Below are 144,179 nucleotides of genomic sequence, written 5' to 3'. Positions count from 1 at the left end.
AATATAGCATTGTAAAAAAAAGGGAACAAAAGGGATTGGTTATCAAGGGGCAAAAAACATCATAGAAACTTTTATCAAAACCAGCTGCAGTCTTATTATATGAATGAAGAAAAGGGTTTGTGCTTTGGAATCAAAACCAGGACTGCATCCTCTTGGGAGCTGATTGGTAGACTTGCTGAAAGGATAAAGCCATGGTTCATCATGTTATCTTCTGCCCAGTGCTTCTTATGTGTTTTAATTAATGGGGGGAGTGATATCGTTTGGGTCCATATGCACCCCTGTATTCCAGGGCACAGCAATAACCAGACCATAGGTCAGTGATGGCACAGGAGGGAACACTTCTATTGCAAGCAAAGCAACCAATTGGATGGAGAGGGTGCTTCAAAGCAATTGAAGTTCATTACATATACCAAACAGGATGAGCCAGGACAAGAAGCAATGAATGGAGATTAATCCAGGAGAGAAGCAACCTAGAACTAAGGAGAAATTAGAACAATTAATCGGTGAAATGACTAGCTTCCAGAAATCATACTGCTTCAACACTGGAGGTTTTTAACAAGAGATTGGACACACATTGTCTGAAATGGTATAGGGTTTCCTGCTTGAGAAAGGGGTTGGACTAGAAGACCTTCAAGGTTCCTTCCAACTCTTTTAAACAAACTTGACTTGACTTAATAACTGTTCTGTTAAAGATGGGTGTCACTATTCCTGACATAAAGCTAGAAAACATGGAAAGATGTTATAGTAGCTTCTCACGAGAGCTTAATTGAGGACATCATGCATTCCAGCCTTCCACAAATGGTAGATGGCTTGTACTCATACTGAAGATAACATAAACCAATGATTTGCTCATGGTCTTCCATTTGCAATACATGAATGTCCTGAAACTTTATCAATCTTATTTATGTACAGAAAATCATTTTTCTGTACCTAAATCCAATTTCTGTATATTATCCAATTTCTTCTTTAGAATCCTCCCAAGAATCTTCTCTGATCTAGATACATTCTCCTGGAAGTTTTGAAACTTTCCCCTTTTTGCCAAATCCACACATCCTGTAATAATAATAAATAACGATGTCATTTTGGACCAAGAGAGCAGCTTATGTTCTGCAAACCATATGCCACCCCCACAAATAAAAATCCCAATTTATGACCTAAGGAGTATTGAAATCTAGCAATTTAATGGCCAATTTTTAGAATGTATTGTTCAGTGAAAAATATCAGTAAACAAACAAACAAACTGGAAAGTCTCTGTGAGAGAAATTGCACTTACTTTCAGTCTTAAAGCCCTGCATAGAAAAAAAAACCAAACCAAAAATATTTGATTCTACACATAGAGACATGAAATATCCACATAAATATTTTTTAATAGTATGGATATAATTCCATCTATTATCACCACCACCATGGTTCATACACAGGAACAAAATCTGGTTGCCCATTTCATATTTAAATTCACATTACAACTATTTTCATTTGATTCATTCAGTGTGCTGGTATACATGCAAATACTAATAAGCAATCCATGGCTTTGGTAGCCAAGATTAGGATAATGTGCAAATGCAGGAATCTGGCTTCACCTATAAAGAACTCAGAGAAAAAGGGCTTACTTTGTTTCCCATTTGCTAATGCCCCTTTCTCTTAACTTCTTTTGAGAGGTTGAAACCAGAACTCTGCCTTCATATATCATGCTACCCTTGACTAATCAAAGCATAGGTGATCTGCTAGTTTGGGTTTAATGTGATGTGCTCATTGCTTTTTATGTTATCACTTTAATTTATGCTTATTTTATTTATAATGTGCATTTATACTATGGATTTTATTGTTGTACTGTCAGCCAATGTTTTACAAGGAATATATTATGATGGGAGTGTAAAGGACTGTCCCAGCCTTAGTTTCATTAGGTTGATTCCTTGAATAGTCTTTCTGTGTTTACTTTCTGTGTATGAGAATTTTGTTTTATCATCAGCAACAAAAAATAAATCTGCACCATGAACGGATGCAGAAAATAAAGGAAGAATTTATACTGCAATCTCTTATGTACGTCTAATCAGAATTAAACCCCATTAAATTTAATCATACTTTGGAGCAAGTAAATACAGTAGCTGCATCTAGACCACACTTCTTACCTATGCCAAATGAGTACAATGTTTAGTGGGGGAAAGGTGTGGAAATACTCAATACAGAAAGAATGGGAGCATTTCCACACTCTGGTTCCTTATCTAGCATTCCAGTTCCATTGCTCAATCATAAATCTCCACACCTCATAGCCAGAAGTAGAAAAATCCTTTGCAAATTGGGAAATTGTCCTTTCAACTAAGCAACTCACCTTCAACACATCTTCCAACAGAGTATTTACAAGACAGCACTTTGCTGCATCCATCCAAGAAGTAAAGAGACAATTTTGCACCCTACCTCATCCTATCTCAATCAACACAACATTAAAAATGGAGAACATTCCTGGCCACCACTTCTTAATGAATCAGCATTATATAAGCAAAAAAATGACCCAATATCTACCTAGCATCTCAATGATGTGCTGCCATATTTCAGATGTTCAGCATAATATGATCTTGTTCCTGAATGAAAGTTCAGCCAAAAGCAGTATACTGATCTGCTCATCTATTATATTGCCATTCGTGCTAAATTCACAGGCAGTGTACCAGTGTAAAGTAGTCCCTTAAGACTACTTCAATTAAATTTGATGAAGTCAAAGACCATCTAAATTTAACAACAACAAAACTGGCTCATGGCTAGAATCACAGATGAATCACATGCTCACAAGAAGTCACAAAATCAATGGAACAGCGCAACAACTGAACTCATTCACAAAAATGTAATGAATATATATTTTGTATACAAAGAACAAAGTGATCTGGAAACCTCTGTTTGTAACATTGTTTCATGACTAACTGATACTTGCGTTGATTATCCTGATGGGGTGATAAGAACATTTTTTCAGAAAGAATCCATACTGTTTCTGGTTACTGAAAATCAATCTTGAAATATTTGGTTGCGCATTACACATCATTATCAATAGAATAATAAGAGGGACTATGACATGATACAAAAGTATAATAATATACTTTTTAAAAATAACTCTATTTTCCAAACATATTGAGGTTCCTGGGAACAGTTGTTCGAGCACAACTTTAGAAAGGCTATTTTATATGCCTGACATTTTCTTCCAGAATATATATTAATACATGGTATTCATTTTTGGCTGGAAGCATATTGCTTCTACAGTTATTTTTTATTTTACATCTTCTTTATGGAGATGTAATTTTTTTTCCAGAAAGTCTTTTGACACCGGTGACCATTGAGCTGCCCATTTATTTGTTTGTTTGCTTGCTTGTTTCCAACTCTTTTCTATAATGGAATGCCCTTGTTCAAAGTTCCTGATTAGAGTCTTAGAATACAAGTTTAATAAAATTGTCTTATGGTACAACATATTTGTTCAAGACACTTACCATTCTACTTTTCTGTGCGAGCTCAAAGGCACAATGGCGGAAAAGGACAATCTTCCCTAATTTTATCACAAAAATCCCAGGAGGAGGGAGATTGGGCTGAAATCGATTGGCCCCAAATTGCTCAGAGAATTCCACGGCTGAGTGGGAACATTGCCTTAACATGGGAACCCTGCCTTAATGAACAGCTGCTTGGGTTAATACTGTTTATGCTACCCACCCACAAACTGCTTATCTCCAGCTATGTGAATTGTGGTTTCCAGCAAGGCCACTGATGACAATGCGGAAAGAAATATAGGTCTTTAAGCACATACCGAGTAAAAATACTAAATACTTAGCTGCATTCCATCCAGAGTGCATTGCTAGTCCGTATTTCCAGACAGTTCTGGGTTTTAAAACACAGCTGTTTAAATCTGTGCTACAGATAAACTCTGGAATCATTTTCATCAGCAGTATGTGTTTTATTGAACAGTTAAAGCATTCATAAATGCAGGAAATTGACAAAATTAGTGGACCTGTGCTCTGGTAGTAAATGCTATTCATTTACTATCGCCACTTATCTCAATTGCACACTTTCTCATAAGTGTATAACAGATAACAAATAATCAGAGTTGGAAGGAACCTTGTAGGTCATCTAGTCCAACCCCTGCCCAAGAGGGAGACCCTACACCATTTCTGACAAGTGGCAGTCCAATCTCTTCTTGAAAGTCTCAAGTGATGGCGCTCCCACAACATCCGAGGGCAAGATGTTCCATTGGTTGATTGTTCTCACTGTCAGAAAGTTTCTCCTTATTTCCAGGTTAAATCTCTCCTTGTTCAGTTTCCATCCATTATTCCTTGTCTGGTCTACAGGCGCTTTAGAAAATAGATTGACCTCTTCCTCTCTGTGGAAGTCCCTCAAATATTGGAAGATTGCTATCATGTCTCCCCTGGTCCTTCTAGACTAGCCAATCCCAGTTCCTGTAACCATTCTTCATATGTTTTAGTCTCCAGTCCCCTAATCATCCTGGTTGCTCTTCTCTGTACTTTCTAGAGTCTCAACATCTTTTTATAATGTGGTGAACAAAACTAGATGCAGTACTCTAGGTGTGGTCTTACTAAGGCTTTATAGAGTGGTATTAGTACCTCCCTTGACCGTGATTGTATCTTAGGGGAAGAATTGTTTTGTGATCAGGTCGCGGTTTTTTTTTATGTCTATTAGTACACCTTTCAACTCTCTGGCATGCTGGAAAGTTTAGCAGCCATTTTGCATATGTGAGATTTTTTTTTCTTTTTAGTAAAAAGATAGGTTTTAATAAACCCATTTTTGGGGAGATACAGTGAACTGAAGACAATTTAACTAAAGCAGAGCTGATAACCACAGCAAAGACCAAGCAACAGGTGAGAATGAATGAGAGGTTGCCCACTTGTTGCTCTGGACATCTGGTCCTTGCAAGGAGACTGCAAGTCCGCAATATTGTGCAGGTTTAAGAGCCGAGATCAATCATCTTGCTTACAACTACAGCAGAGTCTTTCAAATGACACCAAATTCAGAAAACTCACTTTCTAATCACTTTTGGAAATTGCCTATTAACCATCTTAAAGCTATTAGAGTTCAAAAAATATTCACCAGGCCTATTTAGCTTTAAAATAAAATTTACTTTTAAGCTTGAGAATATTTGAAATATTAAAATATTTGAAATAAACAGGAGAAAGCTGTTTAGCTTTTTGAGCAAATAAAGTTATAAATGGATCAAGGGTCTAGAAAAATTTGGAATGATATAAGATATTGGTTCTTTTTTTTTTTTCTTTTTTTTCCTCTGAGCTTAGTTTATATTAGATTTTACTATTGTAATTAATTTTATTTTATTTTATTAAAAACAACCCGTTTTATTATTTGTGCTTCCTCCCTCGAGCTAACAGGAAACCATGTTGATTTCTTGGGCAGTCTGATCAAAACAGATCTGGAATCCAGAAAAGACTGTTTGGGGGAATGGCATGTGGTTTCAAGACCACATACTGTATACTTCTAATGGAAAACAGGTGTTGGTATGTGGGCAAGAGCAATCCAACCAGACTGATCTGAATTTATCTAACCCTCACTCTTGATTCTGGGGAAGCAAATTAAGGTTTTCCTGTTACATCAGCATGGCAAGAAAGCTTGCATCAGGTGCTTATGGATGTTACGTCACAGGCATAAATCTTCTAGTCCAGTAGCCAGAGACATCGCGGACTTTCCTGGAAAGGTATTTCTGTCCTTTTTCAAGAGACATGTAGAAAGAGTTAAATTCGCTTGGCCTCTGGGGGCTGAGTAACACAAGGAGGGGATTATTTTGAAAGTCGGGGTGCTGTGAAAAAAACAGTGAGGTAAACACCCAGCAGATGGCGGTCAGGGAACCTCAATCCCGGCTTTGCTATGCTAGCTTAAAACAATAGAGGAAAACAGCTCTCCTGTGCGCGCGTGCCCATTGATTCCTCTCCCGCCCGTCCTTTGCCCCCTTTTTCCCCCCTCACACTTCCTCGGCCGCCGTTTGGATCGCGGGGAAAAACCGCGGGAGGGAAGGGGAAACAAAAACCACCAAAAACAACAACGACAACCCACGAGCGAAACAGGGTGGCAAGAGCCGTCCCCGCCTGCCATTAAGCAAAGGCTAGGGCATGCTCAGTAGGAGCCAACCTCGACTTGGGAGCAGCCTGTGAGTACACACCACCCGCCTGTCTCTTTCTTGCGTCAGATTAATGTTCCGGGGAGGGGTGGGTGGGGGGAGCCAAGAAGGAACCACGCTCGGTTTGTCCGGGGGAGGAGCGGAAAGGGCTGTTTGGGGGCGAAGGACTTGGCTCGGAGCGCCGAGCTGGCCCCCGTTGAGGCTTCTCTTTTGGAAACGTCGGTACACTTTGGAAGGTTCGCGGTTTCCTGCGGCGCCAAGGCGAGGCCCCGTGAGCCGGTTCTCGGAGGAGCAGCGGCTCCAGGAAGACGGGGGCTGTTGTTTTGAGTCCCGCTGGCGGGCCCCTGCGGGGTTTGGGTGAGCGATCCGCTCGGTGTCCGCAGTTCGATGGTTTGTTCCGACCGAAATGAGCCGCCCGTCCTCCGCCGGACCCAGCGCTAACAAACCTTGCGGCAAGCAGCAGCAGCAGCACCACCACACGCCATCGCCGGCTGCTGCTCCCGCCGCCAACCCCACCGCCGCGGCCGCCACCATCTCCGCTGCCGGAGCCGGCTCTTCCGCGGTCCCTGCCGCGGCCGCTGTGATCTCGAGCCCTGGAGCCGGGGAAAGCAGCGGGGGGCCGGTGTCGCCTCAGCACCACGAGCTGACCTCGCTCTTCGAGTGCCCGGTTTGCTTCGACTATGTGCTGCCCCCGATCCTGCAGTGCCAAGCCGGGCACTTGGTTTGCAACCAATGCCGGCAGAAGCTGAGCTGCTGCCCCACATGCAGGGGATCCTTGACCCCCAGCATCAGGAACTTAGCGATGGAGAAAGTGGCCTCGGCAGTCCTCTTCCCTTGCAAGGTAAGGCTGGTGGGAGAAATCGGCGGGCAATGCCACCGAGAAGGAAGGAAGGTGGGCGGGGAGAGGAGCGGCATGGAGCGACGGGGAGCGACGCTGTTGGTCTGAGCACCTGCCCTTGAGGTTGCGGCAGGGAATCGCACCGGTTTCTCTAATAGTGGCTTTATTTTTTTTAAAAAAAAATCCCCCGGGTCGCCTTGAAATTGTAGCTCTTATTAGAAAAGTCTTGGGTTTCCCGTTCTCGGGGAAGGGACAGGGACCTCTCGCTCTCTAACACGTTCGTGAAAGTGAGGTGTAGCATATTTATATCTAGATCTAGATCTATTCTTTCCCTGGCATTCATTCAGAGTAGCTCTTTCGCTTAACAATTGCGTTCTCTTTACTCTTCCTATTGGACTGGGCATCAGCATTTTTCTCGAAACGAAACGATCTGCTCAAGATTTCTGCTCACAAACCATCTGACCAGTGAGAAATGGTTGCTACTGCATTTTCTAGGGAAAGAGACTGAAATGGAGCTATAGGAAGGCAGGCACCGGATATAAATCTCCCCTGGACCACGGATGTAACCAAATAAAAATATTCCTGTCTCAGCTCTTGATCCTTCTTTTATAGGCTATTTAAAGTACTCTCTTAGATCAGCAAGTCCTCAAGCAGGTCGTCTTCAGTTATACTGGGGCTGCCTTTGGCCCTGGTTGTGAAGGGTTCCTGAAGTTGCAGACCTATTTACCTTTGAAGGATACCAAGTTACAGAATGCTGCCCTAAAGAATTGTTGTAAAAAGATTAAATTAAATGTATGTAAATACAGTAAGTAGTCTTGAGGACTTAAAAGAGTAGGGATGCTGTATAATCACTAACTCTATTTCATCGATCTTTACAGCAAACTTGTCTCCGTAGTTGGATTAGGCCGGGGAGGGAGGTGGGTGGAACCAGAACATTACAGGTTTAGTACACCGTAGTCTTTTTTAAAAGTTTGGTTCTTAAAGGTGGTATTGGCTGTTTTTCTCATCATTCCCCGCTCCAATGTTCCCCACAGTTCTTACAAAAGCTATAGTAAATCACTCTGAGATATAAATAGGAAATGTGAGGTTTCTTATAAAGCATCTCAGCCTAAATGAGAGACCCTGTGGATTAGTACTAATAAGGGAAATGGGGGGGGGGAATGAACATTGCTAGTCCAGGAAAGAGGAAGTCTGGCTGATTTGGATAAGGTATGAAATCAGTCTTGGACAAGTTGCATTGCCATGGAAAGATCAGACTGAATGCTTTGTAGGCTCACTACAAAGAATTGCTGTGGCTAGAAAATATTTTTTGCAAGCTTCAGCTTGAACAGCAGTTGTGGCTCTGTGTGAAACAATTGAGCATGGCTTGGATAATATCTTCATTAATTACAAACCAGACAATAGCAAAGTATTTTAAGAGGCAGCGCCTGTGGAACTTCAAAGTGCAACTTTTCTGATGCTGGCAACTTACAAAAAGTTGGGAAACAATTCAGATTTCGTACCAACTGTACTTGATTCTAGTTCAGAAGTGCTATTGTAAATAAACGTGATCCCAAATGATTACAGGCAGGGCCATTTGTAAGCTATAATGTTTTCTTATATAATCTTGCCTATGCTTGCAGAATTGTGTAGTGCAGAGGTGTCTAATTCAAGCCTTCCGAGGGCCAAATCCAGCCCGCGGGGTGCTTAGATTTGGCCCACAGGGCTGTGCTGGAAATAGCAAAGGACCGGTCCACAGTGCCTCTGCTAGTGAAAATGGAACAGCCTTCCTGAGCTCCGTTTTCGCTGGCAGAGGGTTGCAGGAGGCCGTCACAGCCAAAAATGGAGCTCAGGAGCCCGTTTTCGATGGCAGAGCACTCAGCCCATCACATGTGTCCCCCCTCCCCCCGACACAAGTGATGTCATGCTGGCCACACACACCCCAAGGTCAAACACAACCCTGATGCGGCCCTCAGTGAAATTGAGTTTTGACACCTCTGGTGAAGAGGATACTTTATAGCTAAGATTTGTTAGATTGACACGGACAAGAAACAGTGTTGCAGCGATAACTGAAAAGGCCCTATGGTCTATCCCTTTCAGTTGAAATGTTAAGGGAGGGGCAAAAATATTTCTGTTTAAAACTTTCTCCAGTTAAATTCATAGTTAGCCTGCAAATTTAAAATTATTTTTCAAAACTTCCTTTATGTTGATGGGGCTATTGTCCAACAGAACTCTTCTTGATACATTGTTTGATGAAGTTGTAGCACTGAAAAGCCTCTAAAGCACTTTAAATAATAACATGAAATAAATGCTCCAGTTAGTGGAGGGTGGAGAGGAAATATTCTTAAATATCTGGGGAGCATCAGTGTTCAACAGCTACATAGTCATATGACTGGTAAAACAGGAATAAATTGAGCTATTCTAAAGTGCAGGTTCTCACCACTTTGTATTAAAAGCTTCTATAACAACAGTTCCGCGAAATGCATCATAGTTAATGGACGTCCTGCAGTAATTTAACTAGACACTTTTACAGACCCTCTTGGGATGATGCTAATTTCTATGCTGTAGTATTTAGTAGCATAATGTAATATATCATTACAGGGTCTTCTTTTAAGCAATCTCTATCCACCTGGTGACATACATACATGTGAGTATATCCATTGGCCATTTTAGCTAGAAAAAAATGTGCATAGTGATTTATATCTGATTATTTCTTAGTTGGGGGAGGTTGCTTTAAGTTGTTTGTGGCCTGAAGGAGTCCTGTCTGGATTTTTCTTCCTTTTAGTTTACTATTTAATATTCCCTACATCTTAGGAATCTTTCTTTCTCAAATCTTTATCAGATATTTATTTTATTTATTTATTTATTTTATTTATTTGATTTGCCAATTGTTTACAAGATAATAAGTATAAGTGTATACATAGTTGTGAATACATGAAATGGGTACATATAAGAAAAATAAAAGAAGAATAAGAGAAACAATAGGACAGGGACGGTAGGCACGTTGGTGCGCTTATGCACGCCCCCTACAGACCTCTTAGGAAAGGGGTGAGGTCAATAGTAGACAGTCTAAGGTTAAAGTTTTTGGGGTTTGGGAAGAAACTACAGAGTCGGGTAGAGCAGTGATCCCCAACCTTGGGCCGCGCCGGTACCGCATCAGCTGGCGCCGCGCCAGTACCGGCATCAGCTGGCGCCGCCATCTTTTGATGAAGAAGTGCTTCGGTGACCTCACGGGGCGTTTCATCAAAAAGATGGCGGCGCTTGAGCTTTCGGAGAAATGGCTTTCTCCGGAAAGAAAAAGCTCACCGGAAGCACTTTTCATGAAAAAGATGGCGGCGCAGCAGCCGCCGAGGAGTTGTTCGCGACGGTATCGGTCCGCGGACCGGTGTGGGACCCTGGGGTAGAGTATTCTAGACATTGACCACTCTATTGATGAAGTCGTACTTCCTGCAATCAAGTTTGGTGCAGTTAACTTTGAGTTTGTATCTATTGTGTGCTCTTGTGTTGTTATAGTTGAAGCTGAAGTATTCATTGACAGGTAGGACATTGCAATGTATGATTTTATATACTATGCTTAAATCAGACCGAAGACGGCGTAATTCAAGGTTTTCTAGTTCTAGAATTTCAAGTCTGGTGGCATAAGGTATTCTACAACGAGTAGAGGAGTGGAGAACTCTTCTTGTAAAATATTTCTGGACTTTCTCAATTGTGCTAATATCAGATACGTAATGTGGGTTCCAGACTGATGAACTGTATTCGAGTATTGGTCTAGCAAATGTTTTGTATGCTCTGGTTAGTAGTGTGATATTACCAGAGAAAAAGCTACGTAGGATTAGGTTAACAACTCTTAATGCCTTTTTGGCTATGTAGTTGCAGTGGGCTCTACCACTTAGATCATTAGAGGTGAGTATTCCAAGGTCCTTTACAGAGCTTGGGTCATCAACAAGATCTTGACTATTCAGCTTGTATTTTATTTTCTGATTTTTTTTTGCCAATATGTAAGGCAGAGCATTTATTTGTTGAGATTTGAAGTTGCCATTTGTTTGACCATTCTGATACATAGTCAAGATCTTTTTGTAGGGTAGCAGTATTGTCTGTGGTATTGAACAGCTTTACATCATCAGCGAAAAGAACGCAATTGCTCTTAATATGATCACAGAGGTCATTTATGTAGAGTATGAAGAGAGTTGGTCCTAGAACACTGCCTTGGGGGACACCACTATTGACAGGTACAGAATTTGATAGGACGCTCCCAATTTTGACCATTTGTTGTCTGTTTGCCAGGAATGCTTCTATCCAGTTATTCAGTTGTCCAGAGATACCATAGGATTTTATTTTTAGGAGTAGTTTGTCGTGTACCACTGAATCAAAGGCTTTACAGAAGTCTATGTAGATTGCGTCTATTGCTTTGCCCTGGTCGAGTTGTGTCGTCCATATGTTTTTGCAGTGTAAGAGTTGCAGATTACAGGATAGTTTTTTTCTGAAACCAAATTGTTTATTGGAGAGTAGGTTGTTTGTCTCTAAGTGGAGGATGATGGATTGGTTAATAATTGATTCCATGACTTTACAGGTGACGCAGCATAAGGAGATTGGTCTGTAATTTTCAACTAGGCTTGGGTCTCCCTTTTTGAAGATGGGGATGACTGTGGCTTTTGACCATAGGTTAGGCAAGGAGCTGGTCCTGAAAGATTTTTCAAAGATTATGCTTAGAGGTTTGGCTATGGCAGTGGATAGCTTTTTTAAGAAGTAGGCACATATTCCATCCGGTCCAATAGATAGAGATGGTTTTAGATTGCGTAGTGCTTTTTCAACATTGTCTTCTGTAAAATCGATATGTATTAGATCATTGTTGTTATCTGTGGTACGGCTAGGATATTACCAGTTTAGGTTTTTAAAATACGTATCTTGTTATTTACTGATTGCTATACGTCTACCTGCAGATATATACTGACTGCTCCTTATATTTCTTCAGGCGGGGGAACCCATTTTACTTCTCAAATGATAGACACCCAACCATCAAAGTTCATTATTAAATAAAAAGATAATAGCTAATCAACATGGTGAGCATGGATTCCACAATATAGCACTAATCCCATAGGATTCCTTCTGTGCTATTTATTGCTTCTTTTTAAAAAATGTCTCCTTACCTCTTTCTGCTTTCATACTTTTACTGGGGGAAACAGCTACTGTATTGCATCTAAGTGTCAGCTGGCAAGGGGGGCAGCTTTTTTTTTTTACCCTTTTTATCACTACTAATCTCAAGAAGCCACTTTTAACTTGATATCCTGGTATCAGTTTCAAGTGTCTTTTGCTCCCAAGTTAGGTTTAAGATGATCAATATGCACTCTAAACCTTCTAAAGTGTCATTGAGACAGATCTTTAAAAAGCTGATAAAAGCAAGATTGGAAATGCTACTTAAGTTATCCAGAGGAAAGGCTCCAAGGAAGAAAAGAAAGCTGAGGTTGAAGAAGTAGTGTTGTCCTATTGATCCCTAGGTATGAATTAAAGGAGGAGGAGAGAGATTAGATACAATAGTTGTTTTTCTTTCATTTAGGTGGAAAAGCATTTCGGGTTCCATGTTTGGGTTCTCTAATTCAAGGGTGAAACATATTGTTTCCTGAAGATGTCAGGCAAGAAGATTTAAGTTAGAATTTAAGTTGGACATTTTCTGTCAATCATACCCAGGAGTATTGGATTAGATGAACCTATCTATGGTGTGATACTTAAACCTACCGTGTTTCTCACAAAATAAGGCCAGGCCTTTTTTTTTTTTTTTTTGAGCCCGAAAAAACAGCTAGGATGTCTTTTCGGGGTGAATTAATTTCTTCCTCTCCCCCCGTGCACCAGCGCCGTCTCCAACAACAGCGTCTGGGTCACTCCCACTTCCCCCGTCCCTATAACAGCAGGGAAAAAAAGATTTTGAGGTACCAGGGAGCGCCACGAGCTGCATTTGGTTTAATCCCGAGCAGCTGGGTAGGCGTGAGAAGAGCCGAGCGAGCGTCTCTGCTGCTGCTATCCTTGGTGCTCCAGCCTTGGGCTCTGCAAGTTTGCAAAAGTCTCGATGCGCAGCCCGTTCCTGCATTCCAAGCACCTAGGCCGAGTTGCAGCTGTCCCTCTCTCACCAGCGCCATCTCCAATAACAGCGGCAGCAGCAGCGGGAACCGTGGAAGTGTTTTAGCCGCTTCTCGGGTGGGGGAGCCGCCTCCGTAACTTCCACGGTTCCCGCTGCTGCTGCTGTTATTGGAGACAGCGCTGGCGAGAGGGACAGCTGCAGCTCGGCCTGGGCGCTTGGAATGCAGGAACGGGCTGCGCACTGGGACTTTTGCAAACTTGCAGAGCCCAAGGCTGGAGCACCAAGGGTAGCAACAGCAGACACGCTCGCTCGGCTCTTCTCACGCCCACCCAGCTGCTCGGGATTAAACCAAATGCAGCTCGTGGCGCTCCTTGGTACCTCAAAATCCTTTTTTTCCTGTTGTTACGGGGACGGGGAAAAGCGGGAGCGACTCAGATGCTGTTGTTGGAGACGGCGCTGGTGAGAGAGGTGCCAGCACCAGTGGGAACCATGGAAGCTACGGAGGCCTGAGAAGTGGTTGAAATGCTGCCAGACATCCACGCCAACGCCGTCCGCCTGCTGACCCAGGTAGGGGAGGGGTAAGGGAGCCCTCCATGCTCCACCATGGTGCTAGGAGCGGCTGATGGTGAGGCATAGCTGCCCGCGGGGCACTCCTAATGGCAAGTTCCTCCCCACCTTCCCCCCCCCCCCAATTTCGCATGTTTTAAACTAGACCTAAATTTGGAGGGAGGGGCTTAATTTCATTTTATGTCTAGAAAACATGCTGGGTCCTCCTATTGGGGGGCGGGGCGTATTGTTGGAGAAACACGGTAGTTCTGCTCAGCATAAGAAGCTATTTTATATTGAGTCAAACCATTGGCTGAATTAGGTGGCTTGTCTTAGATACTGAAAGGTATGGTTTCCATCAGATTAATTTAACATGGTTTAATTTAACATGGTTAGGAAAGATGGCAGCTGTGATCCAAATCAACTGGAGAACATTGATAGAACAAAACTGTCTTACATTGACTAAGGATAGTTCTCAATGGTTTTAGCTGCAGATTTTTTCCAGATCTATTTAATTTAGGTATCTCCAAATTGAACTGGGAATATTTTTCATATAAGCATGTCTGTTACTGCTGAACTATTGAACTTTTTCCTATTAGGGTACTCAACTCATCATGGATGTAATAAGACCTGTCAGGCATTAATCAGTTGTTTTGTCACCAAGCGAAAAATACTTAGAGGAAGAAATTTGACAATGTATACCATGTCATTCTAGTCAGCAGATTACCCTATAATCTGCTGAGTCTCGGTGATGCAGTGATTGGAGTGCTGTACTGCAGGCCACTTCTGCTGACTACCGGCTGCCTGCAACTTGGTGGTTCAAATCCCACCAGGTTCAAGGTTGACTCAGCCTTTCATCCTTCCGAGGTGGGTAAAATGAGGACCCAGATTGTTGGAAATATACTGACTCTATAAAATTTCTCAGAGAGGGCTGTAAAACACTGTAAAGTGGTATATAAGTCTCAGTGCTATTGCTATGAGGACTGAATGGCATAACATTAAGAAGATAGCTGACTTGAAAATTGTACTAAAAGAGCCCATCAATCAAATTAGAGTGATATCAAGTGGACCATCCCAAAATTCAGGCCCTAGTTTCCATTCTTCAGTATTTTATTAGTAATGGATGGAGAAGTGGAGGGAATGCTTATCAAATTAACTGATTATACAAAACTGAGTGGACTAGCTTCAATACCTTAGAAGAAAGAAATGAAATGTCAGAAAATAACAGAGTAACATCTAACATGAAATGTTATTTAATTAGGAAACAAAAATCTAAAGCTTAATAATAGTATTTGTGAAAAACAGATTCGTAATTGATTTGAAATTAAATATGAGCCAGATGATGTCACATAGAATATCAAGATCTGTTGCCTTTTTATTAGAGTTCAGGACATGGAATAATGGATCTAAGTTACAGGAAGCCAGATTTTGATTGTATGTGAACAAAGCTTTCTCTTCCCATTTTATGGTTCCATGAAATGGCAAATGAGCTTTGTAGAGCCACTATTGATATCTTATGCACACTGTTTGGATTGGCATATTGCAAATTAAACATGACGAAGGTAACTATATGGGAAAAGTGAACCTAATTTATTTTACCTTCAGGCAATAATAGAATAATTTAAATCTTCATTGCCATTTATACTGTAGAGGCCCTTTATTCTGCAGAAGCTTCTGTGTTTATAATTTCTTTTTAGGAGGAATTATATATACTATTAAAAATCAAGCACACATTCAAAATATGTTTAATAAATGCTGGTTTCAGGCTCAGCATATGCTAATAAACTGTTGCTCAAATGAACTGTTGCTCAATTAGGAATCCTGAGAAACAAAAGAAGCCAATTATGCACAATGACCTGGGAATAAGTCTTTTGAACACTGAGTAAATATGGATATAAGCCAGACTAAAAGTTCAGTTATCATTTGAGGAATTGGAAAAATCAGTTCACTTCATAATATTTTTAGCCTGGTCATACTGAAAATATTAAAAGCAAGACAGGCATACACATTAGTATCCATGTTAATTTATTTTACAATATTTATTTAAAAGATTTCCAAAAGGACTTTTCTCACAAGCCAGTTTACAGAAATGAAATGAAATAAAGTAAAGCAAATTGCACAAAATACATACATAGTAATCAGCATGTGAAAGTCCAATTACAATAGGAAAGTTTGCAATATTTAAAAATTAAATATATTTTTTAAATATTTAGGTAAACAATTGTCACTTAAAGATAGCAAAAATTGGTGCCAGCCATACTTCTTGGAGTGAGAATATTCCATATCTGAAGTTCTGAAAAACTTTCGTAGCAAACTTTAGAAATAAGAGTGAGAAATTATTATTATTGTTGTTGTATCTGGTCACACAGACTTGATTCAGCATTTTCATCCACTAATCAAATCATTTCCAAGGACTTAGGATTGATAGATGTTGTTTGATGGTGTTAAAGGTAGCGCCATCGGATGTAAGCTGTTCCAAATAAATAATAGTGATTTTGTCAATATGGATAGTGGTCAAGTGATGTTCCAGTTGTTTTGGGATTGCACCCAAGGTGCTTATTATTACTTATTATTACTATTGGCACTATGTTTGCTTTTTTTTGTCACAGTAGTTCTATTTCTATTTGCAGATCCTTCTATTTTGTTATTTTCTCCATTACTTTTTCTTTTATTCTCCAGGTACTGCCATGTCCACTATCTAGACTTTTTTGGCTTTCTTACTGGGCATTTTTTAAAGTCAAGGATATTATGTGGCAGATGCTTGTTTGTTTAAATTCTAAAGTCCCAGAGCACATTTTCTATTACTTTGTCCATTTTATGGTCCCACCAATTCTTGATTTCAGGCAAATGATATTTCTTCCATATTTCATGGTACCATTGTTGCTACTTTATCATGCCACTGCTTGTAATCAGTCTGTATGATCTTCTTGCAGCAGCTAACTAGGTCCAATATTCTTTTTTATTTTTCAACTGTGTAATGTATTTGCAGCATTTCACACCCACCTATTTTCCTTGTTAAATAGGTCTGTCAACATCACTGTTTGGATAGGCATTAAGGGCATGATTCATTGTCCATAGGATAGGATAGGATAGGATAGGATAGGGCAGAATAGAGCTGAAAGGGACCTTGGTGGTCTTCTAGTCCATGCTCTTGCTCAAGCAGTAGAACCTATACCATTCCAGATAAGTGACTGTCCAGTCTCTTCTTAAAAACCTCCAGTGATGGAGCATCCACAATTTCTGAAGGCAAGCTGTTCCACTGGTCAATTGTTTTCACTGTTAGGAAGTTTCTCCTTAATTCCAGTTTGCTTCTCTCTTTGATTAGTTTCCAATCATGTCTTGCCCTCTGGTGCTTTGGAGAATCATTTGACTCCCTCTTCTTTGTGGCAGCCCCTCAAATACTGGAATCCTGCTATCATGTCATCCCTAATTCTTCTTTTCTTTAGTCCAAATTCAGGTGTTCTTCATTTTTTCAGTCCTCAGGTCTTTGATCATCTTAGTTGCTCTTTTCTGAACTTTTTCCAAAGTCTCAAACTTTTTGTACTATGATGACCAAAATTGGTTGCACTATTCCAGGTGCGGCCTTACTAGAATTTTATAAAGTGCTACTAATACTTCACGTGATCTTGATTCTATGCCTCTGTTTATACAACCCAGGATTGCATTAGCTTTTTTTGGTGCCGCTGCACACTGCTGGCTCATATTCAAGTCATCATCCACTAGGACTCCAAAGTCTCTCTCACAATTACTGTTTTTCAGCCAGGTCTCGCCTAGTCTGTACTTATACCTTTGATTTTTCTTTGATTTTTGTAATGTAAAATGTAAAACTTTGCTTTTTTATATATTATTTTTATAATATTTCTATCTGGGCTTTTAATTATGCTTGAGTCCATTTCATTATTCCAACTGCATGTCTAATGACTGGAATTGCCCAACTGTTAATTGCCCTGTTGGTATTTCCTCCACAGGGTTTGGACTTCACTCTCCTGATGTATTCTAACCTTTTTCTCAACTTCAGTGTACTTGATGTTGTCAGATCAAATGATGCCTCCAGTTATTTGTAATGATGGTCTTTAGCCAGACTCTTGATATTATTTCCATAGGGCAGAGGTCTTGGCAACTTTAAGACTTGTGGACTTCAACTCCTGAGCTAACACGACTGGAGGAGGAATTCTGGGATTTGAAGTCCACAAGTCTTAAAGTTGCTAAGTTTGGGGACCCCTGCCATAGGACATCTTGATTCCTTCAGTTTTCACTATTTCTCCTCTGTTGATGGTAAGGGTGGCACATTTGTCCAGGGCAAACTCCATTGCAATATCTTGACTGTATATACAGATGTGCTCATAAGTTTACATACCCTGGCAGAATTTATAATTTCTTGGCCATTTTTCAGTGAATATGAATGATAACACAAAAACTTTTCTTTCACTTATGGTTAGTGGTTGGCTGAAGCCATTTATTATCAATCAACTATGTTTATTCTTTTTAAATCATAATGACAACAGAAACTACCCAAATGACTCTGATCAAAAGTTTACATACCCCAGTTCTTAATATGGTGTATTCCCCCCTTTAACATCAATGACAGCTTGAAGTCTTTTGTGGTATGTGTGGATGAGGCTCTTTATCTTCTCAGATGGTAAAGCTGCCCATTCTTCCTGGCAAAAAGCCTCCACTTCCTGTAAATTCTTGGGCTGTCTTTCATGAACTGCATGTTTGAGATCTCCCCAGAGTGGCTCAATGATATTGAAATCAGGAGACTGAGATGGCCACTCCAGAACCTTCACTTTATTCTGCTGTAGCCAATGACAGGTCGACTTGGCCTTGTGTTTAGGATCATTGCCATGTTGGACTGTCCAAGTACGTTCCATGTGCAGCTTCCAGGCTGATGAATGCAAATTTTCCTCCAGTATCTTTTGATAACATACTGCATTCATCTTGCCATCAATTCTGATCAAATTTCCTGTGCCTTTGTAGCTCACACATCCCCAAAACATCAGTGATACACCTCCGTGTTTCACAGTAGGAATGGTGTACTTTTCATCATAGGCCTTGTTGAGTCCTTTTGAAATGTAACGTTTATGGTTGTGGCCAAAAAGCTCAATTTTGGTCTCATCCCTCCAAATGACTTTGTGCCAGGTTTGAGGCTTGTCTCTGTGCTCTTTGGCATATTGTAAGCAGGATACTTTGTGGCACTTTGTCTTTCGACTGCAGTTTGTAAAAGGTCTGAAGACAATAACTTTCTTAGTACCAAACTGGAGGGCTCGTAGGGAGAGACAGGGAAACAGCATGGGTGCAATCTTCTATTTGCTTCACAGTTCCTCTTCTCTCTTCTAAAATATAATTCAAATTTCTTGCCTACTGATTTAAGAAGGAATCAAAAAACATCTTTTCACTGTCTTGCCTCAGGTAATATTTATCTTCCCAAGTTACCTGAGATAAGGAGCTAACCACTACAAAGGCTTCCATACAAAGTTTCTTTATTGGATTATATGAGGCATCCTCAAGGTATAACTCACAGTTATGCTGAGATTCATCTAATGTCCAATCTTTGCATTGTTGTCTTCATAGTGTGAAAAGATAGTTATCTTCATCCCATAATGATACAGCAAGGGGAGACTCCAGCACATTGCTGTGTCCAGGTAAGAATGACCAAAACTCCCCCCAACCCAACCTGAGGTCAATTCAGTGACCAATCAGGATTGCAGATGTGACCACATGACATGAACTACATCTCCCATGAGGCATCAACTACATTTCCCATGAGGCATTCCCTTAAGGGGGCAGTTCTCATTCCCAAACTAACTATATACTGTTTAACCAGCACACACTTGCGTAATAATGGCTTTCTTCTGGCAACTCGTCCATGCAGCCCATCTTTCTTCCAGTGCCTCCTTATTGTGCATCTTGAAACAGCCACACCACATGTTTTCAGAGAGTCCTGTATTTCACCTGAAGTTATTTGTGGGTTTTTCTTTGCATCCCAAACAATTTTCCTGGCAGTTGTGGCTGAAATTTTAGTTAGTCTACCTGACCATAGTTTGGTTTCAATAGAACCTCTCATTTTCCACTTATTGATTAGTGTTTGATCACTGCTGATTGGCATTCTCAATTTCTTGGATATCTTTTTATATCCCTTTCCTGTTTTATACAGTTCAACTACCTTTTCCCACAGATCCTTTGACAATTCTTTTGCTTTCCCCATGACTCAGAAGCCAGAAATGTCAGTGAAGCACTGGATGAAAGATGCAACGATCTGTCAGGAGTCCAGGAACTCATTGACCTTTTATATACACACACTAATTACTAGCAAACAGATCACAGGTAAGGATGGTTACCTTTAATAGCCATTCAAACCCCTTTGTGCCAACCTGTGTGCATGGTATCAGGCCAAAATCACCAGGGTATGTAAACTTTTGATCAGGGTCATTTGGGTAGTTTCTGTTGTCATTATGATTTAAAAAAAGTAAACTCAGTTGATTGATAATAAATGGCTTCAGCCAACCACTAACCATGTGAAAGAAAAGTATTTGTGTTATCATTCATATTCTCTGAAAAATGGCCAAGAAATCATAAATTCTGCCAGGGTATGTAAACTTATGAGCACAACTGTATAGACAGTGTTGAATTCTGTTGCAAGTGATGCTTTTCCATAGAACTTCAGATCGTCCATGTAAAAGGAGGTGGGATACTTGCCAGATGTTTTTGATGTTTGACAGACATGGTCTGATTTGTTCAGTATTGTTGTCAGAGGAATTAGTGCAATAACAACAGTAGTGATGATAGTGAATCTCTTTAAAAATTCCTCTCTTTTGTTATTAACCACTCCCAGTCTATCACCATTGACCAACAACTATATCTCTTGAGTTGAATAGCTTAGCCTTTGGCAATCTAGTGCCTTAGAATTTATCTTATCCAGCATGGTCAATATCAGCATTGGTTGGAAATTGGGTGAATTGTAGTGCACCTGGAGGACCTTAGGCTGGAAAAAAATTGAATATAAGAGACAAAGCTTTTAGATGCATAATTATGCTTGCTTTAATATGAGCATCTTGGAACAGGGGGTTTCTCAAGTTGGAGGGGAACAAATAAATACATCTTCTTTCACATTTCAGGTTCAGGGCTTTTCTCCCCCTATTTGCATTTCCTATTCTTACAGCTCTGCTTAAAATCTATATTGCTTGTGGTCTGTTATTTTAAAAATGTTTGTCTTGCTTCTTGAGTCATCTGTCTTCCTGACTATATTTACCTCAGAATTTGAGTGGCATGAGCCAGAAGGCTATAACACTTCCCTCTGACCCTGTCTGTATCTGTGAAAATGATTTTTTTCTTTTTTCATATCTGCCTCAATTAAGGGCAGTGCTGTCAAACTTTTCCAATGGAGTTGGGAAGAAAATCTTAGCTGTTTCTCTTTTCTCCTGCAAGTTTGAACAATCCATATTGGCACAAACCCTATGGGCACAGGAACATTAGCACTTAACCTTCAAAATAAATATGTACTCAAAACACCCTTTAGGATGATTTCCTTGAGCTATTTAATTTTGTTAACAACCTAGATAAGAAATCCCTAATAGAAGGCAGGAATCTGTTACCAGAAAGTTTCTATAAATTGACTTCATGAGATCTTAAAGGTAAACGAAGGATACATATTACTGATTTTATCTTACCACAGCAATTTGGTCAGAAATGTTATACTTTATCAGACAGTTCAGATAAGGCTAGTAGTACAGCCCACTTAGTTTGAACTACAGCTCTAAGCACTATATCCACTTATTTCATTAACACTTTGTGTTTTCAGGTATACAGTTAAAACTTATGAAGGGTGCATCTCAAAATCATTTCTGAAGTGGGCAGTATCAATTGCAGAGGAGTTGGTGCAGTGAAGGCAGAGTTCACTTTTCCTCATCTGACTTACTAAGGAACCCAACCCTAGTAGACATATAGCTAATAAAACTATTTGTGTCTTTCAGAGATATTTGTGGGTATTAAAGAAGAGATAGTTTAATGCAATTGGTCTCCATTGGCCAAAAAAAATCAGTACTACCAGTATTTATTAGCTTTTGTCAGTTGCCCGTTTAAGCCCACCTGTTTGGAAGAATGAGAGTTATTTTTCCAGTTAACATGTTGCCAAAAACAAAGTCAAAGCAGTAGTAATGTCATTGCTTCATGGTCACCCAAAGAGTTAATATTCTCCAAGGAAAATGGGGAAATCATAGCACATTACTAGAAGTACTCGTTTTTCCTGTTTGAGAAGAATATCATGGGAAAAAATGCAGTTCAAATATAATATAATTAGAGCAGATAACTGATCTCAAAATTGTGTTGGTCAACCCATCTATCCTTTAAACTGATTTACAGTAATCACAATACACTAAATTTTTATATTATCAGCCAACTTAGCTATCTTGAGATTTGTCCTAACTAGGTGTCAGGACCCAATTGACTTTGGCTGGTCTCAAAAAGATATATAGACTTGGATTGGCTTACTACATGAATGGAAGACTATTAGGGACTCCTAGGCTAGAAGTTGAAAAAAAATTCCAAATGTAGAACTAGTATACCACTTCTCAAGAAAGCTACATGAATTTTTTTTCCTGAAGTCAACAACTGACAAGCTTCTCTTGAAGGAGCTTTTGCTTTCTTATTCAATCCATTTGAGAGTTTTAGGAGGATACCAGATCATGAAAAGCACTTATGGGAGAAGTTGAGATGAATCCAGAGAACCTAAACTCAATCATCTCCTAAATCCTTGCTTCCAGATAAGGCCTACAAAAGTGCCATCTTCATAATAAGTCAGCATTTATCTGGGGTGAAAGTTAAGTAATCAAATAAAATTAAATTAATGAACTAGTGAATAAATTTGAAGGAGACCATTTTACTTGTAAACTTGAAAGAGAAGGGTTGCCTTTATAGCTAAATGGTCATCGCTAACTTGCTTTGGAAAAGTCATCAACTGTGATTATGGGACTGCTTTAGTGATCCAAATCAAGTAACTTGGAGGATTGGGAAGTTAGGAGGAAAAAATGCTGTGTTTATCTTTTACTTCCTTTCAAATAAAATAAGTAAAATCTGACCCCCTAAAAATGGTGGCAAAACTGCTTTTGGTTTATTGGTTTGGAACAATATAGAATTGTAGTGGCACAATTTTTTTCTGCCAAAAAGAAAAGCTATAACTGATGACCAATAAAGAGGTGATATGGGCAGGGGTGTCAAACTCAAGGCCCAGGATGCTTAGATCTGGCCCGTGAGGCCACCCTGGAAACAGTGAAGAACTGGCCCCCAGTGTCTCTGCCAGCAAAAATGGACCCAAGAGGGCTGCATGTGGCCCTCCCGAGCTCTCTTTTCACTGGCAAAGGGTTACAGGAGGCTGTTGCAGGCAAAAATGGAGCTCGGTCGGGAGCCTGTTTTCGCTGGTAGAGCACTTGGGTCACCACAGGTGCACCGACACAAGTGACATTGAACTGGCCATGCCCACCCTGACCACACCTACCCCAGCCCTCGAGGTCAAACACAACCCTGATGCGGCCCTCAATGAAATCAAATTTGACACCCCTCAAAAACAAGCACTGATGTTCTCTGTCTTCCCTGAATCTGTTTCTTCTCACAATTAGTAGCTTTGGAGGCTCTTATTCATAAAAAGCTGAATTGCTTACCAATCTGTTTGCTCAAAGTGGGCAATCTTTGGAATAGACTTTCAGGAAGAAATATCATCTTGTAGCTCAGGTGTTGATCTAGCATTGAAAAAAACCTAACTTCAAACCTACCTTTGCTACCAAAACTTGCTGTGTGATTTTGGACTAGCTTTGTCTCTCAACCGCATCAACAAGTTTACTGTTGGAACTCCCAAGTAAAAAGTGAGATATTAGTCCATTTTTAAAAGAAATCTCCTAACTTTTGGTTAGAACTTAAGAATTGCCAACATGGTTTTCTTCTTAAACAGGTGATTTTAACATCAGCCCTAGGTGAATGTTTGATTAAGATTTACTCTCTTTTTAAATTTCTGAATAGCAGGCAGCATGATTGCCTCAATTCATGCTTCCAAGGCACCTGGCCATACCCCCACTTCTCTAGTTTTTTTCTATTACCAATAAATCCAACACTGGAATATTTCCAGGGATTTATTTTAAAGGAAAAACAAGCTAGAAAGCTTTAAGCTGGGCAGCACTGGACAGGCGAGAACTAATAGGATGTTCTGGCTGAATGACTGACCTGTGACTGAAAAATATTGTACATATGAAAGGAAATTTCCAGAAAGTTCCATGACACTCCATTTTAAGGGGATGATAGCCACAGAACTAGAGTTTCAGGTTTTATTGATAGGTTGCATTTTGTTATTGCTCAAGGGTAAATAAGAGTTCCGCTTCTGGTTTTTTGAAGATTTAAAGACAAAGGCAGTATCTGCTCAAAGCATATGTTGTTTTTCTTCTCAGTCATGTCCTCCCACAATATGTGTGAAATTAGCACATGCAATCTAGTCCAGAAACCTGAAACTGGAGCCTCTTCTCAGGGGGAGGCAGGGGATTCTGCAGGGGAAATCATAAAATCAATGTTTGCCATGACTATATGATCAAAGTCTTCCTCTTTTTTACAATGGGTATGAAAAAAAGACAAGGCTTCAGTCATGCAATTTTGCCCCCACCCCATCTCAACTATTTTTTTGACTCACTACCATTGCAGACATCCTGGAAGGGCAGGTTATCCATTGTTGTTGTTTTTACTCCAGTCAAATTTCTCCTATGCCTCTTTCCTTGCTTCTCTAGTTTGGTGATGCAGATCAAAATGGATGCAGATCATTCTCAAGTTATGACCACAATTGGAACCAGAACGTCTGTCATTGAGTGAGATGGCTGTTCAGTGAATTGCACCCAATTTTAAAGCCTTTTTAACTGTCATCACTGTGAACCACACAGTCATTAAGCAAACCCAGTTTCCCTCATCAACTTGGCTTGTCAGAAGTTGAAAGTAAATTTGCAAATGGCAATTTCATGGCCCCAGGATGCTGTAGCTGTGATACATACATGTATCACAGCTACAGCATGACCTCACCCCATCCCTAAGAGGTCTGTAAGGGGCATGGATAAGTGCACAATTGTGCCTACCGTCCCTGTCCTATTGTCCCTATTTATTCATACCTATTTCCTGTATTCTTACTCATGTTTATACTTATACCTATTATCTTGTAAGCGATTGACAAATCTGAATTTTGATCATGTGACCATGAGGATGTTGTGTCAGTTATAACTGCAAGGCCTGGTCATAAATCAAAAAAATTTCAGCACATTTGTAATTTTGAACTATCACTTAATGAATGTTTGTAAGTCTAGGGCTAACTAATCTAGGGCTAATTGCTTGAATTGCAGCCACATCAGTCTGCTGGTTCATATTTTGTTTCTGATCAACCGCTATTTTAAGCTGTTTTTCAGTACTGTTATCAAGCCAGGCATCTTTCCAAGTGAAAAATGTTGCATTTTCCTGTGTCAAATTTCCTTTGGTTTTTCTTTAGGACTATCTTATCTGTGCCTTACCAGAGTATATCATTGGACACCACTGGTCTCTGTCAACAGCAGCTTATTCTAATACATTGCTTTGCCATTTCCAAGTTCCTTTAAAATATGCCTGAAGACCTTTTTAGATACTTTTGGCCTGGATGATTGAGTCTTCATTTGCATGGTTCAAGAAGGGAGGGGAAGGGAAGCAATCATATTAAATAGTTGGCTTCTTTAGAGAAGAAGTGCTAATGGCTTATACTACTAGTATAGGCAGGAAATAATTGTGGTGTTGACTTTTTCTAGTCTGGGCTACCAGATCTCCACTGGTATAATAAGAGTTTTCTGTTCCTCTTTATTCATATCCAATGGCATGTAGATTTTACAGCTCACATCCAAAGTCTTTATCAAGTCCTGATGTAAACAGAAGTTCAGGCAATGTCAACTTCAGAAATATAGATCTTGAGGCTTCCGGTTTTGGACTTCCCCGAAGACGGACCACTAACCGCGATTGTCCATGGCTTTGGTCCATGCTTCTTTGTCTGAGAGCCTCGATCGGCTAGATCTGGGGCAGAAGCCCCCTACTAGGGGCGGTGGAAGAAGGGGAGACCATCAGTTGAGTAGAGGGCAGTCGTAAACCCCCTCCCTGGCTTGGCAAAGCTCCCTCCCGAAGATGTCTGAAGCAGTGGTCTAAAATGGCCACCCTGAAGGGGAAGAATATGCTGGAATAAGATTGTACAGGAGAGAGAAAGAAGTGGACAGCATGAGAAATGGGATGCTATAACTATATGAAAGGTACCTCAGGATTAATTTTTAAGAATTTTTTTAAAGTATTTAAAGCAGCGAAGAGAAAGAAAAAAAAGGTGTGAATTGTTTTTTGACAGCGGCTGGGCTTTGAACCAAAAAAGGTGGAAGCTGGAAGAAGAAACTATTTAACTGATTTGGACAAATATATTCTCTTACTATATAAGTACTAGTAAGGCTGAACTTGCGATTATCAAAGAGAAAACTCAATATCAATTGGACTTGATTTTTTTTTTGGAAGACTGGTTTAAAAAGCCCTGAATGGATGAATTAAAAAAAGGAGGGGTGAAAATTTGTTATGATAAAGAGTGCCATCTAATGGTTAAAGTTAACTTATTATTTTTTTTTTACTAAAGGACTCTGTTTCTTAAAAATCTTAAGGAATATTGATACAGTATAACAGATCTTTGAAAAATTGAAACTTTGAAACAAAGAAAGAAGCAGGAAGATTCTGCCCTGGAATTAACTATTGATTTTGGCTGGACTTGGTATTGGACTAGTTATGAGTTAAAAATTTGAGAAGAATAAAACAAAAGCTGACTGTTGGAAACTAACCTTACAGACACTATTTGGACTAAATTACTAGATAGAAACATAAAATGGCGATATCTCTTCTGGAATTAAAAATGGAACTCAGAAACATGAAAGAAATATTACAAAAACGTGGTGAGTCATTGGGTTATATTACAGTTGGAAAACGTGATCTTAGAATATGAACAACAAAGAAAACAAAGACAAAAGATGGAAGATGAGGAGAAGCTGACTACAAAAGAGGCCATTTTCAACTATCATTGAACAAAGAACAAAGAACTTTGAAAAAGGAGGAGGAGAAGAGTGAGAAATAAAAATGAGACGTAAGAAATTAAATAAAAAAGGGAATATTTCAAATAAAAAAAGGTAAACCAAAACAGCAGAAAATTGAAGGGTGGAAGGAAGCTATAAATAGGGAGAGGGATAAAAACGAGTGGCAGAATAAAGGGGAAAATGAAAGGGGGGAAAAGGGATAAGAAGCTGGTGTTTGAAACAAAGAAATATGGGAATTGTAAAAAAAAAATGAAAAGGAATTGTTTATTTAGAAGGCATAAAGACAATGGCTAATTAATATTTCAAAAGGGGATTCTGCAAGGTGAGGAGGGGTAGTTTAAATATACTTAAAGTTATGAATACTGTAGGAAATAGGGACATAAAGATTACTAAGATGGAAAATAGAACTGATACTGTTTAATATTGGAATGTAAGCTGTTTCCTTATATGTATAGAGATGAATGCATACTTAATGAAAGATGTTTATTATATTGAAATAATTGAAAGGAAATATGACGTGGGTTGTAATGGAGTAGACATTTTTTAGTTCTGGAAAACGCCTTTTTGTTTAAAGGTATAAAAATGAATGGAATAATTAATGGAATATGTGTATTAAAAATAATTGAAATGATATAGGAGGAGAGCTGAAATGGAATTAATATCAGAGTTTAGGATTAAAGAAATAGATTAATATGTTTTCTTTAGTTTGAAAGCGTAAATATTTTTTATGAATTTAAGAAGGAGAAAAACCATGCAGAATCTGATTAATATTTTGTTATGTAATTTTAAAAGGATTATTAATTTCAATTTTTTAGGTAATAAAAGTTAAATGTTCACCGGGATTAAAAGGGGAGATAATTAGTGAATATGTAAACTTTAGAGGTGGCACACTTAAAATTGGTTATTTAAGGGGGAAACTAACTTTATAGAATGAATGTATTAAATTAGATTTTATGAATGGATGCAATAAGAATATGTGATGAAATGACATATATGTGATGCAAATATGGCAGTTAAAAGTATCAAAGTATTAAAATATAATATGAAGATATGAGAAATATTGGCGAATTAAATAATGAGGCAAGCATTTGGAATAATATAATATAAAAATTGAATATGTAACTATAGTCATATTTGTATGTGAAGATGAACCTGTAATCATGCCTGTTCACTAAAAAGAGACGTTTTTAAAATGTGGAAAACAAATAAAATTTGTTTTAAAAAAAAAGAAATATGGATCTTAATTTCATTGAATGTTTATTCAACTTACTAATCATCCTTTAGTTCTGGCTTTATTAAAGCATCTTTTCTTAATCTAATTCAGCAGTTCTCTTTTCTGGTCTTAAAATCAAAGCATCTATCCAAATTAATTCATCTTTATTCTTTATCTTAAAATAGTGTTAATTAAAATGGACCAATAGATTCTTTTTGCTCTTTTTCTATCCCTGAGTAGCTTGTCTGACTGAATCAAAAGCTGTTTGGAAAGATCAAATATGAAGCAGAGCAAGATAAAAGGCCAGAAAATGGGCTTTGGTAGAAGTTACCGTGAACGCCCTTTCTATCCTGCGAGAGAGCCCTGGATGGGTTGACTCCTTCCTGTGACATCATTTAGCTGAGTCTGTACTAAGATATAAAAGCCAGCCCCCGCGAGAGACCCCAGCTTTGGCGAAGATACTTGACAGACTGAAAGGTGTCTCTGAAAGCACAAAATGAATACAGAAATATGTCTTACCCTCTCCGGACGAATCAAGGGAGGGGCTGGGCTCTCTCGCAGCATAGATAGAAAGGGCGTTCACGGTAATTTCTACCAATGCCCATTCTCCTCCATGCTGCATCGAGAGCCTAGGATGGGACATACCAAAGCTTGCATGTCCATGGGCGGGTCCTCGTCCAGCTCATCACACCGACTGTTGAACCACTCGTTGAAGCACCCATCTGCCGAAGGCTGCAGTTGCCGAGGCAAAGGCATCCAGATGGTAGTGTCTGATGAAAGGAGATGGGGACATCCACGTGGCCTCACGACAGATCTCCTCCAAGGATGCTTGGGTCGCCCAAGCAGCAGAAGTGGCCGTGCTTCTGGTAGAGTGCGCCATCAGACCTCGGGGAACCGGAAGGGCCGCAGCTTTGTAGGCCTGCTCAATGCAAAACCTGTCCCACCTGCTCATAGTAGGAGAAGAGGCCTTGTGCCCCAAGTGAGAAGGGAAAAAGGAAACAGACATGGCTTCTAACTTCCTGAAGGAGGAAGTGCACTTAATGTATATTCTAAGAGCCCTTCTTACATCTAGCGTGTGCCACTGCCGCTCTAAGTCATGGTGTGGGAGGGGGCAGAAATCAGGCAACACAGTGTCCTGGGATCTGTGAAACCAGGAGTTAACCTTTGGAATAAATGAGGGGTCCAGATGGAGAACAACCCTAACATCGTGAAAGGAACAAAGGTCCTGTCTGATGGAAAGAGCAGCGAGCTCGGAAACCCGCCTGGCTAAAGTGATAGAAACGAGGAACACTACCTTCAGAGTCAGGAAATGGAGAGACACTGTTCTAAGGGGTTCAAAGGGGGGCTTCGTAAGGGCATTAAGGACCACATGAAGGTCCCAGGAAGGATACCTGTGAACCACCGGTGGGTGCAGGTTGGAAGCCCCTTTCAAAAACCTCCTGACTGAAGGTTGATGGGATAAGGAAGGAAGCAAACCCCATGAAAGAACCGAGGAGAGGGACGCAACTTGCCTGCGTAAGGTGTTGGGGGCCAAACCTTTCTCCAGACCATGCTGAAGGAATCTAAGAACTTCTGCCAACTGGGCTGAAGCAGGAGAGAGACCCTCCCTAAGGCACCATCAGGAAAAGGCCTTCCAGGTGGCATCATAGATGTGCCTTGTAGAAGGTTTGCGAGACGCCAGGATAGTGAGGATGACCCTTTCTGGAAGATCAGCCTCCTCTAGCCACTGCTGCTCAAGTGCCACGGTCAGCTGGAGCCACTGGGGCTCTGGATGGAGCAGAGCCCCCTGATGAAGGGAAATAAGATGGGTTGGGATCCTCTAAGGAGAAGCCATCAATAGGTTGACCAGGTCCACAAACCAGGGCCTCCTTGGCCAATAGGGGGCCAGGAGGAGGAGCTCCGTTTGTTCCTCCAACATCTTCCGAATTACTGCCGGAATAATGGGAAGCAGTGGAAAGGCATAGAGGAGACCTTTGGGCCATCTGCACCGAAGGGCATTGGTCCCCTCCGCTCCCTGGCAAGGAAACCTGGTGAAGAATCTGGTGACTTGGGCATTTTGAGGAGTGGAGAAGAGATCCACCTCTAAGGGAAAGGTCCCTGAATAGAGATGGAGGAATGGACCATTCTGCCTGGTCAACTAAGCTCCTGCTGAACCAGTCGGCCTGGGAATTGTCGACCCCAGAGATGTCTGCCGAGGTCAACAACAGGTGTTTCTCTGCCCATAACCCCAACTGTAGAGCCTCTCTCAAGAGGGCTTTGGACCTCATCCCCCTTTGCTGATTGACATGAGCCTTTGCAGCCATGTTGTCCATAAGAACCTAGAACATGAGAGCCGGTCACTGAGTGCCTGAAATGCTTGAGAGCCAGAAAAATGTCTCTGAGCTCCAGCCAATTTATGGGAAGAGTCTGCTCTGACCTGGACCAAACGCCCTGAGCTATCTGGCCCTGCATATGGGAACCCCAACCCAGGAGGCTGGCATCAGTGGTTATTGCTAGCCTGTCTGGGACCCAGATTGACGGGGAACACCACCAATTGAGAGATCTCCAGATTTGTGGTGGGAGCGGGACCTTGAGGGATGAGTGGCTGGTTCCTGCTCATTGGTAGGGAAGCAGGAACCATTGGAGTGGTCAGGAGTGGAGCTGAGCCCATGGGACGATGCCAGTACAGGAGATCATCTTCCCCAGAAGTTTGGACAGCAGCGACAGGGGGACAGTTTGATGTTGCTGGATCTGGCTGATGATCTCTGCAAGGTTCTTTCCATGAGCTGGGGACAGGAAAACCTGGCACGACTTGGTATTGATGATTGCTCCCAAGTGTTGCAATTTGGTTGTGAGAGAGAGCTGACTCTTTTTGGTGTTGATGGAAAATCCGTGGCTCTGGAGATATGACAGGGTAATTTGCAGATCCCGATGGGCCGCATGGATGGAGGAGGACAGAATCAAAATGTTGTCCAAGTAGCATTGGATCCTCACTGGAACAGAATGCAGAGATCCCATCAATGCTGCCATAACCTTCGTGAAGACCCTTGGAGCCGATGAGAGGCCAAAGGGAAGTTTTCGATATTGGTAATGGGTATTCTGATAACAGAAACAGAGAAACTGGCGATGATGAGGCCAAATAGGAATGTGGAGGTAAGCCTCCGTGAGAACATTGGAAGAGAGATCGCCCTCCCTCTAAAATAGAATTCAGAGTCTGCATTTTAAATCGCCTGTATTTTACAAATTGGTTGAGAAATTTTTGATCAAGGATGGCTTGCCACCCCCCCCAAGGCTTTGGGAACGATGAAAAGGTGAGAGTAAAGCCCACGTCTCCATTGAGAGGGGGAGAACAGGTTGAATAGCTCTGATTTCAAGGAGGTGTTGAATAGCCTGATTCATAAGGGCTTGCCTTGAAATGTCCTGAGAGACAGGACAGATCAAAAAAATTTCTGGGGTTGGCGTTAGGAAGTCCAATTGTAACCCTGACCTAATAGTGCTGAGTACCCAGGCGTCCGTCATTGACTCCTCTCATTTGGAGGCAAAGAAGGCTAGACGACCTTGATGGGTGGGGAGAATGAGGGATTACTTAGAGCGACAGAAGGAACGACCCCCTCCCCCCCCTGAAAGGGCCGTTTACCAGTAGAAGGTTGTTGCCTGCCAGATGCTTCCGCACATTGGTCTTGGCATTGGGACTACAGCCTCTGAGAGCGGGGGAAGCAGGATGAGGTCTCTGCTCAAAAGGCAGGAGGGCAATAAAGAGCTGGGCGATAGTCAGCTTTCTCCCCAGAGGAAGAGAGAATTTTACGTTTATCTCTGGTTTCGATGAGATAAGGTTCCAGAACATTACCAAAAAGCTCGTCGCCTGTGAATGGAACTGAAGCCAGCTTCCATTTTCGGCATGACTCTGCCTGCCAATTTTGGAGCCATAATAGTCTTCTTGCTGCTACTGAAGATGCCATGGCCCTAGATGCAAATTTGGCAGAATTGAGAGTGGTATCCGCAGTGACTTCCGCCACTGCGATAATCTTATTAAGGTCAGAAGCAGGCAATCTATCCTGGAGTTGGCGCAGCCACCGTATAGATGCCCTCGTGAAAAAGGATGCTGCTGTTGAAGCCCGAACAGCCCATGCAGCGGCCTGGTGATTGCACTTGAAGGTCTGTTCGGAGCGTTTATCACCCAGTTTCAGGATATCTTCTGGCTCCGTGGAAGTGCCAGAAGATGAGAACGAGGCCAGAACCGGAATGTCAACAGAAGGCACTGCCAGGGCATTGTCCAGGGCTGCACTGACATTGTAGAAACGCTTATCCAGAGAAGATGGGCGAGGACCTGCCGAAGGGGAAGCACACTGTTCCTTGACCATATCCAGGAACAAAGTGGGAGAAGGCAAAACCTCTGCATGCACTACAGGCTTGGAGAAGAGCGAGTCTCCCTGGCTAGAGGGATTTCCTTGTGGCTCAGGAGCCACTTCCTCCGGTGACAGCTTGGCAGTGAGCAAGGCCTTGCTGAGTAATGGCCTGAAGAGAGTAGGTGTGAAGACAGATGCAGAGGATGTCTGAAAGATTTTGGTCAAAAATCTCGCCCTCTTCACGCTCTGAACGAGAGGAGTAACTGTGTTCAGATGGTGAAGGCCTTCTTTCCTCATCAACCTCCTCCCATAAGAATGGACCCTGAGGTCCTGGGGCCTGTGTAAATCAGGGAGATGAGGCAAGGAACTTATAGATTGAGAAGGGAGAAGGGCCTGAACCCTTTCCAAAGGTCGAAGAATTTGCTTGCAGCCTTCAGCCAATCCCTGCCTAATGGCCAATGAGACAACATCTTGGATATCCCCTGGTCTATGCTCAAAGGTACAGGCAGAAGGCCCGTTGCTATGGGAGTGAAGGTGGCTTCAGGCCTAGATTGAGAAGAGGTTTGAGGCCTGAAGGGAGGGGGAGGAGCATAGGGCCCAGAAGCCTGTTGGAAATAGGACCCAGATCTGCTGAGATCCTGAGGATCAGATTGTTCTGCAAAAGCCTCAGGAGACAAGGATGGAGGATGGAAAGGCTCATAGATAACTTCTCCTCCCCTGGGAGGGCTTGGCTGGGGCCCATGGGTATCACCTGAAACATGCTGTAGTTGCACTCCCTTCTGTTGAATAGTTTTGTTGAACTGCCTCTCCAGGGCCACATGTCTGCACTTCTCTGCCCTCAACTCAGCCTGAGTTGCCTTCTTAGGGGCTAGAGCTTTAGTTCTGATTTTAGCAGCCACCTCTCTCTGGACTGATCAGGTGCGTTGCCTATGTCTTTTTCTCTTATTGGGCTTAAGAGACTGTTCCACTGGGGAGGAAAGCTCAGCCTGATCCTTCTCTTGCTACATTGTAGAATAAAGGCTCTTGCATTGGAAAGAAACTGTTTAGAAAATTTTCGTATTAAGTCCTTTAGGGTATAAAATGGCCCCTGGGCTTACAAAATGGCCTCTCACCTTGTGGTGGAAGGCTTCAATCCAAGATGGCCACTGACTAGGGGAAACAGGCTCCGAGATCAAAGAATCGCTCTTAAGGCTATAAAGAGCCCCGAGCTCCTCAGCAAAGGAAAAAGGCAGCCTCTGGCCACACGATCAGCTGGCTGACGCTGTTTATCGGTTTGCCGATCATTTTTTAGAGAGAGAAAGAGAGAGAGAGGAGAGAGAGAGAGAGAGAGCGCCCTGCTCTCCTGGAAGAGCAGCTGCCCAGATCCCTGGGAGCTGCTTGAAGCGAGGAAAAAAGTACTGAAGATCGCTGGTGATTGCTATCTAACAGAACGCTTTCAGAGACACAGCTACTGACTGAAAGGAGCTGTGCCAAAAGCTGGGGTCTCTCCCAGCGGCTGGCTTTTATATCTTAGTACAGACTCAGCTAAATGACATCATAGGAAGGAATCAACCCATCCTGGGCTCTCGATGCAGCATGGAGGAGAATGCTTTATTTTTCACAAAAGTTGATAAATCAGATGGGTCAGAGCAGCTGTTGATCCTGTTTATAGTTGTTGGTGTGTTTCATGGATAATTTATGAATACCTTTGAGTTTCTTATTCACAAGGGTAGGATTTTGGCTGCTCTAGGATGTATCTTTGTATTATTTAAAATTAAAATTAGATTGTAACAAGCATGGCAAGAGCCAGCCACATTTTTTGGCTAATTTGTTATTTTAAGAATAGGTTCAGATTAGCTTTGCAAATATTACTTGGGGGGGAGAGTGGGGTTGTACAGCTATAGGAGACATAACCGGTTACAAAACATTAATTTACTAGAATACTTCTTAAGCAGTGTTTACCCCATCTGGTAGGATATTGTGTACTATTGCTATGTTTTAGGCCAGAGATTCAGTGAAACACATTTATTCAGGTCAGATAAACAATTACAGGTGCAGTTGTATAATATATATGACATTTGATTAGCATGTTAGCCTTTTTATGGCTTAGCACTTGTTGCACAAATCTGCTTGGTTAGCTTAAGGGTTAATTCACTAGCTGGGTTAAACAGGTGATATAACCTAGTCATGCAACTGGGCTGTTATGCACAAACAAGTTTTAAGGAGTAATTAGAGAAAAGAGGGATCTATATCAACAGAGCTTAGAAATCTAAGAAAGGAAATCAAGAACTGTAAACTTCCCAGAGTCACCTTAGAGTGGAGATGGGCAGCATAAACATATAATAAATAAATGAAAGGAAAATCCTGAGCATGGCAGACTGATATTATCTCCAACAGCTCCACAGCTCTTAAGTTCTAAGTGGTTAACTCTATCGGCTCAGCTGTTGCTTCATGAGTCTGGTTCCGAAAGAAGTTACGGTATTTCTCCAAGAGATCTTGACCCTTTGTCCATTCAATTCTTTTTGGACACAACATTGGATTGGACTTGAACAATACTGGAACCTGCTACTGTGGGCAGCTTTCCACTTCTTATTTAAAAAAACCAACGTGCCTACCGTCCCTGTCCTATTGTTTCTTATTCTTCTTTTATTTTTCTTATATGTACCCATTTCATGTATTCACAACTATGTATACACTTATACTTATTATCTTGTAAACAATTGGCAAATCAAATAAATAAATAAATAAATAAATAAATATATTAAAAGATCAAACTGACATAGTTTTATGGGAAGGAAAAAGTCTGGGTAGACACACACATAGGGCTTGTGGGCCTGAAGATACCAAAGGACTGTGTCATACCACAACATTATTACTTTGGTATCACTGTTTGAAAAGCAAAAGATAATGCTGGTAAAAGCATCATAAAAGCTTGTGTTTATTGAAATCCCTTGTGGAGCTCTGGGGAGCCCCTAACACTTGATATTGTAGAAGGATTATCTTCCAAACAATGAAAATGGTAGATAAGATGTTGGAAAGTCCCATTTTAAACTATTTATTGAGCCACGAGTGAATTGAGCTCATTAGTTGCCCTTGGTTCAGTTGCCATTTGTTAATCTCTCTCAAAGGAGTATTATAAAAGAAAAGGAAGAAGAGAGATTAGATAACTCAAACTCCTTGGGATAGAAATGCAATATAGTAAACATAAAATCTTTACTTTTACAAACTTACTTTCTTGGCTGCAGTGATTGGCTCACATGATTTTTCTGTATTTCATATACATTAAATAAATTAATCCAATTTTGAATAACATACCAGTATTCAGATTCATCTTTAAGTGATACTTCCCCCACTTTGTTCTATAGAGATTTTTCTCTTTTAAATGTTTTTTTCTGACTTTTTCCCCAGTTGTTTTCCCACAAGTCAAGGCTATCCATTTGTTGAATCTGAAGTAGGAGAAGAGCAACTCTGCCCATGGTTTTGCAATCCTGCTTGCTTGTTCTGTCATTTTCTGATTCACTTGTGCTTGCTACTTCAGCACTTTTAGTAGCTTTCCTTTCCATTCCTGGTAAACCTCTTTCCTCTAAGAAGCAGCTTGAAGAGGTTCATACATCAAACAAATCTAATGAAACTTCTTTGCTTTTGGCATATTGTGGAAAATCAGCCATTGTGATCTGCCAGTCATATATTTTGCATGCATACTAGACATCTTAAGTTGTGGTTAATTTGATGAGTGAACCTAAAACTTACATAGGATTTCAGCTTTATTATAGGATTGATTTAGTGTTCTTGGCTTATAATTTTCATTGCTCATTGGCAAGGATCATTATAAACTTGGATGTGTATCCTAACTCAGCTTGCTTCCTGCCTCTGACATTTTAAAGAGAAAGGTGGAAGAAAATGTAAATGACTAAAATAATACATTTATTATAAAACTATTGGTTTTAGGGAAAAAACTGGAATTCATCCTAGGAATCCTGCTCATTTTAGAAATTATAAGCCTAGAGATCTACAATTCAACAAGCTGCCACAGGTATTATTTACTTTTGTTCCTCACCCATTATTTACTTTTGTTCCTCTGATTTATGCACACCTGGCCTTCAGGTGAGAATATTAAGTAAACTGCTCAGCTGTATGAACACCTGCATTGTGCAGATGGCACTGCTGCATTACTAGGCAGACTTTTTGCTGACATGATGCACACATCTTTTGCTCTCCTTTGTCTTTTCCCTCCTCTCTAAAATGCATGGTTCAGGTTTACTCAGCTTCAGAACAACTGAAGATCTGCTGATTACCAGTATTGTTTTCCAGCCGCAGATTGCTCTCATCTATTGCTGATTAACAGCTGCTTCATCTGCCTGCAGCTTTGCTCTTGATACAAGCAGAAGCAAAGTTTTCATAGCAGTCTTGGATATCTGAACTGGGAAGGAGGCTTCTGAAAAGATGGATGGGAAATTTAATCACAGAGTTTAACAGATATTAGAGAGGGGTTGTTTCTTCTGGGAGCAGCAGACTTCTGTCTTTTGTCCATTCCTGAACAATAAGATAGATAACCTGTCCTAAAATGAGAATCTGAGACATAAAATGCCCAAAACATTCAGTAAACCAAAAGACTCAGTAGCTCAAGAAGAAAACAAAAACATGAGTCATCTACAGTTTACAGTATAATGACTATAACACACACTATTTGGGACAGACAGGCAGAATACCAGCAGACCACGTTCATGAATATCAACTAGCAATCAGAAGACACATGGAAATACGTGGTCAGATTCAACTCAACCATGGTTTCAGCTGGGAAACTGAGCATCCTAGACCAAGCTAAATCTAAAAATGCAAATGGATTCAAACAAATCAGCCATCAATAGGCACATAGAGATAAACTACACTTGCACCATATTCAAAACAGACAATAAAAAAGCTAAAAAGAAATCTAAAAATCCAGAAGACATCCACTCCAGCAGCCTACTCCCAGATAAGCATGGATTAATATAAGACAAACAATCAAGCAGAAAACAATACCCTAATCAAGGGACTACCAAGAAGAAAATCACACCCTGCCAAAACTGGCAGGGCATGTTACTATACATAAACAGGTAGCAAACTCTCACTCACTTGCACTGATGATGTTATCTAACTGGGTAATAAAATGTTTGCAAGCAAGCAACCAAGTTAGCACCACTGTTCAATACTAAACTATTATTCTCTTCTATGAGATTCTCTTCTAGCAAACAAATAGTGTCCAGAATTTTTCCTAAAATATTAGCAAATTACCCTCTGTCTAAAGTCAGTGCTCAAGCTCTAAAGCTACGTTCAGACCCAGTAACAGAAGTAGGAGATTTAATCAGTGAGATTTTAATGTATTCTCAAATTGTATATAGTTGTTTTCATTTTCATGATTGGGTCTGGTAATAAAAATACCTTCATCCTTTCTGGCAGGGCTACAGTATTATAAAAAAAATGCCATATGTACAAGATTTCTGTGTTCATGTTATTCTGATTTACTGTCCTTGACATTCTTTTTTTTTCTCGTTTGGTATACAGAAAGCAGTCAAGGCAGATCTCTAAATATTTTGTTGCTCTCATATTTCCCTGACCATTGGCTTGTGCTTATGGACTAGAGCAGGGGTCCCCAACCACCGGGCCGCGGACCGGTACCGGGCCGTGGAGCACTCTCTACCGGGCCGCAAAGAATTTTTTTTTAAAAAAAATGGCGGCTTTCATTTTTTTAAAAAAAAAATGGCGGTGAATGCTGCTGGGATCGGGGATCAAGGACACAAATGAAAGAAGGGGAGGGAGGAAGCAACCGAAGCCTGTCCTTCTCTCTGGGTCAGCTCTCTCAGTCGCTCTCTCTCTCCTCCACCAGCCCAGGAAGAAACTGCTTCAAAGAAGCAGGGGGGCTTTTCCTGTCGCCGAAGCGCCCGTTTCTACCCCACCCCGCCCGCCCGCCCGCCCGCAGCGTGCGGGGTTCAACCCAGTGCTCCGTTCTGCCTGCCTGCCTGCCTTCGTTAATGGTTGAATCGGAACAGCTTCGGCTGAGTAAAAGAGGCGAATAGTTATTATTCTCAGCCGAAGCTGCTCCCAAACAACCAGAAACTAAGGCAGGCAGGCAGAACGGGACACTGTGGATTGAAGCGCGCGCGCGCGGGCGGGCGGGCGGGGTGGGGGTGGGGGTGAAACGGGCGCTTCAGAATAGCTGCGGCGACAGGAAAAGCCCCCCCCCCCCCGCTTCTTTGAAGCAGTTTCTTCCTGGGCTGGTGGAGCAGCGAGAGAGCGAAGCCTCCTTCTCTTCTCTCCCCCCCCCGTCCTTGCAAAAATTTTCTGCTTGAAACCGGTCCCTGGTACAAAAAAGATTGGGGACCACTGGACTAGAGCACTAGATTGCATACTCAAGTTTAGATGGAAACCAGGAAAGTTACATCTTTAAAACTGAAACTTTGCCCCAATGCACAATAAAAGATGGCTTGGAAACATGATGCTCATGGTTTCTGAAAATTAAATGAAAACTAAGTTTAATATTAAAATACTGGGCATTTGAGTTCTTTTGTAATGCTAGAAGATTAGATGGCAGATATGTCAATTGATTCTGTAACATTGATTCCTGGCCTTTGCAAAGGTTACTGACCCTGCTGTAAATCAAATACATTTCACATTTGTTCAGTTTTCACAATTCTTCCACTGTTTAAAGAGAGCAAATGATACTCCACCTCTCTCCAGTTTCTTTTTCCTTATAAGTTAAAAATTTGCATCCAAATGCAAATTCTCTACTTGCCTGGACCAAACCTAATGTATTCTTAATCTTAATAAGTTAATTGCAGAATACAATTGCTGCATTTCAAAAGCTCTATTTCTGATTGTGCATCTAATCTGCAGCATTATAATTCACTAATTCAGAAATAATAACATAAGCAAACAATTAACTGTGTGACTAATACAGCATGTGCTAACCTGTTCAGCTGCTGAGACTATGGCTAACCATGATTGTGGGAGGTGAGGTGGGAGTAGCAGTCTCAAATAAAATGTGAAATAATTGGAAGGGACAATGGCTGAACAGATGTCAGCTTTCTGTATTCAAATTTCAAGGATTTAGGTATAACTTCCATAAACCCTAATGATCCATTGATTTTTGGGTGGTACACAACTTTCTTTGTCTGTTTAAAAGGGTTTTCTCACCCATGGCTTTTACATTTGCCTATGGAAGATAGGTCATAACTGTAATCTGAATGGAGCACTTCAGAAAAGTTTAGAAAAGTATTTCTCAATCTCAGCAACTTTTTAAGCTGTGTGAACTTCAACTCTCGAATTCTGCTGAAGATGAATTGCTGAGGTTGAGAAACACTAGATTATAGCATCTTAGAAGATGCTCAAGAGACATCCTTTCAAGGATGCATGTCATACCATTTTGCTATGTCAGTGTGTCTTCCCACCCATACACAAAAAAATATAATAGTACTGTAGAATTGTAAACAATCAGAGGGGAGAAATCTCTTAGCCCAGCTCTTTTTAATGCAGGAATTACACACCTCAAGTATTTTAAAGCTGTCTTCAACTTCTGTTTACAGGCTCCCCTAGAGGAGAACCAACCTTCCAATCTACATTATTGTACAGTAATAAATATTTGATTTGTTTGAATGTATGCAAATAATCCTTTCCCTTTGACAAATGCTCAGAGGATACATTTTAGGCACTTTTCCCATACATACCCATTTCGTTTGCATATGTGTGTGTGTTAACAGGTAGTTATTCAATTACAAATGTAGAAAAGAGTTGTCCTCTATCTGATGCTCTTCGCATGTTGGAATCTGGAATTCTCATCCTATCCGACCACTGGAATCCTGAGAAGTTGTCACTAGAAGCATCAAAATTGATTTGAGTGAGATTATTCTGAAATTTCATAGACCTGCCTTATGATTTCTTGCACTCTCTTTCATTTGTAATCCTGATTTCCCAGCACATTTTTCTCTCTAGGAAAAAAAAAATTCAAAAAGGAACAGATGAAATGGAAGCTGTCAGTTGGGGAAGGAGAGCATCAGACTGAGGAAGGTTGCAAAACATCATAATTCTTACTTATCTAGGATATACAACTATTAATGGATGGAACTCATACAAGCCCTTATTCTTGAATATTAGAGACTTGAAAAAAGATAAAGCTTTAAGGATCAGTCATAGCTTAAAAGTCTTAATCGGGATTTGGCTTATGAAGAGATCTGCATTAATGGGTCATTTCTCCAGCCTGCCAAGACTGACAGGGCCAGGCAACATTTTTTGACAGATTTACATGATATTCTTGGAGAGGGGAGATGAGGACTATAAGGCAAGTATGGCTAATGTTTCAGGAAGAATTTTGAAGATTTTATTTGCTTTTTTAAATGCTTGTTTTGCATCTGTTTCAAAATGGGTGATAAAGTTAAGGTCAGACCACAGGCCTGGCCTAAGAGAAGTGTGAGAGTTGCAGATGAGTCAAGATGGCCACCATTGTCCACCTATCCTCTAGATGCATTTAACTGCTACCATATTTACTTCCTGCCCCCATAATTCAAGAGAACTGACTGAAACATTCAAATGTATTATTGAGACAAATATGACCTAAAGTGCCCTCTTTTTACAGGGAGGAGGTGTCTAGACATTTCCTTCTAGAATGCCTTTCTTGTCAGATGAGTCATGTAATAATCACCACCATGTTTTTAGCTGCCAGAAAGAACCAATAAGAGGCAAATCAAAACAGGCCACTCATGTACATGTTATTAAAAACAATGAATATAAAAGCATCTGTCAATAATCACCATCAGGATGGTTACACAGCTGCAGCATTCTGCTTTCAGCTATGCTCAGGTATATTCCTTACTACATAGTTTTGTTTCTTCTTTGGATTATAGAGATACATACACAAACTTCATAGCCTGAGCAATAAAACCTAAATATTCTTATCGGGATTAAGACACAGTCTTCATATACCGTATATGTAGTATATGGGTCAGATTTATAATCCAAATTACATACACCTTATGCTAGAAATATTTCCATTCCAAGGAAGCTGAAATACTCTGGCATTACAATATTTATGCATATATGTTTCTAAAAAAAATTCTTAGCCTGCATAGTTTGGATCGTCTTTCAATTCAAAGAAGCTGCAATGGTGCTGAGGGAGAAACTAAAATGGACACCAGGCAAAGTTATGAGTATCAGGAGCAATTTTCAGCATCTTTCATGTCTGTTATAGAAATGCTAATTTTTTTCCTTGTAGAAACTTAATAATTTAAGTAGCTCATCCATGAACTTAGCAATTACAGTGGAGTTCAGAATGATTTTTTATAAGAATTCCTAAGTACCAATTAATATAAGTTTTTTTTTCTTTCTTATTTCCCTTTGATCAATATTTATGTAAAATTCAAAATATTCTTGGCTATTTTTTGCAACAGTGTTGTAATAGATCAAAGAGCTGCCAGCCAAGAGTTATTCAGGGGTTACAGGATCACTCCAGTAAATGTCCCATCTGTTCACCTTGCCCAGCCGAAAAAAAATGCTGCATATGACCAGTGAATAAAAAAGCACCAGCCTTCCCTCTTGCAGAGAACATATTATTAGAACAGCACTAGGCAGCTCTCAACACCATCAAGAAACAAACATGTTTCATACTTTTTTGTTGACTTAGCTGTAGTTTTTCTGTTGGGCTTGGTAATATCTCACTTAGCAACCTCAGCAAATCTGATCAGATTTCATAGGTAGCCCCAATTATGAATGCAGCATTCAAACAGCAAAATGCCATGGGAAATGCTTCAGTGCAATTATACAAGGTAAAGTGTTAATCCAAGATAGAATGATAGCTGCTGGGTAAAAAATAAGTTCTGCCTGAAAACCCTTGATGGCAAATGGATAAAATGTATAACCTGGAAGCCATGCCAGTCAAAAGAAGTGATAGCAGAGAAAACTTCTGTTGGGAATTCCCATGCATTCCATCCTCTCATGGTTTCCCATTGTCCCCATAAGTCAATCAATATTCTACAGCCAGTGATCTTGATTGATTGATTGATTTAATAATTTATTGACTTATTTATATCCTGCCTTTATTATTTTCATAAACAACTCAAAGCAGTGAACATAACTAATACTTTTTCCTTGTTCTACTGTGTTTCTCCGACAATATTAACAGCTGCAAGGGTTTTGTACGCACAACTCTGGAAGGAAAAAAGGGTTCCACCGGAAGGCATGGTTATAAAAATAATAATAAATTGTATAGAGATGGACAGGCTAACAATGAAATTAAAAGACAGAGTAGATTCAATTTATTATAGGGCCTGGGATGCCTGGTATGAGTGGTTTAGAAATAAAAATAAAATAAAATGGCAATTAGGAAAAGAATGAGGGAATATGTAAATATGTAAATACACCATGGAGAAGATTGAGATGTAAGGATAAAAGATATTGATTTATAGCAAGAGTAAGATGTAATGGTAAAGGAATAAGTAAATACATATACTGAAAAATGTGAGGAGATGCAAAAGATGTCTTGAAGTTGATAACAATGTATAAAGTTTTATTTTGTTTTTAAAATTTGGAAACTTAATAAAAAAATTTTTTTTAAAAAAATGAAGATTTGCGCTGCATTTCTGCTTCCTGAGCCAGCCGCTCTTCTTTGTCCCCTCAGATAGCCCTATTTCCCCCCAGAGATGTGTATCATCTTATTCTATGGGCAAACTACAGGAATGGAGTGAGGTGGGTACCGTATTTGCGCAAACCACGCCACAGACCACAATGTCTGTGCAGAAGCCAAAACTATATTTGTGAATTACCCTCGCCCTTGTACTGACTGAAAGAGAGACGCCAAAATACCCCACCAAGCACACAAGGGAGAGCTGAAGCCGGACTACACCACCTGTCAGTGGTCGGGCTGCAAGCAAAACCTCGAGAAGAAGGTAGGAGAAAGGTGGGCTGTTTAGCTCGCAGTTTTACGGACAGCAACCTCGAAGCATGCCTTCCCCCTGGAAGACGCTAGTGAATGGCAAGGGGCACAAAGATCCCCCCGACCTCCCTTTGAAACCAGTTGAGCAATTGAGTAAACTGCGAGTTCCCTTAGTTGGCAGCCTAAGCGGAGGGCCCCAGAACTTCCCATTGCAGGTGAAAGATGGAATCAGCTTCTTTAGTGACCCTCCTGCGACCCATTCCGTCCAAGTAGTTGCAGTGGGAAATCGGGGATGGGTGGAAATAGGGCTATCTGAGGGGACGAAGAAGAGCGGCTGACTCGGGAAGCAGAAATGCAACGGGAATCTTGAGATCCTCTGATATTTACTCTGACAACAGTATATGTACGTGATTGAGTTTGCAGTTGAGAACCCGATGCATAGCCATGCCTCGCCATGGGGCCGCTTCTATCGGCTGATAGAAGTGGCCTCGTGGCGAGGTGAGTACGCGTGGTGCTCTAAGTGGGGGTGTGCATGGGAGGAAATTAAGTCACCCCCGAAAAGACGCCCTAGCCGTTTTTTCAGGGCTCAAAAAAAATAAGATGTTTTCCCCACAAAAACGCTGTTGAAATGAGAGACAATATCTGACTCACAGTCATGTAGCTGGCTTTCATATCTAAAGTGGAACTAGAACTCACAGTCTCCTGGTTTCTAATCTGGTGCCTTAACCACTAGACCAGACTACACTATCTTAACTTACATTAGGTTGCCTTGATTTACCCCTCCACAGCCTTTCTCTCCTACAGATGCTGCAGTTGCTCCTTGACAGACATAAGCTGTTCCATTTTGATATGTAACTGATAGGACTTGCAACTTGTACATTATCAGTGATGAACTACTGGAAACAGTTTAAACTGAGTTCTTGGTTAGATGTAATATTCCAGACTAACAATTAAACTTATATTGTGTACCTGATTCACAAACTTAAAACCTTCTTTGAACATACATAGAAAATTATTCATCTTATTATAAGAAATGATTCATGCAATTCAAGTATTGTAAGCAAAGGATATGCAACCCCTTTCTGATTTTTGGAATCTTTAAATTTAGGTAGTTATTTTAAATAACTTTTAGATGAATTATTTGGGGAACTAAATCATGGTCAGTCACTCTGTCTCAGTTCAACCCAACTCAAAGGGTTGTTGTTATGGGGAAGATAGGAGAAAGGAGGAATATTAGATATGTTCACCGCCTTCAGTTATTTATAAAAATAATAAAAGTGAAATAGAAGTAAGTAAATGGTAGTTACCTTTGCTTAAGAACTAGAATAAAAGCTTTGTTGTGTAGCAAATTTAAAAGACTTTGATCTGCTTTGAATAGAAAATAATAAATAATTTGTGTAATGCTTATCGATCAATGCTGCTCCTGTTATGTATTTTTTTTTAAAATTTATACTCCATTTTCCTTGAGGATTTCAAGAGGGATTCATAGCTTCCCTTTTCCAAACTTTCTTTGCATAATAACTGTGCTTGAGGAAAGTTAGGCTGAAAAATGTCAAGAGTGAAGCTGAATCCAGGTTTTCCCATATGTTTTCCTACTTTCACCACATGGCCTCCTTTTCTTTGAATAGGGGGTCTCTGAGAACTGCATTCTGAAGTTAGACTAGATCGGTGTTTCTCAACCTTGGCAAGATGTGCAGACTTCTTGCTCATGCTAGCTGGGAAATTCTGGGAGATGAACTCCACACTTCTTAAAGCCATGGTTGACAAAACATTGGACTAGAGGCATGTCAAGTACAATATATAAAAGAAGGTCCAAAGCAGCATACTTCCATTGCTTTTCTCATCTCCATGCAAAAATAGTCCTTCCTGGTATCAACAAACTCATGATCTGATCTGTAAAAAGCAGATTCTTACGCTTCTCAATGTCATGCCATTCAGCCATCTCATATGTTGCACTCCTACTGTTGTATGTTATTAGGTGATATGAAATAGGAGTGTGGAAACCTGGCATCAAACAACAAAAATCTAAGCAGAGAGGGAATCCTGCTCATTCTGACTGCAAAGATTTAGATATTTGCTGCAACCACTAACATTTACCCAGAGTTACTGTGGAAAAAAAATATATTTGCAATTCTCAGTAAAATGACCTATGTCAATAGCAGAGTACTTTGAAATTGAAGTATAGATTGGCAGAAGAGAAAGAAGAGAAAGGAAGGGGGAAGTAAAATGCTGTGGAATCATCATTTAGATAAATTCTTCTGGACAGAATGCAGTGGGAAGAAAATGAGATCTGCTGTTGAAATCTGAGCAAATTTATATTATACCTATTTTGATTCTGGGGTTTATTATTTTGTTATTATTGCAAACAATCCAAAATATTGATAAAGGATGGGAGTGAGGTATAAAAAAGATGAAGCATTTCTTTTCAAACAAAACAATATAGCAGGCTTGTAAAAAGCCAGATTCTGAAACTAGTAGGAGTTGCATACTGAACTGCCTTTCTGTGGAATAGTGTTTAAAGTTGAAGTGTGCTTATCATTGCACTTGTTGAATCTTATCTCAAAGAATAAATCCATGATAAGACTCATGCAATTAAACTCTTACAAATACTCAGGCATACTCCAATATCTGAAGGGCCTAATAATGCAGCTTTCGAAAACCAATAGGAGGTTTAATTCTTTCCCTCCGGAAAGGCTTAATTACCCCACTGAGACAAAACTCTGAACAGAAGAACATTATAGATGTATATGTGTGGCATCTTAGAGATATAATTAAACAGTAACAGTTCCATGCAGAAAGTCCCTGGTTCTAAACCTAGCATAAGAGCCATGGTGGTGCAGTGATGAGAATGCAGTACTGCAGGCTACTTCTGCTGACTGCTGGCAGCCTGCAGTTTGGCAGTTCAAATCTCACAGGGTCAAGGTTGACTCAGCCTTCCATCCTTCCGAGGTCAGTAAAATGAAGACCCAGATTGTTGGTGGCAATATGTGACTCTTTAAACCTCTTCGAGGGGGCTGTAAAGCACTGTGAAGAGGTATATAAGTCTAAGTGCTATTGCTATCTCATGACACAGAAGCGAGAATATCTGCTTATCAAAATCCTAGGGGAACCAATGATATGTCCTGCTGTAATCCAAGTTTCTTTGTTACTGATCAGGAGAATTTGTTTCCTTTATCCCATGTCTACCAAAATTAAGACATAAGAGTTTTGATATATATCAGAAGGCACAAGCTTTGCACGCAAATAGTCTTATTCCAGTCTGGTTAAACATTTGGGCACCAAAAGAAAGGAAAGATCTCTATCTATGGCTCTGGAGAGCTCTTACTAATCAAATTAGATGATGCTAGGCTGTACAATAGGAAAAATTAGAACAATTTTGCAGAACATGTAGGAGTTTAAATCAAATAGTAAATAAACAATTTAACTTATAATCTTTCATCTTTTCAGTATGCTACCACAGGCTGTTCCCTGACACTCCATCATACAGAAAAGCCAGATCATGAAGACATTTGTGAGTATCGCCCTTACTCCTGCCCGTGCCCAGGAGCATCATGCAAATGGCAAGGCTCCTTGGAAGCTGTAATGTCTCATCTAATGCACGCTCACAAGAGTATCACAACTCTTCAAGGAGAAGACATTGTCTTCCTCGCCACAGACATTAACTTGCCAGGAGCCGTTGATTGGGTGATGATGCAGTCATGCTTCGGCCATCACTTCATGCTGGTTTTGGAGAAACAGGAGAAGTATGAGGGCCATCAACAGTTCTTTGCCATAGTCTTGCTCATTGGCACTCGCAAACAAGCAGAGAACTTTGCATACAGGCTCGAACTGAATGGCAACAGACGGAGGCTGACATGGGAAGCAACACCACGCTCCATCCATGATGGGGTGGCAGCAGCTATCATGAACAGTGATTGTCTTGTGTTTGACACTGCCATAGCACATCTATTTGCAGATAACGGGAACCTTGGAATCAATGTGACTATTTCTACATGTTGTCCGTGATTTTTTTGTGTAACTTGTGAAACCATGTGGTTTCTCTGGGCATAGTGCTTTCATGTTTTGCTGAGTCATTTTTTTAAAAAAAGGTATTCAACTGTTGACCTGTCTTTTCCTTCTCATGCAGATCATAAGTACATGAGGCAGAGCAGGAATTTGCCACCAGTGCCATCACAAACCTATCATTCACTTTGGAGTGATGTATCTGTAGTGTAATCTATATATGTACACTCCCTCCATTATATGAAATCCTGCACAAATGTTAATCACTGGTGGCAATACACCCACATAGGGAGTGTGTATCTTCATAATAATACAAGTCTTACCCTGACATTTTAATAAACTATATTCATTGGGAATTTTAAAATAAAATTTATCATAATAGTTACTAAAGCAAAACCAATGCCCTTTTAATCCAAAAGGAAAGAGATATATTTTTAAGAGGTTCACTGGAGTTTTTTAGAGGGAGAAACAATGTCATCATCTTAAAACAAAACTTCTTTTTTAAACATAGGGAATAAAAAAGGTGGGGCAGCCATCAGAGGTAGTAGATCTTCAATGCCTAAAGAGTCCATGCACTAGTTTGGAAAAATGAATAGATTACAGCACTTCTGGTTACAAGCAGGAAACACAAATTTAAACAATTCCATGCAACAAAAACATGGTACAGCAAAAATAATGTCACTAAATTACAGCTTCTCTCCTATAAGGCTGTGCTACTTAAGGGATTTTTTTTTTCTGTGAGGGAATTTTTGAAAATGTGACCCACAACCTGGAGTCTATTTCTACAATCTCAGTACTTTGATGGTTCACTATATTTCATCTTCAGGAAGGGACAGCACACTGCTTCAAACAACTTATAAAACTCTTGACCATCTTTGTAGCAAAATATTAAAAGGAAAGAATAAATGAACAGGATGTGACAGTGTTGGAATTGCTTTATTTTTAAGCTTTTTACACACAGGAATTAATGGATATTACATTTTACACAGTAATGCACACAAGAGAAAAGGTTTACTTTATCAAGTGAGTTTTCTTGCTTTTTTTCTGGCTAATGAATTGGTTAAGTTTTAATCTTTTAAAAAATGAATGTTTTCTGTTAGGAATGAAGACTTGGATCTCTGCACAGTGGGCCCACTTCATCTACTCATCTTTCTATTTCTACAAGAGTTAAAGAGACTGTGTCAGAGCTTTTTACCTAAGGGGTTGTAAAACACACACGCATGTACACTCAAACATGGCATACTTCACATATACATTAATATTCTAAAAAGGGATCTAGAATAACAAGGGAAATTGATATAAGGGTAGTCTTCTTTTCTGCTATTTAATTTTTTTTTCTGTTGGCATAGCCATATTTACTCTAGTTTTCTAAATAAACCTTTTGCAAAAAAAAAAAAACAACCTTGTGTGGGCTCTTTTACTGAGTAGAAAAAGAATACCTGAGCATCAACTTTGCATTCATATTGTAGCTGCCAAGGACAAATAAATCTCAGTGGGATAGCACATCTTATGCACTGGTCTAGTAAGCTTTTCCTATCACAGAGACTGTCAGTGAACAGACATGGAATTTATTCTAATAGAACTGCATTCCCATGATGTCACATGGTCATGACATTTGTCACAACAATGAAGTCATTCTGCACGACCATTACTGTCACCACAGATCCCCATGCTTCTCATCTAGCTTTCTGACTGAAAATATAGGTGTTCATAATCCATACTAAGAATGATAATAGACTGGGGAAGGTTGAAGTTAACTCTTGGAGTTCAGGAGACCAGTTGCTTTAGTTTTAGACATGTTTGACTTTTTCTCTCTAATAATACATATTGAGTTTTATCAAACATCAATGCAGAAATAAATTAAGAAAATTGAGTGTTATACAACATAAAAGCACCTGGTTTAATCTTTGGTAGTGCTAGGAACTTTCTCCATTGAGCTGCTCCAAGCATCCAGAGAGTGGGAAATAGTCTCTGCTCGGATAGGCTGGGCTTAACTGTTAGGACGCTGTTGCTGCTCCCTGGCTCCTCCCTAGTGTCCCCCAGTTTTAGCTCAGCCTTCGGTGCGATAGACAGCTTATCCTTGGCCGGAGCAGGATTGAAAGGTTTGAATTAGTTTGATCAGAACAGATTTCCAAATTTAGGTTTCTATTTACTAAGTTCCGAATGCAATTGGCAAGAAAGCAGTCGGAACGACAGAAAGCAGATTGCCTTGGCGATCTGGCTGCTTTCCCTGGTCGTGCAGCAGTTGCTTCTCTGGGAGAGAATGCTGTTTTACATTTCTTTGCCAAACGCCTTTGCCTTGCCATTGTGATTCGACCTGCAAGCCTCTTTTAAGAAAGCGTGCTTATTTGTCTCTAATTCATTTTGCCGGTGGTGATTTCCTCCCCTTGGAGAACACAGGGGATGGGGGCATCGAAGCCTCTCTTATCCCCTCCTCACCGCTCAGTCACACAGTAGCTTTTTTATCAGACAGGTTGAGTGGCAGAGGCTGCTACTGTGTTCGCACCTAAAAAAATAAGGCCAGCACCATTTTCCTTAGGGACCTGCAGACCATTTTGGTGCACTTTTTAATGGACACCGCCATTTTTCCACATTGCATCATGGGGCCGTTCACTGGTTCGCCAGTACCCTGTGAGAGGCTTTAATCACCTCTAAGCACACTGTAGTTACAGAGGGAAATAAGGACATTTAACTCCCTTTACTCCGGTTTCGGGGAGGTAAAAAGCTTTGTTGTTGTTGGCTACCGTCACAAGATATATATGTGTGTGTGTGTGTTTTCTTAAGTTTTCGCGGGTGCTTACATATATGGTATTCAGCTTTGTTCGGGTATTTTCCCACATCATTATAGTTGTGCTTTTAAAGTTGTAGCAACGTTTCGACAGAATCTCATTGCCATCATCAGGCTTTTGTATAGTGTATACTATACAGTATACTGTACACTATACAGAAGCCTGATGATGGCAGATGAGATTCTGCCGAAACGTTGCTACAACTTTAAAAGCACAATTATAATGACGTGGGAAAATACCTGAACAAAGCTGAATACCATACATATAAATACCCACGAAAACTTAAGAAAAAACACACACACACACATATATATATACACATATATACACATATATATACATATACATATACACACACACACACACAATTATAACCTACTAGATTCCTCATTGTTGAGGAAATTAAAGAAGTACAATGACAAGCAGAGGCGGCGCTAAGGCACAGACCCATGATAAGTCCAAAAAAGCTAAGGGTCCTTCAAAGGCAGCAGAGAAAGATGCTTCCCGATGCCAAATGGCACTGGAAAGGCAAATTAATAAACGCACAAGAGAGACTGAGCGGTCTTCCCAGCCTCCCCCTCCAACGCCACTGCCTCAGCCTCAACCCACCCCAGCAGCATTAGATCTGTCCATGCCTACTAGGCCTACTAATTTTGTCCAGGCCTCATCAGGAGTTCAGGTTTCACGTCAAGTCCCCGAGGCGACTTTCACCCTGACAGTGGCGGGCCTACACCAGGAGGAATTGCTGCCAGACGAGATTCCAGAAACAATGAAAGCATGGATGGAGCTGGCAATCCACAGGGGGATCGCAACGGAGGTGCAACAATCTATGATGGCCAGGCAGAGACCAGTGTCAGAATGTGACTCACAATCAGTAAGATCTCTATGCAGAACTGACCTGCATTATCCTCAGGCACCTCCTCAAGGGGAGCTTTCTATGATTTCCAATACACATTCACACAAATTCCAGGAGGAGGGAGAGGAGAGGATCAAATGGACCAATTAGAGGCAGTCTCAGTTCATGATAGTGAAGCCTCCCCAGAGGCTGGGCCCCTAGAAAGAGGCATGTCTGATGACAACATCAAGCCTGACCAACCTACTTTTACAGGACTGTTTCACCCCCAACTGTTCAGATCTCTCGTCTTTAAGGCAAAAACCACAGCTCACCTTGAAAAATCTTCTATTCCACAACCAGAATCTCTAGGAGAATTGGATGGTCTGGTTTTCTCACAGCCCATTAATGAGGTTGAGGTTATTCTAGTTCTACAAATGTTTTCAGACCTGATCCAGAAACAGTGGACCTGAGCAGCAGTGTATCCAGCTCCTACAAGTTTCGATAAAAAATTCTTAAATTTAGCTTCGGAATTCTCTGATTCCCTGAGTACCCTGGAAGTAGACGAGCCAGTAGTGACTTTGGCATCCTCCTCCGCTATTCCCACCAAGGTGGAGGAGGCCCTTAAACCAGAGGAGAAGAAAGCTGAGATCGTTCTCAGAAAGGCACATCAATCCGATGCATGGGCCATAAGGGCGGCAATGGTCCTTCACTAGACCATCCCTCAGATGGCTCTGCCAACTAAGGGACACCATACCAAATTCTAATATTAGAGTGCATCAGGACATCGCCAAATTGATTGCAGCTGCAGAGTTTTCGGCGGATGCTATTTTCATTCGGTCAAATTTTCAGCTCAGGCCATAGCATCACAGGTTACAGCTCACCATTTGCTTTGGCTGAGACATTGGCAAGCCAATTCCAAACATAAATGGAAGTTAGCTTCCTCCCCAATTTCAGGTGACATTATTTGGTACTGCCCTGGATCCGCTGTTAATTGAGACTAGAAGTAAGAAGAAGATTCTCCCCTCCCTCCTTCAGCGCTCAGACAGCAGGAACTATCAGCCCTTTTGGAGAGGCTCCTTTCGTCCCTATTATCAAGGTCCATTCTCCCCTGGATTCCAGAGGGTATCAGGATATAGGGGAGCCCAGCAGTCTGATAGATCAGAATTCTCCGACAGACCTCGTGGGGGGGACAGGGGAAGAGACCTTTTAGGGGGACAGGAAACAGGTTTTCATCATCCACAATAAATCTAGCGATCTCGCTCCCAATGGAGGATGATTGAGACTCTTTGCAGACCGTTGGGAATCTTCCACATCAGATTCCTGGGTACGCGACACCATCAGATTTGGCTTGGCTCTAGAGTTCCACTCCACACCCCCAAACTTTTTCATGAAATGCCCTATTTCCAGGAATCCTGTTAAACCGAACCTGATGGAGACAGCGATCAATCACTTACTGGAAATCAACGCCATCCAACTGGTATCACGGGATCAACAGGGACGGGTTCTATTCACTAGTTTTTGTAGTCCCTAAGAGTTTGGGGGGATGGAGGGCAATCCTAGATTTAAAGTGACTTAACCAAACTCTAGTCTATCGCAAATTTAAAATGAGTATGTTACAATCCATTCTGCTTAGCATAAGAAAGGGTGACTTTTTAACTTCCAAAGATTTAACAGAGGCCTAGTTACACATACCAATCAGACCTTCACACACCAAATTTCTCAGGTTCTGCTACAACAACTAGCATTTTGAATACGTCACTCTGCCCTTTGGGTTGTCATCTGCCTCCAGGACTTTTACAAAGGTTCTGGCAGCCCTGGCCGCTCACCTTAGGATCGCTCCTGTGAGACTCCAGTGCTACCTGGATGACATCTTGATATTATCTTCCTCAACCAAGCAGGCAGAATTGGATACTCAAATTACATTGCGAACCCTGCAACATCATGGTTTCTCCATTAATTGGGCAAAGAGTCAATTGTCTCCCTCCACACGCCTAGCTCACCTGGGTTCGATAATAGACACAATTGAAGGAAGGGTGTTTCTATCCCCTGAGAGACAGGAGAGCATTAAGAACTTAGCTTAGCCTATCAGATCTCTCAAATGGGTTCCTCTAGCCAATCTGTCTAAATTACTGGGGAAAATGATTTCCTGTATTTCCATTATTTCCTGGGCCCAGTTCCACGCTAGGTCGCTCCAGTGGTACCTGCTTCCGTTTCAAAGAGTGGGATGAAGCAACTCCAAGACCCGAGTATTGGTTCCAATGAAAGTCCTGCTCTCGCTGCACCGGTGGACCATTCCAGCCATCAACAGGGGTTGTCCACTGCAAGAGCCCCACAGACTCACCATCACTATAGATGCCAGTCTGTTCGGATGGGGAACACATTTCCAGGCCCTCTCAACTCAAGGGCATTGGTCAGCAGCAGAGCAGTCGAACAGCATAAATTGGTTAGAGCTCAGGGCAGTCCACCTGGCCCTTTGCAGTTTCCTTCTGCACATTCGAAGGAAACACATCCTCATTCTTACAGACGTTACTACAAAAGCACACATCAACAGACAAGGGGGGACCCACTCGAAACAACTCATTGGGAAGCAGAGAGACTGTGCCTTTGGGCAGAAAGGAACTTGGGTTCCATCAGAGCGAAACATATCTCAGGTCTCACACATACACAGGCAGACTGGTTAAGCAGGGCCAAAGTCGACCAATCAGAGTGATGCCTACACCTGGAACTGTTTCAAGCGGCAATGCAGAGATTTGGACTACCAGTTATAGATCTGTTCGCTTCTCCTCTGAACGTGCAGCTCCCGAGTTTCATTTCGAGATACCCTTCCCACAGAGTGGAGAATGTCAATGCCCTCCGTTGTCAGCGGCCTCAGGGACTCCTATATGCCTTCCCCCCTCTCCCATTGATACCCAAAGTGGTCGAAAAGATGCTGGAAGAGAAAGTGGAACTGATCTTGGTGGCACCATTCTGGCCCAGGAGACCGTGGTTCACAGATCTGAGGGGTCTGTCCACAGAAGACCAGTGGAAAATTCCACTGCACAGAATTCTACACACCCAGGGATCGATCCAACACCCAGACCCTCAATGGCTACACCTAGCCATTTGGAGGTTGAGCGGAGACACCTAAGAAAGGAGAACCTCTCGACTAGGGTGATCAACACCACTCAACACGCCCCTCAACGAGCCGCATCTATAATGCCGCATGGAACATTTTCTATAAATGGTGTTCAAAATCCAAAGTAGACCCTTTTGCTCCATCAGTGGCATAAGTGTTAGAGTTTCTTCAAGATGGACTCGACAGAGGTTTCTCACCAAACACCTTAAGACAACAGGTTGCAGCTATTGCATCGGTGGTGACCTGGCAGGGTCTAACCTCCATCTCCCACCATCCTCGGATAAAGAGCTTTCTCCAGGGAGCCACAAATCTATGTCTGCCAGTGGTACATCGTTACCCAACCTGGGACCTTAACAAGGTACTCACAGCACTTTCGAAGGGCCCATTTGAACCACTGAAAACTACCAGTCTCCGTTTTCTCACATACAAAGTAGTCTTCCTCATTGCTATAACATCAGCATAACGTATCTCAGAACTAGCGGCACTATAGGCCAAAAAGGACCTCTGTATTGTTCAGACAGGGTTGTTCTGCGGCCAGACCCCACTTTCATACCAAAGGTCAACTCGGCTTCCACAGGGCACAAGAACTGGTTCTCTCAAACTTTTTCCCCAGGTCTTCACAAGAACTAGAGTATCAATGGCACCGGCTGGATGTCTGCAGCGCTCTTCATACATACTTATATCAAACGGCTCCCTTCAGGAAGACTGAAGCCCTTTTTCTATCTTTTCAGCCAACCACTCAGGGGCATAAGGTCTCACCTTCAACTATAGGCAGATGTCTGAAACCCACAATAGTCAAAGTGTACGAGACTCAATTATTACCTGTGCCTAGAGGCGCATTCGACCAGAAGCGCAGTAACCCCAGCGCCTGGGCCACTCAAGCCCCTATATCAGAAATACCATTTTTCTCAAAAAATAAGGCCAGAACTTTTTTTTTTGAGCCCCGAAAAAACGGCTAAGACGTCTTTTCGGGGGTAAATTAATTTCTCCCCCTCCCCATGCACCAGCGCCATCTCCAACAACAGCATCTGAGTCGCTCCCGCTTTTACCCCATCCCCGTAACAACAGGAAAAAAAAGATTTTGAGTTACCTGGGAGCGCCGCGCACTGCGTTTTGATTTAATCCCGAGCATTTTAGTTGCTTCTCGGGTGGGGGAGCCGCCTCTGTAACTTCCACGGTTCCTGCCGCTGCTGCCGCTATTATTGGAGATGGCGCTGGAGAGAGAGGAACAGCTGCAGCTTGGCCTGGGCACTTGGAATGCAGGAACAGGCTACACACCGGGACTTTTGCAAACTTGCAGAGCCCGAGGTTGGAGCACCAAGGGTAGCAGCAGCAGAGACACTCACTCGGCTCTTCTTACGCCCACCCAGCCGCTCGGAATTAAACCAAAACGCAGCACGCGGCGCTCCCAGGTACCTCAAAATGTTTTTTTTTCCTGTTGTTATGGGGACGGGGGAAAAGCAGGAGCGACTCAGATGCTGTTGTTGGAGATGGCGCTGGCGAGAGAGGTGCCAGCACTGGTGGGAACTGTGGAAGCTACAGAGGCCTGAGAAGTGGTTGAAATGCTGCCGGACATCCACGCCGATGCTGCCCGCCTGCTGACCCGGGTAAGGGAGGGGTAAGGGAACCCTCCGTGCTCCACCATGTTGTTAGGAGCAGCTGATGGTAGGCGTAGCTGCCTGTGGGGCACTCCTAATGGCAAGTTCCCCCCGCCTTCCCCCCCCCCATTTCGCATGTTTTAAACTAGGCCTAAATTTGGGGGGAGGGGCTTAATTTCATTTTATGCCTAGAAAACATGCTGGGTCTTCCTATTGGGGGGGGGGTGTATTGTTGGAGAAACACGCTATGTAGAGCAGTGACATGGGTTTCTCCATCGCCCTGTATTAGACATTACAAAATTGATGTCTTTGCATCCGCTGAAGCCTCCTTGGGAGGAGGGTGTTACAATGAGTCCACTCGGACAGTGGGGGAGCTCCTGCCCAAACGGAGACCCTCCCATAGGACAAGCCAAGCTTTGGTATGTCCCACCCTCTGGATGCTCGGAGCAGCTCAATGGAGAAAGGTTGTTGGTACTTACCTGATACGCCCGTTCTCTGTGAGCTGCGACGAGCATCCAGCCCCACCCAGTATCCATCTGGTGGGATCCTGTTCCGGCCAACAACTAATTTGACAGAATACAGAAACCAGTGAATGACTAAATCACCTCATCTTCGCCAAAACTGGGGGACGCTAGGGAGGAGCCAGGGAGAAGCAACAGCGTCCTAACAGTTAAGCCCAGCCTAACCGAGCAGAGACTAAGCACCTCCCACTCTCTGGATGCTCGTCACAGCTCACAAAGAATGGGCGTATCAGGAAAGTACCAATGCCCTTTTTCTGGGTTTTTTTTTGGGGGGGGGCAGCTATTTTCAGCTAACCACAATTATACAAAATAATTATTTGGTATTCTGATTGTTTTTATTTATTTTTTCCCTGGTATGGAGAAAGCCTTTACTTTCTGGAATTGAAATACTTCACTCTTGACCTGTTGAAGATCAACTGGAAGATCAACTGGTAGATATATTTTGATTAATATTGATTACATATAGATTTGCCTTTTTTTTTTTACTATGCAGTCAAAAAGATGTTTTGTATACAGAAAAATCTTTTTGGCCTAAATACTGCTGAAGCTCACTAATTAAACTTCTGAATACTTTTTTTTTTTACAAATCATATTTTATCCATTTCTAACATGTTTTCAAGGACTTTCTTACAATGTTGCCATCAAACAGGTGTGAATATTTAAAAGCACTTTCCTATTGTTATTAACCTATTCACTTTCCCTTTCATCTTTGTATTTGCGATGCCTGACTTACTAGTTTGTAATTTTACTCATTGCCAAATTCTTATTCCCTATTATCTGATCTTTATATGATTCTTATACAGCCAAAAGCCAACAGATTTGTTCTGAAATGCCACAAACAGCTTCTAATAAAGCCCAATAATCCATTTTATTCTTATTGTTCAAACAGATTTAACAAAATTATCCATTACTCATTTGATAAAATCATCTTAATGAATACATATGCTGCTTTTACAAAAGGTTGCCAATCATCCAGGTTACAAATCAAATATATGGCCTAATCAACTTTGTTAGTGTTGCATCAAAACAGTTCTGTGCTGTTTACCAGTTCAACCAATAAATCACATTCAATATGACTTGCCAAATAATAATAGTTATGGCCTATTTGTATTATCTGGTTTCTATTCCTGTTTTAGAGAAATATATCCCAAAGAATTTCAAACATCAATAATCCATTACTGATACCAATGTAAGATTTAGACTAAAGGAAGAAATTATCTTGAGGTGGTATCTAAAATATCCTTTTTTATTTGTATAATCCTGTGGCAATTTGTCTAACACCATAAAACATCAACATCTACCTATCCCAGGTCCTTGGAAAGGACTCAATAGGTGTCCTCAGTAGGTCTCAAATGCCAAATCCAGTCAACATCTGGCAAAGATATCGGCAGCGATCTCAAACCTCCAAGATCTCATGCTGTATCATCGCGACGCCAGCTCCGCCCTCAACTCAAATTAAAAATCCAGGTCACGAATAAGATCAAGTACTTGGGGATACATTTGACAGCAAGATGTAGTACACTAAAAGAGAATAACTATATTAAACTTAAGCAGCAGATAGCGCTAGATTTAGCAAAATGGGAAAATTTACAACTGTCATTAAAAGGGAAAATATCAACAATCAAGATGAATATATTACCCAGAATTTTATATTTGTTCCAAACAATTCCAATTAGGCTTGGAAAAGATTATTTTGAAGATTTAAATAAAATTGTGTTGAAATATATATGGCAAGGTAAGAAAGCGAGAATAAAATTAAAACTTTTGCAAGATGCTAGAGTAAGAGGAGGATTTGGTTTGCCTAATTGGGAGTTGTACTACCAAGCTACAAATTTGATGTGGGTTAAGGAATGGGTAACATTAAGAAATGCTAGATTGTTGACACTAGAAGGACATGGCATGCTTTTTTATGGTATAAAGGAACTAAAACACAGGAGTATTTTAGAAGACATTATATATGGGAGTCTCTGTGGTTAAACTGGGAGAAGACTAAAAGGCAACGTTATTTGAAAATTCCAGTCTGGCTATCGACTATTGAAGCTTTTTCCTATCCGATAATATACAAAAAGGAACAAACAGTTAGATATGGTGAAATATTGAATGAAAAGGGTGAACTTAAATCTATGCAAAAATTAGAACAAGGTATAAAGATGAATTGGTTTTCATATGCGCAAATACATTTAAGGTATGATAAAGATTCTAAAACAGAAGGTTTCTATGATAAATTGGCTGATTTAGATAAGATTTTGACAAGTACTGATGAAAAGGTGATTAAAAAATTGTATGGCTATCTATTAGAAATTAAACTAGAAGAAGAACAAGTTAAAGAAACAATGATTGCTTGGGGAAAGAATTTTGGATATGGGATTGATCTAGAGAAATGGCAAAAATTGTGGTCTCAAAATTATAAAATGACATTGTCAACAGCATATAAAGAAAATTTGTATAAGATGTTTTACAGGTGGCATTTCCCCGACAAGAATAGCAAGAATGTTCAAGAATAAATCTGAAAAATGTTGGAAATGTCATCAAGTACCTGGCTCATATTACCATATGTGGTGGACTTGTGTGGATGCCAAAAAATATTGGACTAAAATCCACACATGGTTGGAAAAAATGACAAAAAAGCATATAGATTTGAAACCAGAGATATTTTTATTGGGAATTTTACCTGAAATACATAGTAAAGAATTGAAATACCTGATTGTAAATGTATTAACAGTGGCTAGGATTGTATTTGCCAAATACTGGAAAAATGAGAAAGTACCATCACAGGAGGAAATTATTAAGAAAATATTGGAATGTGCTGAAATGAGTAGATTGACATTTGAAATCAGAGAACAAGATGATAAACAATTTTATAAAATTTGGGATCTATTCTATCAATGGTTAGACAATAAAACATAGTAATGAAATATGTAGATTTTTAGAACATAATGAATATATAAAAATGTATTTTTTATTATATCTACAAAATGATTGTAGGATAGATCTGAGATGATAATATGAACTGTCACAAAACAGATTAAATAAAATATGGATTATCTTGTAAAACATGAATGAATAATAGTATAGTCAAAGGTTTGATTAATAATGATATTAATGTATTTAGGAATATTTGATTTGACAATATGAGAATATATACAATGTAATTGTAATTGAAGACTACGAAGTTGAAGCACAAAACAATTTGTAAACCAACAGACACATTGTATGTATATATATTGCAGATGGCTTGATGTTTTTATGTTTTGTCTATGTTTGTCTTAAAAAACAGTAAAACTTTTTTTTAAATGCTGCTAGAGAGCCATTTTAACAAAACTTCAAACTCCTTCAGCTACTAATATTAAAATTAATTAAAATTATTATATTATTTATTTAAATTTTGATCTGACCCCACCTAATTCTTTGTCTTAAGCAGACTCATTTTCTAGATGTTAAAAGACACTGCTTTGAGAGAAAAAAATAGTCTCAAATCAATTGCAATAAGAATTCATGGTCTCTTGGTCTATTTGCAATCCAATTCTTATGTGTTTTAATGAACAATTCAACAATTATCTTCTTTTATAAAGCAATGCTTGTAAACTGTAGCTGAAAGCATTACTGCTTGAAAGAGAGAGAACTAGGATGTTGAAAACTGTTGACTTGAGCATAAGATGTTAACAAATGCAACAGTTTAACACTTCCATAACAGACAAGAAGCTGATTGCAAATATTCTGTCTCAGACAGCCTAGATCAGGCTTAACCACATAGTTTTACAACAGAATACTATGGGAGTAGAAAATCTGGGATAACTTATGTGGATGTAAGCAGTTAGGAATAAATGTAGGTCATGGCTTAAGGAAGTCCTAGTTCAAGTCTTTCTCAGCTTCATGGGAGTTTGATGTCTTCCATTTCTACCCATCTGTTGCAAGGATTTTCTTTGCAACTGTGAACCTTTTGCACTCTACTTGACCACGTTCATATGTTATTTGTCTCATCTGAAATCATATCCTGCACTAAAATGTTAGACTGATCTTTAAAGAATTTGATAAATCTCTTGGAAAAGTATCTATTGTGATGGACAGCAAAACATCTTATTCATGTAGACAGATGAGTCAGTTCTCAGTTAAGAACTATATCAAATTGTTCTATTACATTTAGCACAAATTAAATGGTTCGATAACTACAAAGGGGAAAACCCCTTTTTGAGGCATAGATTTTAATCATCCTGCGTGGGATAGATTTAGTGATCGTTAAGTGTTGAAAGAAGTGAACTCCCAGAACTCAAGAGGTGACTTAAGATCTTTTAAATTGTGACACCTAGATTAGCTACTATGCATTCTAAAAGTGACCTCATCTGGCTATTCAAGCCAATATGTTAGTACAGCAATGCCTACAGCTGCTCTTCCTTGTCACTTCCCGGGATGTTTTTTGCATTCCTCTGCCAGCAAGCCAAAGGGGCAAACATAATCTTTTGACCACAACCATATAGAATTCCATTATGATGAGCAAAGCCTACGGAAAGAGGAAAATAATGTCGCAACTTCTGCAACAATATTTCCAACCAAAATGTAAGCCGTCTCAGCAAGGCGAGATTTTTCCCAGGTCCTACTCAGAGCACGAAATGGATTTTCCCCCAACAGATAATAAAATGGATCAGAACAAAAAGCTACGTTAAACAATGACCAAGGAACTGCCTTCTTCCTTATAAGTAACTATATCTCTGAATTTCATGGTTATGAAAAATTTATCCCAAATACAGAAGAACTGTGACTATATATGTATACTTTTGATTCTGTGATGACTAATATTCAATAAAACTATATAAAATATTGAAATGTTAGTATCCCTCAGTGGAACATTAAAAATGTAATATGTATGATATAAAATATAATCAATTTGTAACTGATAAAACAAATTTACTGGAAGTCACATACTACCTAGATTTCTAGAACTATTTATTCTGAGACTCAATAGTGGAGTAACTATATTTAATCATGTTTTATTTATTTTCATGTGATATCTATATCCTTTTTTTTTCCCTACAGAAACTCACTCTGGCATACAGTGCACTCCTTCCTCCAGTTTTTCCCACAATCACCACCTTGTTGTCAAAGTTGTTGTTACTTCCATGGCTAAGGATCAACTAGAACCTGCATCCTCCCAGGATTGGGATGCCTAAGAACTCCTTTGTTTAACAACCCTGTAATCCAGGGGTCCCCAACCGCCGGTCCGCGGACCGTGCCGGGCCGCAGAACAAGCCTTACCGGGCGCTGGTTGCTGGCGCCGCCATCTTTTTGGTAAAAAAGCAATTTTTCGTCAAAAAAGATGGCGGCGCCAGCGCTGGTGAGCTTTTCCGGGTAGAAAGCCATTTCTACCGAAAAGCTCACCAGAAGCGCTAGCGCCATCTTTTGACGAAAATCACTTCGGTGATGTCACCGAAGTGATTTTTCGTCAAATGGCGGCCAGCAACTGACGCCGAACCGGGCATGGCGCCAGCTGACGCCGGAACCGGGCGCGGCGTCGAAAAGGTTGGGGATCCCTGCTGTAATCCCTTAATTATGAGCACAGTTGGGATGACTGGATGGAGCTGAGCATTTGCCGGACGGATGCTTTTCCTGATGCCATGCAGAGTTTGCAGCAGATATATTTTTTTCTTTGTGCCCTAGGAGAGAATCATCTGCCACTACCTAGGATTGAACTCTCAACCTTCTAAGTGGAAGACGAGCATCTTCACCACTAAGTCACCACGCCGCTCATCTGGATGCCTAATAACAAACCATTAAAATCCTCTTAGCCAACATTAAAACAACAAGAATCAGATTGTTATCCAGAATAGACCATTATGGGCCAAAGACCCATAGAAAAAGAGCAGTGTTCAAGGTCTTCTATAGCAATCAAGGAATAAGGGGTCAGGCATACCTCCAGATATTTCACTGCAAAGATCTGCCTCTTCTCATATGGGTGGAACTCTCAGTAGATCATCTCTGTGTGTTTGGAGTAGATGGGCCAAATCATTATTTGGTAAAGCAGCCCTTGATGTAATAGCATCCTGACATGACCAGAATCAATTATTTATAAGAACATACATACTTATTGAAAAGCAAGTGCTACTGATCATTGTGGGATCGTTTAATGAACACACAATAGTATGGTGATCAGAATTCAGGAAAAATGTTATAGTGTTTTAGATTTTAAATTTTTTTTACATTGTATTTCTTCATATACAAATATTTAACCAGAGTTCTCTTTATATTGTACTGTTGTTATTATATATGAAGTAAAAATATACATTTATAATAAGTGTTAATGCATTATCAACGCTGAACTAAGAATTTAGAGTTGGTCATTACATCTGTTAACACAAACAAACTGCTCAGGAGTTACACATGAAGAAGCATCTGGAGGGGTGGATCTGGATAGTGATCTCGGTACAACCAAGTCAGTATGACAAGTTAGGAAATGGACAAGTTAAATAAATCTCACTTAAACCATTTGAACCAATTCTCAGATGAAGGAGTCATCTGGCTTGTAAAGGAATCAATCAAGAATGGGAAAAGGTCAAGGCAAGAGACATTGAGAAACAACTGAGGATAAAAGAAATGCATTTCTAAGAGAAAGAGAAAATTTCCATGATTGCTGAGCTCAAAGCACATCCTTACCATCTACATGCCCCAATTTTTTGTTTCCTGCCATTAAAATTTACTTCATGAACTACTTAACCCTGAGTTTTAGTTTGCATATAATTGGATAGTGAATGCTTTGCTTTCTATTTATTTTTTCTTTAGTTTTCTAAGCAAATTTAAGTGATTGTCTCTATTTTAACTTCTCAGCTTGCTATCTGGTAGCAGACAGAATTCCATTTGGTTTTCCTATCTTTGTTCAACATTTATCCTTAAAAAGGAAGTGAGCTCACAGGGAGTTTTCAGCAGATGCTGAATTAAATACAATTAGGAAAGCTATTGTTCTCTAACAAAAAAGGTAAACTGGGAAGTTGGGCAAAATAAGCTCTGATAAACTGGATTTTGACAGACTCAAAGTCTTGGGGAAGGAAGAGATGTCTATGTTAGTTTGACTAACTGTCTATCAACCCTGGGAAGGTAGCTTGGGTTTCTTTGCCTCGGTGGCAAATTATTTTGCAATCATTCCATATAATGTCAGGGGTTACTGGTGTAGCACAGAGCATCTGCTTGAGAAAAACTGTACAGGACATAACTAAATAGAGCAAGAGAAGAGGATGACAAAAAAGAATACTTTTTGTGTACTCTTCTCCCTTATAGCCTGAATCAACATCCCATGTTGATTCATAATAATCAGTGGAACTACCCAGTGCAAAAATAACAAAAAAAAAGGGTATATGTGCTTTTGTCATATCTAGTTAAGAATTGATTTCACACACAACAGTGCTTCCACAGTGAATAATTGTGACTAAAAACATTACTCTAGTAGGAATTATTGTACAATAATTGTACAAATGGAAACATTTTTTGTAAATCCTGTTTTTAAAAAAGGCAGTGATTGCAGCACTCCTAATCTAGTAAAATGTCAATGTGATGTGACCTTATTTATACAGGTAGTCCTTGATTTACAACCACAACTGAGCCCCAATTTTTTGCTGTTAAGTGAGACATTAAGTGAATTTTGCTCCTTTTTATGAACTTTCTTGCCACAGTTGTTAAGTGAATCATTGCAGTTGCTAAATGAGTAACATGGTTTTTTTAAATGAATCTGGCTTTCCCATTGATATTGCTTGTCAGACGGTCCCACTGGAACACTGCAAACATCAGAAATGTGACTCGGTTCTCAAATGTTTGAATTTTGATCACATGACCGTGGAGATGTTGCAATGGTCGTAAATGTAAAAAAACGGTCATAAGTCACTTTGTGTAGTGCCATTGTAACTTTGAATGGTCACAAGATGAACTGTTTTAAGTCAAGGATTACCTGTATTACATTTTTACTGATGCAACTAATATTGTTTATTTTCCATGCAGTACTTTGTTTGCTATCATCACATAATGGTTCTCAATAATACAATGTCATTTGTGCATATAGAATACCGCCTTTGCTCATAGAAATGAACATTCTCATAACACACAATCCTGCTTCAAATCATCAGTCTGATCTCACCCTTTTTTTCAAACTTTGCAATCTTATGCATCTCAGGCAGTATCCAAAATAAACAATTTGATTGGGATTGGATCAAGATAATTCCACACATTTTATACACATTCTGTGTATAAAAACACCATATTTTGTCAATCTGCTAAATGCTTATGATGAAGGAAGTGAAAAAATATTTTTAATACCACAATATGTAAACATATTCAGACAACACGCTAATCTATAAATATTATTCACCTGCTTCTGGTTTGCATGTTGGGTAAATAGCCAAGTCACAATAGGAGTCACAATAGCCAAGCTAATAAAATATAATAAGCCAAAATATTTAAGCCCAAACCAACCAAGTTATGTCTTAACATGATTTAAGAATTAATAGATGTATGGATTCAGTCTTAAAATAAAAAATCAAAATCAGTAGGGAAAAGCCAGATTCATTCAATGACCACATGATTCACTTAAAAGTTAATTCACTTAACTGTGGCAAAAAGTCATAAAATTAGGCATAACTCATTTAACTACCTTGCTTAACAATAAAAATTCTGGTCCCAATTGTAGCCAAATGTTGAGGACTATCCATACACTTCCTTTTATTCTAAACTGCAGGATTAAAAGCTTACTAGGGCTGGTCCATTCTTGCAAAAAAGTAACCCACTAACATTAAATATGTGCACTTACTTCTACTAGACAACATGCACAATATTATATCCACTTAGGCCCATTACAGACAATTTTGCACCTGAGGGAAAGAGGACCTGTCTTCTGACATTCTCTGAAGCGCTACACAAACAAGTTCAAATAGTGAATTAATTTTGCTTCAATGCGGATCATGATCTTCAGCCCCCATGATGGCCTGGCCCATCCTGGCCCTGGATGGAAATCCGGGGAGGGGGGATGTAGACCCAAGATACTATGAAAGCCAAAGAAGAAATCTGACAGTTGGGAGCACCAAAGCCCCTGAAGAAAACTAGGGTGGAAAAGATGGGTTCTCGAAAATTCACAGCAGGCCATGTGGCCCATACAGCTTCTCTCTTTAGAAGAAAAGGAGCATGTAGGAAAGGCCCCTCAGCACTGAAGTTTCCTCACTCTCTTAATATCAGAAAACAAGCTGATTAGCCAACAAATCGGAAACCACTGCCCATGTATCCCTTGAAGCTGCAATGTTGCAACATCCACCATTTAATGCACTTGCTATTCAAGTTCTTTAAAGATAAAGAATTATTCAAATTCAGTTTCTGGTGTACTATATGGACAAGTCCCTGCAATCTTCCAATTCACTCTACAGCGTTAGCGTAGCCTTTAATTACTAATCACGACAGATCTGCTTGGCTCTTTTTCCGAGATGAGTTAAGGTCTGCTACATGCTGCCCCCTGCTGAAAACGTATTTTTAAAAAAACAGAGGCAACAGGACTGAACACTTGCTGCATGTGGCGTCGTAATTTACTAGCGTTGCTAATAAACGTGCAGATCAAACACGCCCCACAGAGAAAAGAACCAGCCTGAAAACTTTCTTATCGGTGAACAGGCAAACGGGGATAAAGGAGTTTAACCTCAAAGAGAGGTCAGGATACAAGACACCCACACCCCAAGCATCAAAAATAAGCCACCCGGAATGAACATCTAGGTACGGGTGGAGTTTCTGCCCAGCCGTGAGAAGGAGCGCTTGATCTCCTTCCCTTGAAGTCCCAGGGGAGTCGAGTCCTGCTGCGCCGTCTCCCGAGAGACTAGAATGCAAAACATTTCACGTCACAGTGCACATACAACAGCGGTTCTCCAAGCAGCGCTCGGCGTTTTAAAGGGCTCGTCTGAGATGCAGTGAGAGAGAGAGAGAGAGAGAGAGTTGGCGCGCGGATGATGGAAGGATTTTCTCGGACCTCGGAGAAAAATCGAGATGGAGGCAATAATCCAGGTGCTAGTCGAGCCTTAATGCTCTGTGCCATCGGTGTCCTAGAGAAACACGCGACGAGGTCAACTGAAAAAAGGGGGGGGAGTAGCGGGAAAAAGGCGTTTTCAGCGCGCCGCCCTTCAGGGACTTGGGCGCAGACCGCAAGAAGCGAGGAACACGCGTGAGTTTAGTGTCACGTGCGCAGAGAAGCCCAGCGGTCTCCCAAAGCTGATGTGTTGTTATGTTGGCTAACAAACGCACATCAGCAGACGAGAGTTTTCTTAGTGGGGGTTTAGCGTACACGGAATAACCGTCTTTCCTCTGAACGTTTTTTAAAGTGCAAACTTAGGTCGAGCTTTACGAATCTTCTTGTAAGTGATGAAAGGAAGTTACTCGTTTATATATTACACCCTTGTCCCTCTTTTATTTTATTTTATGGGAACTGAAAGTGGTGTTCTTGGGGCCTTCTGATTTTAATCCCACAGCAACAACTCTGGGGAGTAAGAATTTCAGATCCCTCAAAATTAGAAGGGTGAGTAGATGTGGAACAGCAATGTGTGTGATTGGTATCTATGAAAAAGGTTGGGGAAAGAACTGGACAGCATGACCAGAAGATATTCTCCAGTGCAGAAGACGTCTCTCATTTCAACATAAAAACATTATAAATAATCTGGGAACACTTATTTGTTGGTGTTTCATGTTGTCCGCAGCTGTTGAGCAGAAGAAACGTAAATCATCTTTAAGTGTTTCTCCCTCACTCCTTTTAGTCTCAAGGCTGTTCAAGAATAGCTTAGAGATATATAAAATCTGTAAGATTTCTTGCCCCACACCTAGAAAAGAATCAGGCAATTGCACTGATTTAAATTACGGTAAGTAACAGTGATAGAATAGGAATCAGCAAGCAACTCAGCCAATTTCATCCTAGTTTAGTTTCCTGCAAACATTTGGGCAGAAAGCACTTTGGCTCACTAGTGAAATCAAGGACCAAAGAAACTGGATCCAGTCACCCAATAAGCACTGTGGTTGAGTGGAGATTTGAATCTATGGCTTCCTGGTCCAAGCCCAGAACCACTGACTTGGTAATTTCCTTCCCTTTTTACATCTTCCCAAGGCAAACTTCCAAGATTATGCTTTTCTTCTACAGTGTTATCATGGGAATGGCTGAGAAATTTTTGCTGTCAAAACTATAGACACACTCATACATTTCATTCTTGCATTATCCTGACTCAAAGGAGATTAGGATGGGAGATGAGATAATTTCTGTCAGCGAGATATATACCTCATATGTGAAGCCTATCTCTTGTATTTATATCGTCTAATCCTGTGGGTTTAAACCAATTTGAATTTTACTTTATGTGATTCAAAACCTAATTTTTATGTTCAACATGCAGCATCCATAGATACATAATGCGGTTAATGGATCTCAGTGGTATCTTACTGTAAAAGTATAGTTTCTGTAGTTAAATGCAATCACTAAACAATTCAGATTTTTCCCAACATAGTTTATTCATGATGTATCAACTATGTGGCATGTGTGGAGTAAGAAGAAGTGACAGTATCTAATCTCTTATCAACCACTGTGGAGGGAAGGAAATATGTGTGTCAAAATCTTCAATATGTTGGGTATAATGTTACAATCCAAGGCCTGCACCACCATGTTGCAGATTTTGACCATCCCTTTCTTCCCTACCCCAAATGCTTCTGCTGCCATCCTTTACAAATAGATGTTGTTTATAAACTTAAATGTTGTCTAAGTTACATTTGATTTTTAAAGGAAGGAACATAAGATGAGCAGATGCTTATATTTTTTTTAAAAAGCAGCCCATATTTGTGCATATGCCACACATTCCTACTCCAATTTTGTTATTGTAAAAATGGTAGATTGAGTGATAATGCTTCATCCTTGGAAAATTCCCTCCAAATTCTTTATTTAAATAGCAGAACATTGGGAGACTTGCATAAATTAAAGGTAGGTAGGTAGGTAGGTAGGTAGGTAGGTAGGTAGATAGATAGATAGATAGATAGATAGATAGATAGATAGATAGAATTCTTTATTGGCCAAATGTGATTGGACACACAAGGAATTTGTCTTTGGTGCAAATGCTCTCAGTGCACATAAACAGAAAAGATACATTCATCAAGAATCATAAGGTACAACACTTAATGATAGTCATAGGGTACAAATAAGCAATCAAATCATACTAGGAAACAATTAATATAAATCATAAGGATACAAGCAACAATGTTACAGTCATATAGTCATAAGTCGGAGAAGATGGGTGATAGGAACGATGAGAAGATGAATAGTAATACAGGCTTAGTAAATAGTTTGACAGTGTTGAGGGAAGTATTTGTTTAGCAGAGTAATGGCGTTCGGGGGAAAACTGTTATTGTGTCTAGTTGTTCTGATGTGCAGTGCTCTATAGCGTCGTTTTGAGGGTAGGAGTTGAAACAATTTATGAAATACTGCTTTTTAACGTTAACATCTACAGAGTTTAAACTTTTTTTTCTCCTTGTCTTTATTATTTTTATAAATAACTGAAGGCAGTGAGCATACTTAATACTCCTTTTTCCTTTTATTTTCCCCATAACAACAACCCTGTGAGGTAAGGTGATCTAAGAGAGAGTGACTAATGGAATAATTCCTTTAATAACTTTATAGTTTGTGAAAGAAAATTGTTTGGCCCAAATCCATGTGATGTGTCATGATTTTTAAGTCCCATTTTAAGTCTCAGTCAAAGCAGTGACTGATCCCACAGAGATTTCCTTAGAAATAGATGAAGTTGAACTAAGACTGGGGATATCCAGAATCAAATCCTGAATCATGAAACTTGCTGGATGAGTTTGAGTCAATTTTTCAGCCTTATCTATCATTTAGAGTTATGAAAACATTGGGTGGGGGGAAAGAACCATTTACCTTTTGATCTTTTAAAGAGAGGTCAAATGTTTATTTTATCAAATAAATGTTCTTAACTTTCACCTATGGTTTTCTCTAGCTGGAATGAGGATTGTATTTAACATTACTTTAAAGTTGAAATTCAAAACCTGGTAAATTCATGCATATATTTATAATAAGTGTCTGTATTTACCAGATAGCAAAGATACTGGAAAAGAAAGTTCATCTTCTGAAGCTGATAATTCTGATAAGTAAGTGAATGGTAAAAATTGTTTTCTTTTTCTGTAGTTCATCAAAGTATTGCAAAGTATACTAAGAAAATGAATATCCTCTCAAAGCCATCCAATAAAAATTCATTGATAATAAATTTAGGCAGAAAGTAATTTCTCTGTGCTTTGCACCAATAACTTATGGTATTAGTTGCCGAAGATGTGGCAATTGGAAGATTTAAAGCAACAAGATGAATGGGGTAGTGTTATGGAAACTAATAGAAATATCTCACAGCTGCAAGTAGCCAGCTAGATGCAAACACAACTGTCCCACTTGAATTGCCTGTCCCACAGAATTATCTATATATATATATGTAGGTCTAGGTGTGTTCGGGTCTTTTCCTGTGTAAGATTAAGAGTATCTTTGTGACGTTTCGGCGAGGTCCCACTCGCCATCCTCAGGCTGGTGCTTTCAGCTTCGTGCCAGTGCCAGCTTCGTCTCTCTATAAATACTGGTGCAGGGGGGCTGGTGTGCTGGGTTGGTTGGCTGCGCTGCTGCCAAACGACCCAGGAGATTACAACGCAGGACCCAGGATACCACAATAAAAGAACTCGCAAGCCCATCACACAACCCATTACCCAAGCCATTAAAACACGGGAGGCTAATGGAAAAACAATCACTACAAAACAAACAACCCAGGAGATTACAGCACAAGATCCAGGATATCTCCACAACAAAACTCACAAGGCCATCACACAGCCCATTATACCAACATCAACTCCATCAACCAATCAAGAGGCAGCAGCGCAGCCAACCAGCCCAGCACACACACACACACCCAGTATATATAGAGAGACGGCAGCTCAGATCACACACTGCTTGCACTGGCACGAAGCCGAAAGCACCAGCCTGAGGATGGTGAGTGGGACCTCGGCGAAACATCGCCAAGATACTCTTGATCTTACATGGGAAAAGACCCGAACTCACCTAGACCTACATACCTGTACCCGTGAAAATCTATGAAAACAAATTTATATATATATATATATATATATATATATATATATATATATATATATATATATATATATATATATATATATATATATATATATATATGTTTTCTTAAGTTTTCATGGTACTTACATGTATGGTGTTCGGCTTGGTTCGGAGTATTTTCCCACGTCATTGTAGTTCTTTTAAAGTTGTAGCAACGTTTCAGCAGAATCTCATCTGCCATCATCAGGCTTCTGTATTGTGTCCGTCTGTGGGTCAGACTTTTACAGTGGTTTCAGATTTAAATTTGGGGCAGCCTATTGCTGTGCCAGAATGGTTTTTCTTCATCCTGATTGGTTGGGAGTCTTGGTCTGTGTTTATTGGTCTCGGAGTTTGCTGTGTTCTGCTTGATGGGTGTCTCTGATATCTTCTGTCTGTTTTTGGCTCTTTTTGTATCTTGATTGGCTGGCAGCATTGTGTTACTTTAATGGAGGTCTTTAGTGCAGCTTGGCTTCGGGTAAATGGACGGGACCTCGCCGAAACGTTGCCTAGATACTTTGAATCTTACGCGGAGAAAACCCGAATAACCAAAGATCCACATTATATATATATATATATATATATATATATATATATATATATATATATATATATATATATATATATATATATATATATATATATACATACATACATACATACATACATACATATGTGGATCTTTGGTTATTCGGGTTTCTCCAAGATTCAATATCTACACTGCGAGTCCCACGCCATCTTCAGGCTGGTGCTTTGCTTAGTGCCAGTGCAAGCAGTGCAAGCCAGTGCAAGCAAACTGCTTGCACTGGCACTAAGCCGAAGCACCAGCCTGAAGATGGCGAGTGGACTCGCCGAAACGTTGCCTAGATACTTTGAATCTTACGCGGGAGAAAACCCAAATAACCAAAGATCCACATACAAATACCCGCGAGAACCTCAGAAAACATATATATATACACACACACACACACACACACACACACACACACACACGAGGTGGGGGGAGAGAGAGAGAGGGAGGGAGGGAATGTTTGGCATAGGTTGGTCTTCCCCTTCCGGTCAATTGAGAAATTGGGAACTCTTTGTAACATCAGAACCTAGGCAGATTAAGATCAAATTAGTTTTGGTAGGAGTACAGGTAGTCCTCAACTTATGATCACAGCTATTTTGAGCCCAAACTTTCTGTTGTTAAATAAGCCGAATGTTAAGCGAATGTTGCCCCATTTTATGACCTTTCTTGCCACAGTTGTTCAGTGAATCACTGCTGTCATTAAGTCAGTAACACAGGTGTTAAGTGAATCTGGCTCCCCCATTGACTTTGCTCACCAGAAGATCACAAAAGGTGATCACATGGCCCGAGGACACTGCAATCGTCATAAATAAGAACCAGTTGCCAACCATCCAAATTTTGATCACATGACTATGGGATGCTGCACAGTCATTAAGTGTGAAAAATGACCATGTCATTTTTTTCAGGGCCGTTATAACTTCATACAGTTATTTAATGAATAATCCTATATTAGCATGCAGAAGCGATAATTTTTGTCTCGTGTAATATATTGCTATTTTTATTATTTATCCATGAAAACAATGGTTCTTGATCCCTAGACAGGTGGAACATTTTAAATTAATCTGAATAAAATTAAGGAATTACTTTTTGCTATTTTAACCTCATGGTTAGGAACAGGAACCTATGATTGCCAGTGGTTTCCATTTCTCTCCAGTTCTATTAGATGCAATAAAATCTTCTGAAGCCAATAGATCTATACCAGGATTTCTATGAAACTACATACAGTTTAGGCATGCCCCATAAGTAAGTATAGCAAAAGGGTGTGAACTAGTAAGCAAAAGAAATCACAAATGTAAGAAAAATGAATGGAACTAATAGATAAAACAATTTACCCAATACCATTCATTATACCTCTTCTACTCAGTCTGCCCTTGCAAATCATTCTTCTACCAGATCCATAGACCAATTCATAAATAGTAATTAAAATATTAGTTCCAGCTTCCCTCATTCTTGGCTGGAAGTTTTCAACTTTGTTTATATATTAGAGTCAATATGGTGGAAAATGCACAGTTGCTGATCTAATAATATCTTGGTTCCTGGAGTAATCAGTTGCTTATTTTGCCTTCAATAATTCATATATTATCATTCTGTTTCTTCTAGGTCTTCTAAAGAAATCAAAGCAGAAGAAATTAGTGGTAGTCCAGATATGAGATCAGATAGAGCTTCTTCAGAGAGAAAAATGGAGTTGTCTTCCCCAAGTACCTCAGAGAAATCAACATCAAGCACAGGTACTCTGTCTTAATTTCCTTATAGACGTTCTATAAGTTAAGAAGGCAGAGAGTAAGGAATTTCAAAGCCATCACACTGGTCATAAAGAAACTTCTTAAATGCAGTTGCATGAATTTTTCTACTCCAATCTAATGCTCTCCAGATGTTGTGGGATTATAGTTTCCAGAATTTTCAACCAGCATTACCAAAGTGCTCCAATCCCAATGCATTTGAACCTTCAGGAAGATCATCAGTTATAGGTTCCAAAATTAGGTAGTCATCACATTGCTGGCTATAGTGTTTATAGAAATTTTCCCTACATTATTATGTTAATCTGGCAGTATAAGACCTTCAGCAGTTGCACTTGTTCCTACATAATGCAAGAAATTTTAGACAATGTGGCAGAAATCCAAATAAAATATATCTGTATCACAGAATTACATTAATGTTGACCTTAGAAAGAGCTACAATAGTAATAGCACTAGCACTTAGACTTATATACTGCTTCATAGTGCTTCACAGCATTCTAAGTGGTTTACAGAGTCAGCATATTGTTCCCAACAATATTATTGTACAGAACTCAAAAGGATGAAAGGATGGATCAGCCTTGATCCAGTCAGGATCAAACTCTTGGCAGTGGGCAGAATTAGCCTGTGATACTGCATTTTAAACACCACCACCAATGTAATAACTTTCCTTATTGATGCTGGATTCTCATGTTAACTTGGCAGTATATAAAGAAAAAGTATAACTGGACTAATCTCTTAGCCAAATGAGTACCAAAATGAGGGCATTAAAATGAAATTTAGCAGAGTTACAGTATGTTAGAATACATTTCTCCGTTTTCTGTTTATATGGATGTAGACTAAATTCTATGTGCAGTCAAGTTCTTCGTTCAAAACAACGCTTGTAACAATTTTTGACAGAGCCTATTTGTCTTACAGGATGGAAGGGAAGTCAGTTATAATAAACAATGGAATCAAATCTGATTCCATTTGAAGTATCTGAAAAGGAAGAGGGAGGATAGATTTCATTAAAACAACAGGAGCACAGTTTGGTTCTAGATGCTATTACACTTGGCATAGTATTTTTTCAAAATCAATGGAATTAGTCATATTTAATCTCTTGGTCTCAATCTTGATCCAAATCAGCTACAATAATAGTAAACATGTTATAATGTTTTAAAGACTTAACATGAATTATACATACTATTTCAATATGACAAAACTATAACGTAAGTTGTTATCCTGAGTGTTGCAGATGAAGAGTTGCCTCATAAGCTGACAGCAGATGGTAGATTTTAATGGTAATTTTCTTGATTCATAGTTTACCATGAAAATATCTCAGTTTGAAATAAAGGAAAATACTTGTAGCTTGGGTTTTAGATTTTGGCAGTGGTTTTTTCGCCGAGCTTGTTTCCATTTAGTTTCTGAACATTTCATTACCAAACTAGGTAACCTCAGCAGCAGGATTTTCTCGTCCTAGTTGAGGGCTCACGACCTGCGGGCCAGATGCATCACATGCTGGCCACTCCCACGCCCGGCTTAGAGAAGGGGGAAAAAGTCACAATGCATCATGTGATGACATGAGTTTGACACCCCTGTCCTAGTTAAAGAGGAATACGATAAGAAAATCCTTCTGATGGTATAACCTAGTCTGGTAATGAAACATTCAGAAACTAAATTGAAACAAGCCTGAGAGCAAACCACTGCCAAAATATCTCGGTTTAATTCTATTACTGATTGATTTTACAGGATTTACACCTCATCCTAACCCTAAAAGGCACTGGATATCATACAGCATCAAACAAACAACAAATGAAATTCAGCAGCAAACTGATCAAACATTGGTTCTGTGATTTGGGGCCATGTTTGTTTGCTTGTTTTGCAGTGAGGATATTAAGGATGGAATATTACTAGCTGCCTCCAAGAACAGCTGTTACTATTCTTGTCCCATTCCCACTTAATTCCCATAGAAACAAGCTGAACTCCTTAGACCAAAGCATTGTCTGAAAATCTCAGACATAACCCTTCCAAGTTCATTGCCACATCTGCTGACCTCCTAAAAGTTTGGAGTCTGAGCCAGAGATCACCTGTTGACCATCTTCAGATATTTAGTCCACTTTTCTGCCAAGACAGAAAGGCCTGGGTGGTCACAAGATATTCAAGACATAGAGATGGGCTAGAAGCCATCAAAGCTGTCTCACATAAATGGCCTATAGGAAGATATTTATATTTAAACTCTTCATAGCCAGTACAGAACAAAATTTGGTTTCCATGTGAATGATGCAATTGTTTTATGAACAGGAACAACCAAGAGTTTTCCAAGGATATTGGGAGGAGTTCGGAGAGAAAGTGAAATCAGCAGGTAAGTATTTAAGATGAGTAGCTGTCCAAAAGGAAGTTAATCATGTCGCTATTAAGTAACAATATTCCACACTTTAATGATGTCGCTGTCTGTACATTCCTCTTTTCCAAATGATGATTGGAAAAAGTTGGAAATAACTTACGTTCCTTCTAAATTGTGCTTTAAACAATGAGTATAATTATAGAAGTCTCTTTTTCATCCAGGCAGCTGACATGTGCATTAGTTTATAATTCCAAAATTCGTAGGAATCCAAGGTATCTGTAAGGCTCCAGGTAGTTTGTGAAAGGCTGAACTACATTGTGTACTACACATGGGCACCTGCTGGGGGACAGGAGAATAAAATACAACATTAGCAGGTTGACCCTGTGCCTCAAATTCCACAACATATATACTTGATTCAGACTTCAGTAGATAATGGCGGCATTTCTCGAATGATATAATTGTGCATGTGGTATCATTGTGGTTTCTGTGAGTGTCATTATTTTCAGACTGAGGGAAGTACATTCTAGCTGATTTTTTTTTTATCTTTTAAACTTTGCTATGGCTACAATTTTGTGCTCTGAATTAACTTTTCACGATTGATGTATTTCTTTATCTTGACTGTTCCTTGATATATTTATCAACTTTTCTTGGAAGAGTTCAATAACAAATAAGATTAATTGTGATCAGAGAAATACCTCTCAGAATAAGAAAGTTTCTATTTTAGCCAGCTAATTATACTGGATTTTCACATAAAATGCTGCCTTATCTGTTGGTAAATTCCTTCCGTATATATTGTTTAAAAGCAGTGGGCAACAAATATCATTTTGGGACATGATACATTGGAGTTTATTTGAAGATAATTTGATTGCATGATATCTTGTGTCTGCTAAAAGGGAAATATTGGACACCATTGCTGATATGCCTCAAAGACCCTTAGAAATATCTGTCTCAATGCAGACAGATGCAAGTTGGATTCATGACCACATCTACGAGAGAAAGGGTAAGTAATGAGCTTATTGTAATGTTGGAAATATATATAATTGAAGATATTTTCATTGTCCTGAGGAAGGAAAAACTGCTACTTGTTTATCTGTTTAACTGGAAGCGCTTTGGGGTTCTTTTTCACAGCATTTTGCTGTGTAATGTGTTTTGTTACAGAGATTATACTATTTCAATCTGGAATCTTTGGCATACAAGAATATGCTTTACCAACCATTAATGGTTCTTCATGAAAATAAAATTAGTTGTGTATCCTAGACACAACTTAAATTAATTTGAGCCCAGGATCTCTTGTTAAGCACTAATGTTTAATTCTGAAATTTATCACACTATATATTTAAGTTTTGGAAATTTATGAAAGTCATAGTATTTTTTTTCCATTGTCTGAATATCCCTAGAAACTACCATTTGTTGCTTGGGGATATACCATGGCAAGCTTGTTGGAAAGTTCTTTTGCTCTAAAATTTGGGAGCTGGATTGTTATCCAAAGATAAAGGAATGGAAGATACGTTGCTAATGCTTAAATAACTTCACTGGTTGCCACCATTCTAGTTCTAATTGCTATTTATTTTCCTAGAAAGCCATATACAACTTTAGCGTCTAGAGTTCAGAAGGACAGCCTACTTCCACTCAAATTTGTCCAACTGCTAAGGGCCCTTTAATATAATTTTAATATAATTTGTAGAGCTCAGGTTAATAAAGGCCATTGAATAATCTGAATTGTGGCACCTTGCCTGTAGAATAATTTTCTCTGAGAGGATCTTCTGGCGTTGAATCTGGTTGCTGTGGCTGGTCTTACCCAAAACTGTGTGCTGGTATTGTTTTGGCATCCTAATTGCACTTTTGTATTTTTTTAAAAATTTTTTTGCTTCAAATGTGAATTGTTAAATTGTTAAACTTTATGGCTGAAACACAGAACATTATTTTAGATACAGAAGTATGCCAGCCAGACAAACAGGTGTAAAAACAGCTTTTATCCATGGGCTGAGGCTCCTAAATACAACTACAATCACTCCATGCATGCATGGAAACATATGACTAGTTTCTCCCTAATTACTTGTATAAGGACCATTTTCTATATTATTTATATTGTATTGTTTTTTTGTTATGGATAGCACCAGCAGGAGCAAAATCAATTTTGTTGTATATATGTACAATGACAATAAAGTTATTATTATTACTATTATTATTACTATTATTATTATTATTATTATTACTATTATTATTATTATTATTATTATTATTATTATTATTATTATTATTATTATTATTATTATTATTATTATTATTATCATGTTGTTATTGTTATTATTATTATTATTGTTATTATTATTATTATTATTATTATTATTATTATTATTATTATTATTATTATTATTATTATTATTATTATTATTATTATTATCTTTTGGATAAGAATGCATTAACAGAATTTAAAACAAGTGCCCATGCTCATGACAATCGTGCTTTCACTGTATAAATTATAGTTTAGATCATTATTTTTCATACTTGGCAACTTTGTGTGCATTTCAACTCCCAGATTTCCCAGCCGGCATGGGAGTTGAAGTTCAGATAACATGGGGTTACCAAATTTAAAAATAATGGTCTAGAATCCTCTTGGTTAATTTGGTACCAAATTCTGCTGCACTGCTTGCTACCAGGTGTCATCCAGTTCTAACAGTGGTAATATTTGGAAAGAGTATTTAAATATATATAGTTTTCATTTCATACTTTTATTTTATTTTTTAATGTTTTCTTTCTGGCTTCATCTTCTGTTTGAATTCTGTAGTCCTCTAAAAGCTAAAGTGGAAAGCTGGAGTAGCATTTTCTGAATTAGGAATATCAGAGTTTAAGTTTTGAGGATATTTTTCCTACTCTCTATATATTTTAAAAGAAAATACACAGAAACCAAAAGTGTGCTGTTCCTTGTCAGGCTGAAAGATGACATCGGTAAGGTGGTGACAAAAACGTAGGTGGATGTGGTTTAATTTAATGTGAATGATGAAGTAAAATGAGTTAGCATGTATATGTATGTATTGTGTGTGTGTATGTGTATATACATGCTACCTCTTATTTACAGCTCATTGTCATCTTTGGAAGGGGTCTTATGGATAACCCATAGTTACACGTAGTTTTGGGGGCTGTGATCTCTAGTTTAAAACCCTTGTTGGCAGTGAATGCTGGGTCTGCAAATTGTAATCTCATATTGCTGTGCAATTTTAATTTTTTTTGTTTGGAAAACTCTGCATGGAAGCAAAGGAGCCTACATTGCAGTAGTGGGATTCAATTTTTTTTACTACTGGTTCTGTGGGCATGGCTTGGTGGGCATGGCAGGGGAAAGACTCCGTAAAAACTCCAGTCAGAGGTGGCATTTGCCGGTTCTCCAAATTACTTAAAATTTCCGCTACTGGTTCTCCAGAACTGTTCAGAACCTACTGAATGCCACCTCTGCTACATTGTTCAGAGTGGCCTGTTTGGACATTTATTTTCTGCCCAGTTGCTGCCTTTCTTCATTTTCTATGCAACCTATTTTTGATCTTTTTCAAAAGAAAGAAAGAAAAAAAGAACGTTGATAGAATTGGGCTGCTTTTTCCCCCTTTTCAGCTCCCTTTTCAGCTCCAAAGGAGCAACAAGAAGAGGTTCCTCCCAAGACTGGTAAGTGTCTCCCCAAAACATCTATTATTCATTTTGAGAATAATTTGTATTTCTATACTTTTTGAATCCACAGATTCTTACTGGTATCAGTGAGCTATCAGACTGGCTGTTCATTTGGTATATTATTGCTCTTCAGTCACTAAGCTGCTAAAGACATCTTAGTTTTAATTTCCATTGAAAGCAGAGGCATTTTGATCATTGCTGGTAGATTCTCTGTTTTTTCATTGTATAAAGGCTTTGCTGCAATTTTTTTTAGCGCTGTAATGCCTATATATGACTCTCTTTTAAGTTTTGGCTTCTATTTCAGCATATCACTTTTGCCAATTCATTATGGAAATATAACTTTTAGAGAGGACAGTCATTCTGATTGAACCTAAAGCTATGAGATATGATTGCACAGCTGGTCTGCAGCTATTCCTCATTTACTGACCACAGTTGATTCTGATGACTGTCATTAAGCAGGGCAGTTGCTGAGTGAAAATCACATGACTGTGCTCATGATTTTACTTTAGCTTTCCTAAATTACAAGAGAATAGGCACATAACGGGAATACACATTGAAAGCAATGCAGTAGCACTGGCAGTTTGCCTTAGCAGCTTCAGAGGCAAAAGAAAGCCCTTCAATGTGAAATGGACTAGGTTCCTGTCAGTGTTACCTTAATTAGCTGAGTTTGTTAACTTGCTCTTTAACACTTCTTACAAACATGGACACTATGGAAAAAGGTGGTCAGGAAAAGGTAGCTTCTTCAGGCTACCTCTCTGCAAGGCAGGGAGGAGAGGAAAAAACAGGTCAGGAATTGAACAATAGTATTAACTGTTTGTAATGGTAAACATATGACTGACAGTCATCGTGAATATGGTAAATGTGGGCATTGATTGAAAATTCCTTTTTCATCTCTGTTGTAACTGGACATTGCAATCTGAGGTGGTTGCTAAATGAGAACTAACTGTATATTCTATGAATTATATGCACTATTTTTATAATGTTCTAGAAACAGAACGATCCCGCTCTCCTTAAAATGTAGTAGTTTTCCTCCAGCCTAATTCTACCCAGACTGCTGCCCCAAATGTACTAGCCCTACAGTGCTGAGAGTGCTAATCTCTGCATGTCCAGTGAGCACCAATTTGAAGGAAGACTGCTGGAACCTAAGAATCATATTTACAGTTAGGTTGTTGTTGTTTTTTTAGAATTCCACTGGCTGAATATATACCACATGCTAATCTGATTGAGAAATTTGTGGTTCAGCATGCTGTGGAATTCTAGATAATGAATTAACATGTTAGGCCAACCAGACCATCACATGATGTAATAATATGATTTGGCAGGGAAAGCCTACTATATTAACAGTCATGGTGTTTTGTTAATTTGGATATAATACAATGTGTTGCCTGAGTTCAGTTTTTAAGTATCCAAGTTAAATGAGAACCATATATATATATTACTTTAAGATTCAGTTCATAAAGGAGAACATATCCTTTCCTAACTAATTGTTTATTGATCCCTAGATATCTATGATGTTGTGTCCCAAGATCTCAGCTGCTTAGAAATTTTATGCGACACAGAGGTATTGATCATAAGTGGTCTCTATACAATTTATTGGAACCTATTTTCATTTTAGTTTACCTATCTCCTTTCCCATTCCAATCTCTCACAGTTAAATAAAAATGGAGGTGGTTTATTGTGCAGTGGTGCTGCAGAAATACTCTGGACAAGTGGTTTGAGGTTTGTGATAATTTTTTCCCCTCTTTTTTTAAAGTTTAGAGAAGACTTCTTAAAACTGTTTCAAGAATCTCTGCAGACAATTTCCAGTGTTGGCCCACCTACTATTCTAGCTTATAGACCAGAGTCATCAAGAGCAGATATTCACATTGAGGTAATGGCTCTACCCACCTGTCTCCTATGCGTTACTTTGCACTGTAAATTTATAACTTCTTATTCTTTACTGAAATGGGCAACGCTGTTTACCATTTCCCTTTCCTCCTGGATAGGGAAGAGCACTTTGGAGAAGGAGGGTGAAGCAGGGGGTTAGGAGAGATTTTAAGGAGACTAACTGTTTCTTCCATTTTCACTGGTATTCTGCTCAAAGTCCCAGTTTCCCATAGATACTTCTGCTGAGGAAAGAATCATTCAAATATATCCTATGTTCAGTTTACCTTGGAGGATTAAACTTTATGTTTTCTGAAGAAAGAAATAGTTACCAGTACATGCTTCTACAAGTTTACCACTTCAGAATAAAATTGCCCGACAGAACACTTTTCCTTCTTAAAAATTCTACACTGATGAAAAATTCTGATAAAAAGCTGTAACAGAGAAAGTGACGCATTGCCTTCTATCCAATATATTAATTTTCTCTGTATAGTCAACTTTCTGTCTTTTCAAGCTTACAATGCTGAAGTATTTAACAAAAACACAAATGCAAGCAATAGCACTAAAAGATCAATCCAGCCACAAAAAATTTAAAGTGTAATAAAAGAGAAAAACTAATCCCCTTTTGTAAGTTATGCAAAAACCAAATAACTCCAAGTATTTGGCCATAAAATGAGATTTTACCTTTCTATTTCTGGCCATAAGAATATGAAACTATTCATATATGTGGCCTTCTCGCTTGCAGTCTGACATCTCCATAAGACTACATCATATTTAAGATTTTAGGCTAGCTTAAGTAACTACCCTAAGACAGGGGTTGCCAACCTATTGGACTTCAGGGATCACCAAACTCATAATTTTAAATCCTACAGACCAGAGACCCTGGGAAAATCCCCAAAAAAGTCTGCAGGAAAATTCCCCACCCCATTTTCCTACTGATTGATCATTCTTTATTTGAGATTGCAGGATACCGTCTCCAGCTCTGTCCTTGGAGAGAGAGAGAGACTTTTGGCTTCATTCAAGGAAAGCAGCAGAAACAGCAGAAGTCTTTCTTTCTCTTCCCCAAACTCCACCAGAAATGAGTCTTTGTGAGACTTGCCGTGCCGGCACAGCCTCTTGGAGCAGGATGCCTTGCAGGGTCCTAAAGACTCATTTCTGGCAGAGTTTGGGGGAGAGAAAGAAAGACTTTTGCTGCTTTCCTTGCATGCAGCCAAAAGCAGAAGAAGAAAGAAGCAGCCCGGTGGCCAGGAGAGGGGTATGGGGTGAGTGGGACAAGTTTCCCCCCCTCCGCCCTTTCCCCCCTCCCCTCACTACCTCGTGTTGTTCACAGTGCAAGTGATGCAAGCCTTGTGTTCCCATGGGTTATGTGGGCGGCCCAGCCTTGTGGTCCCACGCAGCCTGGATTAATTGCTCTGGGGGTGACATTTCTCTGCGGACTACCAAAATTTTCTTGTGGACCGCCAGTAGTCCCCGGCCCACTGGTTGGCAACCACTGCCCTAAGATACACAAACAAAATGAGATAGAAGAGCTGTGTGTTTTGGATAATATTGGCAAATTCATTCTTTGAATATGGGATTGAGGAGAATCGTATTCCCTTTCACTGCTTTGCTTGTTATCCTTTAACAGCTTTTAAAAGCCAGTTGCCTCTAAGTTCCCTAATGAAATTGCAAAATGAATCAATTACAGTTCGTTTTAATCCCTGTAGAAAGCAGAAAGAAAAGCAAGGTTTTTTCCTACATCTCAAACAGCTGGGGGTAAGAACAAAAAAGCAGCAATGATGCTTAGTGATTGTGGTGCACAGCTGCCTAAACCACCTGTTCCAAGGAAATTGCAGAAATAAGAGATGAAAAAGCACAAAATGGTTTTTCCACCACCCTTCCAGGGGTGGGCTGCTGGGGGGTCACAGGGGTTCAGGAGAGCCCCTAGCTAAGATTCTGTGCAGTTCGGAGAACCCCCAAACCCCACTCCTGGCTGGCCCCGCCCACCCCTCTCCTCCCAGGAGTCCTCACGCGGGCCATTTTGGATTCAGGTATGTGCAGGGCATGTGCAAAGGCACAGGGAGGGTGAAAAATGGGTCTCCCGGAAGTTCGGAAAGGCCCAAAATGGGCCCGTTTCTGGCTTCCAGAGAGCCTCCGGAGCCCGGGGAGAGCAAAAACGCCCCCCTCCCCCCTGCTGTGGTGCAGGAGGCCAGATAACCCACGTTCATTATGGCACGGCCACCCAACAACCGGGCAGAGAACCCGTTGCTAAAATTTTTGAAACCCACCCCTGCACCCTTCCCATACAGCAGGATTGCTTTCATATACTTTAAGTGTTATTTACTACAGGACAGAGCCAGCGTCATCCATGTGACAACTCATATTTGTGGTTTTCTCCAATCACCCGTTCAACTTTTCTTTAAATTTCACATTTGTTAAGTAAATGAAATTCTCAGTCCTTCTAGTTGTGAGTAAATAAGGTGGCCAGTCTTTTAAACTTTTAATGTACACGTGGTCTATATATCATTCATGACAATCCTCCCAAATTTAATATTGCCTCCCACTGATTTATTTACAGTAGTGATACCCTTAAGATTCTACAATCTCTTTTCCTCCTTCTAAGAAACACTGCAAAGCCCAAGTCGGTGCTCATTTTCCAATACCATTGCTTTTAAATGAAGACCAAAATGTTAATGCCCAATCTGCCATCACTCTTCAGGCACTGGTATTAATCCAGTCTTTAAAATGAGGCTCTTCCCACTCCCCCAGTCATCTGTTATTTGAGCTGCCCACTCTACTGTTGTATCCGGAGAATTTTATGGCCCTGTTTACTCAAAGATGTTTATAATAATCTGTGACTGAGAAGAGTGTTTTTATATCAACATATATGTGCAGTTTCTAATTATCCCTCCCGTGTATTATATCTGTGTTAATAAAATGCACATGTATATATTTTGTGTTTTGCTTCAAGAAGATACAGGAATGGGATAATTTCTGTATCTTCTGTAATTTCTGCATCTAGTCCCATCCATGACAGGATCATGCTAGTGCAAAGGGAAGGTGGCTGCAAAAAAATAATAGACTTTGATCAGAATATCTCACTTCCTGTACAAGCTCAATGCCATTAACAATATGGGTAAACTGTGTTTGGTAACATCAATTGCATATGAGGCATAAAGGCAAGCACTTAATTGAAATAGAACATACAAAGAAGCACATTTTTTCTGTAATTTTATATAAAACAATTATATTTAAAGATTGGTTTTTCCAAGCTAGATACTTGCTGACTCTCAATAAGCATGGCCTTTGCTGAGAAATTTAGGAGCTAAGATTCAAATCCTTAAAAAGCATTCAGGTTGGGAAAAAAGTATAAAGTACTGTATATATAAAAAGGCAGGCACTTTTTACTCTAGTTGTATTTCAGCTGAGAAAAAAACTCAACCCTGGATTCCAAAGCAGGCCAGCTAAGAAATCCCAGGGTGATGTAGAAGTGTGGGCACAGAGCAAAATAGTGGCCCACATCCATCTGATAGGTTTCCCTCCAGCAAGAATAAGTTGCAAGCAGCCCACAAGTCCGTTTTGCAATCTCCAGAGCTCTCTTGCCTCTCAATATTCAGTGGCTCATTTGTGGTTGAATCACTGCCAGTTTCAACACTGAGCTTCAAAAAAGCTTAATATCCTTTAACTGACTGAAACACCCCAAAGTGATCTCTAATTTTGCATTACTTTCAAATGTCACTACTTCACCTAACCAGTCATGAGAAATAACAATAGCAACCTCCCCTTGCAGAGTCAGAACATTCTAACATGGGGAGCCAGAATGGAGTATTTTAGGGGAGACTGTTCTAGTCTGTATAATTGTGCCCTCTATTGATAATTGGATCGCAATGAGAAAATAGAAACCCAGGCTATAAATCCTATAATTTTTGTCTAGATAACTGTTGTAAAACTTTCCAAACACCCCCCCCCCCTTCTTCTCTGCAGGTTCCGAAGGAAACCCTAGAAACCTGTGAATTCTGTGGAAGCCCCATAAAATACTTCCCTTCATTTGAAAGTCTGGAACACATAGCAGAATGGGGAAATGTAAGTAATGAGAGCAATTTCACCACGTGGTTTTCCATTGGGTCCAAGGTTCACCTGTCCAGCTGGTAAGAGCAGGATCTCGCTTTCCAGTTTTTCTGTTGCCAGCAATGCCGGGAGCTTCATGAGTTCATTGTCAGTGAAAAAAATCGCTATCAAAAGAAAATGGAGAAGATTGATGTTGCCCCTCATAAGGCCCATGGAAGTCAAGCTGAGCGAGAACGGGCAAAAGAAAGAGCTCGACAAAGGTATGGCAAACTGGGGTGATACATATTTGAGTCCTTAAGAGGGCTTGGGGGAACACTGAAATCTGGTACCTCAGAACTACCTGCACCTCTGAAAGTTCTTCATCCTTCCTGCAGAGATCTCTAGAAGTTGATACCAAATTGAATGTACAGTGTGACAGAAGGAAAATTACTAATTACACAGCTGAAGACTAATAACTCTGTTTAATTTTAATTTAAATGAAATCAAAGTTTATTTTTGTTCTAGTCTCGCCCATTACTTTTGGGAGTGCAATCTATAGAGCACGGCTGTCAAACTCCTGGCCCACGGGCCGTATGCATCACATGCTGCCATACCCGGTTTAGTGAAGGGGAAAAAAGCCCTCACACATCATGTGATGCTACCGTGATTGACATCCCTGCTATACAGTATGCAGCTTAAAATTAGCTAGCTATTATATCGCACAAAACAGACCACTTTAAACTATCACTTACAGTGCAAGCAGCAAGAAAGGAAGTAGGAAGGAAATGTACCACCTACATTGGATTGTATTCTACCATGAGTTAAGGAAGTCTTAGAGGAAGAAAATTTCTAATTTCTCTCCCTGAAGTTTAAATGAGCTCTCCAAAAGTTACCTAAAAGGAAGATGACTCTCTAGCTTAATACAAGATATAGACCTTGGGATCCTGCAATTTGTCACTTTTAGGATGCACATCTAAGAAACTTTAACCATATCTCCTCCTTGAGAGGGAGGTCACATAATCCAGTAAAGACACTTTGGAGGAATGTACATGAGTAGTCTTATCATTAACATCTTTAACTTACCTACGAGTCCCTATTCTTGGGCTTATATAGGTATTACCAATGCAGAAGAACTGTTCTAATTAATTAATGCTTCATCAGTCTTACGCATATAGTGAAACTCTAATGATCGGGGTTGTTAAAAGATGTTAGGGGAAAAAGAAAAAGTAGAAGAGCTTATTTTTTCTAGACATAGTTATGAGAAGAGCTAAAGAGCATTTAGAGCTGTTAGAGCATTGCTGGGGAAGAAGACATGAAGTCTTTGGCCACTCCTGGATCGGATGTTGCAAAATTCAGTTTTTTTTTCTTTATACCAACATAGGGTCTAATATTCTGACGATACCATAGCAAGATTTGTATTTTGAACTCAGGCTCAGCAGGAAAAGCAGCAGAGAGTCCTGATCCAGGCTGAGATGTGCAAAACAGAACAAAATTTAATTCTAGCAAGATAGTGTTACTATTGATGCTGAAATCCTACAGTTCCATATATTGCTCCATGTTGACCTGCAATTTTGGGGTTCTCCTAGTTCTCACAGATTCTGTGGAATATCGAGTAGAAATCACACCCAAGAAAGTTTTGATCTAGTTTCATCAAACTTGCCAATCTGTTCCTGAATTAGGGGGTGCTGCAGTTGGCACAAAATGCAATGCCTTCTGAACAGCCCTAACCAACTTAGTAACATAATTTCTGTTCAAGAACTGAAGTGGCTCGCAGCAGGCATTTTGGCCCAAATCAAATTGCAGGTTGTAACTCATAAAAACTCTATGGGTTCAATCTCACTACCTACAGTATAATCTTGCCATGGGTGCATAGCCCTACAGAGATGGGGAGTTGGCGCAGGAACCTGAAATATGGCTTTCTCACTGACAACCCACTCACATTGTAACCACTTGTCTTACTGAGGTTAAGCTGGTCCCTTTTAGAAGCAGGTTAAAACCATTCCCTTCCAGAAGGCATTTAGGGAAAAAATAATAATAGATGATCACAACAGGTACTTTTAAAGCTGTTAATTTGATGTTATGGATGTTTTAATGTATGCTGGTTATAAGCTGCCTAGAGTTGTTTGAGTAGGGGACAGAAAACTGTAACAAATAGATTTTTTTTAAAAAAAGTTGACACCCAGCATATTTTAATATTGCAGGCTCAAAGAGAGACAAATGGCAAAACAAATTGCCTTTATGGCAGTAGAAGCAGAAAGGAGTGCATTTCCAATACACATCCCTGAATGTAAGTTGGATTATTCCACAATTATTTATGTTTGTGTTACTATGCACAGAAGGAAGAATGATTCTTATCCCATATTCACTCATAAAGAAGAATCAACCAAATGCATATCAAAACTTTGGCTTAAAGTTACTCAGTTCCAAAGCTGATGGTGGCCTGGAACCTAAATTCCTCTATACTAGCCCACTACCTTAATCACTGCAGCATATTGGCTCTCACGAATCTATTAATTTTGTTTGATCTGATGACCCCCAAATATGGGCAGATCACAGTAATTAAAAAAAATGGAAACAGCAAAATATAAAAAAAGAACTACCAGAAATGCAAAATAATCACAAAATTATCACAACAATATAGCAAGCAGAAAACTCCAGGGGAGGATCATTCCCCCTACTTCCAAGGCCTGGGTAAATACAGCTAATCCTTAACTTACGGCCACAATTGAGCCCAAAATTTCTGTTCCTAAGTAAGACCGTTGTTAAGGGAGTTTTGCACCATTTTATGACCTTTCTTGTCACAGTTGTTAAGTAAATCACTGCTGTTGTTAAGTTAGTAACACACTTGTTAAGTGAATCTGGCTTCCCCATCGACTTTGCTTGTTAGAAGGTTGCAAAAGATGATCACATGACCCCAGGACACTGCAACTGTCATGAATACATGGCAGCTGCCAAGTGTCTCAATTTTGATCATGGGGCCCTGGGGATACTGCAACAGTTGTGTGGAAAAATGGTGACAACTCACTTTTTTCAGTGCTGTTGTAACTTTGGTCACTAAATGAACGGTTGTAAGTGGAAGACTACCTGTAGGCAGATCTTTAAGGCCTTCTAGAACTGCTTCAGGATGGGAGCCATATGGATCTCCGAGTTTCAGCACAACTTTGCTTATAATGCAACGAGAAAATAATTGTGTGTGTATAGAAAATGAGAACAATTGTTTTCAATTTTACACAAAGGAAACATTTATCTGTAGCATGTTCTCCAACAATTTCCATCTACAAAATTAACAGTAGATTAGAACAGGGGCCCCTAAGCTCCGGTCCATGGCACCGGCACCAATCTGAGGAATGACAGAAACCGGGCCATGCAAACAAGCAAAGCCCCATCCCCAGGATGCAGGCAGCACATGAAACCACGTCCCCTCCAGTTCACTGAAAAACCTGTCTTCACAGAATCGGTCCATGGTGCCCAAACGTTTTTGGGGGGTCACTGAACTAGAAGATTGTCTAATCAAAGGAATTGAAAGGAGCCATTTATAATCCAATCATCTGCTTTGTTTTGGGATACAAATTAAAGTATTCTAGATAGCTGCCAAGTCTCTGCTTGAATTCATCCAGTGAAGGATGTTCACATTTTTGGATATTTGGTTTCATTGTTAAATGGAATCATAACCCTACTACAGATGTCTTTAAAAGAGAAAACCTGGGTGATATCACTAACTATTAATTTTGATGATGCCATTTTCAGCAATTGCTGAGATAGCAACAGCACCAAAGAATTAGGGCTGTTCTGTTATTCCTGGAATTTTGCTTGAAGCCTCTTGGTTTTTCTTTATGTAAGATACTGGACTTCATGACCCCTTGTTTCTAAACCAGTATCCCCTTGTTAACATATATAAATGGGTGCTTTATTAGTTTTACTGTTGCTTTATCTTTAAATTTTAATTCTCATTTTGATTACATGTCGCAATAGTTTGCTATAATTTTGAAGTGCTTGGTTTGATTAAATTGTTTTGTTTTGAAAGCAAGTCTCTATCTTCCTACTGAAGGACAGGATTTTAATAAATATCCAGTCAAATTAAAAATAGTTTCCTCTAATAGTATGAATCTCTTACTGTAAAGTTATCAGATCCAATATTTGAATTCTGATGGCAAAATTTATCGAATGTATGGTGATATCAGCACTTCCAGACTAGCCAATACCACTTTGTATTATTTATTGGATGTATATGTTGTCAACTTCATCCAGACTTGTGACAATTAAACAAAACAATACAACTATACAAGAAAAATGCCACTTATATTTTTTCCACTAACAATACCTTAGGTACAATCTTACATGTTGATAGCTGATCACTAAAAATCCAACAAAGTAAGTTTGCTTGTTCCTTTTAAGTCAAAGATCACCACTTAATTCTTGTTTAATATTTTATTTTGTAGACAATAAACAGCTTAAAACAATTTCCTTCTTCCTATCTCAAGAGACACCTACAGCAATAATTTATCCACAAGTAATTAAAGAAACAGAGATTCTGGACAATACATACAGCATCTCTTGCTGTGATTTCACTATTGCAGGTGGAAAGGTAAATAAATGATTTTACACAGTAGAAGCAATCTTTGAATTGCAATAGTAGAGAATATCTGTATGTATGAAATGTAACATTTTTGAATTTGTAAATGTAATGAAATGAAATGTAATTTTTGAATTTTACATCTCCAGCATAAAAATATGCAACTTTTTTTTAGAGCTGAGGGCTAAACTTTCAAAGCAATGTGCTTAATGTATCCATGTCAATTAGATGTGGGATTAATACCAAGGAAAGGCTAGGATCACTTAATTTGAATTTTAAAGATGAAGTAAATGTAGCATTATTTTCACTATATAGTCAATAGTTTCTTTTTATGACATTGATATTACAATCTTTAAAAAACAGGATTTGCCCAGGAATTAATGAATGCAAATAGCACTTGGAGCAATGGCGAACCCATTTCATGGACATGGGTGTGTAACTAACCTTTGAATATAAGAAACCAAAACAATCCATTTCAAATGGGAATTGTAATTCAGAATACTTTGCCTAAAGTACAAGCCCCCCCAAAAAAGCTTTATTTGTTATGGGCCCCACTCATTTTCTCTCCTCCCAAATTAAAGTGGTATACCTCCCAATCTTTATGGTATCTTTATGGTATCAATGTGCTTGGGAGTCAGACTGACGTTGCTGGTCACTGCAGACAAAAATAGGACTGCAAATTGAATTTTTAGTGTAAAGCTGTATCTCTTTTGCTCATTTTCTTGATTTAAGCTTGTCATTTAGTTGCTGCCATACTCAGATTTATCTGTTTTTTCTACATAATAACATACATGTATCTATAGCAAAGCATATAATGCACCATGGCCCTTTGGTAAAAATAAACTAGATTTCTAATTAACTCCATTTTGTATATTAACTTTATTGTTCTCTCTTTCAGTATCTTGCCTTTCTCTTTTGAGTTCCATAGGGAAACTTAAATCTGCATGTTGTTCTTTTTTTCATCAATAGTTGATGAAAAACCAATTCATACAACAGTACTACAAAAATGGTGTGAAGTTCCTTACCATGTTTCCCGACGGCACTGCACAAATATTGTATCCTTTTGTTCAGTTGAACTTGATCAGAATTAGTGGGCTGCAGCAAAATAATCTGCAACTAAGGTCTTCAGGATGACAAACACAACTAATGTTCTGTCCCTGCTATGCTTGGTAGTAACATTTTTAAAAATATAGCCACTTTAATATATAACAGTCACCACAGTTAAGATTTGAACGTCTAAAATGCATTGACCTACAACAATTAAACCTCTAATGTAATGCTTCTCATCCCTGGCATCTTTTAAGATACGTGAACCAACTCCTAGTGTTCTAAGAGATGAACTCCTCACATCTTAAAGTGCCTAAGATAGAAAATAATGTTATAGCACCATAAGCAGAACATGCATAGGATCCCTTCTTGGGGGTTGGAGATAAGACTATACAAGACTACAACTTCACAGGCTAAAATAATCCAGTACCAAAGTCTGCCTACTTATCTCTGTTGTCCTATTTCTGATACCATAAGAGTCCAGTGTTGGGAGCTAACTGTTTTCAGCAAAACAGAAGCAACCCTCCCACATCCAATTTTTTTTTTCACAACTACATGCTTTCTGGAATCCCGGATTCTGCCTGACAAAAATGCAGATGACAGTTACAGAGATACCACATATACACACACATACACCAACACTCCTCCATAGAGTTAATCATAAACTTCCCTGCTGCTGAAAAATGGAAATGCATTTAAAAGTGGTCTTAATACAACTTTTAAACACTTTTTCCATTTTTGCACTGTGTTTTACCAAAGCCTATTAGATGATTTAGGCAGTAGAATGCATTGAAGTAGCCTTTTTCATCATTGGAGCCATTCAGCTTTAGTTGACTTCGTCACCCAGAATTCCCCAAGTAACATGGCTGAAAGTCTGGTTGTGGATCTTCATCCATCCAAATGGGGAGAGGACAAGCTGAGAAAGGCTGGGCTGGGTCTCCTGTAATATTACCATTCTGCAGCAGTTAGTCCTTAACTTACAATCACAATGGGGATGAGATTTTTGGTCGTAAATCACTTCAGTCATAAGATAAGGCACCCATGTGATTGTATCTACTTTTACAATATTATGATGGTTGCTAAGCAAATTACTGCAATGGTTAAGCAAATCTGGGATTTTTAGGCAAACACTGCAGTCATAAGCGCAAGCCCATTGTTTCAAATGAGTGGTTTTTTTACCAGAAATCAGCAAAAAAACAAATCAGTCACCTGACCATAGGATGCTGCAATCGATTGGGCGGGTGAGCAATTGCCAAGTGCTCAAAATGCAGTCACATGATCAAGGGAAGGAATGTGAGTTTTTACAAAGTCCAGAAATGCTTTACAGGCTATAAAACACCCATTCTGGGCCTGTCATAATTTCAAGTGATTGCTAAGTGACCAGTCATAAATTGAGAACTACCTGTGTCTTGTACCCTTAAGTCATGGGTGTCAAACTTGCCATGTCACATTCCCATCATGTGATGTTTTGCAACTTTTTTCCCATTCATGGAGCTGATGCGCATCACCAGTTTGACACCCCTGCCTTAAGTGATTTACAAGACCAAGATCAGCCCCTTGAATCAAGCTGGGAAATGGTTCCACTTTTTATTTTGTAATCAAAATGTTGGCAAACTTGGATTTCTAGACATACAAAGTACTGTATTGTTTTATAAGTGAGATACACCCTGGTGAAGTAGTCATTTTCCTTGTGTACTATTATCCATACTGCTGTACCACTGCAAAATTAGGGAGTTTTGATATTGGTACAAAACAATAATAAAAGTTCTACTTCTAAGGTAGATAAATCTATTCTGTTTAAGATTATTTGTTGCTTGTCTAGACAGGGAAGATTCATACTACATCAGTAAAATAGAACCAAGGAATGAATTCAAGAACTGCAGGTAACATATGTGAAAAAGGGATGTTAACCAAGATTCCCCTCCTTCCCTACAGTCAGAAATTTACTATACCATTCATACATCTGAGCTAGCATGTCTAACAAGTAAGAGAGTAGGGGGAAAAACCTTAGCTACATGTACAGCTATCCATCTGGAAATCTGGCAATTATTGTTGTACAGAATGAAAATGCAGGGTACATTTGTATAGTCCAAGAAGATAAGTGTGAGAAGCCCAAAATCCAGGCAGTATTTGACTCTTGTGGGAAAGGAACTTGTTATCATCCAAACCAAATTGTATGGTGAGTTAATTATAGAGAAAATTTTCATTTTTTGCTGTGGATTTTTTATTTCATATTTTTATTAAATATTTAGTGGGTAGGATTTCCATTACTTCAACATATGCAGTATTACTAGAAACATTATTTTGTGACTGGAACCATGCTCAAGTTGTAGAAAATACAACTATTTCTAAGTGATAGATGGTAAATTCACCATGCTGTAATTTTCTGTTCATTAGCTTTTTCCTTGAAATTGCAAAAATTATAAAATTGCTAGTCATTTCTAAAGTGTGGTTGCTAACATCATGTTGCTTTGCTGCAGGGGTGTCAAACTCACATTGTCACAGCATCATCATCCCCTTTGCTAAACCGGGCAGGGGCGGGGCCAGCACGTGACGCATCTGGCCCACGGGCCATGAATTTGACACCCCTGCCTGCTATTGACAGAGAAGACATGTTAATTCAGTCTTCTCATGCCAATGCATAAACCATGGTTTAGCAATATTACTTAGCATGATTTGTGTTAATTACAATTGTTTTTGTAAATGGTCACATTCTCGGTATCTTGCATTTTATTGTCCACTAAACTTAGCTTATAATTTACATGTTTATTTAAACTCCATACTTATTATCAACTAAATATTTGTAAGCAGCTTATGTTTTAACAAATAAAAGCATCCCTCTTTTTATTATAATGGGCTAACTTAGTTGCCATTCTGGAAACTACTACACATTACAGGTCCTTTTTTATGTATTTGCTTGGAATGATGAGGCAAATGAATCAGATAGATCATAACTGAGCTGAGCCTGTCTTCGTAATTTTTATATAGGATATGTTAAGATTTGTGGTTCAAATATACAGTCAGTTTATTTTTCTTCCTTGTAGGATAAACATTACAATTCGAGGAGGACATTACTCAGATCAGGCTGGCAACAAAGTAAAAAAATGGATTTGGCCCAACAATTTACAGAAGCACAATCCCCGTGTATCATTTAAACCTATCTTTCTGTCCTTGAACCTTAATGTTGGTGTCAGGATACTCGGGCAAGATAAAATTGCCATTTCTTTTCTTGCAATGGGAAAACAAGCAAAAATCAATGTAGGAACCAAAGTGCAGGTACATGTCAGAGGAATTAATGTTTATCTATCCTTACAAGTTACAATTAAGCAAGGCATGGAATGTTGTGTGGAGAACAGAAAATCTTTAGAGAAATACAAAAACTAAAGTTTTATTCAAAATTGATCAAGTTTTCCAACGTAATCTATATAGCCATTTTATCTAATTTAAATTAATTGCAACATTACTTTCATTCCTATGCTGACTGAATTAACTTTTTTTTTCTTAAAGCCACTTGCTGAACACCTTCCATGGCCAAAGTACGTAGCTGAAGATGACCTTCTGCTCTTCGCCAATAGATTAAAAATTCTTCGCATCTTTGCTAAACTGAATAGATATTTAGACTTTCCTGCCAGTGACTGGTGGACTAAACTGCAGCTCCCTTCATTTCTTTTGAAACAGACTTCGAAGTTAATACATCTTTGTAAAGAATGTGAAATAGGCTGTTCTCTGGATAAGTTAATAATGGCAATAGTAAAATCACCAGTTTAATCAACAGCTGATAGTTGATTGATGTTGACTGAAGAGTCTTAAGTCACTTTCTTGTTTAAAATATTTAATATTTATTCATCTGTTGAATTCCGTAAGAAAATTTATTTGTATTATATTTATGTATTCATAAAATATACTATATATGGGTATCTTCTTGAATGTTCTATGTCGCATTAGAAAATATAAATATGAAGCAAACTTCAATAAGAAAATTGAATTATATGCCATAGGATTCAATAACTATTCATAAAACTCTAGATTCATTTTGCTATGGTTAAAAAAATCATAAGCTTTTAAAGGCCATACTTATACTAACTTACATAATTCATCTGTAGTTTTTATTTCTCCACACCTCTTTAAGCAAGATAGTAAATAAAACAGAATGGGTGGGCTGAGGAAGAGGATGCTCAAGCCACTGGCTTGCATTTAGTTACAATCTGGATGGAATTAGATTTTACCAGCCACTGTCATGTTTTCAGATTACATCCAAGTTTTGTAAAAGCTGCTGGAAAAGATTTGTTGTTCCCACTGTCTGAAATCAAATCATCCAGTTGTTACTCAGATTCATCTCCATCTTTAGGGAAAATACCTAATGCATCTTTATTAAGTGTAAAAGCAATAGAGGAGAAAAAGGTATCCTTTATATTAACAATGTTGTCTTGTTGATAAACAAACCTAGTCTTGATATATTAACAAAGTTTTATCTACTACACTTGGAGAAAACTATTTTCTAGGAAGTATGTTCCAGGGGCAGAGAATAAAACTTTCCATATACAATGCTGGTGCTGATATTTTCCAAACCGTAGAATACTTATTATCATAAAAAGGAAATACTCTTAAGCAGCAGTTAGATCATTCCAGAATCTCAAAATAATGAGCATGTGCAATGTTCATGTGCAATAAAATTATTCACGATCACTTGACCCCTATTTCATGACTTGTAATAGTTCTATTAGCATAGGTAAATTCCATTTATGTGTATATGTAGTGATGATTTCTCAATTTTATAGATGATTTTATAGAAGCACTTTCTATTGCTATTACTGTCATTCAATCAAGGCATTGTCTTACAAACCAATTTTTAGACAAAAATGGTATGTGAATTCTTGTTTATCTTCTGATCTCTCCTTTTCCTTTTATGAGTTAATGGACTATTAGAAACAGATGTTTATAATAAATTATACCCTCCAAGGAGCAGATAGGAATTAAAACAATGAAATTGAGTAATATGGTAAAACAGCAGCAAAAGTGGTAGGACATATAATTAAAAGGGAAGCTGGGATGGCCGTTACTTATTTTCCATTTCTTTTCATCAACTCTACCAAGAAATCTATATTAGTAAAGCACTACAAAAGTAAAATTATGCATCAAAATAAATACTTTATATTCCTATGGATGCTTCCCTAGATGTAAACTTCATTTAAATCAATGTGATTTATTTTTGAGTAGGACACACTAGTATGTGAAGTTCAATATTTTATCTAAGTGTAATTTGCAGAGGCTCTTTTTCATCCTAGTTTATTTTATCATCTATATATATACTTAAAAACTGCTCAAAAGCAAATTATATGAATGAAAACATAAAATAGCAAAGGACACAACAATGAAAAAGTTCACTCCAAAATATGCCTATCAAGTAATAAACTTGTCCTAAATGTTTTCTGAAGTAGTAGACCTAAATAAGCAGAACCAGATAGTGTAAATGGACCTCGTATAGAAGAGAATTCACAATCACAGAAATGGATAAATTGTCTCACAGTTAATGCTACATTTCAGAGGCGCTAATTGGTGTGTAACTTAATTAATGCATCATGTTTTCTAAACAAAGTACTACAGAAAAGTTCTCATAGAAGTCTTGATTTTCATATGCCAAGAGTGGTTAAGGCTGAAAAGCTACTTTTTTTGCTCATGGACTAGTTCACAAATTCAAGGTTTAAGTGAGATCCAGGGATATTCAAGTAATTTGAATTTATTCTTGTTGGAACTGTTCTGAAATTAAACAATCTTAATTAAGAGAAAAAAAATGACTATTGAGCTTTTAACTCATTTTAAAGAAAGGGATTTAAATACATACCTACTTCAGGTGTTTGCAGATTTAATTTAAAAAAAAACTGAACATAGATGTCAATCCTTTAAACCATATTCAAAAATACACTGGGAGCAATTATGCAATTTATGACTATTACCAGTAGTTTCCAAAAAAACCACATGAAAACAAATAGATTTACTACTGCATTCTCAATTTTAAAATACTTCATCAGGTAAACTACATCAATACTTACTTATTAGTTTACCTATCTTTGATTATTTTCAAATAACCAAATTATGGAGGAGGAAAGCCTCTCTTAATCAGAGCTGTACTTATCTAGTTTTCTGCACTGTAGATTGAACAACATACTGTTCTATAATCTGAAAAACTGTTGAAGGGAGAAGAGGCAGTAATTAGATCAGATTAATTCCATTTTATAAATCATTCCATATCCCAAAGTTAGAATTGGCCACTGCTAAATCAATAGACTTACATGGCTTTATTTGACCTTTTCTCTTACATTTCATCAGCTTAGCAAACTCAGTCCTTATATCTTTGTGGTACAGTGAATACACAAATGGGTTTATCAGTGAATTGGTTTCTCCTAGAAGGAATAAAAAATCCCTCAACAATGGGCTCAAATTGCAGGATTTACAGGTAGCTTTCACAATAGCAGTCCCATAATAAGGGCCCCAAAATACAATGAAGCAAACAATCACAATGATAGTCCTTAGAGCTTTGAAGTAACAGACATGAGCAGAGGGGATATCTGCATGCAGGCAAGAGCGCTGGATCTGCTTATGCTGTAGATAGGCAATCCTTCCTACTGAGATATGCAAATACACCAAGGTCAACAATGCAGGGATGAAAACACCAAAACAGATTATGTAGAGGTAATCACTTTTGGCAGCAGACAGGAGCCCACAGTTACCTTTCAATTTGTTCTCCCGCAATCCTGAAAAAATAAGTGGCAAGTGTCCTACCAAAAAGGAGATAACCCAGAGGACTACAAGAGAAAGGATTACACGTTTCTTGCTCATAAGGGAGGGATAATGAAGCGGCAGTTTCACTGCCAAATACTTGTCCAGAGAAACCAGGAGTAAGGTGAGAATAGAACCAAAACAAGGAGTAATACCCATGCAGATCCTTATAAGACAAAAAACCAAATTTGTATCAAACAGTGCATCTGTTGCATCATCCAAGGCGTCCCCAATGCACATCACACCCACAAGTAGATCAGCAGCTGCCAAGTTGAGGATGAAGACATAATTTCCGCTTGATCTCTTCTTCTTCAACCGACAGACGACAATGATTACCAGTAGATTAGCAGATGGAATAAATATACTTAAGATGACATGTAGCACTGCATAAATAGTTGACATCTTGTTTACTGTAAACTGATAAATATATTAGGCTTTGATACGCATTGCATATGCAATCTGTATCGTCTTCAGTAGTAAACATGCTTTCCAACCACCAAACTGTTTAGTCATAGCAAAAAGTGAAGACCTAGTAGCTACAATCCTCTCTGGACAGACGATTTTCTTCAAACTGATGGCTAGTCTGTCCCAACATCTTTGTGGTCAGTTTGTTTCTCTTGCAAAATTGATGATACTCTTCCCTTTGTAGAGAGATATATGAAGATATATGGAGGATCAAAGTTCTGCCAGTTAAAAGCTTCAGACAAAATCAACTAATTGGCTGAAATGGAAGGGACGCACAAATAGTGCGGAAGCAGATTTGTTCTATTTACGAAATTCTCTGATGCAGAAAGATAAGGAAGGAGTTTTAACAAACAAAGAGACACTGCAATCAGTTACCATTACACATCTAAAGGTGTGTGATTGTTTGTCTTCTCCATGCATTAAAATGATCTTATGTGAGGAAGCAACCAATAGATAAAATGTCTCCATGGTGTCCCTAGCCTGTTGGATCCTGGGAAAACTTACGTTATTTCAGAGGTCCAAGAAAAGAAATTTTTTCCAGGTAAGAGGAATGGATATTGGACTTAAAATTGAAAAGTAAATTAAAAAACTATCACTGGAGCACAAGCTTTGTAGCTTGTCTGGGTTCTAGGGTACTGTTAAATGAATGATTGGGAAGATAACATTTTCTAGATTTTCTACATTTACTAGTCGTCCTCAATTGGGACGAAAAATTTCTGTTTTACGTTATTGCAGCATAAGTCGAATTAGACCTGTTTGACTGTTTTTATAATGGTTATTAAGCAAATCACCATGGTTGCTAAGCTAATCACATGGTCGTTCAACAACCCACATTGACATTAAGTAAATCCAGCTTCCCAAGTGGATGTTTTTGTTGAAAATTGGCAAAAATTTATAAACCGCGGTCCCATGACTTCGGGATGCTGTAACCAGCTGTAAACACAAAGCAGTTGCCAAGCACCCAAACTGCAATCACATCATCATAGGGATGCAATGTGATGATCGTAACTGCAAATGCATCCTTTGGCAGGTCCATCTGACACCCCTTGTTGCACTTGTTGCCAGTGTGCTTCCAGATATGATTCAAGTGCTCATTATGATCTATAAATCTCTACCTGACATAAGGCTATTTGAGAGACTTGTATTCAGCAGCTTGTAGTAACAAACTGTTTTTGAAGTGATACATTTAGAGTTACAAAGTACTTCATGCAATGTAAAAAAAAATTAAAATAAAATCTACTATTAGCCTAGATCCTAGATGATTCCAGATTCTAATCATCAGGACAAAAGTTTACAGTTGATCTATTAAATCCAGCCTTTTTTTTAATAATGTGGACCATGAGAATAAGCTAATAGATTGAAGGAACAGTGCAGAGTGGGGTGCATCAGAAGTTAATGTCAAACAGGATCTTTGTTATGGAAAGTTACGGAAAGAAATGCCTGAGAAATATTTTTTTTATACATGACAATATGGTGCAGAGAAAAGTGAATTGAGATAAAATTCCCTTGCCTGAAATGTACATATGAGCATTCTTTGGCTAGCAGAGATTATATAGTACAGTATTTCCCTGAAATAAAGCACACTACTAAGAAGCAGTCAAAATATAAAAGAAAGATGTGGCATGTAAGTTGAAGGTGCAACATAAAATATAATGTGTAAAACATTTTTCTCATGCCCCTCAAATAATAACCTATAAAATGAATCTTAATAACTATAAGCAAAGGGAGATACAATTGGAATTTACAGCACTTTAAAAATATTTTAATAGGATATAATGAGAAAAAACTACCAAGTTTGAAGCAGAACAGGTTTTTTTTTTTTTAGAAAAGACCCTAAATTATGCATTCTAATATGTAGTATGGCATTTTAATGTTACAATCTGGAAGTTAATAAAGCAAAGTTAAACTTAGAGATAAGAAATGATAAATTATAATAAAAATCAGCTGAAAAACTGTCTATATGGAATTCTTAGCTTCCTAAACTCAAAGAGGGGAAACAAATACACAAGGATACACATTTGACAAATGGGGATTTTATAGCTTAGAAGCACAGATTTAGTTGACTGCTACTGTATGTCTTTAATTCTAACACTAAAGTATCCTCTATTCAAACAGTATATCCATTAAATTCACGATTATTGCAGTTTCAGATTTTATGTCAGCCATTTTGAGATAGGTATCACCAATCTTTTCATTAATGGCCGCCAAAAGAGATGCAATAATAGCTCTGCAAACACTATTTAAAGGAGTCTGTACTTTTGGGTTGTTTCAAAGCAATTAACACAGCTTTGTCAAGCTTTTATAGCTTGAAGCATTTGTTTTTAAGAGTAATCACAACAGCTTTCCACAATCAGTGCCTACTACACTTCTGGCCAGTAAGCACTAACATTTAGGTGGCAGGGGCAATAGGAGCTATAATGTATATCTGGAAACCACTAGGTTGGTGAACTCTGCACCAACATCTTCCAGAATTAGCAGCAGGAGATTTTCAGGAATATATTTATGTATTTATTTCCTACAGGCAAAACTGAACAATGTGATGCCTTGCTCTAACATGCCAATCATGTACCTTAGAAATATCCTAACAAAATGTAAATTATATATATATATACTATTAAAATTCTCGTGTTTTATAACTTCAACTGGGCAAAATTATGTATCACAGAGCAGCACTTGTTGAATCATGGGCTCAAGGGGCTAAATTACAAAATGGGTATAAATCTGAAATGATTTCCACATGATTGAGATTTGGCAAATTTGTTGCTGCTATGCCGCCACCTGGAGGTTCGGTAGACCAGTTGCACCCTAGCCCTCTCGCTGGCTAATTAAGTCAATTCTTCCTTTGGCCACTGGAGATGAAGCAGAACGGTCCTTCCCTAGCCCTCCAGATAGCAGGTAGACCAATCCCATCATCAACTGCTGGAGAGCAGTCAGCCGCTGTCAAACTGGCAGGAAGTGAAAAGTCGCTCCCACTCCCAGAGTTTTTGACCTTGGTCGTTCTGTTTAGATATGGAAATATCTCTGAAACAATGAACCAACAGATCATGGGGTGTCTCGTATTATTTAAAATTTATAGCAATTTTATGAAAATAAAATTGTGGAAACAAATCTTATATTTAGAATGTCAAATTCTTAATACAGTTAACATCACCTAATTTAACATTTTCATTCCAAAGTCACAAACTATAACACTATATCAGTACATGTAAATGTGGAGTACTTTCAGAGTTATTTTTCAATGAGATTAAACCCCTCACACACAATAAATGTACATAAAAATGAATTAAATGGGCCTAAGCCGTATTGACTTAGGTTTTATTGAAATCCAACAGTTTTGATATATAATAAAATATAAAGCTGATTATATAAAAAAGCAGAGATTCTATTCTGATTGGCTATAGTGAAGTTAAGCTTTATATATTTATTTATTTCTTCCCTGAGATGAGATTTAACAATTTGGAACAAGACAAAAAGATATGTATTCTGAATGAAATAAACTATAAGAGTGGAATATTACACCAACCTAAATACATTACTATATATCCTATGATTAAACTAGCAATTTTCATAGCAGTAACAAAATATATATGAGGATGCAGAAAATATGTTATTAGCTCAACAAAAGTTATGGTACACTAATTTTTAAAAATACACCCACTATGTATGAACGTATCACACAAAAATAAGTTGTATATATGCCAAGCAATACTTAATCCTGATTTTAAAATAAGACAAAAATCCCAAATGTATTTCAACCTAAGTTTTTATCACAGATAAAGAGTTTATAGTAGGCATCACATATACTGAAAAAACCCAAACAAAACCAAAAGGATTACAAAAATCATGACTGAATTAAGTAGATGTTTAAAAAAAACCCAATATATTATTGGAACTGCCTGATTTTCATAAAATTACTTGAAGTCTGAAATGAGTTGGATCAATATACCCATCAAAAATTTTTTTGGTTGAGGAAGAATCTCAATCGTACTGCAATTTTACTGTCCCATTCAAAAACCCACTAAAAATACTGTAGACGTATGGAAAAATAACTGCAAAAACACTGAACACGTTTTCATTAATGTGTGATGTACTGCCACTCAATGTGTTTAGGTTTCAGAAATTTATTTTTGAAAACATAATTCTTTACAATCAAGAGTAATATTTGTAGCCCCAGATTGAAAGGAGGGGTCGTTGGGCTCTGAGCTTGGTTGTTTTCTTGCAGACGTTTCATTACCGAAACTGATAAGATCATCAGTGCTAGCATGATAATGAAATGTCTGCAAGAAAACAACCAAGTTCTCTGACCATCAAGTTCAGAGAGCACCTCATAATTCTTCAACAATTTTGAAAAATTATAAAAAACAGCTTTTTACAAGAAATTAATTTTGTAATAAGATTAGAAACAAGTATCTGTAAAGCTTGTGCAACTATGCAAGAAGTCAGAACTAATAGTTACAACCCTATAGGCAGTCCTCAACTTACAACCATTCATTTAGTGACCATTTGAAGTTACAACACTGACAAAAGCGACTTGCGGCCATTTTTCAACCTATGGATGTTGCAGCATCCCTGTGGCCATATAATCAAAATTCAGATGCTTGGCAAGTGGCATTTATTTATGACAGTTGCAAAGTCCTGGGGTTATGTGATCACCTTTTGCGACCTTGTAAGCAAAGTCAATGGAGAAGCCAAATTTACTTAACAACTGTGGCAAGAAAGGTAATAAAATGAGACACAATTCACATAACTATCTTGCTGAAGAACAGAAATTTGGTGCTCAACTGTGGTCATAAGTCGAGGACTACCTGTAACTGATGTTTATCAAAGTAGGGCTACTGCAAAATGTCTATTCTATTCTTAAAAATCCGGGGGGGACACACACACACACACACACACACACATGTCAATGCTTTTGCTTTGAAGATATCCTTTTGCAAGAAAAGCTTTATTTTCTACCCCAAACTAATTATGTCACACATGAGTTCTGAATGTTTCCTAATGTAAATTGATATTTGAGAGGAGGGGGAGTAGAAACCTATTTTCTTCAGAAGATGCCACTGAACAACGTTAAATAATAAGATCACATTATACTTTGGAATAGGGAGACCAAATGTCAGCGTATAAAAGACAAACTTGAAAAAGTTCAGTGGCAACATACAGTCTTAAGAATTGGCAGCTTAAGGTTCCCAGATTTTGAGCTAGGGTGGTTAGATTTCCATGTTAAGTATGTTACATGTTTGTTATTCACCATCTTATTTATTGTTGATTGTGTATTTGTTACTTTGTTTTTAAGTTGTGAGCTGCCCAGAGTCATTTGGAGTTAGGTGGCATATAATGCAAATAACAATAATAATACTGAAATTATTGCATTGCCACAATGGAACTCTTCATCACCACCAACTTTTAAACTAAAAGTTCATTTAATTACAATTATAGGTTAACCCTAAGAGTAATAATTAACAACCAAAATAGCAAGTTGTGCTCTCCTGGACTTCCAAATAAGACCATATAATAATAATTAACTTATTTGCCAGAAATAACAAGAGACAAATTTGAAATAGGTATCTAGGTGTTGTTTGCTATCAACAGAATTAGGTTGATCAGATATGGTTAGTACTTGTAGAACCAAATGAAAAGCCAAGAAAGTCACAAACAAGTTCCAAAATACACAATGGCAAACCATTTCAGTATCGTCACAGAAAAAATACCATTGATATATTGAGTTAACACAAGAAAGATTTACCTTTGTAGATGTTACATTTGTAGATGATTATTACTAGGACTTTAAACAGCCTGAAATTAGCATTTATTTATTTATTTATTTATTTATTTATTTATTTATTTATTTATTTATAATCCTGTTAGGCAAAGAATTATAGAAGATCAAAATATCCCAATTTTAGATTGGCCTTAGAAAGATACTTAGAAAGATTATACTATTTTTTTTCTTTTTGTGCCATTTTAGATGACAAAACTAATCATAAAACATCTCCAAACAAGAACTCAAACAAACCTTAAACCCATATAAGAAGCTATGCAAATTCACAACTTAGCAAGTGAAATTAATCATGTCCGTAGATGATTATATGCTTTTTGAATTCAAAACTGTTTATACTGAAAACCCAGATTTTGGGGGGCAACATGATGATTCTGTAAACTGCTTAGAGGGCTGTAAAGCACTGTGAAGCAGTATAAAAGTCTAAGTGCTATTGCTATATACATGGAGGACATTATAGATGGAAAGTACAACCCTTTTTTCTACATTTTTAACCTTACTTGTTACTGCAAGTTACTCAAAAGGGTAACATGGGAACAAATAGAGACTGTAGCACACTTGAAAAAATTGTGACCGGAGCCAGAGTACTTTTTAAAAAAATAAACTTACTCAATGAAAACTTTTTCTTCAATGAATTAAAATTAAAAGTTCACATAGTTCAAAAATATTTTTGTTCCTCAATGTCTGGTCTAAAAATATTATCCTTTAAGAAATTGGGATCACCTTTTGGATTCATATGATAGTTTTGAGTACTTCCAAAGATTATGTAAGGGAGATTTAGGATATCCATAATGTATATGAAATTGCTTTTGCTTCTTTCTTCAATATATTATTCAGACAAGTTTATGAAGTGATTTAAGCTGATTTACTCACAGTAAATGAAATTTCTTTATTTAAATTAGTTTACTTAGTTCATATTTATGACAGCATAAAGGCCAATTACTTGATCGTACAATTTGGGCCAGGAAACAGACTTCAAATTGTTGAGGGAATCTGAACATCACTTGGTCTTCTGAAGTCATGACGTAGAAGGTAGTTACTCTGCATATCATTTGTTTATATAATTTAGTTTTACAATGTACCATTCACTCAGCAATATACCCTGAAAATATACAAAACTTACACAACCAAATCAGTATTGTTCAGCAGCCATCAATTATCCAAACCAGTTTAAAAGACAGCCAGTACTTCTCAAGATTGATTTTAAATTACAAATATTCTATAAAGGCCACATAAAGCAAATCAGACTTTTTTCCAGGAAAATATTAGAATATTAACAAATTTTGCCACCTTAATAGACATGAATACAAAGAGTTAGATCAAGACTCCACTGGTTGCATTTAATCCACACTAAATTTAATAGGTTTGAAATGCAACTTAGTCTGGATCTAATCAAAAGCAAAAATTTGTAATCAAGTAATACCTGTGTTTTTTTCTAAAACTGAACTGGCTAAATTACTTTAAAAAAACTATACAGTATTATTGCACTCCTTGAATGTGCAGTTCTTGGACACATACCAGCACTGAAAGGGATCTTGCATTAAGATTTTCAGAAGGTACAACATGAAGACAAGTAGATCATCCAGTCTGTACCAACAGCTTTCTGTCTTCAGTACAGACCTTCATTTATTTCATTCATGTTGCCTTTGGAAAGTATCACTTAATGTCTGAAAGCAGAATAAATCAAAACAGAACAGTTACAAGATAGCCTCATAAAGTAAACTCTAAGAAAATCTCAACAAAGATATTCAATGATAAAGGATTAAAAATCCCCCCCAAAGTAGGGTTTCTCTGTAAGAAGATTCTACTTCAGTGCCCCCCCCCCAACTTTTGGGGCACCAGGGACCAGGTCCATAGAAGGTGGTTCTTATGCAGACCGGGAGGTGTGGTTTCGTGCATTGCCTAGATCTCACACATGCGTGGATGGGGCTTCACTTGCTTGTGCGAACAAGTTCCTGACAGGCCACTGATCAGTGCCTGTCTGCAACCTGGGGGTTAGGGATCTCTGCTCTACTTCACTGTTTAAATATCCTAGATAGGTACAGAATATGGTCAGAAAGGAAAGATCTATTTCTAACTGTCAGCAAGTTCCAACTGCTCCTTCTTGATCAGCTAAATGCTTTAATATTAAATTATTGTATGATACATATATGTATGTGTATATGTATAGACACACAGATATCAAGCAAATAAATCATTTTAAAAACTTACAAGAAGTGTTCAGTACTGATGAATGGGGCTATGATCTATGATGTGGCATTTGCTCCATATGCACATTGAGTTTCATTTCATTATCAAGGATTTGAACAAGTTGCTGCATGGAAGGAAGATGCCCAGATTCCAGCTTAGACCACACTGGGACATCTAAAAAGCATAAGAAAAAAAAGGATAAAATATATTTAAAAAAGGATAAAATATATAAGGTGATGGAACAGTTTTTATAGCTACCTATATTCCAAATACTTATGCAATCTATGGATACAAGCTTTTGAAATAAAAAAAGTCAGGATATTCCAGTTCCTTCTAACTAAGCAAGAATTCCAGTGCTGAAAAATCCACAGAAAATATAAACATTGCAATTCTGCAAACAAAATTTATTCTCAGTAAGTGTGGAAGAAACTACACACATGCCACCAGTATTGTTGTTCTAATTACTCTGTAGTTCAGTATATCATTCATGAAGATTTGGGATATCAGTGAATATCTAAAGACTACAAATTCAAATAGTTACTTCTGTGTTAATGATTCAAAACATTGAGAGTAAAAAAATTAACACGGTTATTAATATAAAGGAAAACCAGTATTATTCATGCTCTGATTTCATTTCAGTTTCTTTCTAAAATCAAACATTAAGACATAAATTCTCAGCCAACTTTAGCAAGGTCTTAAAAATACACGGCCATTTTTAAAACATTAGTTCAGTACAAAATACATACAAGAAAAAAACCTCCTGTTTCCTTATCTTACTTGGGAATTTCCAAATTGAGAAACACAAAGAGTTTACTCTCTAAATTCAAATGAAATGACCCTACTAATCTAAAGACCATAACTAACATTTTTACCGTGTTAGGATACAAATATAATAAACAAAAGAAGTAAAATAATCTTAGTTTTGTGAAAGTTTAGGGCTCAGATTATCTTTAGAAACCCTATGTCTGATCTTGGGTATCAAATGGAGTTTATATATTGATAAAATTCTTAACAAATAAGAATTTGTTCAAATCAAGTTTGACTCCAATCTGTGTCTTATATGGATACCGTTTTAAACTTAAAGGAAGACAAAAAATTATTGAAAATTTACCATTTAAAGTTATTTCAAATGCACCTGTTGACATACACTGGTTCTCAATCATGTTGCTCAGGAAGAAAACCATCATACAAGCATATACCTAAAAAGAGCATTTATCACAGTTATTAAATCACGCAATATATTTAAGAGTTATGTCATGAATTTGTGAGTTCCCGCAATTAAATTGATAACAATTTTTTTTAGCGTATGGCACGTTAGCCAGGGATCATCAAGGTGGCTGGCTGCCTTTGTGAAAGGATTTTTTTCAGGCAGTGTTATTTTTACCTGCGGGACGCCTGAATGCCGGTAGGCATTTGAGGGAGGCCCCTTTCTTGTCCCTACGCAGTTTATTCGTTCATGGGAATTGAGCCGCCGACCTCAGTGGTGCACAGGCCCAATGTCTTACCACATGAGCCACCTCGGCCCCCTATTGATAGCAATATCTGCTATACATATTTCTTTATTATTCTTTAAGAGGTTTTATTGATTTGCTATTTTTATATTACAAAAGTCATTTATATTTAGAAAAAATACTTATGAATAACATTGGCAACATCAAATTTTAAAAGAAAAATAATCTAAGAAGTGCAATGTATAAATACAGTTCGTGTGTATGTCTGTGTGTGTCTAATAAAAGCTCCATAAAACATTATAGTTTCACAATCTGCTAAATATTCTGCTTCAACCCTAATAACACTTAATTAGCATTTGTTTAGTATTAGTCAAGGATGGGATTATATAAATCTTACCAAGATAGGTCTGAAAATTTTTTAGTCAAACATTATAAAAGTTCTTTAAAAATACATTTTCCTCAAAGAAAGTATATAGCCAGGGTCAAGTTATTAAATTTCAACCCATTCTTCATTCAATTACTTATTTTAAAGTGTTTCACAAATTCTAATTTTGAAGACAAATAGAATTTTAAACACTCTTATATCAACTAGATAGTAATGTTGCTTTTGTTATTATTAATTTAAATTTATTAGCCTTCAAATTCCGATGGACTCTCCAAACTACTTATATCAATCAGAAGAATGTATTATTTTTGGCATTTAAAAGGACCAAAAATTATCATGCCCGTGTGAGAACCAATTTGCTGTGATAGTTAAAGGCACAAGACCAGATGCCATGAATCTAGTCTTGCTTTAGGCACAAAGCCAGCTGAGTGGCATTGGATTGGTCAGTGACTCTCTCAGCTCTAGGAAGAAAATAATGGTAAACCACTTCCAAAAAATATTGCCAAGAAACAGGGACTTGTTCAAGTGGTCCCAAGAGTCAAGACTAACACAAAGGCATACTGTATGTGTACATACATACATACACACACACACACAAAATCTTACTTGCAGCCAAAAAAATCTCTTTACGAGCCAATAATTTTTTCATTCCTAAATGAGATGTTTTAGTTCTATTACTATGCTTGTAATGTTTTTAAAGTACACTCTGTTTCCAATCTTATGAGTAAGAGGATACTCATGTAGTGTGGTTCAATTAACAGTATAAAATCTGCTTCTAGCACAATTAAAAAATAAAATGCTATTAAGAAATCATACCTTATTTTCTTGTCCCCACTGCCAGATACCTGGAGTTTGCATGCCAAATAAAGCAAAAGGATCCTTGCCAACAATAATGAAGCCTATTAGCACTAGTTTGAAGACTGACAAGAAAGATGCTATATGTCTGGTAGGAAAAAAAAGGTAAGTTAATCACCAAAGTACTGATAGAATAAAACTAAATTTAACTCATCTAAAGAAACAAAAGTTATGCCATGCCAATGTGAACACTAATGGATTTTGCTTGACAATATATCTGAAAAGTTGCACATAAATGTTAAAGAACATTAACAATGGCTGAATATTATTCTTTTAAAAATCTTTTTGATGTTCTTTGAACAGCTGTTTGCTTATATTTTGTTACTTTTCAGACTATTGCATTATTATTATTGTACACAGTAATTAAAACTAAATAGGAATGTAATCAAATATTGCTTTTGAGATTTCGTAACATTACAGAGCTAGATATTCCCCATCCATTCAGGTAAGTTATTTAGCATATTTTAACTCAGAACTAACTTACCTATATATAGGTTGGGGAAGGTAGTTTTCCCCTTCAATGCGGATGTCTGGGTACCGCTGGCTAATAACCCGCATGTACTCTTCAAACACCCGCCTGTATCCTCAGGAAACACTGCACAGAAGTATTTTATCACAATTAGTAGTTGTATGATGGAGCATTTTATACATACATAAACACACAAAGTCCTCCCCTCCATCTCACTCTGATAAATTCAATGGTTTGGAAAAAACTCTTCCCATAGAACTCTAAGACAGATAATTAGAAATATCGGCAACAGCCACCTGAGAAAAACAAGAACCAATACTCCCAAAAAAGTGTTTTACTAGTTAGGGTAGTAGTAGTGCTGAAAGTTCTCACCATAATACCAGTTATTTTGTTTAGAAAAATGCTTGATATGTAGATTTATACTGAGGTTGTAAAAACATTTCCCCTGATTATATTATATTGGAAAATGTCTAATACTGGCTTACAATACTGTCTAATGCTGATATTTATGGTTTTATTGTGACATTAGTTTATACTATATTTTTATTTACCATACGGTGTAGATATACATTATATAAAACTATCATTAACTCTAATTCCATCCAGTATGCATTGACCTTTAAAATATTAGCAAAAATGAATAGAATAGCAATTCAGCAAAATTATATATTTTTTGCAATACTATTTAGAATATAAAATTATTACTTTGTTGCTTCCATAGTTTCTCATTACAATTTGTTACAAAGCCTTTCCATAACCAGTTTCTATATTATATTTTAATGTACAACAATCTCTAATACCATGATGAGAAACAATTGGAAAAATCAGAATAGCAGCTTTGGTAGTAAACCAGTCTCTTTGATCCAATAATTAGCATAAAACAAAAAATCCATTTGTTATAGTCTTCTGCTCAAATGACTCCTTCCGAAAGTCTTCATCATAACTAAGGATATTGTAATCATGCAGTCTAGTTCAACAACTAGATATCATCATTTCAAACAGTGTTCTGGAAGCCACATTTGAGTTCAAGAATAAATTTTAGTTAATTATTATTAGTACTGCAATGTTCTACTTCTATTTCTTTGTTTCTCATTTGATTCTTGCCAAATACTGTATTGATTTTCATGTTAAAAGTCATTTTCTGCTTTACAGTTGCTCTCATGGAGATTAACTTTTTTCAACAAACATTTTTAATAAAATTAATTTTAACCTATTTTTACATAAACTTATTTAGTGCTGTGAAAACTGAATTTATACTACAGTTCCTGAGCTTAATGTGAGGAATTGTATATAACATTATATATTTATAAACTTTATTAAATGCTGTTTTAAAAATAAAAACCTTAAAAGACTAATGTGAAATTGTTTTTTAAAATGATCTCCTGTTTTCCCACTTTAATTCCTATGTGTTTTGTTATGCTGATGTAACTCTGATTCATCAGAGACATAACAATGCTTGTTTAAAAATAGCAAGAAATAGTCACAAATATTCTTAATTCTGAAAGTTTCATAGAGGAAAAAAAAGATAAATAATTAAGGGAAAAAATAAAAAGATACTTAGGGCAAAACAAAAACTGAAATATTCTCAAATTTCAAAATCATAATCTTTAATTAATCAAATTTAAGTGGAGATCTAGCATGTTTAGTTTCATATTTGTAATGTTGAAATCTCATTTCCAAAAATATGTACAGGTATGATGTTGTAGATCAGGGGTCCCCAACCACCGGTCCGCGGACCGAGACCGGTCCGCGGAACAAGTCTTACCGGGCCGCTGATTGCTGGGCGCCGCCATCTTTTTTTGATAAAAAAGTGCTTCCGGTGAGCTTTTCCGGGTAGAAAGCCATTTCTACCCGGAAAAGCTCACCGAGCGCTGCCGCCATCTTTTTGATGAAAAAGTGCTTCCAGTGAGGTCACCGGAAGCACTTTTTCATCAAAAAGATGGCGGCGCCCAGTTGATGCCGGTACCGGGCCGCGGCGCCCAGCTGATGCCGGTACCGGGCCGCGGCATAAAAAAGGTTGGGGATCACTGTTGTAGATGACTTAAAATTTTAAAAGATATATTGTCAGTCCATGTTCACCTTTAACAATGATAAAAATTGTGCTATTTTAGAAATATTTTGCTAAAACTGATTGCTAAAAAATTCTTAGAATAGGGCCAAGGAACATTTAATCCAACAATATCTGGAGGATTATATCTCTAGCAGCCATCACATTTGGCTTTCCTTTCTCAGTTGTCTTCAAAGCTGTAGTTTAGCAAATCTAGGCAGCTTCTGGTATCCAATTCCAGGAAAACACTACATATAAATGAAATGGAATGGAATTAAATGTTAAGTATGTTTACTGACAAGAATTCTCAGTCAGCTTTTTAGAATTATTCAATTGTTGTGTCAATTCTATGCATACAAACTCGGGAGTAGGCTCCAAGAGTCTGAATTGCCTACAGGTTTACTTTTACAGTTAATGTAAAAGTTGTTCCCTTAATGAACAACCAATCTTATGACAAATATGAGGGTAAAAACGGATTTGAATAACCTGTATTTTATTGCTTCACTTCTAATAGACTGTTCCTTTATACTGATTTAATTACTGAGCAAGGATTAAGATAACTTGTCTTTTATAAATTTGGGGAAGGAAGGGTGGCAGCTAGGAAAACAGATAAAAAGATGAGCGGGACCATCTACAAATTTTTCTACTATCCCAAGTTAACTGCTTTTTTCACTGTAAAGTCACAACACATACATTACCAGATCAACGACAACACTGTCCTTTTCTCTACAATTTCTGAATTCCTACATCCCACATCCCCACTCCAATCAAAGAAATTCACAGTATGTTAATCACACTATAGGGCTTTCGATACTGCCAAGTTATATTACAGGTAGTCCTTGACTTATGACTACAACTGAACCCAAAATTTATGTTACTAAATGAGAAATTTGTTAAGTGAGTTTTGCCACATTTTACAATCTTTCTTGCCACATTAAGTGAATATGGCTTTGCTATTGACTTTGCTTGTCAGGTCACAAAAGATGATCACATGACTCCGTGACACTACAACCATCACAAACATGAACCGGTTCTCAAACATCCAAATGTAAATCATATGACCACGAGGATGCTGCAATGATCATAAGTGTGAAAAATGGTCATAAGTCACTTTTTTCAGTGCCATTGTAATTTTGAATGGTCACTAAATGAACTGTTGTAAGTCAAAGACTACCTGCACTCATCTACCTTCAAGTTGGATGAAAATTACGCTGGCATGATTTTGCTGTCCCACTGGCTCTATTGCCAGTGCCCAGAGTAACCTCCAACAAGAGGGGTAACAAAATTTAACAATCTGACAGTTTATATACACCTTGGACAGCATCAGAATAAGTGGGAAAATACTGTTTTAATGTAAAACTGTCATATGTGCTAAGGAAAAAGGCAAGCAATATGAAACAAAAAAGGTTATGGCATAAAATCCATATTAATGAATACTTTCCAGCATTATATATTACAAGTAATCCTCAATTTACAACTACAACTGAGCCCAAAATTTCTGTTCCTAAGTAAGCCAGGTAAGTAGTTTTTCCCCATTTTATGACCTTTCTTTCCACAGTTAAATGAATCACTGTGGTTATTAAGTTACTAACACAGTTGTTACTCAAATTTGGCTTCCTTGACTTCCTGACTTTGCTTGTCAGAAAGGTACAAAAGGACATCATATGATCTTGGGACAGTGCAACCATTATAAATACCAGTTGTCAAGTCTCTGAAGTTTGATCACGTAACCACGTAACCACTGGGACACTGCAATAGTCGCAGTGAAAAATCATTGTAAGTCCCTTTTTTCAGTGCTATTGTGACTTCGAATGGACACTAAATGAATGGCTGCAAGTTAGGGATTACCTGTACTGCTCCCAACTCTGTAATACAAAACACGAGCTCATGTTTTGCTGTTAACCACTTAAAGTTGCCCCTCTGACTTTCAAGGCCTTCCAATTCTTAAATAGCTGCCCGGTATTTATCTTATTCCAACATCACTTGGCACATCTCGTTTAGCATAATTTCAAAATAAATAAACCCAGTAATCTACAGAAATGTAAATGAAAGGCAAATGAGATCATTTAAAAACTGGATCTTGCCTGTTTAATATGCCGATTATGGATGTGGCAAGTTTGCCTTTGGTAGGAAGGAGAGTTTGCTTGGCCAATAATTCTTGGGGGAGGGGGGGGGAGAGGCAAAGATTCTAGTACTTCCTAACTATTATAATACTGCATTTTTCTAAGCCTCACAACTGCCTGCATTTTCACTCTATCCTGCCTACTCAGACTGTCTCCTTGCTGTTATTCTTAATATTAGCTGCAACCCAACACCGAAACGAGCAAGCCCCAGCCGGTTTCCCTAGGAAAGAGCCCAACCTGCTGAGCTTTGCATGCCAGTCATCGCCTCCTCTCAGGCACCACCATCTCTCCGCCTCCTTTCCCCGCAGCCTCCAGAGCTTCAGGATCGGCTCCCATCCTATCTACCCCGATTTCCTCCCCACCCGTCACTTCCACTTGGGTTGGTTCCCGCCGTGACATTTCTTGCCTCTTCCACACACCAGCCTCGCCCGCGCTTTGCCCCACTATCCTCCGCCGCCTCCTTAACTCCGAGAGGAGGACGGAAATGAGGAAGCGGCGACGGCGGCCCGGCCTTCGGCACGGGAGTTCAACTTGGCTCCGGCTTACGGTCGGGAAGCTGCGGGCAACCCAACAGGCCTCCGCACTCACCAGATCTGGAACTTGAGCAACGGCCCGGTGGCGTAGGCCATGCGTAGTTTCTTCCCAGGAGGCAGACCGCCTGGCTGAGCCCCAGCGCCGCTCAAGCCCACCGCCACCAGCAACAGCAGCGCCAGGGTCGGCTTCATCTTGCTCCCGCTGCCCTCTGGAGCCAGAACGTCCCCCCCACCGCCGCCGCCGCCGCCGCCGACCCCCTGGGCCCGGGTGTGGAAAGCTTCCGCCGCCCGCTCCGTCGAAAGCGGTCAGGTCACGCGAGCCGGCGTCGTAACGCGCCTGCGCCGGAATGTACCTATCGCGAGCCCAAAGCGAAAGGCTGCTCCAACCGCCGCCGTCCTCCTCCTCCTCCTCCTCCTCAGGAGCGGGGAATGAACGACCGGGCGCTGCTATCGCTCAGGGAGGGTCGTAGGAGCCTCTCGCCTTCGCCTGAGGGGCGGTCAAAATACGCGGTGCAGGATGACCCTCTGCTGTAATTACAACGGAATTGAAATTGAATGCCACCGCGTCTGCCTCAGATATGGTACTGTGACAGTCGTCGTGTATAAAACTGGAGGTGTAATTCATAGTTGCTTTGCACGCTGGAGGTCAACTTTACACGGGGGAGGGCGAGATGGAAGACCCACCTGCCGTGTTGGGCAGAGATGCTTGAACTATCGATGGCTTTAGGTGTGTTTGAAATTGTGGGGTCATCATGTGGGTGTTCTCATAAGGGGATTGCTGTGGGAGAATTTGCAATGGTAAGCATGGATTGTCCAAAAAAACATCTGGGCCGAATATGACCAGCAGGATGTTCTTTACAATCCCAGCTTTTTTTAAAATGTGTATCATAAAAGTACCCCCCCCCCTGCAAAAAAAAAAAAACCTGGGGGTTTTCTTTTTAAAAAAAAAATGTGGGGTGCATAGGCCCATTGGAAAGAAACCATACATAGTAAACCTGGAATTTTAGGGTTCATTATTAGCATTTTAATAAAGGTAATATTAGCATTTTGGCATGACATCCATGCCACCTTTTGAAATACAGGAAACCGTGTTTTCCTTATAGCCAAAAGCATTTCTTTTATGGGCAATAAATAATCCTTTCAGCAGGAGAGGGAGCTTATTCTGGATGTCCTTGAACACCCTTGCAAGTTTTAAGAAAGATACAAGCTCAACTGGAAAAAGAAGATTTAATGTAACCCATAAATTCACCACTTTTAGAATCAATGTTTTCCATTGTTCAGTTCTCACATTTAATCAATGTCTGATCAATTGCTTTCTCACATATATATATACTGAATGTATCATTTATTTCTGTACCCTATATTTATACCCTATATAAAGATTTGATCTCCCTTAATAAATACTTTTTACGAATTACTCAGTGTTTCATATTTTTGGGTGGGTAAAAAAATCCCTTTGTAAAGGTAAAAATGTTTTTCTCTCCCAAATTCAAGGATCAGGTCTTCAGCTCCATGCCAACTTGGGGTACCTGAATTTCAAAGCAACAAAATAGCACTTTAAAAAAAACTGTCAGTTTCCAATTTTATTTTCTTTTATTTAAAATAATATTTTGGGCTGAGAAATTAATAGATGCCATATTTTCTCCTTCAACATTTTTGTCACTGAAGTTTTCTTGGAAACAGGCCTATACCCACTCAGGCATGGCTGGCATAATACTATTTCTGAAGTTAAGAGAATATTATTCCATCTTCCAAAACTTGAAAATTAAGGCTTGGTGAAATTTGACATTCTTTTGAAGAATTATGCTACCAAAGGATCCTGATTTGAAAGAATGGTTATTTCTGTTTTTAAACTATTATGGGTAGCAGTTTGTGTTTATTTTATTAACGCAGCACTGTATATGTAAAACACTTCAACAGCAATACTAACAGTACCTTTAGGCACCCTAAGAACAACATCCTTTTCTCTTTCCACCCCTAAAATGATTCTTCTTCTTCTTGGACCCTATCCATCATTGGATGTTGGCGATCATGTTGGTAATCCTGTTTTTATCAACAGACACATGAAAAAATGTAGAGTTTTGTCCAAGCCAGTTCCTTAGATTTTGAAGCCATGATGTTCTCCCACCTGGACCTCATTTGCCTTCAATCTTTCCTTAGAGGAAATGATTGAATTGGAATTATATGGTCATTAATGAAATTGGGACTAAGACTACATTGGTTGCTAAAATGCAATTCTAAGGTTATGCCTAATAGTTTTGCTATTTGAAGACTGTTAATTTGTCCATACCATGTAATAAGAGCCATTGTGGAACAAATTTATATCTAGCAGTGAAGCCTATTGCATGTTTCTGGGCTGCCTCAGATGAAATTGGCTATTTAAAATTTAGTATGATTAAAAAAAATTTATCTCAATTTTTACAAAACAAAACTCCCAGATCTGTTCTCAAAGATTAAGCCCAGTAATCGTGCTGTCATCCACTTTAATTTGAGACATATAACATAACTTCCACCAAGTTCTTACTAACATTATTTCTAATAGAAAAGAGTAAAACAATTCTCTGAACAAAATATGGACAGAAAAGAATATTTCTTCTGGATAGGAGCAAAGGGATCATGCTACTTTTTTATTTCCATATGAATGATCTCTTCCCCAAAAGTAAGATTAAAAATGGATTATTGTTCATTTTTGAAGGACATTGTTATTTCAACATGTATATCAGACCAAATAATAGCTAATATTGTAGATTGGACAGTGCATCTTGTTTTATTTTAGAAAGTGCAGTGTGTAGGGTTTAGCTGTGTAACTTACTCAAAAATTCAGGTACTATTCAGATACTTCTGAGCTTAGACATCTGCCTGCCACATGGGAGACTAAAAATATTCTTTTTCAAAATAGAAAGCTGAAGTTTTGATTACTATCACAGGTACATTTTCTTTTAGATGAAATTCTGTTACAACTCTAATGCTGCAATCTGCTAGTTATCCTGATCTCTATACCCCTAAACAGTAGCTGTGCTACAATGTACTAGCAAATGTCTGTTTTCCTCAGAAAGATTCTAGATTTTTACAAGCACATTTCTCTAGACAATCCCAGCTATAAGAAGAAAATATTCTTATTGTGATCTTCTGGATTCATCATAAGTAACACAGTTGCATAATTAGTCTCCAAGGAATCCTGCTTCAAAAATAATGATCCTCCTGGGTGTCACTGCAAGATACCAGTCTGTTATTAAACATAAAAATAAGAGTAACCAATGAGGACGTCAAACTGTCCACACTGTATTTTTGAATCACGATTTTCCTTACATATCATTTCTTGCTGGAACTAGGAATGTAGTAGAAGCTGCAGCACCCAAAGAAATGGACCTCACATGCAGGAAAATGGGGGTGTTTATTTAAGTTTATTTGAGCTCTGCAAATGGGGAAAATCAAAATAGAAAAGTTGTGTGGCTATTAAATTTGAATAAATAAATAAAGGTAGACTGCATTGGCACAATATAGGCTAATCATTTTATAGTGGAGAATATTTACATATTTTTTTCAGCCCATTCATTTCCTCTCTGTCAAGCTCAAAAGAGCATCAATGAGAGCTGATGTTTGCAATATTTTTCATCAGAATTAAGAAAAAAACAGTATGGTAATCATAGGTAGTCCTTGACTTGCGATTGGTCATTTTGCAACCATTAAAAGTCATGATAGACCTCCCCAGAATTATTATCACTCCTTGACGAAGGTTAAGGTGCCTAAGCAGGTGGTGCAATCTTTGCAATGGTGGCTCTCCAGAGCCATTTCCAAGGGTCTGTCCTTCAAGATGGAGGACAGACTCATCCTCATGACCGATGCCAGTTTATCAGGTTGGGGAGCTCATCTGGTTCTCACAGGGCTCAGGGCATATGGTCAACTGAGGAACAAGCACACAATATAAATTGGCTGGAACTTAGGGTTGTCCATTTAGCTCTCAGAAAGTTTAGTCAACAGGTCTCTGGCATACATGTCCTCGTCATGACAGACAATGTAGCCACCAAAGCCCATATTAACAGGCAGGGAGGCACCAGGTCCAAATCCCTTATGACAGAAGCTCAGGCTTTGGGTAGATGGGCAGAGCATCACCTCCTGTACATATGGGCTGAGCATATTTCTGGCACGGATAACATGCAGGTAGACTGGCTCAGCAGAGCTACTATTGACCACACGGAATGGAGGCTACACTCTTCCCTCTTTCCACAGATTACTCAGAGATTCGGACTTCTGGTGGTGGATTTGTTTGCTTTGCCACTCAATGCCCAGTTACCAAGATGTTTTAGTAGATTTGTCACCCTGGGGGCTGAAAGAACTAACGCTCTCCATAGCAGGTGGCTATATGCCTTTCTTCCATTATATGCCTTTCCTCCATTGCCTTTGCTGTCGACCGTAGTATGGAAAATTTTGGCAGAAACAGTTGAAATTGTTTTAGTCGGCGCCTTTGGTTTGCAGACTTAATGGGTCTCTCAAAAGTGTTCACTACCATAAAAGAAGCATATAGTATTTCAAATGTAAATATGTCTTATCTTTCAGTATTCAGGTAATCTTCAACTTGCAACCACAAATGAGCCAAAATTTCTGTTACTAAGTGAGACAGATGTTAAGTAAGTTTTGGCCCATTTTACAATCTTTCTTGTCACAGTTATTAAGTGAATCACCACAGTTATTAAATTAGTAATGAAGTTATTAAATGAATCTGACTTCTCCATTGCTTTTTGTCAAAAAGTTGGAAAAGGTGATCACATGACACTGCAAATATGTATTTGCAAGCATCTGAATTTTGATCATGTGACCATGGGGATGCTGCAATGGTTGTGTGAAAAATGATCATAAGTCATTATTTTCACTGCCATTGTAACTTTGAACAGTCACTAAATGCATGGTTGTAATTTGAGGACTACCTCTACTTCCTCTTAGGTGAGTTTTTCAAGTGGATGTTTATGGTATGATCTGGTAGTTGTATTGTTCCTTTAAAAATAGAATTCCAGCTAGATGAAATGTTTATTTTGTTCCTTTCAGACTATTTAATTGATTTAGGGATTTGCAAAAAAAGGACTATTACAAATTGTTGAAAGCTCTGACTCAGGATGATATAAATCAAATAATTTATCTGAAAATGAAAAGCTGTTTTTAAAAAATGATGCATATATTAAATGTATTGCAAAATAATAAATGCTATATTGCTATTGATAGCTTTGCAAATTATTACAAATTCCAGCAAATCAAAACATCCCCTTCCCTAATTACCTTCCCATGAACTGAAAAACAATCAACTCTGTCAGTGCAGTCATAAAACACATAGCAGGTCAAGAAAAATTGATAAAGCTTAAAAGAAGCTCAAGCACAGACTTTGGGAAGTAAAAGGACTATAAGATAAACCCATAAAAGTAACTCTAGAAACTTTTTTGTAGAATACTGCCCTTGTTCTTTCAATAATTACTTCACTGACCTTACTAAACATGTTATGCTATTAACCAATTTAATGTAAATCTATTTTTGTAATTATTTGTATAATCTAATGAGCAAAATTCTATAAGTATATGGGCTTTATCCCTACAAATGCAGATTTGATTATATTGCCTCTGGTATGATAGTACACAGTCAGTGTTGATCTGATCTCTGCTTATAAACAAACTTTAATGGAAAATACCAAGTTGATGTGTTTTGATTTATCTCCTAAAGAGTACATCATCCAGCATGATGTCATAATGCTAATGATGTGTGAGGTTTTATGTCATTAGAAATGATATCATTGCACAAATAATGGACAGAAAAGAAAGTCCAAGGTTTTGTGGAACAGTTTGCAATAATCCCAATCTGTTGGAAAAATCTTAACATTAAAGAATTGGTTCAAACACTGGCATGTATATATCGCAAGACATTCGTGCCTATTTTCTATGGCACACTTGGTTGCACAAAGACAACGTGTGGGAGAACTCGGGACTTTTGCTAGCTGCTTTTCCTGCCACTCAGGTTTAGGAAGTGCTTTCTCCTTGATTTCAGAAAAAAAACATTCTTACAGCTGAGTGTTTCATTTCCTGTGCTGACAGGAAACAACTATGCTATACAATTACTGTGATGAATACTGTATAAACAAACAAAATCTGAACTGGACAGGATCAGGTATGTCAGGGATATGAGAATTTACTACAACAAACTATGTTTCGGCAGCCTATGCAGGACATTACAAGGATAATCTTATCCTTTGCAAATGGACCAGTCTCCATCCTCCTAGAGACAAAAGGCATGGGGTATTAACAACAATAGCACTTAGACTTATATACTTCTTCAGTGCTTTACAGCCCTCTCTAAGCAGTTGAGAGTCAGCATATTGTCAACAATCTGGGTCCTCATTTTACCGACCTTGGAAGGATGGAAGGTTGAGTCAATCTTGAACCACTCAGAATCGAATTCCTGAAATGAGCAGTGAGTTAGCCCTGCAGTACTGCCTTCTAACCACTGCACCACGACAGCTCTTAACCCAAAAACATCAATATCAAATGGCAAAATATAATAGCTATACAAAAGATGTGAGGACCAGAATTCAGAACAGAACAGAATTCAACTGAATTTGTATTTCAGAAAAGGTGAATTAAGCAATTAAGGTGACATGATCTGAATAAAAAAAAAACCAGCAAATGTGAACAAAATTTTAGCTTATAGTAGTGTGAAAGCTAATCTACTAACAGCCCTTTGTAGGGATCTATAACATCGAGTGTCAAATGTGGGGGGAGCTGTTTAGAAGTTATGAGAAAGTTTGCAAATGATAAAGCAATTGCTTGACTTTTCCACTAGAGGGCATTTAAAGCATTTGTTTCTTTTTCCTGTGTATCTGCCATGTGATCTTATTTTGCAATAACTTAGCATAATACCAGAATGCAAGGTCAGAAGACATCTTAGAGATCACCTAGATGACTCCCATCCTGAATGCTGCTACTACAATTAGTGTCACTGATAGACATCCAGCCTGTTAAATGATTCCAGAAAGAGTGTATTACCTCACACAGTAGTGAGTTCTAAGGTGAGCAGCTGTTACTTTTAGGACATTTTTCCCAATGCGAGACCAAAATGAATTTCCTTGCATTTAAACCCCATTATTTCTTTACCAGGCTTTAGGGACAATTCTGAATGATTTTGCCCCTCGTTCTACATAACCTTTTATATATCTGAAGGGAACAATCATGAATCTTCTATTTTTCTAACTTCAGGTATTCTTCATAATCTTTCTTCCAGCCCTCTTATCATTTTAATAACTGTCCTCTGGGTTTGCTCTAGCTTATCCTGGGAGGATTTGTCAAATGTTTTACTGAAGTTAATGTTCTATCAAATTCCCATGGTTATCCTTTTTAAAAAAATCAGTTTTACTATGATTTATTCTTAATAGGTCTAGACCGGCTCTTTTCGTTCACTCTCTCCTAACACCAACTGTAATTATGAGAGTCCACCTTTTTCCAGGACATGCATAACTTTTTAATTTCTATCCTGGCTTCTGGTGAGGATTCATGGCAAATATTCCTTAAAGGATGGGAAATTATATTGCAGCAAAAGATCAAATTATATTGCAGCCAGTCAGTGGATTCTGGTGAAATCTCTCCAGAAAAAGGAGGAAATGTAAGAGACTGCAACAACCTAGTCTTTTTGTGGGTCACTTGTCATGGAAAATACTGTTTTGGATTCTTAAATAATAGGACTCTGAAGACTGGACAATTTAAAAGTGGATTTAATGACAAGTGATTTCCAATATGGAAAGAGATGCTACACTGGAATGAAACTAGCTTGTATCTTAATAATTAAAAGAAATATTCAATCTCCTCCAGCAAAGTCTTAATATAAGTTCTTTATCTCTCCCTTCCCACTTATAGCAAAAAAAGAATTTTTAAATCTTTGATTCCAGTATTCAGAAATCTTTAATACCCCCTTGGTTTTATTTTTCAAATTTAATTACCTTCTGTTGCCAAGATGGGTTTTTCCGATTTCCTTCTGCTATTTCCATAGGGAAGGAGAGTGAAAAAAAAAAACTTTCCCTTTAAACTTTCTTCCGCCGCTTTTTTGCAATCTTCTTAGGGAACAATGTATCTTAAAAGAGTTGAATTTCCAGGGTATTTAGGTGTTACTTATTATCCCGGTTCAGCCAAAAACTTTCACTTTCTCCCGCTTCCTCCTGCACAGTCTTGTCCGGGTGAAAGTTTCTTTGTGGCGGCCATTGCTGACCGCCGCTCCACCGCTTTTGGAAAAAGGAGTTCAGCCAGCTGAAGAGAGGGGTTGCGATCCCCCCGAAACCCTGCTGGACCTCCTCTATCTTCAGTCACCTCTATGGGGTGACTATTAACCCCCAAATCCAGCTGGATCGGGGGCACGCCAGCGGCGAGCGCAGCAGGAACCGCGCACGATCGCGGATTCCTGCCGCCGCCGAAGCCTTTCAAACCGGAAGCTCAATCTGTTAAAATTCTGAAGGATTTTGTGAGAAGAAACAAAGAAAAGTATAAAAAGTTCTAAGACATTACTTGACAGGCTTAAAGATAAAGATTGTTAACCGTAAAAGAAATATAAAGTTGATTTATTTGATGGTTAAACTAGATTTATAGTTTAACCATCTTAATAGTCTGTTGCTGACCAAGACTGAATGACAAGACTTTAAGGATATATATATATTTTCTATATTTTTCCAATTTTGGGGGGAAGAGATGCAGTGATGGATAAACATAAGGACATCCATCAGTATACTATTGTTTCTCTCCATTTCTTATTTTTTTATATATTGTTTTCTACATTGCAAATATATTGAACGAAATTTGCTAAACTAAGAACTTTAACTAAAAATAGTATTTGGATACAAGCCAAGAGTTGCAATCAAACTTGAAAATTAAATGTAACCTAGAAAGTTGCAGTAAAGTAGGGAAGCAAATAAATATATTGCAAACTGGAAGAAGCTGCCACTAGAAGTAAATTAACTCCAGTGCTTACGGATATATTTGCACAAAATTGTAGCTGAAGGAAATAATGTTATTCATTACCTGTATACTACTGTTTGTATAGCTATTGTTTTCTTACTAAAGTTAGTAATAAATTTGTTCTTGTATGTATATAAATAGAGATAAATATTTTTATTAGATTGATGAAATGTGGAATTTCACTTTACAGGTCACCTGATGGCTGAAGAATTGGCAAAAGGCTGGTTTAAAATGAATTTAATGGAAGCTGAAGAGATCCTGCTGGAAGATCCTCCTTGTGAATCAGCTTCTCAACTTAAGACGAGGTAGTGTACTTCTTTAAAACACATAGATATAAACGCTTATTTCTTCTGGTTTTATAATATTAAGTGATGGTAACCTGTTAATGAAATATTTTGTTCCTGAATGTCCAATCCCTTTTTCTTATTTGTTGTGGGAAAAGGCTCTTACATTATAGGAAACTGGTTTCACCAAATACATATACATACATATATACATAAACACACACACGCGTATATGTGTGTATGTCTGTGTGTATATATAAAACCTGTTTTTAAGACCTATGATAAGGAAATGATGAAATAGCTATTGCAACATCACAACCAAACCACAGTATGTAAATCACATGGTTTTCTGCTTGAACTGCAAACTTGTACATATATATGTGCCAAATTTTAAGTCTGTTTTAAAAACAATATACATCAGGGTTACATCTTGAACTTAGCATTTGCCGAAAACAGATGTTCCAACATACTTTATTTTGGATTTTAGCAATACTGTTTTGGAATCAAGGCAACTGATTTATTTCTAAATTATAATTATTTTACATTTTTTTCAGATGGTAGGCAGAAAAAAAGTTTATCTATTTGGGAAGTAATAAAAGTAAGCATTTTAATTATTTATTTTCAAATGAATCCATAGAAGAAAATTGTGATTTTAATTTTCTGTAGCTCAAACACCCAGTTCCAAGTCTTCCAATTCTTTTAGAAGGGTAGCCTCTTTTTGAATTTTCTCCATCTACAATATAGGCATAAGACAATCTTACTTAGTACACATAATGAAACATAATATAAAGTATAATCAGTAATTTACAAATGTATCAGATTTAAGATTGCCTGTTTTCCAGATTCTTTCTATGTTCTCCCAGGTATTCAGATATGATAAATGAAGCCTCTATGCTGCCTGAAAACCAATGAAGCTAGTATTTAACTTAACAGATAACAGATAATCAGAGTTGGAAGGGACCTTGTGGGTCATCTAGTCCAGCCCCCCCACCCAAGCAGAAGACCCTACACCATTTCTGACAAATGGCACTCCAATCTCTTCTTGAAAGTCTCAAGTGCCATTAAGTGAACTTAATGTAAGACAATAGAGCTTGTGAAATTGGGAAAGGGAAAGGGACTAACAGTTTCTTTGAAATTTATGTGAAACAGATCGCATAAATAAAATAAGTCCTTTCTTATCAAATACCCAATTTCATTTATAATTATCACAAGTCACTAGCACTGGCCTGTTTGCTATCATGCCGGTGACTACCCTGTTTCTCCAACAATACGGCCTCCCCCAATAGGAAGTCCCAGCATGTTTTATAGGCATGAAATGAAATTAAGCCCCTCCCCCCAAATTAAGGCCTATATTAAAACATGCGAAATGGTGGGGGGGGCTTGCTGTTAGGAAGTACTTTTGTTGCACACCCGGATATGGTGCTGCCTGCGTTGACCCTGATACAAAGTGCCCCACCAACGCCGAGGTCAACATCCAAGCCGTCGCCGCCTGCCTGCCCGAAGATGCAAGGGGGGGGGGAATTAAGTCACCCCCGAAAAGACGGCCTAGCCATTTTTTCGGGGCTCAAAAAAAAAAAATAAGACCCAGCCTTATTATATGAGAAACACAGTAGAAACTGCTATCTGCTTAAGAAGCAAAAGAAAGTCTTTACAATGAAACTGATTAGAATCTTGTCAGTTAAGAGGCAAAAGCTGCTAGCTGGCTAATTGTTTACAAAGCAAGGCTTTGTAATACATTTTCAGAATTCAGGTGATGTACAAATTATAAACAACTCTGTATCTTAAGAATATGATAAGCATACCTGGTTTTTCTCTAGCTGTTTACCTGCAGCAGCCTGATCTTTTAGCTGTTCAATAGCCTTGAGTTTCTGTAATTCAGAAAACATGGTTAAAAGCAGGGCAGAAACAACAAATTTAATTTTTCTGTGGTGCATGCACATATGTGAAGGATCTTATGTATTTTTTACTGAGCTGAAGGAGAATCCTCCAAGTTACCAATGTTTTTATATTCCTTTCCAATATACACTACACTAAAAAAAGATTTCAATTGGTTTAATGTAAAGCAGATTCTTAAGTTCCTAGAAAATAATATCCAAACTCTTTACCTCTCTTCTTTGGTTGCACAGACATGCATAAGACTTACATATAACATAGAACTCTTTAATTTTGGTTTACTCCCATTTTTGCATCTACAGCATCCAAACTAGTCAAAATGCAGAATTTGGCTAGCACATTTTTTGCAGTTTGGGGACAACATGGAATTTTTATAAGGCTTATACCAAGTTTGGCCCTCGGCACTATCTCAATTCAAAATATCCAGGCCTGTGAGTTTAGTCCTACCCAAACCAGTAACTTTACTGCACCACAGCTATACCCTTATGGCTCTGAGAAGGTAAGACAGATAAAAATGATGACAATAATAGCAAAAGTACACTTCCTGTTTCCCAGGCCAAAAAAGGGCTGGATCTCCTAGCTTAGTATGCTTTGTGAATTAAATTGCTGCAGTTTGTAAACCAGCGAATCTACAGGAATGGAAGGGAGTTCAAAAAATTCAAGATGGCAATCATAATGACAATTCTGGAGGCCACCTTTTTGATGCTGAATACTTGGAAGTCTTTGGATGCTGTACGCAAATTTTCAGAGGCCACATGTGGTCCTAGGGCCTCATATAATGTACCTTGGACATGTAGCTCCAGCTGTCACAATAGTAAGAAAAAGTAAAACAAAGATCACTAATACTATTGTTCAACAAAAGGAAATGGGGAAAGATTCTATCAATAGCTTTTGTTAGGAAAAAACTTCTTACCTTTTTAAGATTTTTTATCTTTTTCTCCAACTCAGGATCTCCTGATATTTCAGAGGATATTGTATTGCTCGATTCATTTTGTATTGGAGGAGATGGAGTGATTTCCTGGTCCCCTTTAGCTCTCGCCTCCTTTAATGAAATGTATCATTAGTTAAGATGACTTTTAAATGAAACCATTCTAGGCACTAATTTTATTATTAAGACGTTTTGAGTTCTCTGGAATTTTTAAGTTTGGCTTATGTGATAGTGAAAGAGAGGACACTTCGATCTTAATACAAAATTCTGTGCAGAATCCTACTAAACAATGGTTTACCAAATACTATCGGTTCAAGTGCAATGAATCATGATTAAGAAAAAAATAAATAAAAACAGCTATACCTGTTTAGCCACCTTCTTGGCTTCATGCTTCTTTTGATTTTTAAGTGCTGTTTTAGATAATGGCTTATCACCACTTTTTGACTGTGTTCTCATGTTCTGGGGTGGCTCATCCTCATGCTGAGGGAGATCAACACAAAAATAATTGATGTATAAATAACAGCTATAATTAACTGGTGCAGAGGCATAGAAGATATAGCGGGTATCTTTTTACACTCTTCCATGAATGGTTACTTACCAGTTTAGAACTAGTTACAGGTTTATTTCTGAGAGCTGGAGGTCTATAGGTTGGGGCAGCCTTTGGTTCCTCATTTAACATTTTGCTTGGAACAGCATGGTATGTTATTGGCTTTGCTGTAAATACTCCATCCAAAAAGGGCTGCCAAGTAACTTGCCAAAGTTCTGCATTTGGCTGAACTTTGTATATGTATAAGACAGAGCCAGTATAATGCCAGATCTTGAATCCATTCCCAACTCGTAGTCTTGGAGAACATGTAGCTGTTACTATATGCTCTCCATCAGGGCACCAGGCAAAGTATGTAGAATCAGAGGCTTGTGGTTTGGAAATAAGTTTGTAGTTTTTAATATCCCATACATCAAGTTGTCCACTAAGATTCCCAAATCCAGCTAATACTAAGATATGTCCTTGAGGACTGTAGTAGACAGCATTGTGGGGACCAGTCCCAAAGTCAAACACAGGATCACATTTTAGATTGAAGACAGTAGATTTAGCAGGCATGAAACCATACACAACGCAGAACTCCGTGGCATTGGGATTCCAGGCTGCATCATAAATTGGACCATTTTTTGCTGTACAGAAAAAAAAACAGCTGAAATTGTAAAACAATATCTAAGTTGTTGAGAGACAAGTAAAATAAAAAACTTAAACCTAACACAAATTACAGTTTACATTTTTTCAATGAAATCATAAATACTCCTAAATTTTGGTAATAAATGTTAGTTAAAAGCCAAATTGGAAGGAAGAATATAGTCTATATTTCCTGTAGGACCAAAAAAGTTAAATATAAGGTCCTAGGGCAAGACAGGCTAGTTTTCTCATTTAGCAAATTGAAAATGGTTTTCTGACCAACTTGAACTGTTTTAAGAAATGCTAAGCTCCTGATCTGTGACTTTAAATAAACTCAAAATTAAATTATACACAGTTGTATCTGTAAACTGTTGAGAATCTATAGACCACAATATGTTTATTTAAGATTGTTTTTAAAATAGCGCTAGCCTGCATGAGACTATAAATGTTTCTTTGCAAGTAAGGTTAGCTAAAGCTCCCGTTTTCTGTTCAGAATTAGTAACTGTGAGCAACCTGGCCAGTGACTGGAAAAATACCTGTCTTCATCAGCCAAAATATTGCCCAAGTCCCTTGCACACATTATCAGTAATAAAAGATTACTGAACAAGGGTTACTGTAACCATTTTTAATACAATTACATTCATTCTCTACTTTTTAATAGATTGAAAAAACCTCAGTAGGTTTAATAATAAGGAAAGTTGCAGAACTCAATCACCTACAATTTTGCAATTTGTCAGTCCTGTATGTAATTGGAACCCCTTCCATGTGGTTATTTTCTTTTAAATTTGGTTATTACATAATCATGATGAACACAACAACTCAAGGTCTAAAATCTAGTTTCATTAAATGTAATCATAAGGAATAAAAGTAATTAAGCAGTTTTTAAAGAGAGTAGTCCTTAAAATTGGTTGGCAGTCCCAGAGTCTCTTTCTAGCGTAATAGTCTAGAAAGAAACTTCTCATATAGAGTTGGTCTCTCTGTCCCATAAACATCTTTTTTATACAATGGAAACTTTCACTTTAAATCTTATACGCTTCACTCCATTTCAATCAGTAAGTACTGGTTGGTTATAAGATCTAAATATGGCTCTTTAAAGGGGATCTTCAAATTCTCATGGGATTCTCTTTCCATCATGTGTTTAAATGCTTTAAAACGTAATATAAATACTACTACAGCCACTTACGTAGTTGTACGACAGCTGTTTCTCCATTGGTTGCTATGTAATGTAGAGTTTGTTCTCCATAATAAGATGCTCCTGTTTTATCAACTTCTGTACTAGCTATTACTAGCATTGCAGTGGCTATTCAGATGAGGAAAAAGAAGATATTTTTAAAAATAAACTACACTGTAAAATATAACAAATAATAAACATAGCTAGATGCACTCTTGCAGTCTGAAGAGCAATATGATTTTAAAAAACTAGCTTCGGATAAAGGAGACCATTTTAACTTTCTTCTAAATCATAATTTGCAGCTGATGCTCTCTGACTGTTGGGCTACAGTTTCCAGGGAATGTAATGGCCGGAAATTATGAAAATAGTTATTTAACATAAAGCCAAAGGCTCCAAGTTAGGAAAAGGTGCTTTGGTTTCTCCTCCAAAGTCTGCACAATTTGAACATTCAGAAATATTTCTCAGTGTATTCTGAAGAGTTAACTTTCAAATAAGCGTACAAGGGATCACTGTATGTTAGAGTTTTACAGAATGGGTTTTACTAGCATAATAGCAAGTATAAATGTCCTTTGAGCATTTTGATTATTCAAGACTATATGCTGACTACTTATAGAAAAAGAAAAGTAGACTCAAATAAAGACAAAGCTTTTTCTAAAAAAAATACCTTTACTATTCCACAGCATTTTCACCCTATCAGCTTTAAAGAAGCTTTTGTTTGCCAATGCAGATTGTGAGCCTTCAAAGTTAGGATATTGGTAAAGCCTTACAAAAGATGGGGCTCCTTTGGTTCCAGGAACATAAACAGCAACCTGCATTAACAAGATGTGAAATATCTGTTAAATAAACATTAAAAGTAGGTATGTTCTAAAATCTGGATGAAATTAAAATTGTGCTGGGAAAAGAATTAAAAAAGAAAGCACCTTGGTTGGCTGATCTCCTGGCGACAACACAAAATCACTGATTTTCTGCAGATGAAGCTTATTTGCAATCGTACCTGCAAAGGTCACCATCCTCAAGTTAAAGTTGTTTATTACTATTTTTTTGTGAATTGTTAGGTAGCATTGCCTATGGGTTTCAGCAAATAATAAGTAAATAAACAATTGTAAAATATATTGTATACATGGCACATTTACTACTTTAAAAGATTTTACATGAATATAAGTATGAGAAAAATAACTGACTATAAATTTTATCTCAAACAGATTGAATTTAATGTAAATCTTGTAATATAAAAATATTTTAAAGCTTAAAATGGCTGCATTTCAGGTAAAACACCATCACATACAGCAAAAGGTTTAGAGGTAAATAAAAAGATAGAAGTAAAATTTCATATTACAGATAGCCCACGACTTACAATAGTTCGTTTTGTGAGCGTTCTAAGTTACAACAGCACTGAAAAAAGTGACTTATGACCATTTTGCATACTTATGACTGTTAAAGCATCCCCTGGACACACGATCAAAATTCAGATGCTTGGCAAGTAACCAGTGATATTTATGACAATTGCAGTCATAAGGTCATGTGATCATCTTTTGCAAGCAAAGTCAACATGGAAGCCAGTTTCACTTATCAACTACAGAATTCACTTAACAACTGTGGCAAGAAAGGTAGTAAAATGGGGAAAACTCACTTAAGTGTCTCAGGAACAGAGATTTTTGGCTCAATTAAGTTTCGTAAGTCGAGGACTACCTACCTATACATAACTGAACTTCAAAACTGTATTAAAGACTAAAGGTGGGAACTGCAGTAAAGCAAGCAGCTGAAAACATAAGAATATCATGAAAAGATTAAACATTGAATGTTTATCTAGAGAACAAGAAAGAACGTGCATACCGAAGTCGTTGTTTTCAAAGAAATGTAGTTCATTGTTAACACTCCTGGCACACAGGCTTTCGTCATCTGACCAGCAAGGACACCTAATGATTATAGAGTGTGGTGGAGTAGAATAAATATTAAAACCAACACCTGGTACTTGTGGCCTTCAGAAAAAGTATTTTTAACAATATTTTTAAAAAGATTTTTAAAAAAATTAACATTAAATGTAATATATTTAAGTTGTAAATGTGAAAGGCAAATTCATAGATTCTAATAATTACTTATTATATTTTCAAATATTCCCATGAATATGTTATTTTCTGAAACAAGTTACATTTAAAATTAAAAACAAATTCAACACTTATAGAATTCTTACTTTTTTACCACAGGATCCATCTTTATCTTTTCTGTACAATGAAGTGGTATGTTATGTCATTTCCATGTGTGTTGCTGTAATTGCTCAGACACATGCACTTGGAAGCACAGGGCAGGATGCATACATTCTCTTCTGGGTCATGTGACCAGGAGGGATAGGTATTCAGAATGAAGCTGGTAGAAACTTTTGAGTAGCTGCCCATACGCATACTGTGGGACAATATATTTAGAATTTTTGTCTCCCCAACCCACAGACCGTTTTCCAACTCAATTTTGCTTTTGCTGGCTTCTCTTGCAGACCAAATTTGGCCTTCTTGTGTTCAGTTTTGTAGAGTTACTGTGTTGAGAGCTAGATATAAGTAACTTTCTGCAGTTGAAAAACTTATTAGAGAATTACCGTGTTTCTCACATAATAAGGCGGGCCTTATTTTTTTTTGAGCCTCGAAAAAACGGCTAGGCCGTCTTTTCGGGGGTAACTTAATTTCCCCCCTTTCATCCTCATCTAGGGCGCCCCGCGGGCAGCCTTGCCACCAGCCGCTCCTAGCGGGCGATCATGGCGAAGCGCAGAGAGCTCCCTACTCCCACCAAACACCTTTGCTGCAGACCCAAGACCTTTGGCACCTGCCGCTGTTGCTTTCCCTTCTGCCCATTCCGCTGCCGTTTGGAGTGCCGTTGGAGCTGCTGCCGCCGTTTGGAGCTGCCTCTGCCGTTTGGAGCCGCCGCCGTTTGGAGTGCCGTTGGAGCTGCTGCCGCCGTTTGGAGCTGCCTCTGCCGTTTGGAGCCGCCGCCGTTTGAAGCTGCTGCTTCCGCGTTTGGAGCACTACCGCTGTTTGGAGCACCACCGCCACTCCAAACACGGCGGCAGCTCAAACGCGGAAGCGGCAGCTCCAAACGTGACGGCGGCACTCAAACGGCAGCGGAAGGCTCCAACGGCGGCAGTGGCTCCACTTCCGTGTTTGGAGCTGCCTCTGCCGTTGGAGCCGCCGCCGCCGTTTGGAGTGCCGCCGTCACGTTTGGAGCTGCCGCTTCCGTGTTTGGAGCTGCCGCCGTGTTTGGAGTGTCGGTGGTGCTCCAAACAGCGACAGTGCTCAAACGCGGCGCGGCGGCAGCTTCAAACGGCGGCGCAGCTCCAAACGGCAGAGCTCAATGGCAGCTGGCGGCTCCAAACAGCAGAGGGCTCAACGGCGGCAGCAGCTCCAACGGCACTCCAAACGGCGGTGGTAGCTCCAACGGCACTCCAAATGGCAAGTCCCCCCACCCTTCCCCCTATTTTGCATGTTTTAAACTAGGCCTAAATTTGGGGGGAGGGGCTTAATTTGATTTTATGCCTAGAAAACATGCTGGGTCTTCCTATTGGTGGAGGCCGTATTTTTGGAGAAACACGGTAGATATTCTAGTGTTTTCAAATACCATGTTAAATAATAAAAATCATTGAAATACTACTTACCAGTTGTGTGACTTTTTCTGGATGAATGACTTCAAGCATTTTCCATTTTTCACACTGAAAAGTTGAAGGTTGGGTTCTCCTGCACCATCTTTTGCAGCTACAACATACCAAATGCATACATTATACCAACATCTCCAAAATCATCTCTGTTCCTCTGCAATATACCATTGATCCAGGTATCATTTTGCTGCAAATCTTTTATAGAAAAGGAGCTTTTTTCCTATTCTCCCTTTTTGTGAAGTACAAAGTAATATTTGCTAACAGTGATAGTTTTCTTCCTCTCAAATCAAAATTAGCTATTCTTGCCACTGTTAAGATGAAATTCACTATACTACTGGGTAAGACAATCCTCAGTTGTCAACCCTTTTGCAGACAGAAAAATACTTTTGTGTTTGAAGAATACTTATACTGTTTTTTTCTGCAATATCATCTTAACTGCCAAAGATAGAGAAGGTAATGGAGAGAATAGGTAGTATTACAAATCACCAATGTCCTTTTTCTGTCTTTGCAGTGAAGCCATTTTGTAAAACAGTGCAGCATAAAAAGGTTAATCACATTCTTCCCACCCCACCTTTAGAAAAAGGAAATAATATCACATATGATTAGGCCTTGGGGGCCTAGATTGTTTGTTAAGTGTAGAAGTATAGAGATACATGGAAATGTGCAGTACACCTTGAAATATTTTTATTTATTAAATTTGTTAAATTTCTATGCTGCCCATCTCCCCAACATGGTGACTGTGGGCTGCACAGAAATTAAATACCTGAAGAATATCGCACAGAAGAAAATCAGTACATCTTCTCTACTGTCCCAGAGTTCACAATATGAAATAATATATTTAAGTCAAGGAAATAGATGTGGGGATTGGTTCTGAGAAGTCAGAAAAAGGAAACATAAGCCAAGTCATGCACATTTCTTTGCTGCTTTGGAATGAATCCTCTTTTCCTCAGAGGTTCCATATTTTCAATGTTCCAATTCAGAACAAAAAATAATAATTACTTGATCATTATATTATTCAAAATTGGCATGGTTGCTGTCATGTTTGCAGTCGCTGGAATACTCACTTGTATAAAGCTGCCATGTCACAAGGACATTGCTCTTTGGGGAGAATTCAAGGCAAACTGCCTTGGGCAGATCAAAAGAATGCAGCAGGTTGTGGTTGGTGACATTTACAATGTTTACTCTGCAAGCAAAAGAGGTCAGCTCAGTCAAACTTGATTACTCTGGTTAATTAATAGCTATTTAGCTATTCCTTCTAAATTAGCTCAGTTCCCAATCACAGAAAACAGATTCATTATTCCAGTTACTATGTTGCTTGATATTTCACCAATACAATAATTCATAAAGCATCAAAACATAATTAGAATAAATTAGAATATAAATATAAAACTCCAGAGTTTCCAAACTTGTACACATGGATGGGGTCCTTGAGAATCAAGGTAGGTAGACATCATTTCCCCTCTGATACACCACATCTCCCCTTTTTTCCCTTGGTTAAAGAAAGCAAATACAGTACCTATAGTATTAGGAAACTTGGATACAATTCTAAAATATCTGTAGCAGCACTTGAAGACCATCAGTCAATTGCAAAAGGCAATTTTACTTGGACAGCTTACATCCTGCTACAATACCTTTAACACCTCAAGCAAAATCTGCCTACCTCAGGTTCTTGAGAAGGGCTCGACAGATAAAAATGCAAAATCTAATCTAAACATCTGGCTGACCAACTATAAATTACGAAATTTATATGCCACCCAATTCCTAGTGATTCTGGGACTCTGGTAATCTACAATTCTGCGATTCTGGTGACCTACAATTATTAAAAATATTTTTACAAATACAAAAACCTATAAAAAACACCATAACAACCTGGGGGGGGGGGAGAGAAAGGGATATCAGTTATCTTTACCAAAGGCCTTGGCAAATAGCCAAAGGCCTTGGCAAAAGCCAGGTCTTTAGGGTTCCTTGAAACACTAGTAGGCTGGGAGCCCTTTGAATTTTGAACTTCATTCCAGAAGATAGGGTGCTGTTGCAGAGAAGATGTCGGGTTCAGAGAGATGGCATTGTTTAATCGATGAAACCCAGAATGCACCAACCCTAATTAGAACTAGCCAGGCAACTACTGTGGGAGAGACAGTCCCAAGCATTTAATATAATCAGTGGAAACTACAAAACCCAACTCTTTATACTTATTACATCATTGTGTGATACATTGAAATCTAAGAGAAGTTTGCAAAATTTATCTTGGTTAATCTTACCGCTGGAATATTTTATGAAAATGTATTTCTTTATTCATTAGTTTATTCATTTAATTTATATGGTCACCCATCAAATTTATGAATCTGAGCTAATAACAATTAAAAATACCATAAAAATATCAGTATAAAAAACCAATGTAATTAGAAAGCAACATAGCCATTGCACAGATTCTGCCACAAATCTGGATCCCCAAGCCCAGTCATCTTGCAAAAGGCCAACAGAGTTGAGGCAATCTAAAATGTTTGAGAGGAGAATGTTCCAAAGGGCAGGTGCCACAATAGAAAAGTGTTTCTTGCTGGGCCCTGCCATTCACACTCCCTGATAGAGGGAGCATCCTCTGTTATCAGACCTAATGGGACAGGTAGACATAATTGGGGAGAGAATACTGTACTACCTATATAAAATTCAGCAAAGAGGTACCCTACTTACCCAAAATATCATAATATAAAAATAATTTGTACTCACATCCCATCAAAGCACGGATAGTCCTCAACTCACAACCAGTCATTTAAAACCTGGCACGAGGCCCTATTGGGATGTCCCATAACTGGAAGTGGTTAGTGAATTAAAAGAAGGCTCCATCTTTACCCTATTTTATATTGGTTCCTTCTTTTGCTAATTTTTGTTAATATTAATATTTGCCATATTTATCATTTCAATATTTTAAATTGTTTTATCTTGTAGGCTACCCAGTCACTTGATAGTGTAAATAAATACTGGTAAATAAATATACCAGTATAGCCAAGTCCATTATATCTTTTCCCATTCCTAATATATCAATTAATAAATGGAAATATCTGAAGCTTGTCAATTTTTAATAAAATAAAATCTTAAAATTCACATTAAATGTGAAATAGGCCTATCGCTAGTACAGAATTTAGGAAGTTTGCCAGGTTTTAAAATCAATCTTATATACACTTCATAAAAGGAAGAGGCAACTGGTTACAAATCTCACAGAAAATGTAACCTTATATGTTTGAAAAAGATTCAATCATGATTCTCGTCCAAGACAAATTCCTAGGAAGCCAAATGAAACAGAGTATATTTTACTGATTGCAAAAGTTGTAGTTACCTGCTTTATAACAGTGAAGAATGTGAAATACTTTCCTACTAGAGGGTGTATCTGGCTAAAACTAATGAGCTTATTTTAGCAATGTTTTTAATATATATTATTAGAAATAGAAACACCCCAAACACAGAAAAAAACTAACTTTTCTCCATTGCCCCATGCAAAAAGGGATCCATCTCTGTTGAAAGTAAACACTTTTGCATTTTTCCCAGAATCCCTGAAAGCAAAAACAAAACAAATTGGAATTCAAATAACTCTTATAAAGAAAAAAGAATTTAGATAAAATATAAAGTATCAGTTTTTAAAAATGCTTCTAACAATTTTATTATTTTGATATAAAAGAAATAAACTTTATGATCAGACAAACTAAAGCAGAGGTGAAATAAGCCAGATGAGATATATCTCCCACTCAAACCAGAACCAAATGCAGATTTAAGTATGCATTCCAGTAACACAATGGTATGTCAATAGTATGCTTATTTCATTTCTGTGCTCAGATATGTGAGCAAAGAAAAGTGCTAATTATCTACGCTTAGATGCCCTTCTTTCAATACATGGAATTGTTTCATTTTCCATTTAATAACCAAAATTGTCCTGCCCTATCCACATTAGCCCCCAAAGTTGTAAATTAATAGTCCAAAACATTCTGATTCTTACAAAAACCTGAGTAATATTTGAAGTAACAACTACCGTAGAAATGTACATTCACATTTACAAAATTTAAGCTCTACTGAACAGTACATCAGTGCATTCCCAATCTCCACATATGTATCTGATTATCTGTTATTATTTTTCAGTAATAGACATCCTAAAATGTATACATTTAATAAAGCCAAAAATTAAAATACCTCTGAAATGTTGTATGCTCTGTAAAATGAGGTGACCCATGCAACATATAGAGTCCTTCAGATCCTCGTACTAGCAAAATAATGAAATAATAAATCATGTTTATTTTGCTCCAAATTAATAAATTAATCCTTAGTTTCGTACAAGAGAAAATGATAACTTAAATGAACATATTTCAGTTTAATAATAAAATATGAATATATATATTGTGTAATAACCATGCCAATCAGTGAACAAGCAAACCTGAAGTCTCATATTTATTTACTTATCAAATATACATTGTGCTCATCTTGCAGTTTGAGGCAATTGTAACCCACTTACAACATAATAAAACAAATGGATGTAAAAACAATAAGTACAAAAGCAGATTAAAATTACAAAAAACTATGGGTTTAGAGTCCACCCTCCTTCAGGCCCTATGCCAACAGGTATATCCAGGTTTTAAAGCATTTCCTGAAGGCCAGAAAGGCCACCTGCAGCAATATGTTCGAGAGGGTGAAGGCTGTGGCAAAAAAGGCTCTTCTCTTGGACCTCACTGGCCGCAATTCCTTGATTGATAGTCTGCAATAGGATCTTTTGCCAGCATGAATGAAGCAGGCCAACCCCAATGAGGCAAGGCAGCTAATGACCAACACTTGAATTGAACCCAGAACAGATCAGCCACCAGTGCATCTCACGTATCAGTGCATGTACCACACTAGGCAACATCAAAACTCTACATTCTGCTGCATACTCTGTAACTGCCTAGAGTTGCTCCAAAACAAGATAGTGGCAAATAAATTGAATAAGTAAGATAAAATAAAATAATTCTGGACCAATTATAGCTTCTGAATATTCTTCAAGGGCAACCCCATGTAGAATGAGTTGTAAGAATCCAAACAGGAGATAATCAGGACATGAAGAACTGAGCAGAGTTTCAGTACAGAAAATGATTCAATTGGTGCTCTTCTAGCCACGACTGCCATTAGCCCCAAGTTGGGAAGTCAGCATGCCTCAAAATACTAGTTATAAGAACAATGGGAAAAGAGTATGTCTCAATTTGCTCCTTATAAGCACCCACAAGCCACCCATCAATCAATCAAATTGTTGTCCCTCTCACAGAATACTCCAAAATAATCCAATGTTTAACATATCACTGTTTCCTTTGTGACAATATATTCTAGCATGATATAAAATGAAAGAGAAACACATTCACTATTTCCACTTAGCGCTTTTATTTTAAGTGCTTTCATACTGACTTAAATCCAGAGAAAACTAGTGACTTGGAATAAAATTACCTTAAGCAAATATTGAAATCTGTACAAATGCATTAATATTACAAATATCATGAAGTGGCACTTACTCTCTAATGTCACTTTGTTAGTTATTTCATTTACATATTAACTCCAGTAAAATAGAAGGTAGGCATTTAAAATTAAATCTAGGAGCATGCCTCTGGCATTAGCTTTGCAGAAATATTTTAAAAGATTACTTAAGATGCTACATAATTGTGATGCAAACTAATATAAAACATCAAAGAACACTGAAAATGAAAAATACAATAAATGTAAAACCAGTTTAGGTTGGATTCAAACACATCTTCACATGAATTTAATACACTGCTTTACTTGAATTCAGAATTACATAATTATACAAATTTCAAGATATAGCTCTGCTTCAGGATTCTAATCTGAATGATTTATGCCAGAGAAAAGCATGGTTGCATACATGACGACTCCACTCTCTAATTTTGAGCTCTTAGGACTTTTGTAGTACTAACTGCTTTCACTGACAAGCTAGGACATTTTCTAAAGAGTATAGCATGAGCCAAAAAGCAGCCTCAGTCATGGATGAATGAGGGATCTTTGGTGCACACTGAGCTTGGTTGTTTTCTTGCAGACATTCCATTATCTACTTTGGGTATCATCAGACTACTAGTATTGATGATGTTAACAAGTTTGGGTAATGAAATATCTGCAAGAAAACAACCAAGCTCAGTGTGCACCAAAGATCCCTCATTTCAACCCTGAGTACAAATATTCTCCTTTATTGGCATGCATGAATATACCAGATGAAAGGCCCCAGCATAATCCTAAGCAGGACTTTAGTACCACAGCAGACATCAAGCATTTCACCATTAGTTGAGTATGCTGCAAGAGAGTTCAGCAATTATCTGATCATCTGGCACGTACTAGTAAATTAGGGCCAGGTAGAGGCTGGGCAGCTTCTGTAATAAGGAGGAAATCTGCCAAACCAAAAAAGAGCCTTTAGGAATTCATGAGCAAGCAATATCATTCTGGGGAGTTACCACTCAAAAAAAGTGGAAGCAGGAAATTATGTAGGTGATAATAAACAGAGGAAATTAAGATGGAAAAGATGGGGAAAGTATTAGCATATTCCAAACCTGGCTTCTCTCTAAGTCTTGGGCGAGTGAGAAGGCATCTAGACTCTTTAGATTCCGAATGAGCACAAATGTGCTGAGTGAGGATAAATGAACATTTTGGGTACATACAATGCATTTAGTAATGTCTGTAGCTTAAAACTATCATTTTTTCAAAAAGTAACTTTTTCCCGTTCTGGTTGAACCCAGACTCTTTGACAGAATAACTGATAGAATGTAAGGAAGTCCGATATTTCAGATACAGCTCCCTCGAGAGATGCTTCTGTCTAAGCCTTTGTATATGCAAGCAACCGAATATTCTTCCCCAACAACTTTTTCCCTTTAGAAGCCTACGCTCGCCATGCACGTATTACCTGTGCACAGGCACAGATCACTGGAGGGAAAACCTCCCCCCAAAAAAAAGTGTAGGTTATATAAAATCCGACTAAAAATTGCCGCCACTTTGTGATATTCTCGGGCCTCTACCAGACCTCACAACAAGCTTTACAACGAAAACCATCTTGACAGAGGATGAGTCTGGTTGATTTATTCTGAACCCACCTGCCAAGAGCGGCGTGGGAGGCGCCATCTTTATCCGGATGCGGCCCTTGTCCTTCCGGGTGGCGCACAGAGGGTCACAGCAGAAAACTGTACACGTCTGCTCTGCCCTCCACCGCCAGCTCAATAGCGAAGTTTTTTCCGGGTGACGTGTTGCAAGCTGAAGGGGAGTGCCTTGGATCACCTGGCCACGAGAGCGCTTGGCCACAGGCTCTTCCAGTAAGCTCAGCGCCCATTGGACAATAACGACAGAGGGCGGGAGCTCTGTCAACTACACTTTTCAGACGAAAGCGTGAAGAGCGGAGGCTCGAGGAGAGTCTCGCTTCCGGGGGTGACGGCGCTCCCGCCAGCCCGCTTCTCCGCCGCTGGGCAACGCGCTTCCGGAGGTGGGATTAGCGTAAAGGGCAGTTGCTGCTTACGCGGCGCCTTGGCTGGGAAGAGCCCGAGAGGCGAGGGGCGGACGGTCCTCCCGTGATCCCCGGCGCGGAGCTTTCACAGCCCGAGAGCGGCGTCGCTCGGCGAGTGCCAGACGGAGGCGGCGGGGACGGCAACAGCAGTCAAGATGGTGGCGAAGCAGCGGATCCGGATGGCCAACGAGAAGCACAGCAAAAACATCACGCAGCGCGGCAACGTGGCCAAGACCTCGGTAGGGGCCCCGTCGCAGCCCTGTCGGGCCGCCTGCTCGCTCCCCTTCCCCGCAGCTCTCGGCGGGCCGGTACCCCCGTCCCTTTCTCCCTGGGGGGGGGGGGAGGAGCCGGGAGCAGCCGAGTCGTCGCTGCTCAAAGCCCCCCGCCGTCTGTCTTAAGGCAGCCCAGCCACCCCGGGAGGCTTCCTCCCGTTTGGCTTCCCTTTGCTTCGGCGATTCCCCCCCCTCCACCCTCCCTCCCCTCTCCGTCTGGGTAATCCCCGGGAGGGTTTGTGGCGGGGCGGGGGCCGCGGGGTTTCGGTCCCTAACCGTCGGTGGCTCTTCCTGCAGAGAAACGCCCCCGAGGAGAAGGCATCGGTGGGTCCGTGGCTGCTGGCGTTGTTTATCTTCGTGGTCTGCGGTTCGGGTAAGTAAGTGTCGGTGCTCGGCTGAAGCCGGGGAAGGTCAGGGTTTCCCCCAGGAATTGAAAGGGGCCCTGCAGTGGTGCTGGCTTCGCTAGAGGGGCCGAGCATGCGAGTGGGTCCCTTTGCAACGTGTGTGGGGGTGGGAGGCGAGGCGAGCGGTTTTGGTTATGATCCAGGCTGCTTCAGACCCAGATCAGGCGGGGATGGGAAATGCTTAAGACTATTTCAGAACATATCTTCGATGAAGAAATAGTCACAAATGGAGAACTCTGGGAAAGCAGCAAGAATTGAAACAAGCGTTTCAGGAAACCAAATGTGACATTGCATCTGACAGGCATTCAGGTGAAGATGTTTGTGTATTTGGGAGGGTGTAGAGAAGATATTGCTGCAATAGTTAATACTTTACAACGATTTGGCAATCAGAATATATGATGCAGATGTGCACTTCTCTAATTTACAAGCTGCTTGACCTAGGGTACTTTCTGATCAAGCCTTTTTTTCAGTAAGCTGACACTGATCTTTTTCTAATTCTGTAACATTTGTATGTGAGCAACTCCTGAAAGTTCATTTCACAATTCATTTCTAATCACTTCATTGAAAATAATAGGCTTCCTGTATACCAGATGGCTCAGGACAAAGCTTTGCAAAAAAACAAAAAAAAAGATGAAAGCTTATGCAAAGTAGCCTTAAGCACTGTTATTAAAGGGGGGGGTGTCATGTGACTATTCACCTGTGCCTTTTATCAGCTTTCAACTTTGTTTACCATTACAAATTATGTAAGACCATATGGGTTTTATTACTTGATGCTAGACTTTATATTTTAATGTGTATAATATTTCATTTTATATTTTTATGACTGTTTTGCATATTTTTATTGTTGTAGACCTCCCAGAGTCTCTTGTGTGAGGTGGCCAACCATATAAATGTGATAAATATATACTTTTAAAATATCTTTACATAAGAAACAACTTGCTGCCTTATACTTGAACTTTAACTGTTAGGGTGATTTGCTCATTCATTAGCAAGATGCTTATAAAAATAGATTACACATAAAGGAAAGTAGTACTGTACTACAAACATCTAAATTTGCAATATTGTAATCTAAACATTGGTAGAAGTTTGTACACTGCAATAACTTGTTTACATGTTATTAATGTGTGAATTGACTTATGTCACATTTGAGGGGATTATTTTATTTCTGTACTATTGAATAAGTTGATAAGCAAATGATAGAGCATTGAAATAGGGGTCCTTTCAGATAAGGGAGCTAAACTAACTAAAAAGGCATGTACCATTTAATGAATGCTAATGTACTTTGCTTAGTAATACTTTTTGATTTTGTTTTATAGCGATCTTCCAGATTATTCAGAGTATCAGGATGGGCATGTAAAAGAGTTGTTCTTTAAACAAGATATTTTCTCCTGTGAACTATGAACTCTCATTCCCAATGTTCAATAACTTGGAATTTAAATTTCCTGTCGTCTTGCTTCTGAAGAACTGTCCATGTTGGCTACATGTCATTCCAGGTTCTCTCACAAATCATTCCAGGTTTTCTAATCCATGCCACAGTGCCTTGAAAAAGCACCACATGTATAAAGCAATAAAGAATTATTGTTAACTTAAAATGGTGGATCTACTTATTCTGTGAATCAAATTCATGATTTATGTTGATATTAAAGTATCATAAAGTATATTTTAAAATATAATCAGTGTAGATAGTGATTGCATCATGTAAACACTGATTTTTGTTAATCTGTATAAATGGAAGTGTTTTATTTAAAAAAAAAGTGAAACTTATTAAGTGGTAACTGTATAACTAGCTTAAAGCACATTCATGCAATTTAGTTAAAGGATGCCTGCTATGGTTTTTGCTTATCTAAATCCCATCTTGCATATGTGTAGCTTAGCTTTAGTGTAGCATGTGGCAATTTAATTACAAATCTAGTAGAATACCTTATCCTTTGCTTCTTTTGGACCCTGTTTTATTAAACAATGTAATGTAAAACCAGTGGCTTAACTGACCCTAATTTACATAAAGGAACAAAGTTTTTCAGTCTTAAACGCACCAGAAGTTTCTCAAAATGCTTAGCTGCTACTGTTAAATTGTATTGAATGTCAGTGTTTCTTATGCCATTATTGCATTGTTGGGGTAAGATAACTGTGGGCACAACTCAGAAGATACATTTCAGATGTAAATACCACCTCTTGATGTGTTCCACATCAACCATATATTGTTAATACAGACAGCACTAACATGCATATAGGCTGAATAGTACCCCACTTCAGCTGTACAAATTAATAGATTAAACATACTGCTGAATCCAAATTTTTATATTGCTGTGACATGAGCCATTTTCTGTAAATTCTACTGCATGTTAATGTAGAAGTCAATGAAACAATGTAAGGGTAAGTGGGTTGCACTTTCACAGGGTAGTAAACGTCAGAGTGAAATGTTCTTACCACTATTAACAGCTTCTTGCAAAGTATATAGCAAGGAAAATGCTAAGTTTGGTACTCTATCAGGGAATGCCTTATAGAAAGGTAACTGGACCACGTACTACTTTTTAAAGGGCTGAGTGGAACTTTAACTAGGAATCTTAATCCTGAAAAATGGGATGATGGGCAGATTACTGGAAGGCTATACTTTGTACTGTTAGCAGTACATTCTGTAAATGGGAAATGCTTGTTTGTAATCTAACAATTTCCAATAAATTACTTTAAAATCTGATATGTGTTAAGTTTTCAAAATCCCTGATTTAATTTGCATGAAGAAAATCCTATACTAGGCAGCGTGTTATTTTTCTGTTCAGTGCCATTTTATGAGCTATAAAGTTCCTGGGCTGGTGATGTACTACCAACTTTGCCAAAGTATTCCCTATATTGATACAAGATTGGTGGTGCAGAACTGAAAATGGGTGCATAGGGAGAAGAGCAGCTTCTACCACAGTCTGACTCTTTAATTACTTCAGAACCCAGTCTTGGTCTTCACGGTGTTCTAAGTTTATAATATTAAAAGGTTTAAGACAATACAACAGCTAAAGCCAATCTTCCATCATAATGGAGCATAGTATTCAGGCTAACCAGTTTTTAATGTTACAATCTATACCTTATGGTCATTTTGAAGTACAACATCTGGAATTACTGATTAGCCTGGCCTGAATTTATTGACACTGCTCCAAAAGCGTGATTCTTTGGTTGCCTATCTCAGGGTAGATAGCATGGACTCTTGTCGTGCATGTTTAAATAATAAAAGTTCTGGTGATCGGAAATGTGGGGGGAAAAAACCTAATATTTTGGCCATCCCATTTATGGGAGTGCAAGCTTAACACAAACAAATGTGGGAAGAGAGGCAGATTTAAACTAGATCTGCTTCAAAGCATTTCCATTGTTCAGTTTTTTTCAATGGTATATTAGCTAACCCTAACTTAGTTTAACATTCGAATGAGCTCTCCTTCAAGTCTCTTGAGAAAAGGTACACAGCTATCAGTGGCTCCATTGCAATCCTGAGAAGTAATAGTTGTAAAAAAGTTTAGAGCAGCAGTTCAGGATATTTCTTATCAGAAGAAGCAGACAATTGAAATAATTCTTTTAAAAAGAGCTGTGAGTGTATTTCTAAAAATTTCTAAAATCGTATTTTAACCTTTTCCCAATTTGCATACAAAAATCTCAAATCACTACTTGTTAATAAAGATTTCAAATATGGCATACTACTTGTTAACTAATAAAGATTTCAAATATGGCAATGCTATTAATGTATATATGTAATATATTAATATATATGGTGTGCTATGTCACAATGTCCAATTCCAGATTATATTCTTACTGAAATATTTTACACTAAGCAAAATTTCTGCATCATTTTCAAGAGTAGCATGTAAAATGCAGTGCAGTAATCTGGATGAACAGTTGCTAGGGCAAGATACCAAATTGCAACTGGCCATCCTATTAGGGTTTATCTAAGCTAGTCAAATGCACTTTGTGTTAGTGAGAACGCTTGTAACTAACGACAGAGATGGAACAAGAAGCACGGTACAACTTGATCTTTAAAAATCAGGGCAGTCTGCCCAGATCAAATTGGTTCTGGATTGGTGGGCCATTTGTTTACAATATTTGTCCAGCTTGATCTTCAGTTTGTCAGCCTTGATTTCGATTGCCTCGCCTGAGTTGAAGAAAGGGATAATAAGAATTGCATAACATTAGTGAAAGGTCTTGGTCATGGTATTATAACTTCTTTGTAAATGACAAAGCAGGAGGTGTGAGGCTTAATGTATATGCGGATCACAATAAACTGGAAAGAGGACCTAGATAAAATCATAGAAGATAAACACAAATACATAGTGACTATGACCATGAATTAAAAGCATTTTAGTGGGGACAGTCATATATACAAATATAAGATCAGTAATAACTGTCTTAACTATAGTAATACACAATATACAAAGAAAAATAGCTGTTGTGACTTACAAAGACTAATACAATTCCAGACTTGGAGTTAGGATTTGGGTCAAGGCTACATAAGGATGGTATCCAGTTCATGAAAAGTATACTTTATGGTTTGGTTCTACCTCATTTAGAATGTTTCGCCCAATTCTAACACAACACTTTAAAAAACCATGGACAAACTGGAACATGTTTTATCCAGAAGAGTACAATACAACTAGCAAGAGGCCTGGAAATCAAGAATAATTAAAACAATTGAATATGTACACATAGAACAAACCCTAGCCATGTTCAATTATTTGAAGAGTTGTTGCATAAACAAAGGCAATTGTGTTTTCTATAATGTGAAGCCAATCCAAACCAACTAATTCATATAATGCTAACATGGGTTTAAATAAGCATTAGGAAAGATTTCCTTACAATACAAGCAGTTCAGTATTGAACCTATTTCTTGAAAGGTAATTGACCCTCATTAGATGTTTAAGCTGGGGGTAGATCTTTCTAGGATGATGTCTAAGTCTGGCTTTATTGGAAATATTTCCTTGACATTTCCAGTAGGAAGCTATATTATAGTTTAAACTTCTTAGGTACACAGATCTGCTTGCCAAAAGATCATTTGATCTTTTGG

The 144,179-nt window shown here is 38.5% G+C and overlaps 6 protein-coding genes and 1 long non-coding RNA gene across 15 annotated transcripts; 4 read left to right on the top strand and 3 right to left on the bottom strand.

Annotated features, from left to right (window-relative positions):
* Positions 1 to 5,950: 5,950 nt before the first annotated feature.
* Positions 5,951 to 48,463, top strand: SIAH2 (siah E3 ubiquitin protein ligase 2). Its single transcript, XM_026665038.2, has 2 exons — positions 5,951 to 6,953; positions 46,507 to 48,463. The coding sequence occupies exons 1-2, from the start codon at positions 6,519 to 6,521 to the stop codon at positions 47,062 to 47,064; spliced, it is 993 nt and encodes a 330-aa protein (XP_026520823.2). The 5' UTR covers positions 5,951 to 6,518; the 3' UTR covers positions 47,065 to 48,463.
* Positions 48,464 to 65,774: 17,311 nt separating this feature from the next.
* On the top strand, positions 65,775 to 94,339 carry ERICH6 (glutamate rich 6). 2 transcript variants are annotated; one of them, XM_087965146.1, is made up of 16 exons: positions 65,775 to 65,933; positions 69,002 to 69,056; positions 72,221 to 72,348; positions 74,635 to 74,695; positions 75,571 to 75,677; positions 78,293 to 78,331; positions 79,837 to 79,895; positions 80,088 to 80,204; positions 84,161 to 84,259; positions 84,350 to 84,504; positions 86,425 to 86,510; positions 88,663 to 88,808; positions 89,766 to 89,851; positions 91,867 to 92,022; positions 92,888 to 93,119; positions 93,351 to 94,339. In XM_087965146.1, exons 1-16 carry the CDS (start codon positions 65,876 to 65,878, stop codon positions 93,609 to 93,611), a joined length of 1,845 nt encoding a protein of 614 aa, XP_087821272.1. In that variant the 5' UTR covers positions 65,775 to 65,875; the 3' UTR covers positions 93,612 to 94,339. The 2 variants fall into 2 exon arrangements, with proteins under 2 accessions (XP_087821272.1, XP_087821271.1); XM_087965145.1 differs by having other exon boundaries at positions 78,281 to 78,331.
* SELENOT (selenoprotein T) lies at positions 74,197 to 113,231 on the bottom strand. 7 transcript variants are annotated; one of them, XR_015749493.1, is made up of 9 exons: positions 112,970 to 113,231; positions 108,227 to 108,337; positions 107,704 to 107,830; positions 106,163 to 106,250; positions 105,073 to 105,225; positions 104,380 to 104,528; positions 84,314 to 84,408; positions 81,936 to 82,012; positions 74,197 to 75,016 (listed from the first exon to the last, which is right to left on the bottom strand). XR_015749493.1 is itself a non-coding variant. In XM_026665014.2 (6 exons), exons 1-5 carry the CDS (start codon positions 113,104 to 113,106, stop codon positions 105,101 to 105,103), a joined length of 588 nt encoding a protein of 195 aa, XP_026520799.1. In that variant the 5' UTR covers positions 113,107 to 113,231; the 3' UTR covers positions 102,804 to 104,528; positions 105,073 to 105,100. The 7 variants fall into 7 exon arrangements, 1 of the variants encoding a protein (XP_026520799.1); XR_015749492.1 differs by lacking the exon at positions 81,936 to 82,012 and adding an exon at positions 81,512 to 81,694; XR_015749491.1 differs by having other exon boundaries at positions 81,936 to 84,408.
* Positions 95,173 to 98,701, bottom strand: LOC113410431 (glucose-dependent insulinotropic receptor-like). Its single transcript, XM_087965149.1, has one exon. The coding sequence runs from the start codon at positions 97,020 to 97,022 to the stop codon at positions 96,075 to 96,077; it is 948 nt and encodes a 315-aa protein (XP_087821275.1). The 5' UTR covers positions 97,023 to 98,701; the 3' UTR covers positions 95,173 to 96,074.
* Positions 113,232 to 119,538: 6,307 nt separating the features above from the next.
* LOC148130952 (uncharacterized) lies at positions 119,539 to 122,776 on the top strand. Its single transcript, XR_015749497.1, has 3 exons — positions 119,539 to 119,959; positions 122,080 to 122,194; positions 122,728 to 122,776. It is a non-coding gene; the product is annotated as an uncharacterized LOC148130952 (long non-coding RNA).
* EIF2A (eukaryotic translation initiation factor 2A) lies at positions 122,628 to 138,359 on the bottom strand. 2 transcript variants are annotated; one of them, XM_087965148.1, is made up of 14 exons: positions 138,065 to 138,359; positions 135,147 to 135,216; positions 134,441 to 134,515; positions 132,035 to 132,153; positions 130,971 to 131,067; positions 129,167 to 129,249; positions 128,254 to 128,327; positions 127,998 to 128,142; positions 127,346 to 127,462; positions 125,593 to 126,164; positions 125,358 to 125,474; positions 124,980 to 125,108; positions 123,976 to 124,041; positions 122,628 to 122,906 (listed from the first exon to the last, which is right to left on the bottom strand). In XM_087965148.1, the coding sequence occupies exons 1-14, from the start codon at positions 138,090 to 138,092 to the stop codon at positions 122,841 to 122,843; spliced, it is 1,758 nt and encodes a 585-aa protein (XP_087821274.1). In that variant the 5' UTR covers positions 138,093 to 138,359; the 3' UTR covers positions 122,628 to 122,840. The 2 variants fall into 2 exon arrangements, with proteins under 2 accessions (XP_087821274.1, XP_087821273.1); XM_087965147.1 differs by having other exon boundaries at positions 137,528 to 138,075.
* Positions 138,360 to 138,485: 126 nt separating this feature from the next.
* SERP1 (stress associated endoplasmic reticulum protein 1) lies at positions 138,486 to 141,839 on the top strand. Its single transcript, XM_087965150.1, has 3 exons — positions 138,486 to 138,707; positions 139,038 to 139,113; positions 140,461 to 141,839. Exons 1-3 carry the CDS (start codon positions 138,624 to 138,626, stop codon positions 140,499 to 140,501), a joined length of 201 nt encoding a protein of 66 aa, XP_087821276.1. The 5' UTR covers positions 138,486 to 138,623; the 3' UTR covers positions 140,502 to 141,839.
* Positions 141,840 to 144,179: the final 2,340 nt, after the last annotated feature.

The sequence above is a fragment of the Notechis scutatus genome, chromosome 4 (genome assembly GCF_049901735.1).
Source record: "Notechis scutatus isolate UNSWTSFEM ecotype Mainland chromosome 4, rNotScu1.2, whole genome shotgun sequence".
Classification (NCBI taxonomy): Eukaryota; Metazoa; Chordata; class Lepidosauria; order Squamata; family Elapidae; genus Notechis; species Notechis scutatus.
Note: the sequence above shows the minus strand (reverse complement) of the source record. Positions and strands in the feature narration are given on the sequence as shown.

What these genes read in the sequence shown, in the direction of transcription:
- SIAH2 (XM_026665038.2), top strand. Translation starts at nt 6,519, where the DNA reads ATGAGCCGCCCGTCCTCCGCCGGACCCAGCGCTAACAAACCTTGCGGC. An exon ending in CAGTCCTCTTCCCTTGCAAG is followed by an intron (nt 6,954 to 46,506) that starts GTAAGGCTGGTG and finishes TCATCTTTTCAG; the next exon opens with TATGCTACCACAGGCTGTTC.
- ERICH6 (XM_087965145.1), top strand. Translation starts at nt 65,876, where the DNA reads ATGATGGAAGGATTTTCTCGGACCTCGGAGAAAAATCGAGATGGAGGC. An exon ending in AGAGAAAGTGAAATCAGCAG is followed by an intron (nt 74,696 to 75,570) that starts GTAAGTATTTAA and finishes GTCTGCTAAAAG; the next exon opens with GGAAATATTGGACACCATTG. An exon ending in AAAGAAAGAGCTCGACAAAG is followed by an intron (nt 84,505 to 86,424) that starts GTATGGCAAACT and finishes TTAATATTGCAG; the next exon opens with GCTCAAAGAGAGACAAATGG.
- LOC113410431 (XM_087965149.1), bottom strand. Translation starts at nt 97,022, where the DNA reads ATGTCAACTATTTATGCAGTGCTACATGTCATCTTAAGTATATTTATT.
- EIF2A (XM_087965147.1), bottom strand. Translation starts at nt 137,642, where the DNA reads ATGCATTGTATGTACCCAAAATGTTCATTTATCCTCACTCAGCACATT. An exon ending in AAGACTTAGAGAGAAGCCAG is followed by an intron (nt 135,217 to 137,527) that starts GTTTGGAATATG and finishes TTATTTTGCTAG; the next exon opens with TACGAGGATCTGAAGGACTC. An exon ending in GCATGGGGCAATGGAGAAAA is followed by an intron (nt 132,154 to 134,440) that starts GTTAGTTTTTTT and finishes TTTTGCTTGCAG; the next exon opens with AGTAAACATTGTAAATGTCA.
- SERP1 (XM_087965150.1), top strand. Translation starts at nt 138,624, where the DNA reads ATGGTGGCGAAGCAGCGGATCCGGATGGCCAACGAGAAGCACAGCAAA. An exon ending in GCAACGTGGCCAAGACCTCG is followed by an intron (nt 138,708 to 139,037) that starts GTAGGGGCCCCG and finishes CTCTTCCTGCAG; the next exon opens with AGAAACGCCCCCGAGGAGAA. An exon ending in CTTCGTGGTCTGCGGTTCGG is followed by an intron (nt 139,114 to 140,460) that starts GTAAGTAAGTGT and finishes TTTGTTTTATAG; the next exon opens with CGATCTTCCAGATTATTCAG.